The sequence below is a fragment of the Saccoglossus kowalevskii genome, chromosome 22 (assembly GCF_978046115.1).
Source record: "Saccoglossus kowalevskii chromosome 22, keSacKowa6.1, whole genome shotgun sequence".
Lineage (NCBI taxonomy): Eukaryota > Metazoa > Hemichordata > Enteropneusta > Harrimaniidae > Saccoglossus > Saccoglossus kowalevskii.
Genome location: NC_140662.1, coordinates 18872829 through 19017007, shown reverse-complemented (window position 1 = coordinate 19017007; position 144179 = coordinate 18872829). Strand labels below are relative to the sequence as shown.

Genomic DNA, 144179 nt, shown 5'->3' with positions numbered 1-144179 from the left:
TCCTGCCCTGGGTAGTGATTGTAAATCAGATTTAAACAAATGTTACCGCGTTCAGAAAAAAAGCTCTGCGTATTATTAGCAGAAGTCCATACCGAACACGTACTCACTCTAAACAAAATATATTGAAAATATATGACATATACAAACTGGAATTTATATCTTCCTGCCGTATGGTATATTCACAAAACATTCTCAATCTAACGAACATAATACTGGGAATAATTACCTATCTGGAAAACACAATCTTCTGTCAACACAACAGTTTGGTTTCAGAAAAAACTGCAAAACAACAGATAACATATTTATCCTGAAAACCAGCATTAATAAATATCTACACCATAAGAAAGAACATAAAATTGATACAAATGAAAGCTATGTCTGATTCGTAGACATGCGAAAAGCATTTGACAGTGTTTGGCACGATTGGCTCTTTTACAAACTCCTAGAAAATAATATAACAGGTAAAATGTTCAAAATTATCAAAGACATGTACGACAAAGTGAAATACAAAGTCAGAACAAACAAAGGGCTAAGAACACACTTTATATCTAATACCAGGGTCAAGCAAGGTTGTAATTTAAGCCCAACCTTGTTTAATCTGTTCATAAACGATGGGTTAAAGTGTTTTGATACAGAAAGCTGTGACCGGACAGCCATAAATAACAGTAATGTGAACTGCCTCATGTACGCTGATGACATTGTCATTTTATCCACATCAAAATGGCAATTGACAGTGAACACACAAAAAACTAAAATTATGGTATTCAATAAATCAAATAGACTATTAAACATTGACATGTTCTTTTACCAGAATAAGGAAATTGACATTTTAAGACATTTTAATTACTTTGGCCTTGTTGTAACCCCTAATGATACATTCAAAGAAGGTCAAACAAATCTTAAAATAAAGGGTCTGAATGCCATGTTTTCAAAACTTGCCAATGGCAACATCTCAAACCTGAATATACCATTACAGCTGTCCCTGTTTGACAAATTAATTAGCGATAGGTAATTAGGTAGCGATATATAGAATGATGAAAGCTCCATAAAGTCTCCAGTTGAAGACGTGCATGTTGCATATTGCCGCTTCCTACTGAACACCTCCAAAATACCCCAAAATTAATCATTTATAGTGAATTAGGGGGATTTCCCATCAACTGCTATATTCAAAGACAAGCTATTAAACAACTTAACAGAATAGCTAACACTAACAGCAAGCTTTTAAAAGAAGCATATCTGCGAAGGTGCGTCTCGGCACGCTCGTGGCTCACGTATTGTCGAATTTTGCCGAATGGCGAGTACACACATCGGCCAGATTCTCACTCGGCCAGTGACTGGTCTCTGCCAGCGCACGTACTAATTTTAACACGTGTTAATTTCTAACAAAATGTAGGCTGTCAGAGTCGTCTCGCGATAAAAAAAAGGTTGTCGATCTCAGTGACGCAGTAGCGAGCGTTGTATTACAGACTGCCCAAGTCATTACTTACTACCTTATACTAAAATATGTTTGGATATTTAGAGTACTAACAAATTTCCACTTCCGGTCCGGTTAGACTCAAAATACACCACGAATATTAACTTTTGAGATATAATTTTTGGTATGTGTAGATTCTTTGATATTTTATTTTCGTCGTCCTGTACTTCGTTTAGTAATTCGAACGTCCCAGTTTGCGTAAAAAGAGTGAGTTTCGCGATTTCGACATCGAAAAAGCCTTTGCTTCATTATTTGCTGAGAGATTGGTCGAACTTTTATGATCATTCCAAACCACTCTTTAAAAACATAGGTATATTAAATATATATGATCTTTGTAAATTACAAACAGGAATGTTAATTTTTGATCTGAAAAATAAAAATCATGCGAGATGTGTGCTAGATTATTTTGACCCAATTCAGCACTCGCACATTACAAGATCTGTAGAAAACGCAAACTTTTTTGTACAAAGGAAACGTTTAACTCAAAGTCAACACAGTGTAATTTATAGTAATACCTTACTCTGGAACTCATTGTCAGTGTCATTAAAAGATATCACCTCGCGATACACATTTAAACAAGGTCTTAAACAGTATCTCTGTAATAAATAACCCAGTGTTGACTTATTTAACAATTGTCACTCTCTTGACTTTTATGACATATTTTTGATCAGTTTTAAGTATTCTTATATACATTACCTTTGAATATTTGTAAGAATATTTCTGATAATTTGACTAGTTTATAATTAGGGTAGGGACATGATGTTTTACTAGCTCTTTTTGAGCTATTTATCATGTTCCACACCATAATGACAAAGCATTATGTATTTAGCAAGTACCCAATTGTATTTACTTTATGGTGAAATAAAATATACAAATACAAATACAAATAAAATGCATGATCATTTGAACACTGCTATTACAAGACTGGGAGGAGGTAATAAATTTGGGGCGAGATAGGATTACGTTGATACAGTGTAACAATATCGGCGCCGGTGATCTCTTACCAGTTCGTTGCCAAAATAAAAAGCATGATCATATAAACACTGCTATTACAAGACTGGTAGGAGGTAATACATTTGGGGCGAAAGTATTTAAAAATTAGTTTTTGGCTGTTGCCATGGCAGCGGTGGGCCAAGTTCTTTTTCAATTAGTGATGGTACGACCTGCCTCTCAAGTATGGACAAAATCAGCCATGCCAAAACAAAATCACAGAGCAGTTAAAAGCCGTTGCTGGTGAAAAGTTATTCCAACTTTCAGGTCAATTTGCTCTGTAATGAAAATAGGGTGAAATCGGCAATCCTAGCGGAGCGGATCGCCAACATTGATTCGTTTCAAAACGTTCGTCGTGAAATTCACGTTTAAAAACGTTTTGACCTTTGTCATCTATTCCCCCACCAGCGTGAATTACAGCACTAATATTTGTTCCCTTAGAATCTATAATTAAGTACAAATGGTGTCACTATGCAATATTTTTGGTGTAACTATACATTTACAAAACATTTAAGTATGTCTCATAAGAAAGTTTCCCAATTTTCTGCCTAAACAAGTTTTCAACGAAAGAATTCAATAGGTAGATAGGTAGGTAAAAAATACAACATATTTCACTGCCGTAAGTTTATAAAACCTCATGAGCCCGAAAACTGGCAAAGACGGAAAATAAAATGTTGCATTATTGTCGCCATGTTTATTTATCCTTGACTATTCTCTCACTAGAGAGAATTACATTACGAACGTTTGTTCCCCGTGAGTCTATAATAAAACTGAATTCACGTACTAAATTCATAAAGGTGTGTATTATCTGAGGCCTCACTGATCACTGCGTGTCCCGGAATCTATTGGGTGGCTATCACCGAGGTAAAAAGTCTCTCACCCCCTGGTTATTGTCACAGTTTTCGTAGCCAGAGGGATTCACGTCCCAGTGTATCTCAGTGACGCCAGGTATCGGCCAATGCCCGTACTCGGCCAGCATATGTGTTAATTGGTTAATCGCGCTTTGTTAGTTTCTAGATCCGTGGTACATCGTGGCCATTCCAGGATATAAACTCGTTCTTACAATTAAATAAATACAACATTATTATATTAGGCCCATTTTATATGATATTTCAATTGTATGCATGCGACGCAAAATTTAATATATTGCCAAATATTTTGATTTCAATTATTTCCATGGGATAACAAATTTAGTATTGTTTGGCAAATTTTTAATTCATTATCAGTATCAGTGTGTTTAAATTTCCGTGAATTAACATTATGGCATTTTACGTCTGTCAACTAACGGGAACGTGGAATCATTTATTATTAAGGACCTGACGTAGAATTGGAAATTGCTTCAAATAAACAAATGTCCAATTCGGAAACAGAATAATAGTATTATCAGGTGGTAAAATCTCTCTCTCTGGGGTTCTCCACACTGTCAGGGGGGAATCTCGTCTCGTCTCTCTATCTCGTCCCCTTGAGGTACGGGATCGGGAAAGTCACTTTAACTTTACAGTCAAATAAGACACACACAACGAAATACGTTTCAGCTCTCGTCTTAGTCGATCAATCGAGCACTCTATAAGACACGGCACCCTGGGGAAAAAATCCCCAAGACTCTCGCAAGGCTGACCCAAGACTAGCCCAAGACTGGACTGCCTCAAGGCTCGCCCCTGGACTCTCTCGGACTGCGTCTGTCGTGGAGTATTCGCCAAGACCAACTCAAACTCTCTTTATTCATTTTCAAAACTCTGACCAATTACAATGCAGTAAAAAGACTCTAGGGCGTAACCTTCAATCATAAAGCCAATCACACTAAGTACTGAATACGTCATATCTTTTGATTAATCGTTCACTACATTAATAACTACGGATACCAACTGTCAGAATGAGTAGTCTAAAAAGCGGCGGCTATCTGGTAATTAGTTCCAAATCACTGAGCCAAGTTCCGTCCAAAACTTCAAATAGGCCTACACGATGACAGACATAACACAGCAATTCGCTAATAATCAGTTAATTAAGTCGGTTAACAGATACGCGAAAACAAATTCATGACAGTATATTTGGTTAATGATGAAATAGTAGGGCGCCACCAGACGGTTTGGCTCAGCAAGTGCGTTGTGTTTCTCTCACGAAGTTGACGCTGATTGTACATAAAGGAAGTCACACATCCCGCCATTGGATGGCGGCACATCGTGTATGTGGTGTTTACAAAGGACGTGGAGATGATCCGTGGTACATCGTGACCAATAATAAAATGATTGGTTGTCCAACTGTGGGCGTGTCTTTTTTCTGTGCTAAACGTGCAACACCAAAGTCCCGCCACTTTTTTCATGGTTCGGCCATTTAAAATCATATTCAGGACAAGATTTTTATCAATTAAATGGTTGGCTTCCAATGCTGCTCCGAATCATTCAGAAAATTCATTTTACCGCCACTTTACAGCGGTTTTCACACAGACACCAGTTAATTCCGTTACACAATGGCTGAAGCAATTTCACATCGACCAGACACGCCCCAAAACAGATGACGAGATTTGACAGGATCGGCGAATGCGCATGCGTCTAAAACAGCTGGTACTAATATCGTAATATTCTAATTTCCTAATAACTTATTTTGCACTCGTACAATGCAAAATACATATTTGATTAGGTTAGCCGCCAAGTACCATCGTACGGCACCCAATTCATATATCACCAACACCGTAGTACAGAGTTATGTTAAAAGAAACATCAATCCAAACAACATATTGACCTCTAAAGAAAAAGCTCAACAAACGTAGGAAAATGCTATTTACATTTTTTTATATCACTTTTCATTTTCTGGATATTCAACTTTTCATCAGTATTATGTCGTCAGCCATCTTGATTTTAAAGCAAAGGATTATGGGTAAAGTATGACATCATAGAATCTGTTGTCAGAAATGTAGAACATGATTTCTAGCTCCGTGGTTTAACTACGGTTACTAACCGTGGTTTAACCTTCAGACATGGCTAATTAGCACATCGTGCAAGGTGGGATTTTTGTTAGAAGCTTGTTATTGTTTCCGTGTCACGAGCGGCAGCAGCGAGCGCCGTCTTATTTACTGACAAAGTACAGAGTGTTGATTAAGTACTGCCTGAGTCATATCATGGAGCTAGAAAGGGAAACATAAATAATGCACGGGCGGCAAGGTTTGAATCATTGAATCTCATTTTACCTCCATAGTTGAATCAAGAATGGCGAGAGGCATGTAGTAATCTTCAGTGGAAAAGAAGTACAAGAGTTGTTAAACTATCATGCCATGTTATTATATATACAAACGGGTAGGTTGGTTGGCGATCCTCTCCGCTAAAGAAACAAGCAACATGTTTTCGGCTGTTGCCATGACGATCCGGCCCTGGTTTGGACGATCCAAAACAAATTGGGCATGAATTATATTCGATGTGTTCATATCTGATGTTAATATATTAAATGCACAACGAATGTATGACTATTTTACTCACAACTTATATTTCGTCTTTTGCAGAGCATTTTCACGATTCAACGCCATATTTTACACAATGCAACAGATGTTTTTAAAGGAAGGCGCGACATTGCACTTGTTAACGTTATCCGATATTATCGTCTAAAAGTGTCTAAGTTACACAAGTCTCTTTAGGCAACTATTGAGGCAGTTCATTTTTCCCCGATATTATCGATAATATCGTCTAATAATGTCTAAGTTAGACAAGCCTCTTTAGGCAACAATTGGGACAGTTCGTTTTTCCCCGATATTATCGATAATATCGTCTAATTATGTCTAAAATGTCTAAGTTATACATGCCTTTTTAAGCAACTATTGGGACAGTTCGTTTTTACTCCGATATTATCGATAATATCGTCCAATAATGTCTAAGTTAGACAGGCCTGTCTGGCCAAACTATTGGGACAGTTCGTTTTCCTCCGATATTATCGATAATATCGTCTAATAATGTCTAAAAATGTCTAAGTTATACATGCCTCTTTAAGCAACTATTGGGACAGTTCGTTTGTCTCCGATATTATCGATAATATCGTCTATTAATATCTAAGTTAGACAGGTCTGTCTGGGCAACTATTGGGACAGTTCGTTTTTCTCCGATATTATCGTCTAATAATGTCTAAAAATGTTAAAAGTTAGATATCTCTGACAACATTTCATTAGATTTTATTAGACGATAATGATTTATATGACATTGTCGCTCCTTCATGGTTTTTTTTATACGCTGCCACCTGCAGGCTGACAAAATGTTTTATTGGTCTATCACTAAATAAACAAATAAACTGTTTCTTTGCACGTTGTGCTTCTGGTTGTCGAGCAATACATTACAGTTCCGCTCAGGGTCCGCATTGTTGTGGTTCGTTTTAATGTGTTTCCATTTGGGAATTGCGTGAATAAATTAAGAACAGAAGTCGGAATGTAGCAAGATGCCTCACTCGTTAAATGCTCGACTTCTTGTACTTTAGAGCTAAATTACAAACATTGATCATTCATTCAACACCCGGTTGGGAAACGCCTTTGTTCTAAGGTGTTATTCCCTCGATCGCTGGTAACAGTTTGCGTTATGCTTGTGGAGTGAAATCGATGACGTCATAGCATCTTTGGATCTTCCTAGATTTACACTGTCTTCCGGTCTGCGCCTGTGAATCATTTTATACAACTTATTTCGAAATTATTTCGATTTGCGTGTGTATTTGTGTTCGTAAAAGCTTTCATAATAAGGCACGTGTAATTTAAAAGATATGTTTATTTAATTGACATAAAAAAAAATCAAGATTTCAATTTCAGACCGTTACAGCCAGCACTGTTCATTGTAGGGTGACGTCACGTGTTATGGTGACGCTGTACGAAACGTTTTCACCCTATGGAAATGCGTCCATCTATCTAAAACGATCACAGTCGTCATATTTTTGTAGTTTAATATTTTAATTGTTCCCCATTATAGATTATTTTGTGTAGAAGCAGTTCAGTCGATTATTTTACCGTTAGTTTTGCCCCCCGTAGATACTTGTATCAGCTCACGAACCAAGATGGTCGTCGAGTGTCATTCGAAGAAAACGACTGTTCAAAGTTTTTTTTTAATATTGATGACTAAAATTTTGAACAACCGTTAATTTACATCTAAGAAATAACCGAATAAATTGGGTGTAGTCGGATTCCGATATTCTTCTCAGAAAATCACTGAATTTAGACAGCTCCCTGATTTGTTCATGTTATATCAAGATGGCGATTTGAACGACCGAAGTCGATGTTATAGTGAGAGTACTAGTATATGATCTTAACAAACCTCCTAACACACTTTTCCGACTTAAATTATTATTTTATTAATGTGGAAGTTTAAAAAAGTGCCCAATGATGTTTGAATGGATGTTCTGTTATTTTTTTTCGATCAAACTTAGATCGTGTTTTAAAACATAAACTACGTTCGATACGTTTTTTGTGGCCCTGACAGATTGGATGGCTGCGTCGATTTCTCCGTTTCCGTAGCCTTTTTTCATGCACTCAGCAGCAACATTCTCTGCTCCCTCTTACAATATATCATTCCAATCGATATCGACAAAATCCTTGTAGTTTTCCCACATTTCGGTAAATAATAATAATAATAACTTCATTACACTACTATGCCATCAGAGGGCGCAGTATGGTAAATAAAATACAAATCATAAGAAAAAATACAGTAGCTAAACTATAAGATAAAATTAAAATTAAAAGATCATGTTAAAAGCTTAATAGGAAAAACAAATTAATTTTCTGGGATAGTTCACATCGCCATGTTCACAACAAAGCTGGTCTTATGTTATTAAATTTTGACGATCATATTAAGAAGCCTATGAAAATATGATACATCAGGGCAAAAACTGTACCAGTCAACCAAGGAATTCCACGAGTCAACTAAATTAAGACAAAATTAATACAACAGTCTCGAAATAGTACTGACGCGATATTTTGATTTTGTACACGTGTGTAGCAACTTCGCATCGAGAGAACACTTATTACTTACTGTCATCTGATTTATTTCCACTTCTATTTAGTTTGAACTGCAACTGAATTTTATACTTTCTGTTTTATTGTTACCCGGGCCTGTTGTATAAATGTCGGTCAGACCTTTTGCGTCACTTCATGTTGAAACACCGCAGTATCTCGCGAGTTCGTGCGTTTTTGCGTGACTTTGTGGACATTTTCTTATCTCCCCCAGCTGTTTATAAGCTTAAAACGTTATCGCAAAAGTAAACACGAGACACACGTTAGATCAAAAGAAATACCCGCGTTGCCAGTCTATTGTATAGTTGGTTTACTGAAACACTTAAAATTCCTCAGAAGGAATTAAAATGGTTACACTAACTGCTAAAACACATATATAAAACATACAAATTTTACAAAAATTACTGTCTAAAGCACAACAATGGTTTAAAAAAACCAACAAACTACAATTACAAAAAACTATTGATATATGTAGGTAATAATATTGAAAAAAATAGATGAAATAATAATAAAAAAATAAGAAATAAACAGTAAATCAATGAAAGATGGAAATGAGAAAAAAAAACGTATTAAAGGAGAAAAGTATTAATGTTAATTTGCCAGAAGATGTTGCTGTCTAAGGTTCGTGTTATTTTTGATATTTGTTTCAATTTTTATTTTATGATTGCTCAGACGGAACCTACTTAGACATTCTCGTAGTTCGGCATTCTTTATTTTGATCACATAATTTTCCAATGAGTAAATTCATTTTTGAAATGTGTGTACGTTCTGAGTTTATCCCTTCTGTTATTGTTATTTTGGTTATCACAAGTCCTTATGTTAATTTCCCTTTTCCAGTATAATTAATATATTTTTTCAACTTCCAAACATAATTTCTTGGTTTCTATGTCATTCAGTATAGTTGTTGTTTCGATAATTTGTGGTTGGTTTATTTCAGTTAACAGTGTAGTTAACACTGTACCATTTGCTGTTTAATTGTTTGTTCATAATTGCTGTCTCCCTTACCAATTCATTCGATGTATTCATTACTCTGTTGAAGTATTTAATTAATTGTTTTTTGATGAATACGTCGAGATTGAACCAAAACGACAAAAGTTTAGGTGAATTTATTCCACACTTGATTTGTATGTGCTTTCGTGACCCCAGATGTCACTTCCGTAAACTAGTATGGGCCTAATTAGTTTATCGAAAAAGGATAGCATTGTAAGTGGATTTAAATTTGTCCTATGTTCAAGTTTTGCTTTTAGACTAAATAAAGCTTTTTGGCCTTTTAGTTTTAATGTTTTCATTGCTAATTGTATGCCTGTCAAATATTAAGGGTAAACACATTGTTAGCTATAGATATCCTCGATATCTACGTGAATTTGAACCAAAATGTTATCGGCAAGTCTCAGAATACGACTGTGACAGCCACTGAAACGCAATTGAAAGCAAATGAACACGTCAAGCAAAAAAAAAAAAAAAACTTGTTCGAGTCCTGGCATAAAATGGAGGCACATACCATTTTGATTCTTGAAGGGAATGGAAATCAGTTGATTTGAGGGTGTCACAATAAACAAGAGAGTAAATCGTTTTTATGCTACGAAAAAATGCAGACCTTGAACGTACTTTTTGGACTTTAGTACAACTTCATTTTTGTTTGATTACCTAACGTTTTTAGGTTCATTTTCTGCAAGTTACAGAGCACATACCTAAGCGGCCCTCCCTCAGCAAATAATGAAGTAAAGGCATTTTCGATGTCGAAATCGCGAAACTCATCCTTTTTACACAAACTGGGAAGTTCGAATTAATAAACAAAGTACAGGACGACGAAGATAAAATATCCAAAAATCAACACATACCAAAAATTATTCTCAAATATTCGTGGTGTATTTTTAGTCTAACCGGATCATAGTACTCTAATTATCCAAATATATTTTAGTATAAGATACTGTAGAATACTTTATTTTCGCTTGGAATTTATTTTCGCTAATTTCGCTGAAGGGATGATTCCGTGAAAATGAAATCCAGCGAATATCCATGTACTTTTTTCCTATATTTCACATTGAACTCATCAAAAATCAGTGAAAATAAATTCCATACAAAACGCCCAATAAGCCTTTTCAGCGAAAATTAATTTCAGCAAAAATAAAGTATTCCACAGTAGTAATTATTTTTGTTTTCTCTGTATTAATAGTCAGCTTTCAATGTTTTGTGTAAGTGGAGAGATTATCTATTAGCTCTTTTGTAATCCATGTTTTGTTTCTGAAAGGATGACAATGTCGTCCGCAAAGAGGAGGCACCCAACTTTACTGTTTCCCAGTGTGGGTGGATTACATGTTGCAGTATCAAAAATTCCTGGTAGGTCATTAATAAACAAATTGAAAAGAGTTGGACTTAAGTTACACCCTTGTTTAACCCCAGTATGTGATGAGAATTCAGTTGTTAATCCATCATTAACCTTGACTTTATAGTTTACTTTACTGTACATATCTTTTATAATGTTATAAATATTGCCTGTTATGCCAGATTTTAATAATTTTAAAAACATTCCTTCATGCCACACACTGTCAAATGCCTTCTTAAGGTCTACCAAACAAGCATATAGTCTTTTGGGGTTTTGTTTGTTCTTATTTCCTGTAAGATCTTTTAGATTTTTGTTATGATGTAGGTACTTATTAATTATTGTTTTTAAAATGAAGAGGTTGTCCAATGTGCGACAGTCTCTCCTAAATCCAAATTGCTTTTTAGAAATAATAATATTATTATTATTGTTATAATATCTAGGTATGATGTTATTCTTTGGTTAATTATACTCTTATTGTTTAGAGTAGTATTGTCTTCCGATGATGGATTTAACAATTTATTAAAGTAATTTAACCACTCATTTTGTGTTATTGAATTATGTATTTCATTACTGTTTCTATCATCATCTAAATCTCGTAATAATTTCCAGAATTTAGAGGCATCTCTCTTTAAACTCTCAAGTTCATTTAGTTGCGAAATTTTCAATTCATTTCACTTTTTTTCAATGTTTTTTTATATTCCTTTTTAATACAGCAAAATCTGCCTCTAATATATGGGTCTCTTGGATATTTCTTCAGAAGAGATGAAATAATTCTGAAATCCTTTTCAAGTATTAATTTCACCATCCTTTGCCATTTGTAAAGTTGACAAAAAATTGTCTTTTCCCTGGTCATCCCAAATATATTTCGCTGGCATTGGCTGTAGATTATAGTTTATCTATTGTAGGTTGTTCAGCCATATTATTTACTTTTAGTGAAAGAGAGATCGAGCAGTGCTCTGAAATGTGTGTTATGTTTTGTATTCTAAAAATACTGAATGGCTTTGTACAAATGTTTTGATGTTATTGCGTAATCGACAGTGCTGCTACATCATGGGGTATGAAATCGTCCTCGATATAGCCATCGGGAGTAGGTAAGTGATCACTGTTTTCATCAATAATTGTGTCGCTTTGGTTTCTTATACGCAAATTGAAGTCTCCCATAAGTAATATGTCACCTTGTGAAGAGAAATTCGTAATTTCATCCTGAGGTGTTCAAATAAATCTGTATCATTATTTATATATATAGGTGAATTTTCTGGTGGAATATAGATACATCCTATAAACTAGTGTTTACCAGTTGTAAGAACGGATTTATCAATTTTGCACCAAAGGAAATTTTTTGTATTGTTGTTTACAACACTAATGTATTTAGTAAATTTGTTTTTGAATAAGACACGACACCTCCTCGCTGGCGCTTAGCAGTATTTTTATAACGATCCAAACAAAAAATCATAATCAGCTAAGGTGGTTGGCATACGGACCTGATTAGTGCTATGAAGCCATGTTTCTTGTAGACATCATGCACTGTTACAAATTTAGTAAATTCATTCTCATTCAGTTTGTCTCTACTAAGTCCATTAATATTCCAACTACCTATTTTTAATGCTTTAAATTTTATGATGGTATTCATATTAAAAGTAACCGAAACAATAAGAGAGAATAATAAAATCTACGCTAGAATTGAATAAGAAAATGCGCGATAAAGAGAGAAAGAATAAATAAAAAAAATCCACAATAACAAACAAATCAGAACAAAAACTAATAGTAATAATAGCGATAAAAAAGGGGGGTTAACAATAACTATAATTAAAATCTGCGTAGAATCACAGATGTTAAGACCTATGTGGGATCCGTTATGTAGTTAAATACTATCAGGGAAAAATAAAAATACGAAAATATACTACAATAGGTCATACATTATTATTGGAGGGTAACTTGATAGTAATGATGAAAAAAAAAACATTGGTAATATCTTGATTCGGCACGGAAATGGTGTAGATTAACATTATCATCGGTTAAAAGTAGTTCATGAAATCCATGAATTTAACAAATTTGGAGAACATTTTACCTGCCAGAGGAGTATTTTGTTCGGTTTTACCGGTTGTAGAATGTGAACTTCGTTGTCTCTGTGCTGGTAAAATCATCTTTATCTTTATCATCATAGCTCTGCTTGTCTGGGTCACGGCGTTGTGTCTTCCCATCTTTCCGAGGTATTTTGTTGTTTGCTGTGTGGTGGCACTGCTGTGATCCGCGTTCACTGTTTAATTTACGACATGGAATCGGGAATCTCTTCATATTTCTTGAATTGGTGTTGTTATAAACTTGAACTTTTCAATCTGAAATTCCATTCCCGTTATTTCGTGGGTAATCTATCGTGTCTAATCTTCGTATCTCCTCTGGGGTTGATACGAATTCCATCACGAGCATAGAATTCTTGTGTTGTCGATAGGTGGTTGTGTTTTATAACATATCTGTCGCGACGAGTTGCTTCTTTTGATATTAGCTCATTAAATTCGTCTATCCTGTTATTTATCATTTTGTTGTTGTTGTGTCGTTTGATTACTTCAGACACCATTACCAGTGTGTTTGGCAACTGCTTTCGTGTTATGTTGACAAGTTCAATAGCTCTGTCCAGGCATTCTGTTGGGGTCACATCATTCAAATAGTTAGTTCCGAGATGGTATACTAGTATCACAGTATCTACAATAGTAGGAGTGATTTCCGAAATGGTTTTGCAGGCTTGTTTGAATGTAGGTATTCTAATGTGGTTTGCCGAATTTCTAGAAACATGCGCGACACGTCCACGTGTTTTGTTATAGAGTCGCCTACCAAGAGCTTTTCGACTTTCGAAATGTTGTTTTTAATTAGCATACTAGTATCTGTGTTATCTCTACTTCGGTTTTCTACACCTTTTCGCGCATTTGGTTGCTTAGGTATGGCTCCATGTGGTACTTCAAGTCCCTGACTGGAGATATTTAGTTGCGCGAGAGTTGGGGTGGATACTGGTATATCAGAATACAGCGTTGCATTTTCGCTGGTTCTCATTACTTTTTCCAACTGCCATTCCCCGTCTTCTAAGTCACAGTCGGCAGTATTGTTTATGTTTGTGCCCGAGCCGGGGTTAATTTCTAGTTCGATGTCACGTCCCAAAGCCGTGTTCTCGTGGATGTCTTCTTTGTGTAATCCATTTAGTTGTTGTTTTAAATCTTTTATTTCACGACTATGTTCTTTGTGTAGATTGTCTATTGTTTCCTTAAAAGTTGTTTCTAGTTCTGTGAATTTGGCATTGTATTCTTTTCGGATATTTTGTTCAGCTTTTTTAGCTCCGCTGTCGACTTTGTCGAGCGGAGCTTATCATATGAGTGATTGTCCGTCGTCGTTCGTCATCCGTCGTCCGTGTCAATGTTTTACTTTTTCGACTTCTTCTTGAAAACTACAAGACTGAATGCTTTGATACTTGGTGTATATGTACCTTGGGTAGACCTCTCTTAGATTTGTTCTTTTCATGATCATATCTTCAATTATCTAATTTTGGTGAATATTTTTGTCATTTCTGGTAAAAAGTGATTTTTTCGACTTCTTGTTAAAAACCACAAGTCCAATTGCTTTGATATTACATATATAGGTACAACATGTGGACCACTCTCAAATTTGTTCATTTCATGATGATATCTTCAATTCTCTAATTTTGATGAATATTTTTTGTCATTTTTGGTAAAAAGTGATACTTTCAACTTCTTGGTAAAAACCGCAAGTCCAATTGCTTTGATATTACATATATAGGTACTACATGTAGACTTCTCTCAGATTTGTTCATATTGTAATGATATCTTTAATTCTCTAATTTTGGTGAATATTTTTGTCATTTTTGGTAAAAAGTGATATTTTCAACTTCTTGTTAAAAACCACAATCATTTATTGTGAAAAATGATATCTTTGAATTCTTGTTGAAAACAGAGAGTCCCATTGCATTGATACTATGCATATTGTTCATTTTCTAATGATATCTTCTGTTCTTTAATTGAAATGTGCATTGCTAACAGCGGAGCTATCTCAGCCGAGAGGCTGCTTGTCTATGCTAGCGGTGATTAGGTTCTCCAGTTTTGAGCTGGTGGTGTTCATATTTTCAGTAACAGAATTTTCCAATTTCGTAATGCTGCCACTCATTTATTAGTTGTCTGAGACAGAACACAATGTTAAAGAAAAAAAATGGTCTATCTATTGCATAATATCTCTGGTAAAAGCGTTATAATACTACCTACCAAAATGGTAACTATCCACTAAAATACAATCATCAATTTCATGAAAATTAGTGTGGTGACCCTTTTTTTTTTAAAGTCAATATCCTTATATTGCCATGGATGTCACAGGAGCGGGGTTAGCCATGATGGGGGAAATAATCAAAGACATAGTCGGACAAAATAAACAACATCCAATTCCTAATTTCCGAGTTACTATTTTTCTCACGAAATTCGATAGAGGGCGTTCTCAAAGTACCCGGATGACAGTCCGTTCAACGTTCGTGGTGGGGTTGGAATTTGAGCGGCGTCTGCTGTAAGCAATATACTAGTAGTTACTGTTGCCGAAGTCTTACTTTTTACAAACGTTTTGCAAGAATTGGTCAAAATGGTTAACTGGCATTGTAATGCCCCAGACTATTCCTTGGGTTCGATTAAAAAGAAAAAACAGCGAAATATCCTGAGATGAAAGGCGTAACTTTTCATACATTTCTTTCGTCCAAGAAATCAACACTTCAACGCCAGTGGATTCGAATGCGTCGTCGGGAATCTGAGTGGACGCCAAACTATATTCCCGGGTTTGTTCACGGCATTTTCCATCCTGCGCCAGTATTTTTTTAGTTCAATAACTGGGACAGCCGTCTTTCAACTGCAGTTATACTAGTACATCGATTGAAAAACGAAGACTCTGTCAGCTTCGCTCGTTGCCGATTCCCACATCGATCTTCTTGTTCAGAATCCTTATGATGGCATTTTTGCGAAGTTGAAGTTAAAATAACTACGGAAGGAAAAAAAACGTGTGTCCATTTATGATAACTGCATCTGCTGATCGCCTGGTGAATAAAATATTAAATCAAACTTACACTACACAGTTCCAAACACCAGAAACTATTTTAGAGTTTGATTTAATAATAAACCATGGCTTGTAAGGATTTTCCTTCATGGATCATTGCCGAATACACTCTGCCATAATGAAATTAAATTCTGTATTCTGCACATGATGGAGCTTTACGGAAATTATGAAGTAAGTAACCATTATTAAGTCGCTATTCTTTCAGTCTGGCTGTTGTCCAGTCACTTCGATGCAACAAATATGCGAACATATCAGCTATTTCAAACAAAGGCAAAGTATGAAGTTTTTTTTTTTGCCAAGTTTTTACGTTACACGGATCTACCAGAGTTATCGTCGACTCGTGTTTTACAGTACGACGACGATTGTTTGACTCTTGGCGAACATTTAACTCGTTTGCTAACTCAACAAGTTCAAACAGTTTAGCTTTACGAACATTGCTGCAAGTTATACCACGATCCTGAAGAAATTTGCGGAGTTCTGGGACTTTTTTTGCTTTTCCAATCTATTGATTTACGCATGTAAGAATACAGAACTTCAATAAAAACAACCCCACTCAGGCTCGTCATCCGGGTATTTTGGATGCGCCCTCTAGCGGAATTCCGTAGAAAACTAACAACTCGAAAATTAGGAATTATAAAATTATAACATCCAACTGTAGGTGGCGCTAGACCGCACTGTATACAGAGTTCTTAAAGTACAATACAATTTAGATCACAGCTACATTCTAACAATGGAGTCATATAATTTATTGGAAAATGAATAAATTCTATTTTCATTCATGAGTAGGTTTCTACCTCAAGACATGATGATTGAAAAATAATGAAAAGAATATATCCTTTATTATTATTTTGTGTTCGATTTTAATAACACTGTACGGGCGTAGACATGGCTATATGTTTGAAAACCACTCATAACACGCGTTTTTGTGCTTTGTTTAGTTTTGTTTCGTTTTGCTTTGTGTTGTAGCATGCGTATTGTCCCGGATGTTTGTTTACGGCTAGTTTAAAATTAATATTCTCACGCATGTGTACAAGCGCCCGACATTCTGGGTCAGGTCACGATCAAACCTGCTATGGCCAAACACACAAAATGGCGAATACAACATGGACTGCGAACGTTGGAACATTGTGCTTGACCATTTTGATTTTAATCGTTCTACAACTCGTCTTCACGCTGTGGAAACTATTTAGACAGAGACAGTCGCACCGAATTGCGTTGGCGGCTTTCCCATGTCCTCCGGCACGCCACTGGTTTTATGGACACCATTGGGTGAGTGAGTAGCCTGACAAGTTGGCGTGAGTGGCGCCCTGGACCGTGGGGTTCGCAACACAGGGGGCAGCAGACATTATATAACATCTCTGTACATGCATTGGTTTATTTGCTTTGTCAATGTTTATTCATCTAATGATCGACTCTGGTTATCAGTTAAGTCTGATTGGGATAAACAGCAAGTGTTTGATTTGCAAATTAAAACAACAACTTAAATGTCCGTTTTCTGTACATAAAATACCTCAAATTTACTAGGATACAACTGCACAAGTAATCCATTTCAACAATAAAAAATCAATAACTGTTCAGTGAGTGAGACTCAGATCACCTCCATGCTCAGATATAGGCATTTACTAGTAAAACCACAAGGAAGGAGAAAAAATAAATGTGAAAAAATTTGATGAAAAAAAACCTGTACACATTTGATAGATTTTAAAAATATACATCAACATTATCTAGAAATAAAATAAAGCTAAAAACTAATTTGAGGGAAGAAAACATTTTTTTTACCATCAGAGTTTGTTATAATAATAACTTTATTACACTACAGAATCATCGGCGGGTTCAGTATGGTAAATAAAAAGTATTATAAGACTATTATATTTAAGACAATTCTGAATACAATACAATAAGAAAAAAATATAGTCAACCCCTCAACACTTGTACAGTACCAGTACATGTTATTTTAAAGCGCGGTAATCGTCACACATGTGCGAGATACATGTGTCTCATATAAACAACGATGGCGACTTTGACTGTTGCGCAGATCAACGAGTACGAACTGCACGTTTCCAAGCTTTAATTAGGTAGTTTTCTTGTGATTGGAAGTTATCGAAGGAGTCACCGGCGTTAATCAGTGCAAGTCGCACTCAGGTCAAACCTCATACTTGTGATTTCTATTTGAACAGCACATTGGATTGTGGGAAAATCAATGTTTATCAACACAACAACTACCGCGCTTTAAATTGCTTGACCTAATCTCTGACTATTTTATTTTTAGAATACATCTGTGGAGCAAGGTATACAAGACCAGCTAAGCCTAGGCAAGCTGTACAGTCACTATTATCAACGTTGGGTTGGACCATTTCGTGGGACTCTTTCGCTGATACACCCTGACAGTGTTAAGGCTATTTTATCCACTGCTGGTAAGTCTAGTCTCGGAAACAATGCAAAAATCAAATATTTTTTTCCCCATCTCCCATATTGTGTATCAAAGACCCAATAGAACATAATGTTGAATGGTAAGAGGAACATAAAATGAATAATATTAATAGTTCAGGGGATTTCTCTCAAATATCACAATCATTCACTTAGATGCAACCAAGTTGAATGGTTTCAACAATATAGAGACAAATCTTAATATAACATACTAAATCTAAGTTCCATGGTCTTGTAATACCATGGTATATAGTTTGAGTTGTCAAGCATTAAGTCAAAACACCAAGATCACAGTAAATTGAAGTTTATAACTACAGGTCTTGGATCTTGAATCCAAATTGAAAATAAGTATGAAGGTATTTTGTGAAAGGCGACAAAAGCTGTCTTAAAGCGATACAGTCGTCAAACGGCAAGTGTTCAATTTCGTGTAAACAAATGTATTTTAATAATAATGTTTAATTTGTCAACATAATAATATGAGGTTATTACGAGGATACCTCAAAGTATGCACAAAGACAGTACAGCTGGAGTATCAAATTTGGAAACATGCCGTTGCTATGGATTACATATCAAACATGATGTGGTGTGACGACTATAGCAATTGTGGTTGAAATTATTTTAAATCCACTGAAGCATCATATTTTCTTTTCCATTATCGATACAACAAACCCAGTTTTCTTCATTTTTATGAATATTTATAAATTTCACAGCTCAAAATGAAAAGAGAGGTGTTTCTATTGGCTGACATGATAATATTAAAACAATTTCAAGTGACGTCATTGCACACTGTGCTTGTTGACCATTTTACTCAGCTGCCATTAAAAATTAAATTTTTATATAAATGAGAATTATTAAAATTATGTTAGCACACATTATTGGTTTAATTAATTCGTATTCAAATTTAACATCTCTGGTAGAACCCAAATCTCCTAACTCCTATGGAGTACTGAAAGAGTGGCTTGGAGATGGACTGTTGATCAGCTCTGGGGCTAAATGGAAGAGAAATCGTCGTCTGTTGACGCCAGCATTTCATTTTGATATTCTGAAACCATATGTTAAAGTGTACAATGATTGTGTGGAGGTGTTGATGGTGAGTATATTTTTTACCTTCGCATGGTATCGATTAAAAGGCGGTGGACATCACGACACACATGTGCAACACTTGTGTTGATAAACATTGATTTTTCAAAATCCAATGCGCTCTTCTCATGAAAATCACAGGTATGAGTTTTGACCTGTGCGCAACGTGCACTGATTACTGCCGGTGAATCCTTCGATACTGTTCAATAACCAAAAAAAATACTGAGTTAAAACTTATGTATCAGTTTGGACTCTACGCAACAATCAAAGTCACCATCTTTGTTCATATGAGACCCATATCGTGCACATGTGTGGCATGACGACCACCGCCCTTTAAACACACAGGTTACAATTGAATGTTCATAGTAATATGTTAATTTCAAGCTATTTTCATACTCTTAGCATAAAAATGGTATATGGGGTTAAATAATATCTTTGGTAGGTAAAATTACTATTAAAACAGATAATGGAGTTGGTAGAATAGTCACCTACTATTTCATGTATCTCTTGCATATTGAATTTTCAGTGGTATACTTCCATGGTGCATCTCACAACATATACAGTTACTCCCATGATGCATCTTGCCTGATATAAATGCACATCATTTCATTTTTTGTGATTTTGGCCAACTATCTGCCATTTTGTTTTAAAGATTTTTTTTTGCCAGTTTTGGTTCCATATATCCAACCTGCCTAGACATATATGCACATGTATTTTTGTCACTATGATATCGAATATGGCTGACTGGTGGTCATCTTGTTAAACGAATGCAGTTCCATCGAGTCATATCCCATACATGCCAAATCAACATCATTTCACATTTATAGATCATGATCAATAGTGTTGATAAATCTGGAAAATATAATGCAAATATTATTCAATTTGTCTATGATGTCAAAAGTTATCACAGGATTAATATCTGGGTTTTTTGGGGCGGGGCGGGGGGGGGGGGACAATCACCTGCCTACATGAAATAGAACAATTGCATTAGTGTCCTTTAATGTTGAGACTTTTTGAAGACTGACCTCAATATACCTCAGACATGAACTTCTCAAAAGGTAATTTCTGGGGGTAAAAATTCACTATGAATGAGAATGTGTATCATATCCCCAGTGAGCATGAATACTGTTATTTAAAACATTTAGAGGGAAATATTTGCCCTGTTGAAAAGTTAGAATAAACATGCATGCCTCCATACAGGCATACAACAATTAGCACAGAACCCCGGTGAAGAAATGTATATGTAGTCTTATTAAATGTTGATTTGTACGCAGGATAAATGGTGCAAAGGGGATCTGGATAAACCTGTGGAATTATTTAAAGACGTTAGTCTACTTACTCTTGATAGTTTATTGAAATGTATCTTCAGTGTTGAAAGTAACTGTCAAACAGACAGGTAAGAATTACAACACTTGTGTGTTTTATTAAAAATGTTTTGTAAAATGAATGAAACATTTCTTTTTCAAGCACATGTGCTTGTACGTATATAAACAATTAACAGATGGTGATAGTCAAAATAAATCAAAATATTTGTGAATGATCAGGTAAACCAACTGAAAGTTTTTGTGCTTACTTCATATCTTAAAGGGCAGTAGTCGTTGTGCAACTTATGTGCAAGATATATGTGTCATATGAACAAAGATAACTTTAAGATAATTTGCACACTCGTTGTACAATTACCCTATTTCCCAAACTTTCTGTAGGGCACTCTATAATCTTATTTGTTTCTTCTGTAGCGGGCATAATGAATATGTGCGATCTGTCAAGCAATTGGCCTTACTATTCATCTTCAGATACAGGACATTTCTACCATCATTTTTATTTCGTCGCTTGGTTTCACATGGTCGTCAGTGGGCTGAAACGTTGGATATACTACACGGTTATACAAAACAAGTTATTGACCAGAAACGAAACAACCGAAAAAAAGAGCAAGCGACCGAAAAGACATATGTTGATTTTCTTGATATTTTACTTGATGCAAAGGTAAATTTGTATTTAATACTGCATGAAAATGAAAGTCAGCATGCTCTGATGTCTCACTTCATATGTAGCACAACTTTGAGAAAGTGCAACCATAGTGGTTTACAATCTGTTGGGGTTTATCAGAATTTATATTCATGTCAATGACTTATTCATTCTCAGGGATGAGAATGAGAATTTTAATTTTCAGCTGAAAGTGAAGTAGCCGGGGTCCGAGAACCGTACTAGTAGTTTATCAAATCGTTACAATACAGACACTGCGCCTTTCCTGGGACCTCGCACTTGCCGATGAAGTCACTCAATTTTTCAGTGACCACTTCATCTTTCTTCTCGATTCGTACGGTCAAAGTCACTTTCTTGTCAAGCCATGCTCAACGAAATTTGTTCCTAATGTCTTTATCGATCTCTCGCACAGCTGACTTGTCTTTTGTAACCAATTTCGACATTTTCGCTGCTTGAAACTTGTAAACAATTGTCCAACGCAGCTAACAATTGAAAAAATAAAATGGCACCATTGGTGAAAATGAATGAATGAAATGAAAGCTCTTCACTGATTGGCCCGTCAGAACAAACCCAGCCAATCATGTTAATCGTTACATATTACCTCAAACACTTCGAAACCACTTCGGATTTTACGATTGCACTGATGAAAAGAGTCGCGAACATTCCGCATTGGAGACATTGTGTCCCTTCGACTATACACTGATACAGGCCTCTTGCAGCCGACAACAATGACCGCCAGCATGTTTACTTCCGGCGAATGAACAAGATTTGTATTCTTACCCCCCTAAAATTTTCTCTTCGGATTTAGACGTTTCAGAAATTCTCTTCCCTGTGTCACGAAGCAAATTTTTAAGGTATGAAGAAATGATTTTGCTATAGAACCCAGTGCTAAATTTTTTAACCATTTTCCAAGACATTTCTGACTCTCGTTTTTAGGGAACTTATAAGGTGACCAATAATTTTTCAATTACCTTAAACCATGCTAATGAAAGCATGATGAGATTGAGATACATACACGTATAATCTTGAGTTTGACTCAATTTGAATTATAGGTCATAAATAGGCTTATTATACTGGTACATCTGTCACTGTAACGGCATAAGTTACAGCATACCATAATTTTGTTGTATTGCACTGATTATTCTCATCTTGCCATATAAGGAATTGCAAATTCCAAATATGGAACAATTACGCGCATGAGTGTCATCTAATAATAAAAACAAACATAGCTGCCCCTAGGGTTTGACCAGACTTTATACAAAGAAGTACGCTAATCTGTTTTGGATTTTGGCATTACCATGATGTATTCCTGGGAAGAAAAGATGTATAATAATAAGGTTATTACAAGGATATGCAAGTATGCACTCACGGTCTCATCATCGCATCGGTCGATACTCCTGCTGTACTGCCTTTGTGCATACTTTGCAGTACCCTCATTAGAACCTAATATGATGAATTGTTTTTTTTTTTATTTCCCATGCATGCACAGAAAATGGACGCATTCTGTTATTATCTAACAAAAAATACCTATTTTCTCCATTTTGATAAATTTCCACAATTCAAATGTTTTTTTGTTTTTTTTATTGGTTGATGAAATAAAATTTAAACATTTTCAAATGATGTCATTGTGCCTCATTTCTGCTCATTAATTAGAGGTGCCATTGTCAACTGCAATTGAATTTTATAAATATTTATAAAAATGAAGGGAATGGGTTTGTTGTGTTGATAGTATCATATTTACAATCAAGGGATAAGGATAAAACTGCTAAGGTGCATTTTCTCTGGGCACATGGAGCTAAGTTGAGTCAGCTTGGTGACGTCCGGGAAGGGTGGTATGTCTACAAGAAAAAAATAAAATTGTATTTAACTGTATAGGGGACTTGAAAAGCATAAACAAAAATGCTGTGATCAAATTTCCTTTGTATTTACACTTATTTTGTTTGAATTTTATTTTACCAAATTAAAAAATTCCATAACTGTAAATTAAGATGTTTTTCAAGATTGGTATAGTATATCAATGTACAATTTTCTGTTGCGCGAATAATGCACCAGTCAATTAATTATAACTACCCGCTTACAGAAAATCTGTGTGTCAGTCTTATTGGCTGTAGTGGGCACACTAGTTGACAACAAAGCTAACTAGACTTCTGTAACATTTCAGTGAATTTCAGTATACAATACCTTGAATATATAGCGAAATGAAATGAATATATTTTCTAATATTCTAGGATGAAGATGGTGATGGGCTAACTGATAAGGAGATCCAAGACGAGGTTGATACGTTTATGTTTCGTGGTCATGATACAACTGCCAGTGGAATTTCATGGTGTTTGTATAATCTGGCTAGATATCCGGAATATCAGCAGAAATGCCGAGAAGAAATTGATAAACTTATGGAAGGAAAAGACAACAAGGAAATTGAATGGTGAGTTTATGCCTAGCACCTACTAGATAACAGTTGTGTGTGTATGTATGATTATATAATATAACCGACCTGGTTACATGCATTTTAAAGACAAATGGTCAAAGGTAAAATATGTGTACATGTTGTATGTACGCAATACATACCCAAGGACAAGGGGGAAAAAAGGGCTAGTACCTTCAAACTTTACAGACATGTGAATTGAATTTAATGAAATTATCTTAGGTTAAAGGGTGGTGGTCGTTCTGCCACGCATGCGCGAGATATGGGACTCATATGAGCAAAGATGGTGACGAGTACAAACTGAGATGTTACTAAGCTTTAACTATGTAATTTCTCATATATTTATTTATTATTATATATCTATTTATCTTATATACTTATATATTTATTGCTGTAAACCAATAGAAAATTTGCACTTCTAAGGATGCAATAAAGTTATTATCATTATTGGTGATTGGAAGGAATCAAAGGAGTCATCAGCGGTAATTGTATGTTATGCCTTGGTCAAAACACGTATTCATGATTTCCATTAGAAGAGCGCATTGGATTCTGGGAAAATAATGTTTATCAACACAAATGGTGCACATGCACGGTGCGACGACCACCACCATTTAATGGCTTAATTCACTTTTCACAAAGCAGGAAGTATTTGTGTGTGTGGTGTAAGTTGTCAATATAATTCATTGGAGTAAATAGCTAGTGCCTTCAAACATGGTACACATGTTCCCCATGTGACTCGCATAACCTGGTTATATTTTAGGGGCAAGGTAACAGTTATTTATTTATGTATGCTCATCATATGGTAGAATAGGACCTAGTACATTACAAATAGTCCAGAGTAAAGTTATGTGTATATGTTATATGTACACAATACATATCCAAGGACAAGAAAAAAAAATAGCTAGTGCCTTCAAACATTACAGACATGTTCCCATGTGATCTGCAAGACCTTAATTATGATAGTTCCTTTATTTTATCTTTTTTGTATTTTTTCAGGGAAGACCTTCATTGTTTAAATTATACTACAATGTTCATAAAGGAAAGCCTTCGTTTCCATCCTCCAGTTTCAAATATATCAAGGCGAACAACAACTCCATTGCATTTTCCAGATGGGAAAGTTCTTCCAGCAGGTAAAAACACTGTACTGAAGGAATTTGTTAAATGCAAATGGCTGCCAATTATGATCTCATTGAAGCGAGAGAGTCACTTGTTGTTTGCCCCTCAACATTTTTCCATTTTTTTTGAATCTGTACTCTGTATTGTACAACTGATCTATGTAACCATAGTATTTGGGTAGACACAATCATGAGAGACAATTGTACACTATTTTGAGAGAAAAGAAAAACAAGTCTTGTGGCTCTGTCACTCTTGAAAATGTTTCCCTCTAAGGTCAATTCCAACTGCAGATGCTTCCTTATTTTGATATTACCAGAAACACAGTATGCATTTATTTATGTGTAACATTATTTCTCATTAGGTTTTTCTGTGGCTATATTTATACTTGGTGTTCACCATAATCCCCATGTATGGGATGACCCGAAAGTATTTGATCCGATGAGGTTCTCATCTGAGAATAGTAAAAACAGGACACCACATGCATTCATACCTTTTGCAGCGGGACCAAGGTAATCACAATTTTTGTTTATTGAAAAGTTTTTTAACAAGTACTATACCGTTTACTGTAAAGGGGTTAATTATTCACTGGGTTTTAATTTTGCTTATTTCGCTGACTGGAAAATGCGCTAAATTAAAACCCAGTGAATATGTAATATTTAGTATAGAACACATTATCTAAATTATAAAACCGTGAATTTAAAACCCACTGAATGTGCCTGAAATGATAAATCAGCGAAATTTAAACCCAGTGAAAATTAGTCATTTTACAGTAATTTCAAAGAAGACAATTTTCAATGAAAAAATGATCTGGGGTCCTACATTGACTGCAAAATTTTGTCTTAAAGCAGGGGAGTCGCCACCTGCGCATATACCAGATGGCCATATCGTGTCATTGTTTACAAACAAGCATCTACCCATGAATGAGCCTTTGCATTTTTAGCATGTGTTGTTATCGTCGCTTGGGACTCATGTGCAGGTGACGACCTTCCTGCTTTAACGTAGAAGCCTACTCATAATTTTTTGAAAAGTACTGTATGTCACAAATCATGACAATGTTCATTCATTTAATACGTAAAATTATGAAGCTAATGTCCCATGGCACCATGAAATAGCATTCTTTTGTGTGTACAGTGACATATTTTGAGAAACTGCAATTGTCGAAAATCGCTATTTTTAAAATTATTCCATAGAACACAATGTTTGCATTTTTGACATTTTTTAAAACCCAGATTTTTGAAATAATTGAGGACAACAAAAAGTACCCCATCATTCACAATATATTATTTTTTCAGCAGACTACAATTTGAAATGTGGCTTAATATCTTTGCCATAGGAACCTATAGTAAAAACGTTATAATGCTGTCAAAATGGCCACTATATCCACAAAAAATACAACCATCATTTTCTCGAAAATTAAGTTGGTGACCCCCAACTTATTTTGAGTCAATATTGCCCGGAAGTACAATTTTTTGTAAAATGAATAAATTCTGGGTATTTACGATATGAGTAGGCTTCTACCATAATGTATGTGATAAAATCTTGTAGTCATAAACATTTTTAGCATTGAAAATTAAAAGGTTTAAAGTGTTTGTGTGCTGTAATTGTAAACATATTATTTTGACTTAAATCACTTAAAATTGTGACACATAAAATTTCTTTGATGTGCTCAAACTTGATTGATTTTATTTGGACTGTGTAAATTTGAGATATATACAGTGGCCCCTCGCTAAGTCACGGGTGTCGGGATCGAAGCAAAAACTGTGACTTATCGAGGGTCTGGTGAAAATGGATAAAAAGCACATGGGTTTATTTATAGTATGTTTTCTTTATTGGACAACATCACAGCGTTCATGTCCGCATGGATTTAACTCATTGCAGCAAGTTTGATAGAGCTTTATCACAACTTCATAGCCCTGTTGACACCTCGAGTCAGGCTGCAGACAGTAATTGACGGCCAGTAGGTGTTAACAGTCAACTAAATACAGAATGCAACGAAACATTAGTTCTTCTACTTCAAAACTGCTGGCAAAACACAATAGAATTTCTGGGAGCCACCCAACTACCCACGACTTAGCTGGAACTGCGATTTACTGAGGCACGACTTAGCAAGGGGTCACTTTGAATAGGATATAAGCAAAAAATAATGAAAATTGCCAATTTTAGTCAAACATGGCTGCTATTTGTCCATCTTGGATTGCAACACAGACCAACTTTTGTCTGTGTTCTAAGTTTAGATATAAGCAGAATTGTGCAAAAAAATAGTAAACAAATTGCAGATTTTTATGAAAAAAAAAATGTCAAACATCTTGACGAAGATTTATTTTCAGTGATGTACTACAATAGAATTGCCCATGTACCAAATTTGAGCATGATCGGACTGATACACAATTTAAGTATTTTTATTTTCAGAAACTGTATTGGACAAAACTTTGCTATGAATGAGCTGAAGGTCGTGATTTCTCGCATACTACATCGATTTGAGCTGTCAATTGACAATTCTTGTCCCACACCAAAGAGACGTTTTGGATTTGTACTGCGAGCAGAAAATGGTATTTACATAAAACTTAAACCGAGATCCAGCTTTTAATATTCATATTTATTCTTATTATTTATTCAAAGTTAAGAATGTACATTAGAGTTAGCAGGGAATGTTGTTCAGTCAGGCATGCATGACACAGTATATTGTTATTTCCGAGAAGAACTAAAGATTTCACTGTATTTACTTAAAATGCTTGTTTGGGTTCAATTTTCACAACTCTATAAAGAGTCTTTGATTTGTTGTATTTATTGTTAGTTCATTGTTTTTAAGTGAAATTATTGCATTTCTGTACTTCAGAGGTGCTTCACACCACAACATGCATTCAGAGCAACTTGTCATTACATATCTACTAGATACATTTTCAGTTTATTATATACTCTATTCTATAACATTGTATTGCACGCATGAATAGGAACTCTGAGTTTGTTGTGGAGTATAAGGGCCAAAATTTGTTTGGCTTTTTTGAATTTGAGTTATTTACTTCATTCAATAAAACATTACTTCATCATTTGATTGTATTCAGTACATGTTGTCTACAGAGTTTTCACAATGAAAGTCGTAATGAATTGAGAAATATCCAAAATACATCAAATGATGACTGAAAACGAAGTAACAAATCACAAGCCTTGGTAGCGCTCTAGACTGCTGGTGGGGATCGCAGCAGTCCAGGGCGCCACCTACGCCAACTTGTCAGGCTAAAGCCTAGGCAGATGTATGAACTCCAGTGTGTACTTTTAACCTTTCTTTTGCAATTTAAGATTTAGATACGACTTGTATCGTTATTCTTTTAATTTTTTGCAAAATAATCACAAATTTCAATCGTTTTAAACAAATTTGATTTTTGCGCTCATGGCAATGATCGACGAAACCATGCAAAAACTTGTGGATAATTACCAGGATACTGAAAAGTATATACAAAGACCACACAGCAGAGGTATGAGTGCATACTTTTCGGTATCCTCGTAATAAATAACATTATACATCTTTTCTTCCCAAAGATACATCATGGGAATGCCGAAATACAAAAAGTTTAGAACAGATTGAGCTAACTTCTTTGTATGGCGTCCGGTCAAACCCTGGGGTCTGCCATGTTTGTTTTCATTATAAGAGGACACTTATGCACGCAATAGTTCTATATTTGTAATCCGCTTTTCTAATATGGTGGGACGAAAATGCCCAATGCAATACCACAAAATTACGGCACACTATCTTATGGCGTTATAATAACAGATGTATAATAGGTGTTAACAAATGCTTTCTACAGCCAATTATGTCTTTGGATTGGAATGAAGCATAGGAGATCAATGAATACTTTCTAAAGCTGTGCAGACCATGTGGATACACACCTGTAGCAACTTTTACAACAACTCAAACAGGTTTCAATTTATTTTATTCCAATAGTTGAGATGTATATACAATTTTTGTAAGTGGCAGTTGATTATTAAAAATATTGAAGGCAAATTGTCTTCAATTAAATTACATGGTGAAAATCAATAACTCTCAGCAGAATGTTTTTTGAGCCTTCAGCTACACATATAAATGAATATGATCATTCAAGTTGTTGGAACCAAATTCCGCCAGAAATGCAGATAAATTTGGTCAAGCATGTACTTGCAATAAAACCCCAATTTAAAAAGTTAAATGTAAAAACCTAAGATTATAATTGATTTATACTGTGTATCTATAATTCAGTAAACCTGAACAAATTGCAATGCATTGTAGAAAGGTCTAGTTTACAAGATATTGAACATGTGACATGTTTCTATAACGTTTGAACATGATCAGTCAGGAAATGTCTGAGGTACGTCTCCAACATTTATTAAAATAAACTGACCACTAATTGACCATTTTGAAGCTGATCTGAAAAACAAAATGACATGCAACATCCCATAATGCTCAATGTATGTAACAAGTTTGAACGAACGAGATTTGCTTCCAGAATGGCAGAAATACTTAATATGGTTGTCATTTGGCATTCAGTTATGCAAAATAAGTAATACATATAATGTAAAAGCATTTATTTTCCCTGGTGTTGAATTTCACTGGGTTTTAATAAGTTCACAAACAATACTATTTTACATGCTCATGTGGATTAAATTTTGCGAACTTATCAGCAAAAATTGTGAAATTAAAAACCAGTGAATAACTAATCCAAACTAATTGAGGTGTAGATTATCACAGATTAACCATGTACGGTACTAAGTTTCATTGAAATATCAACCCAAAATCTTCCAATTGGCCGATTATGTAATTTATATATTTAATATACACAAATTTCGACCATGATTTGGTCATGCCTGATGATTATTGCAAAGCATGTATGTATCAAGTTTCATTGAAATGTGAGATATATTAGTACAACCATGGTACAACAAATACACGCACGTACATACAGTGTGTTCTAAAATATCCTTGTGTGCCACACACATGGAAGTCGAAAAATACTACCGCTAACATTTTTATTTCAATTCAGGTGCGTTACGCATTCACCATTGACAGTAAGAACCAATCAGCTGGTAGGCTATTTTCCTACGAAACTCAAACATTTCCAAACCACCCGAATGATGAGTAGAATAATTGATAAATGCATTGTGTATCACTTTATTAATGAGGTAGCTAAATCTTGAAGCCGTATTACTCTTGTTTCCATGCCAACCTGTGCCATACTTCGAAAACAAATTTTCATGCTTGTGTGCATTAGTTTGCTCATTTCTACATTTTTCAATCAACGTGGTTTGGTCATTAACAGCAAACACCACAGACGACAAAATCTGGTGGTAGCACCCATCATCATTTCTATAATTGTAAACAGCTAAATGTCCATCTTGATGCTTCACTGACTGCCCAGGTTGTAGATCTGGAAGGTCTACAATTGAAGTGGTGTCCACTGCACCATACACTTGCATACCTCGGAAATACAAATCCAGAATTATTCGAGAAGAACATGAATTACTATCCAAGTAAACGATAGGATTCAGTTCTTCAAAGGGTTTCAGCAAAGATATTTCAACATCAGACTTTGGTGGCAACTGACACCCAGCTACTTTCAACGAACATACATCATTGAATATATATCCCAAGTTTGAATCAAAAACAATATGAACTAAGGAAGATACTGGGGTGATATTCTTAGAAATTTTACCCTGTGAGTCAACAGCATAGACATTCACACTCAGTGTCGCACCTGGCTTTCTCACTTTTAGTGCATTCTTATTAAATCTTTCACAGATGCTATCAAAAAATTCTTGCTCTTGCTCGCTCGAGGACTGATTAGAAGGAAAGAGAGAACGCAACACTTCTTGAAATCTCTCTAATCCGAGAATTGTTTTAATCTTTGCATTACCGAGGTCTGGTGCACAGCTCCAATAGTGCTCGAGTAAAGGAACCTGACTATATCCTTGAATTATGCAAACACCTATAAAAGCTTTCATTTCATCAACTGACGTACCAACACAAGATTCATTAGGATATTCAAAATTTGAATTAACCCAATTCACCATAAGTTGTAACATTTCATCATCAAATAGTTCCGTGAAAAATCTGATTAAGCAACAGCCTCGTTCTAAACTGCCTACGTATAAAGACTTATAATCCGAAGCTTGATGGTTTTTGTTGACTGACTCTTTCACTGGTTCAACTGCGATTAGTTCCACGAGCGCAGGAGGTTTTATGACGGATTTCTTTCTCTTGTCTTCCTTTCTAACAAGTTCAGAGCTCTTGGAAAAAGCACAAGACTGTTTGTGATCTAAATAATGATGTTTTAATTTAGTCCTAAAGGAACAAGCGAAGCAGCCATACATCATTTCTTCTCTCTTCAAATAGTGCACACTTCTTAAATGCAAGAACATTGCACTTGTCTGTCTAAAACTAGCCCTACATAAGTAACACTGGAACGGTGACTCCCCAGTATGTCGAAAAATGTGCTTCAAAACACTGCCTCTATCTTTTGATGTGTATTTGCAAACCTTACATTTGAATAACTTGTTAACGATATCAGATTCCATCAGATCATGTTTTGGGGTATGTCTTTTCCTCCATTTGCTCAATTTACTGTTCCTTAACATGCCTTGCATCCGTTTATTAATTTCAGCCCGAATGAATGAAGCATCAGTTGATTTTTCTTTTGAGATGCAGCTCTGTTGATTAGTATCTGTGAGATCTATGCAATCAATATCACACGAGTCAGGGAGTTTTTTTTCTGAAAGATGTTGACTCTTGTCCATTTCATGTGAAGACTTGAGCTCCGTGCCAACATTCACAGCTTGCATCGTCTGTGATTCTACATGTACTCTGTCAGTGTCCTCTATCACAGTATTTTCTTTAGAGTTCAAAGAGATGTTTTGAATTTGTGGGAAAGCACCTGTATTTCCTGCAACTTCTGGATTTGGAAAGTGCTCTTTTTTGTGCTCAAGATAGACATGTTTTAGTTTTGTTGTGAAATGGCAAACACAACACCCATACTGCATCTGCTCACCTCTGCAATGGTGCAGGCGTCTCATATGTAAAAACATTGAACTTGACTGTTTAAAACTTTTCCTACACAGATAACATTGATATGGCTGCTCTCTAGTATGTTTTGCAAAGTGTTTGATAATACTACTCTTAATTTTAGAAGTGTATAAACAAATCTTGCATCTGTACACTTTTGCTGATTTTAAAAATTCAATATCAGATGACAAAATATCTGTGCTCTTTCTGGAGTTTTCTGCAGAAGACTGTGCAATGGCAACACCGCGACCAGCATCAACAGCAGTTGGGATCACTATATCAGAAACAAGAGTTTCTCCATCATCTGGCTTGTGAGTGTTCTGGTGGCTTTGAAAGAGATTCTGTGAAGATGTTTGAAAGTTACATATCGAACAAATATACTGGCTACAACCACCTTGTGAAATGGAATGCACCCACTCAAGGTGTGTGACTAATGTATGTCTCTGTCGAAACTGTCTGTTGCACTCAGGACATACATGTACAACAGGAGGCTCAACGGGAACCGGAGGCTCAACGGGAACTGGAGGCTCAACGGGAACCGGAGGCTCAACGGGTACAGGGGTCTGTTCCAGCAGAACCGGTGCTTCAACGATTTTTTTTTTTTGCTGAGGTACTTTGAATTTAGATAATTTCACATGTTTTGAGTGCCTCGTAGGTTGAGCTATTCCATGTATTCTTCTCATATGCAGATACAATGCACTGCTTTGGGTGAATGCAACGGCAACACCAACCGTTTGACAAAAAGTACATCTGAATGGCCGCTTACCAGTATGCTTGGGAGAATGTTTCACCAAGTCAGATTTTCTTTTACAGGTATAAGAACACTCTTTGCAATTGTACTCCTTTTTAGATGGACTCCATTCATAATCAATGTCCAACTCTTTTCCAGGTTTTGAAACGATTGCGTTTCCATGTGAAGCTCCTGATGTAGGAATACTGAGCAAAGCACTTTCACTTTCCTCTGCATTTTTGAAAGAACTGCCGTGTGAACCAGAAATCATGTCATCAGACTGAGAAATTACTATAATTTCATTTCCATAGTTATTTTTTGCAAGTCTGTTATTAGGGAGAAACATGCTAGTTCGAGACACATCATTATTACCACAGTCTGTAGAATATGCCATTGGCCGTGCCTCATAAACACCATCAACAGTGTTGTAGATGGCGACTGCTGAGTCTTTCTTCACATCCTGGGAAGCTGCAACCATACTTTCATTCAATGACGCGAACCCTGCTGCATAATCAGGCTGAAGTAGACCAGCACCATCCACATCTCCAACAGAGGACATCGGATTTGATTCATTGGCGTTACATACACCCGACGCCTGGTTCTCAAATGTAGCCAGGTAATGTTCATTGTCAAATGTATCATCCATTGCTACTGTATTAGCCCCACCCATTGCATCAATATTGTCTGTATCTATATCTTGTTTGATCATACCATTCACAACCGTCCATACATTCCTGGAGTCCACAGAAGGTGTTAAATCATCACCACTGTGCTCATCTTTCTCAGGAGTATGGCATTCCAGTTTCTGAGTTACAGCTTGACTGTTCGCATCCGCCATGTCCTTTATGTACGATTTACCACACAATAGATGTGTATATGGATTTACCACCAGACATTGCAAATCTACAGTGGTTTTAGAAAAATAGTTGGACCAGTACATATGCAGTCCTTCTAGCTTTCAACATAAATACATCTATGTCACTGGCATCCATCTCGAATGTCAACTATGCAGTTATTAATGGATTTTCTACTTCTTTTCAGCGTCTTGATCTAAGCAATACTTTTCTCAGGGACTTCCGAAAGTTGACTGTTAACTAAAAAGAGATGAAAGAACACAATGATAATTTTTTTTCAAATTTGAAGACATTTATGATATGCATGTTCAACAGGAACCTACATGTACTGATCCTCGGCAACTTTCGGAATGGAAATATTATGCATGTGATCAAATATACACAACTTTTTATTATTTTTTTTACCATTATGTAAAATCACATGGCTATTTATTTAAATACCATAGTTGAAAGCTTAAGGTCGAGCAAAAAAATGTTTGTATTTCCACACAGTAACATGCATTGACTGTAATTTTGTTGGTAACAAAAGGTACGTTTCAGAAGAAGTTGCAAATTAAACGCAGAAACGCATTGCTTAAGGGCAAATGATCCTAAGTAATGAAACAACTGGATTTTTTTTCCTGAAATCAGGAAAAAAGTCATTTTTGGAAAATTAACTGAGCATTGAGGAAGAATTCAACTCTTTATGCTGATAACTCATTGTTAAAAAAGACACTAGTCACAGGAAAGATTATAATGTTTGGAAAATGACACTTGAATTAAAAAATGTATGGTAAAGCAAAATCTTTTTTTGACCATAGATTCACCTAGAGCTGTTATTTACATAAGTGCATGCACTTCCAATAAAGAAAATATGGTATTTGTGAATGAATGTTTTTTGACTAAGTCTTGTTAGTGAACTGCCTGAAATTCTAGTATGCGTTTTTTGCTCCGCTGTCATTTTTGTCGAGCGGAGCTTATCATATGAGTGATTGTCCGTCGTCGTCGTCGTCGTCCGTCGTCGTCCGCCGTCGTCCGTGTCAATGTTTTACTTTTTCGACTTCTTCTTGAAAACTACAAGCCTAAATGCTTTGATATTTGGTGTATATGTACCTTGGGTAGACCTCTCTTAGGTTTGTTCATTTCATGTTGATATCTTTAATTCTCTAATTTTGGTGAATATTTTTGTCATTTTTGGTAAAAACTGATATTTTCGACTTCTTGTTAAAAACCGCAAGTGCAATTGCTTTGATATTACATCTATAGGTACTACATGTGGACCTCTCTCAGATTTGTTAATTTTGTAATGATATCTTTAATTCTTTAATTTTGGTGAATATTTTTGTCATTTTTGGTAAAAACTGATATTTTCGACTTCTTGTTAAAAACCGCAAGTCCAATTGCTTTGATACTACATATATAGGTACTACATGTGGACCTCTCTCAGATTTGTTCATTTCGTGATGATATCTTCAATTCTCTAATTTTGGTGAATATTTTTGTCATTTTTGGTAAAAACTGATATTTTCGAGTTCTTGTTAAAAACCGCAAGTGCAATTGCTTTGATATTACATATATAGGTACTACATGTGGACCTCTCTCAGATTTGTTCATTTTGTAATGATATCTTTAATTCTCTAATTTTGGTGAATATTTTTGTCATTTTTTGGTGAAAAGTGATATTTTCGACTTCTTGTTAAAAACCGCAAGTCCAATTGCTTTGATACTACATATATAAGTACTACATGTGGACCTCTCTCAGATTTGTTTATTTCGTGATGATATCTTCAATTCTCTAATTTTGGTGAATATTTTTGTCATTTTTGGTAAAAAGTGATATTTCCGAGTTCTTGTTAAAAACCGCAAGTGCAATTGCTTTGATATTACATATATAGGTACTACATGTGGACCTCTCTCAGATTTGTTCATTTTGTAATGATATCTTTAATTCTCTAATTTTGGTGAATATTTTTGTCATCGATAGGCTGCTTGTTTTAGAATACAGTCAAACCTGGCCAGGTCATAACAGCTGAACTCGACCAGATGTAATCAACATGGTATGAAGTGGTCAAGGGCTGATGGGTAATGGGTCAATAATTATCACCTTTCCTGTCTGTTTTGTGTATTTTCAAGATCCCAGTGACACTACTGCTTCACTGATATGTTGTTGATATTAATAACTATTATATATGATTGCGATGGTTGTCGATTTCAGTGACCAAAAAAACACACACACAGACATTGCACAGATGACTGTCTGGCTCTGCTATTGAAAAACAAAACTAATAATGTTTCAATTTGTAGCGAAATATCATACAGTAGTTTATTTTACCATGAAATGATTCAGGGCTACCTGAACTGTAACATCAACTACAGATAAAATGATTTGTTAATGTTTTAGCACTGCTGTGTCACTGAAATCAACTGGCCGACTTCAAAACTTGCCAAGTTCAGTCGCACCTGCATTTTCACACTAGTTTGGCAAAAACAAATGTAAAAACAAAATTATTGAAGTTTTTTTTTTAAAAATAATAATGTAAAAGTTTTTGTGATGATTAATAAGCATTATTTCAAAAAAAAAAAGCTGTGTTTATGAGTCGATTGTAGAAATACTAGAACTCCCAAAAGTGTGCCCAATAAAACCAGAAATTTGCAGAATAAGATACGTTTCAGAATGGTTTCTATTTTAAGATTCTTATTTAAAACAGGACAGAATAGTACAGATGAATACTGACTTTTTTGATATTTTTTTTTAAAATTGTATATCTTTAAGAATAATTCATGGAGCTTTCATGGTCAATTTACTTGCCACAAAGCACCTACCAGTAGTACTAGTATATGCCGGACTATACCATTTATATGTGGGGGTGGCGACGGTGGTGTCGTGCGGGATAGTTTATACTAGTAGACAGACATGTTTGAATTGACCATATCCTAATTCATCACATTACGTAATTCTTAGTGACGTTAATTAAAACAAAAACTGTTCAAAATTCAAATAAATAATATCATGCAAAAATGACACAGCGATTCGTAGTTGATTACCTCGCCTGCATGCATGCCCGTCCGCCCGCAACCGCCCATAACACCTATCCCGAGGAAATATTCATGGCATGTAATCGACCTTGACGTCACCGCGATGGCCTCTACCACCTCGACGCCGAGGAAGAATGACCTGTGCGTTGTCTTCCCAGAAACAAAATGGCGACCGAAATGCACACATGTCGCCTATAATTAGGCAATTTACGAGGACAAAGTGAGTTGAATTAATTACTGGCCAGCTACAGCGCCTTCACGTTTCATTCGACTCAAATGTGTGTAATTTAAATTCGTCAGATGGCTAATGTACGCTTGCTGGATGAATTTGTGATTTGATATGATGAACATGAGATCGTCGATATCGAACGCCAGTATTCCCCTGCCGCTGCGTGTCGTTCAAACTTACCTAAAAACAGCTCTAATGTACGTGCCCGTGGGCCCAGTGATCACATATTTTGACGATTCTGAAGCCATATCAACAGTATTTCGAACAAAGTTATTCAAACGAAGATCTTCCATAGGCGTCTTTGTAAAGACAGAAGATGACCTTTGAACGACCCCCTAGCTTTGTTGTGTTTGTGAATGAAATTGTTCAAAAGTTGCAACGGTGATTGCAGCACATATTTGTACATGTAACTGTATATGCAATAATTCGTCTAATAACTACCTTTGATTTGATGTATATAGATTTCTTTCTGACATGGTAGCTGGGTACAAAAACTTATAAAGTGGTTGAAAAGTAGTTTCTCCAACTTATAGTGCGCCACCAATAGACATAAATGCTAAAACCCTAACCACAGTTCCTCAACGAAGAAGGCGTATCCTCAATCGACTATTTTCATCAATGAGTTTATCATTGAAATGCATTGAAATGTTTTTCAAAATTCAACCCTCAATTCGAAAAAAGTAAGCTTTGTTTAAAATAATATTCCCAGTCCAGATTTGTTGTGGAATTTGACTTGTATGCGCTTTTTCATGTCTTGCATCACGCATGTTTCGTATAGATTGAGCTATTGCTATTATATACATATATATTTATACCTATATTACTTTTAACTTGTACGTTATAAGTACGGCGTATCACATTTACTAACAACTCGCACGTTACCAGTACTGTGTATTTATGATAGCAAGCAACAAAGTACACAGATAACCCGTTAATAAATAAATGTAAATATTTATTTTATGTTTTTTTTTGTCAGAATGTTTGATTAACTGTTATTAATGTGTGGATAAATTTGAAGGTAGCAGTCTTTTTTCCCATACATTAAAGGGTGGTGGTTGTCGCGCAGAGCATGTTCGAATTTCGTGTGAACAAACAATGTATTTCACATGCACTGTGTACGTCAGTATGAGTCTCATATTGAACAGGGCGCAGCGCAGCGACCATTGCACTTTGAGGTTCGGAAATGGGTTTCCTAAAGTTTAGAAGTATAATCCATGACGGCCCAGCGTTTTTAAAAGCGGGCGTTTCAGTCGCAGTTCTTTTTTTCAAATGTGCGAAAATTTTGCATGTCATAGAAGGACAACATATTTATTTTTTACCAAGTATGTTACAAACACTGCATGATTATGACAGTCAACAAACAGACAAATGAATAAATATAAAACTGGGTGGACGAATTAATAACAAGTTTCGGCGCACTCATGCTGTGAGGCGGTTTTTTTTTTTTTTGTTAAAAAATATTTTGCAGATTCACATCGTAAACAGAGGGTGCTGTGCAGTGGCAAAATTCTTGTGTGTGTGTGTGTGGTGGTGGTGGTGGGTTCAATTTGTTTTATGGTGACCAGAAACCAGATTAGGACACTTAAAATAAAACACACAATACCTCAGATTAGAATCGAAATGATAGCTAGATTCAGCGTCGATAAAACAATTGTGTCTGCACTTGAAAGGTCATGTGTAATAAGCAAGTACTGTAAAAGAGTTAATTATTCACTGGGTTTTAATTTTGCTTATTTCGCTGACTGGAAAATGTGCTGAATTAAAATCCAGTGAATATGTAAAATTTAAAACCCACTCAATATGCCTGAAATGCTAAATCAGTGAAATTTAAACCCAGTGAATATTAGTCATTTTACAGTACCTCCAAACATACAGTACAGAAGTACCTCCAAATATATACTTAAAATTGTTGGAGACAATAATAAAAACAAACATACAACAAAATTTATCAATAATTCAAGTTCGGCTAGTTTATTCCACTCAGAATCATGCAAGTTTTTTTTTACAAATCTTAAACCCCAATCAAACAACTCTCTGGCCTGAGTAATCTATTCAACTACTATTCAATTGTATTCAAGATAGAAAAAATATACATCTTAGGTCCTGCTGAAAAACCGCATCTAAAGTTTCATAGAAATACATCATCTTATTATTATCAATATTAAGTTAATTTCTTATTCTCATAATTTACACAATCATAGATTTTTTATAAAAATTCGAAAATCTAAACGGATGTGTTGCAAAATTTCACACTGGCGCCTACCAGGTGAAAATGCGGTAGAAATCTCCAAAACATCATGGATTAAGATTATATTGTTTGTTATTAATGTCCACTAGCGATGAACTACAAGTATTATATAGCAAGCAAACATTAAGCAGAAGTGATTCACGAACAAATCAAAATCCGGTAAACCAAAAATTGCATTGATTGTATACTTCATCATTCAAATTTTTGTTTATTTTTATTACTAGTAGCGCAAATACGATAATGCTATAAAGGGATGACTACTTCCTAGCTTCATGTCTGTATAGTCATACCATAGTCAGTTTTTCTGTGTAATATCCACCACTAACAATGATACCAACTCAAAATACAACACCAACCATGGAACCACAAGGCTCATTTTAGACATGTCCATATACACCCAATAAAATACATAGTATAAATACATAACTTGCATAAATACATGATAATTCCATAAAATTGACCCGATTAACTAACTGTAAATACGATCAGCTGAAACAAACAAATACAAAATAATTTGACTTGATAAAAATAATAAATTTTGACCCTGAATTATAAAAAAAAATCAAGAGCAGAAATAGAAGCTAATACTGTTTTTTTCCTTGGGAAATAATAAAAAAAAGCAAGCAGGACAAAAGTGTGAAAATTTGCAACAATTTGACCTGATACTGGTACTGGTAGTTTGTCAACAGAAACACCTTCACAAGGTTATGACAGCTCAACACAATAACTCCCATAATGCAACTGGATCATGCTAATATATTTGTGTACCCCAGAATAACTGGGGCAAAATAATTCAAACTCAAATGTATTTCAGAGTAAAGTTGGTCAAGGTTAGACAATACACATTTCTATCTCTATAATTAGCATTACCATTTCCGAATGACTGTTTCTTTGAGTAAAAACAAAACAAACAGTAAGTAATGGATATACTGTTTGTCAGAAATTAACTTAAAAATTTGTAGAATTCTTACAAAACCTTATTTCTATAAGGTGAATATTCTTTACAGAAGCTGACATTTTTTTTCTTCTTTTTTAATTTCCATGCAGTCATTTACATATGCGCATATTGCACCACTAGAGCAAATGTTAATTACTTTTTATTATTCAATTATATAATGAGTTGCATTATGGGGAGTGTGAAAGAAACAATCAATCTCAGAGCATAAAAGTATTTATGTCATCAAACTTTAAAATCTATCATATACTTTTAATAATCCCAGAGGCAAATAGTGAAGTTGGGGCTCCTTTCGTAAACTAATATCAGCAGCCGTGATGGTTTGTCTTATGCATGCTGTTCAGTTAGCACTTTTACTTGTACATATGCCATATCATGTGACTGTCACGTGACACCAACATGTGACCGTCACGTGACACCAACACTTTGCTGAACACAACATTGAAAAAGTTATTATTACAATAGCTATAGATAAAAAGCATAACTGACATTGAATTATCACACTGGCATCTAGTTATTATAATAGCCAATACCTACAACTATCACAGTGTGTAGAGATAGTGCATTAGCTTACATTAGAACAGTGGATAGCTAGAATTTATGTGTTTTCATTTAAGTCTAAGAGGCCATCAACAATGCCTAGGATGTAAGGTCATAACAAGTCAGCCATTGATCGTAAATTTCAGTATGCTAATAAATCGATGTCTAGGATCGCTGGTTGAATCGTTCCTTTGCAGTTATTTATTGACATTTAATGAATTTCATTGACTGATTAAATTAGTAAGCTACTGGTTTGATGATGAGAATCATATAGTTGCTCTGTTGTAGTCTTTTTTTGACCATAAAGTTTCGAGTACACTAAGGAGTCAACATAAAATGACCTTTGATTCTAGGCATTTATAGAGTACCACTACAGACTCTTGTAAATAAAGATTCTAGGCAATATCACATATGTGCAAACTTAACATAGCTGCTCTACATGTTACATGGACTAATTGACCTAAAAATAACACTAGATCCCTAACATTTGATTTTTTTATTGCTTGAAAAAGACTTCAAATTATTTGTCATCTCTACTTTGATGCTTACCAGTAACTCCAATATTCATGAATATTCATAATGTCCTGCAAACTAAATTATGAGAAGTAATTTTATGCAAAATGCTTCATAAATATTCATGATATTCTGCAAACTAAATTAGCCAAGAGCACTTTATGCAAAATGCTTATTACGCATATTCATAGCACTAATTTGCATACTGTGGGATACTTTATTTTCGCTGGAATTAATTTTCGCTGAAAAGACTTTTTGGGCGTTTTTTATGGAATTCATTTTCACTGATTTTTGATGAGTTGAATGTGAAATATAGGAAAAAAAGTATATTCGCTGGATTTTATTTTCACGGAATCATCCCTTCAGCGAAAATAGCGAAAATAAAGTATTCTACAGTATCTATCAAAGCATGATAAACACAAAATTATATAATTACATAATGAATATTTACAACTAATTAATGATAAAAAAAAAAACTAAATACAAAAATAACAGCATTTGTGAAATATATTTACATCGATATGCGGCACATTACACTGTATCGCTAAAGGCAAGGCACACTGTAAAAATCAGGCACACGGAAAAACTAACTCAAAATGCTGTATTTTCAGAATTAAAAACATAAATATTGGTGGGGGGTAATAAAAGTAGGAATGTTGTGAAAGATACCAAAACTAGGGATTAAAATTACTATTTTTGCCTCAGAAGCATGGATGTGCTACCATTTTGAGAAACTGAAATCAACGCAACTGATTGTAGTGGTCGGTTGTTCAGTAACCATGTACAAATTTGGGCAATTCTGGTAACCATGTTTGTACAAGAGAAAAGTACAGCATTTGTGCCAGCCGCCATATTAGTCACAAATTGAGGGTGTGGCTTATAAGAAGATACAACATTTAGACACACCGTCCCTTACATCAAATTTTTAGTATAAGGCACTCTTACGTTTTCAAGCTTAAACAGGGAAAATGAAACATGGGTTTTATGATAGTCTGGATCAAATTTGTAATCGCACAATGAATACTGGCCATAAGTGCATATACATTTCACAAAAAAAAAATAGTCTTTTCAAGAAAATGGTTGATAATTGTAAAAGGTAGACAAGAAATTATAATTTTTACTAATTTATCTTAAGATTCTTATTACATTTTGTAAAAAATATTCATTTTATTTACACTTATTGGTTCTATACCCCCAAAATTTGAAATAACCTGTGTCTGCTCACAGGAATAGGTTAAATCATTTACTGGCATGGGGACAGAAGCATTATAATCATGGGACCTTAATTCTGGCCTCTCAGATAATGATTACAACTTGAACTTTGAACCCCAAATTTGATTAGACTTTTTTTTGAATCGTTGGATGGCACAATTTTCTTTGATAAAATTTTGGGGTGAAATTTTACACACTTTTATGTGTTTTTGTTGTTTTGTTTTTTCTATAATTTCTTTGATAAATTTTGTCCTGTGATCAAAAACTTAAAAAAAAAAAATATGAAAAAAGCCATGGAGATCTACTTTATTTCACATGACAAAAGATGGCTTTGGTTTTTTAAAGAGTTAAAACTTTAAAAACACCATAATGCAGAAATTACATTATAATAAATTGCTCAAATTTACTGTTTCTGGTATCACCTAGGTTTGAAATTAAGTCTCAACAATTTTAAACCAAAAACTGCATCCATCCAAAATTCATGGGTGATCGCTTGTTAATAATACTGACAATTGCGTATCTTAATCTTTTCATCAACAGACGTTCTCACTTAATTTGTCTACATTTTTTCTTATATTCTTCAATATTTCGGGAAATGAACCCTAATTTTGGAGCAACTGACAACATTTTAATAATTTTCAGTTTTCTCTGAAAAAACTTGGCTATTTTAGTCCCAATCTTCTGAAGGAAAGTACAGACTATAAATGGGACTACCCGGTACTTTGTGAATTTGTGATAAAAGGAAGGAAATGTCAATCTGATATATCTAGTAAACAGATTTCCAAAGAAACAATACAACTTGCATCAGTTTTTCATCCAAAACTGGCCATTTTCGTAATTCCATGTCACCAAACTTATCAGCTCAGTATCGGTCAGGGGTAGGAACAAACTACCAATTTAATCAAAGTCAATGATTTTGCCTCCTCCATCACATGACATCTTTAATGAACTGGGATTGGCAAGTTTTGTCACATAGATATCACTACTTTTTAGAGAGATGAAAAACTGTTGCATTTTACATTGTAATTAAAAAATGTATGTACAGTGTGCAATACTTTAAAAAGTAATTTAAATTTGTATCAATGCCCAACAAATCACGTCCAAGTTAAATACAGAAACAAAAATTACATCAACCAGTCTCAATCACAATATCAAGAAATAAAAAGTTACTAAATATTTCTGTAAATTATCAAAAAAAATAAAATACAACTTGAAAAAAAAAAAAAAAACTGGGATACTTAAATATTTTCCTTACATGTAGATATACTATTATCGAAGAGCGAAAAAGGGGCATCACAGGGGAAGAAAATCATCATATTGAAGAAACAAAAAGATGGAAAACCAGTCAAAAAAGGTGACATGACATAAAGTACCGGTAATAAAATTTAAAGATGAATGACAGCAGGAAAAAAATGTAACTGTAATACATTCAAGTAAGTATATGGGCTTGCTGATACAGCTATCACCCCTATAGTAGTTACCATAGTGGTAAAACCTTTTGTATATCAGCTGGCACATTCCATTCTTCGTTAATTTACAGGGTTGTCAGCTATACAGAACAACAACTAACAATGTGTAACCCACTCAAAATATTGTGATATGACAATCTTTGTTGAAAACAAAAAACAAACAAGTTTATAAAAGTATTACAAAAAAAACAACTCTCCTTTCTAAAATATTAAAAGCTTAGTATAATGCCCATTTAATTCACCGTAAATTAACGCCATCTTCAATCATGAGGTGCTACATCATTGTAGTTGTAAGGTATGGCGCCCTCTATAGTTGGAAAATAAAAATATTTCCATCTTTTAACCATCTGCATACTAATTTTAAGTAAGTAAACTGCTCATATTTGAGAGCTTGAAAAACAAAGTGTAGTATTCAACATTTAAAAAAAAATGCAATGGAAAAACAAATTCCTAGGTTTCATAATACTGTAGAATACTTTATTTTTCACTTGAAATTTATTTTCGCTATTTTCGCTGAAGGGATGATTCCCTGAAAATAAAATCCAGCGAATATACTTTTTTTTCTAAATTTCACATTAAACTCATCAAAAATCAGTGAAAATAAATTCCATACAAAACACTCAATAAGCCTTTTCAGCGAAAATTAATTCCAGCGAAAATAAAGTATTCCACAGTACACCAGGCTTATTTACCATTGCAGCCCTCTCCATGTTGCCCAAAATAAACAAATGTTCATCCTTTTTACAAAAATATCTACACATATTACTTGATTTCAATGACGTTAGTTTCACGTGACACCACAAAGTCATGAATAGTCCCACTCGTAGTTCAATATGGGTCCCAAGTAGCGTGTATATAGGTTGTTTGAACAGTATTTGAATGAACGCGGCACATTGACTGTGTTGCTTTCACGAAGAGAATTAACTAGCCTAATGAGTATAAAAAAAAAAAAACATTTTCTGTTCTTCGCAAAACATTGTGTGAAAATTTTACAAACACAAAAATATTTTGGGAACATTTCCACGATTAATAAAATGTGCTGATACACAATGATGATGGCCAATTATGACAAAGTAGGCCTGGGTAACTCAACGCCATATTCCCTTCTAAAATATTGAAATTTCAATATTGAGCTATAAAAAACAAAATTCAAGTTAAAATTAAATCATTTCATCTTTGCAACAGACGTTCAGTTCACTCCTTTCATGCAAAACTATGCAGTGAACAGAAAATTACCTATTTTCCAAGGCAATTACATTTCACCTAATTAAGTTTAGTTTTTGGTATTAAGCACAGACTGCAGATGTTCACTGTATTTCATCTGCTGTTTTTTATACATAAACCATCAATAACAGTAAATTAATGCAACTGTGATGAATGACAGAATGTGGAAATATCAAATATAGAAAAAAGAAAAGCACATTTGGTTTTGTCACTATGATGTTGAAGTTAGTTACTGCATTAGGATAATAATACATTTGAATTGGAAAAGAAACAACTTGATTTGGATTGAAAGTGTATGTGTCATTTACTCTTACTTGTATACTTGTTGAATTTTCATCATGATTTAAATGTTTTTAACTTTAAAAATGGAAAAAAAAATATGCTTAGTGTAATTCCAGGGCATACCCCGGTAAAACTTGGGGACTTTGAGATTATTAATGTGATCATCATCACCATTAACCTTGCTCAAAACTCTTGCAGTATAATATAAACCTAGAATTTCTTTCCTTCAAAAGAGTGCAAGGGAGTGAGTTGATGAAATCATAATGGAATATACAGTTTTATATTATTATATGCACCACGTAGGTTGCAAAAACAAAACATACTGTAGAATACTTTATTTTAGCTGGAATTAAGTTTCGCTGAAAAGAATTTTTGGGTGTTTTGTATGGAATTTTGACAAGTTGAATGTAAAATATAGGAAAAAAGGTATATTCGCTGAATTTTATTTTCACTAAATCATTCCTTCAGCGAAAATAGTGAAAATTAATACCAAGCAAAAATAAAGTTATTTACAGTACCTAATATATGAAATCAATATACAGTCAAACCTGAGTTAGTGAACACCTCTATATAATGAAAACCTGTCTATAGTGACCACTTTGAGAAATTCCTTTTAAAGGCTTTTTTTTAAACAAATTTTTTCACAGTACTGTGGAATACTTTATTTTTGCTGGAATTAATTTGGAATTAAACAAATCTTTATTCAGTTGTTGTTCCTGCAAGGTGTGCGAGCTGGACTGATGCCGAGGGACTTGGTCTTGGTTCCTTTACTGCCTGACTTTCATTACTCTGCACGAGAGTCGTCGTAGTCATGGGTGTCTGTCGCTGCAGTGGTGGAGGCTGATGCGGTGGAGTCAGATTCATTGGTTTAGACTTCTCTTCATTATGGGACATATTTTCCAGAACGGGGGCACCAACGGGAGCTGAGCGGACAAGAGTTGACGGCGACATTACATTCATAGGGACTGCATGATTTGCATTGATGGGTGCTGTTGTTACAATGTTTCTATTTTCAATTGTGAAATTGTTGTTTGACGTTGATGTTATCACAGCACTGGACGTCGGCAAAGCAGCTGTCGTTATCATAGCAAGATTCTGTGGCATGGTCATCGTAGATGATATATTCTGTAGCGACACAACGTTAGAGATCTGCGGCCCATTCATCAGAGGAACTGAACTGGGGATGATAATAGAATTATGGGTCCCTGTAGAGAACAGGATACTAGCCGAGCCAGAGGAAAGATCTTTTGGGAGACGAATTTCATTCTGTGGCAGAGGAATGCCTGCTTGGTTTGCCAGTGCCTCTTCTTTTTCCTGCAGTTTGTGTAACTTCTGGTGTGTTTGAAGATGAGAAATTTCAGTGAAAACTTGCCCACACTTTTCACACTGGTAGAAGATAGCCCCTGCATTGTTAGCCAACATCAGTTCCATTGGTTTGTGCTTCTCTTTGAAATGGCTTGATTCATGAACTTCGCAGTGCTTACCATGCACAAACTGCCTCGAACAGAATCGGCACTTATGAGGTAGTTCCCCAGTGTGACATCTTTGATGGACTCGTAAACTTTCAACTGTTGAGAAAGATTTGTCGCAGTTTTCACATTCAAACGGCCGAGTATTCGGGTGTGCTTTAGACATATGCAGGAGCAACTCATTGCGCCGATGAAACTCAAACCTGCAGACCTCGCAAGGGTAATTCTTAGGAAGGGAGTGAATGAGACGATGCTCTGTCAACTCAGCGAGTGCCTTAAAAGACATTCCACATGTATCACATGGATAACGACGCTCACCATGCCGTTGAACATGAGCATCCAACGTTTCTTTGTTCAAGTAACGTCGCCGACAAATAGAGCATTCAAAAGACTTCACTTCTTTATGGTGAGTCATATGGACATTGCGATGAGAGCTAGTAGCGAAAGTCTTGTCGCAGTACTTGCATCGGTAAGGTTTGTCGCTTTCATTTAGATGTATTCGACGGTGCACGTCAAGTGTGTAGGGATTTGCGAATGCACGTCCACAGGTTTCACATTGATGAGGTCGGTAATTGTCGTGATTCATCTACAGAAAATAATATATAAAATATGACCAAATCATAGTATCGCAATATCATCAAATCACAATATCTTTCAAGTCATACTACCATTAAAGTACACTAGACTATTTCCTAATCACAAAATCATCAAGAACACAAGCAAAAATGATCTGAGATGAACATTTTGCATGAGAATATGTAAAAATCTAGAATTTTGTGTTTATCTTGCAATTTCCATGACTATTCAAATACATCTTATAAATCCTTGCAGACTATATTGGAATTATAAAGAAAATTACATTCATAATTTGTTTAGAACTTTCCCCAGAGAAACTTAAATTGAATTACAACTGACAAAAAAAAAGTGCAAGTAAAGATTGAATTCTTGCAACCACCTGCTCCCAATTTGTTTAAAAGAATCTGAAAAAATAACAGTGCCCCCTATTGGCTTATACCTAAATGAGCAACTCAGACTAACCAATCAGATACAATGGCACTCAACACTTATACTCACCTTATGATACTTCAATGATTCATTCTTTGCATACACTTTCCCACATATCTCGCATCGAAATCTTCTTTTCTTGGGATCATCTGTGTTATCTGCTTTTCCATGGCTGCTATCAGTTGAGTCTTTACTTTCGCCACTGTCGTCTTGAATCGCTTGGTTTTTGTCATTTTCATTAGAGGAGGGCATTTCTTCTTCGATTGATGAGTTTTCTCCTGTATCTATGTATAGCCTATTATCGTCTTCGTCGTCTTCAGCAGCTGAGGCTCCACCAGTGGAATTGTGACGTACAGTGTTCACCTGATCGGAGTCCACTTGCTTTTCAACTACATCAACAGGTTCATGCTTGATATTAGCAACAATATTGGCAATGCTATCTCTCTTTTTTGTAGTTTCATTTCTTTGATCTGCCTGGTTACCATTCTGGCCTGGCGATGATTCGGCAGGGACAATTTGGCTTTTATGCTTTCCAATATTCTCTTTTTTAATGAGAGGAGGAAGAGGTGGTCTAACCATATGCAAAGGCAAGGCATCTCTTGTAGCAGGCTGTGGATGTCGGTTATTCTGAACTAAAAGCTCGCGTACTGTCTGATTCTGTTGTTGTAGATGTTCATGCTGCTGTTGAGCTAAAGCAGCTTGCTGTAGTGAGAAAGCCCTTTCAATTCGTATTTCGGACTGTTCTTGATTCTGGGAATTTAGCAATAATGGGTTGGGTCTTGGTGGTGGGAACTGGTGCTGCTGTGGGTTGAATTGGTCTCGTGGAATTCCTGGTGGCTGGCCAACGATAACTGGTTGCATCATCATATTATTTCCTATCATGGTATTGAGTCCATGTGTATTCATCTGTCCAAGGTTTGGTAATGGTTGTGCTTGTTGATAAACCATTTCACTATTTGGTACATGAATTGGCAAATTCTGACCCGTCTTCAGCCTTTTTGATGGATGCTGCAGCAGTAAATCTTTGACGCTTATCGTATGGCAATGTGCAGAACGCTTGTTAGGGGATGTAACAGTGGCACTACGTGACTGTTCTGACTGTACTCGACTTGTAGCATTTGCTGGCAAAACATTCTGCCCCTGAGACTTGGCGGTCAAATCCAACGCAGCAGCGAACGCCTGCTTGGCTAATTCCTCTGCTTGGGCAGCATTTGAATCACTAGCAACATTGGCAGACATCCGTAATGCCTGTGCCTGCGCAAGAACCGCATTATGATCGGCTGAATGCTGGTTATTTTGTCCTTGAGCTTTTTGCCTTAACAAGGTTACAGCGAGATTGGCAAGTGGTATAAGATAGTTCTTAATTTCTTGTATGTGGCTGGGATTTGCTTGATCATCAGTTTCTCTTCTTTCAATATGTAATTGCTGATCACCTGCTAAGTTGAGAGGGCCATTTGAAACAGTTTCGTGGACTTGCTCTGCATCAAAACTATTATTTCTCTGTGTACTAAACTGAGCTGATGCTTCATTAGAAGTTTGTTGATTCATTGGCGATGTACTATATTTTGAGTCATTCTCGAGGTTTGGTTTGTTCAACCCAGAGGCACCATGGCTATTTAAATTGAAGGATTGACGTAAAGTTCTGACATTTCTCTGATTGTCCGGACTAATAGTCATTGAGGCTGGAATTTTTTGCTCAAGTGGAGATGAGAGTTTTTCAGAAGACGATGGTGGTGGTTCAGGCTCGATGTGTATTGGATTAAAATTGCTGCCATTTCGTCTGAGTGCCGTGTGGGTATCGTAATCAAGTGAGTCTCCTATATGAAACAAAAAAGACAAAAAGACATTATTTTTTCTTATAAATATATACAGAACCACTTTTGTGCAATCTGTCATTGCTTTTGTATTAGCATCAGTTATTTATTGTATTTTCAACGAATTAAGATTCGCATATTTATCATATTTATGTTCCATATAAATCACATTCGCGTTGCATATTGATTGCCTCCATGAAGCATATTAATTGCATTTATATGACATACAGCTTGCATATTATTTTGGTATTTATCATTTTCCATCACAATATTTGTGTCAAACATTTTAATGTGGGAAGGTTGTCCCCCGCACACGCACGGGAATTGAGTCCCTGGTGACGATAACAACACAAGCTAAAAACGCAAAGGCTCATGGGTAGACACTTGTTTGTAAACAATGACACGCTATGGCCATCTGACGCATGCGCAGATGACGACTTCCCCCGTTTTAACCGCCACAGTGGTGATCTAAACTTACTCCAGGAAAACACAAACGCAAATGATTTAAACCTTGTACTAACATATACTCGTTGGTAGTTTGGTAAATGTCACCAGTATATTAGGGGTGATCTCATATTCAAACACCTGGGTCAAACCTGGGTTGACCCGGCCTGCCCTATTCAGACCTACTAGACCTACAATATGCAAATTAGTAGTAGGTTTGAACCAAACCTCCCGATTAACTGCCCATTAACGCCCCCACTGAAAACAAACAACAGAGAACAAAGAAGACAAACCTAGGGAAACCTAGGTTTTTTTTACATTACTGTTTCAGCCTGGTTTCAGTAGGAAAAAAAATAAGATGTATACTATGGAGCTCCATGTTCATACTGAGTGTTATATTTTGAAGTGTTAAGAATTACAGCAGCGATTTTTTTTCTTTGCAAGTCTTGTACATGTAAATGCTAATAAAAACAAACTTGCATTTGTTTCACAAATCTATTTACATCATGTCATCATGAGTGTGATGAAAATTATATTCATTTATTTCTGTGATTGGTAATAATAATCAGTTTCCCACAACTTACATTTTGGTACAAGTCAATACAATTGTTATTGTTTTTCAATTTATCTGGAATTAATTACAGACGTGATGGTTTGTTATATTTTGTCATTAAATGTGAATCAAGTGATACCATAAACCCTCTCTATTGTGATATATATGGTAAATTAATGTTTAAAACAGAACAGGGAAAAATGCACTAGAATTTTAATGAGCAGCTTCTTAGGATAAATTACTTACGTTATATATATATTTGGCATAGTCAGTAAAATATGTTTATTGGAGCAAACTGGTACATTTTGTTCGCAACAAGTACGGTCAGTTTTGTGTCCATGTCAGTTCATAAATTCATAGAACACATTTTTTGATTAAGTTTGTAAAGTCTGTGAGACTGCGAGTTATCAAAATATGATGAAAGTATTAAATCGATAATGGCAACATTGTTTTCTACAAAGGCATCTGAAAACCACAGTCCCTCTATCACTGTGTCAAAACTAAAGTCGGGGCTTAGATGCTACGACTCTGGCGCTACGAACTCCTTAACATTGTCAGCTGACGGCATTGCGGGGAAATTACGGGTATTTACCGCTGCCGATATCTTACTTTTCTGTGACAAAATGCACACATTTCGAACCCCCGGTTAATTAAAATTGAACGAATATTTTAGAAAATACATCGAAGCACAGTGCCTTGAGGGACTGTGGGCGAAGAAGGCAGCGAGGTGGTGTTTTATATTTCGCAGAAAATCATGCACTCAATCAGAATTTCCCCTTGTCTCCCAGCATGAATCGATTGCTATAACGCAATGTGCACTGTGTCGCCTTGGGCGACGGTCTTAGGTACAAGGCACTCTATGAATAAGGTATTTTCAGAGGTCAGGGTTCGTTTTTTATAAGCAGTCTCGTCTGCAGATGAATAGCCGTAAATAATCAGCGCGAGTCCATTTAATTTAATTTTCTGTTTTGATACTTAGTGTCACTAGGAATTGAATAAGAAAAACTGCAAATAACCGATGTGCAGCAAATCGAAATAAATTTTCATTGTGTACGCTGCATTTGTTTTTCCGGATTTTGCGATGCCGCACTTCTGAAAGAACTGTTTGAAAATTGAACGCGCAACAGTAGTAAAGGCTTGAACACAGTAGCGCAAGTCCCAAGTGCAACTTTGTATCAACAAATGTTCGTCTTTTGATACTTATTAGCTGTCAGAGACACATATCAATTGTCCAGCCCAATGAAAAGTCTGATTCACGTCCTCTGCTTAATTTGCGACTCAAGCATAACTGTTTATCAAAACAAAACAATTTATTCAGCACGCTGTTCACCGATATATAAAACAGTGTTTTTTAGGCACACGGTAAAATGACTACTGTACACCAATAAATCGACACATTTTAGAGACAACTATCTAGTCTTCAAAAAGCAATGTAAACTCTGTCAATCCTAAAAATAAACATTAGCTTGAATGAGGTGTGAATGAGATCGGTTCGAACTGCAGTTTTTATGCAAATTCATGTGGTCGTCCTGAACCGCACTGTCTATTGTTTAAACTTCCAAACGGCAAAACTGGGTTTTGTTCGGGCGGTTTAGGGCGGTTAGGGTTTTTGTAGGTTTGACCTGCATGTTTGAATATGAGATCACCCCTTATATTATTATATAGTGCTGTGTAAGACAACCTACCTTGGAGGATATTATCAAAAACAAATGAATCCTGCTTTTGTTTACAACTCAAATCCAAAGCCTCTTCTTGATGCTCCGATTCCAGTGGAAGTCCTGTCGTCCCAGATATAGCCAAATCGTCCACGTCCGCCTTCAGGCCTTCTTCATAGTACTGGCGTACGAAAAACTCAGTTCCATAAAAATGTGAGATACTGGCCTCGTCAATGACTTTGATGAAGACATCACAGCCTGTCAATGTTGCCAATGTGTGCCCCTAACAACAAAACAGAGAATACATAACAATAACTTACAATACAGCTAAATTTTGTTTGTATCACCAGCTCTGTTATATATACATATATACAAATATACGCAGCACATATAGGCAACTCAAAAAAGACGCCTCCTTTGAAAAATATCTGGCAGTTGTAAAAAATCCATACCACAGATCAGCCATGACAAAACTCAGAATTAGTGCACACACTCTTAAGATTGGGACCGGAAGGCATCAAAATATAAACGTAGCAGAATAGAAATGCCCAGTTTGCAACACTCAACAAATTGTAGATTAAGAACATTTCCTTCTTCAATGCCCATGCTACAATAACATCAGAAATGATTTTTTCCCAAAAAAATGGCAACGCAAACATTGATCAGTGTTTTACCTTGAGAGAAGAAAACATGGAACTTGCTACACTAGCTGCCTCATAATATTTACATTATACATATTTATTTCTGATACTAGTAGTGATTTTATTTTTTTTTCTTTCTATTATTAATTAAGTTATTCTTAATTACAGTTTTAATTGTTTTAATACCCTAAAGAGGGTACAATGTCAATAAAGTTTACTATTACTTTTTACATCTTTGTACACAAGTAGTGAGATATACATTTCCAAAACGTGTTATGCATTCTATCTTGTGTCTATCAAACTATTTTTTTTTAAACTATTTTTGTGCCAGATGATAATTCCGGACAACAGGTACCTTTGTACATGTACCACTGACACTGTTGTTTCTCCATCTTAAGCAGCCAGATTAATTAGTGATTGAATGACCACTATACATATTGACAGATTCTATTCAGTGATTATGTATGTATAGGCATGTGCCATCTTTGGGAATTCTACATTCCAGCTTTTTGTATTTCACTTGACAGGCTAGGATAACTATAAATACTGCCGGGTACCAACTAGGTTTTGTGAAACACTAGCAATTTTGGTTTCCCAATGTCAGGGGCACACTCCACCAGCATATAGTGTGTTGCCTCCCAATTGAGTCAGTGACACACTTGACAAGATTAAGGTATATAAAATTGCCTCTCTACTTTGGCACACACAGGGCACAGTGTTATTGGTCTAGCTATTGCACACACACATAACCCAGGGTACAGTGGATTTCAGCTACCCATTGAGTCAGTGACACACTCACCAAAAATACAGTTGCATGGTCAACCCATTGAACGAGACACTCAGCCAGGGTACAGTGGCTTTGGTCCACGCATTGAGTCTGTGACACCCTGACTCATGGTAAAGTGGCTTTAGCCTTCCCATTGAGTCTGCGACACCCTGACTCATGGTAAAGTGGCTTTGGCCTTCCCAAGGAGTCTGTGACACCCTGACTCATAGTACAGTGGCTTTAGCCTTCCCATTGAGTCTGTGACACCCTGACTCATGGTACAGTGGCTTTAGCCTTCCCATTGAGTCTGTGACACCCTGACTCATGGTAAAGTAGCTTTGGCCTTCCCATAGAGTCTGTGACACCCTGACTCATGGTACAGTGGCTTTGGCCTTCCCATTGAGTCTGTGACACCCTGACTCATGGTACAGTAGCTTTAGGCTTCCCATAGAGCCTGTGATACCCTGACTCATAGTACAGTGGCTTTGGCCTTCCCATTGAGTCTGTGACACCCTGACTCATAGTACAGTGGCTTTGGCCTTCCCATTGAGTCTGTGACACCCTGACATATGGTACAGTGGCTTTAGGCTTCCCATTGAGTCTGTGACACCCCGACGCATAGTACAGTGGCTTTGGCCTTCCCATTGAGTCTGTGACACCCTGACTCATGGTAAAGTGGTTTTAGCCTTCCCATTGAGTCTGTGACACCCTGACTCATGGTAAAGTGGCTTTGGCCTTCCCAAGGAGTCTGTGACACCCTGACTCATAGTACAGTGGCTTTAGCCTTCCCATTGAGTCTGTGACACCCTGACTCATGGTACAGTGGCTTTAGCCTTCCCACAGAGTCTTTGACATCCCGACTCATAGTACAGTGGCTTTAGCCTTCCCATTGAGTCTGTGACACCCTGACTCATGGTAAAGTGGCTTTGGCCTTCCCATTGAGTCAGTGACACCCTGACTCATAGTACAGTGGCTTTAGCCTTCCCATTGAGTCTGTGACACCCTGACTCATGGTAAAGTGGCTTTGGCCTTCCCATAGAGTCTGTGACACCCTGACTCATGGTACAGTGGCTTTGGCCTTCCCATTGAGTCTGTGACACCCTGACTCATGGTACAGTAGCTTTAGGCTTCCCATAGAGCCTGTGATACCCTGACTCATAGTACAGTGGCTTTGGCCTTCCCATTGAGTCTGTGACACCCTGACTCATAGTACAGTGGCTTTGGCCTTCCCATTGAGTCTGTGACACCCTGACATATGGTACAGTGGCTTTAGGCTTCCCATTGAGTCTGTGACACCCCGACGCATAGTACAGTGGCTTTGGCCTTCCCATTGAGTCTGTGACACCCTGACTCATGGTAAAGTGGTTTTAGCCTTCCCATTGAGTCTGTGACACCCTGACTCATGGTAAAGTGGCTTTGGCCTTCCCAAGGAGTCTGTGACACCCTGACTCATAGTACAGTGGCTTTAGCCTTCCCATTGAGTCTGTGACACCCTGACTCATGGTACAGTGGCTTTAGCCTTCCCACAGAGTCTTTGACATCCCGACTTATAGTACAGTGGCTTTAGCCTTCCCATTGAGTCTGTGACACCCTGACTCATGGTAAAGTGGCTTTGGCCTTCCCATTGAGTCAGTGACACCCTGACTCATAGTACAGTGGCTTTAGCCTTCCCATTGAGTCTGTGACACCCTGACTCATGGTACAGTAGCTTTAGGCTTCCCATTGAGTCTGTGACACCCTGACTCATGGTACAGTAGCTTTAGGCTTCCCATTGAGTCTGTGACACCCCGACGCATAGTACAGTGGCTTTGGCCTTCCCATTGAGTCTGTGACACCCTGACTCATGGTAAAGTGGTTTTAGCCTTCCCATTGAGTCTGTGACACCCTGACTCATGGTAAAGTGGCTTTGGCCTTCCCAAGGAGTCTGTGACACCCTGACTCATAGTACAGTGGCTTTAGCCTTCCCATTGAGTCTGTGACACCCTGACTCATGGTACAGTGGCTTTAGCCTTCCCACAGAGTCTTTGACATCCCGACTCATAGTACAGTGGCTTTAGCCTTCCCATTGAGTCTGTGACACCCTGACTCATGGTAAAGTGGCTTTGGCCTTCCCATTGAGTCAGTGACACCCTGACTCATAGTACAGTGGCTTTAGCCTTCCCATTGAGTCTGTGACACCCTGACTCATGGTAAAGTGGCTTTGGCCTTCCCATAGAGTCTGTGACACCCTGACTCATGGTACAGTGGCTTTGGCCTTCCCATTGAGTCTGTGACACCCTGACTCATGGTACAGTAGCTTTAGGCTTCCCATAGAGCCTGTGATACCCTGACTCATAGTACAGTGGCTTTGGCCTTCCCATTGAGTCTGTGACACCCTGACTCATAGTACAGTGGCTTTGGCCTTCCCATTGAGTCTGTGACACCCTGACATATGGTACAGTGGCTTTAGGCTTCCCATTGAGTCTGTGACACCCCGACGCATAGTACAGTGGCTTTGGCCTTCCCATTGAGTCTGTGACACCCTGACTCATGGTAAAGTGGTTTTAGCCTTCCCATTGAGTCTGTGACACCCTGACTCATGGTAAAGTGGCTTTGGCCTTCCCAAGGAGTCTGTGACACCCTGACTCATAGTACAGTGGCTTTAGCCTTCCCATTGAGTCTGTGACACCCTGACTCATGGTACAGTGGCTTTAGCCTTCCCACAGAGTCTTTGACATCCCGACTTATAGTACAGTGGCTTTAGCCTTCCCATTGAGTCTGTGACACCCTGACTCATGGTAAAGTGGCTTTGGCCTTCCCATTGAGTCAGTGACACCCTGACTCATAGTACAGTGGCTTTAGCCTTCCCATTGAGTCTGTGACACCCTGACTCATGGTAAAGTGGCTTTGGCCTTCCCATAGAGTCTGTGACACCCTGACTCATGGTACAGTGGCTTTGGCCTTCCCATTGAGTCTGTGACACCCTGACTCATGGTACAGTAGCTTTAGGCTTCCCATAGAGCCTGTGATACCCTGACTCATAGTACAGTGGATTTGGCCTTCCCATTGAGTCTGTGACACCCTGACTCATAGTACAGTGGCATTGGCCTTCCCATTGAGTCTGTGACACCCTGACATATGGTACAGTGGCTTTAGGCTTCCCATTGAGTCTGTGACACCCCGACGCATAGTACAGTGGCTTTGGCCTTCCCATTGAGTCTGTGACACCCTGACTCATGGTAAAGTGGTTTTAGCCTTCCCATTGAGTCTGTGACACCCTGACTCATGGTAAAGTGGCTTTGGCCTTCCCATAGAGTCTGTGACACCCTGACTCATGGTACAGTGGCTTTAGCCTTCCCATAGAGTCTGTGACACCCTGACTCATGGTACAGTGGCTTTAGCCTTCCCATAGAGTTTGTGACACCCTGACTCATGGTACATTTGCTCTGGCCTTCCCATTGAGTCTGTGACACCCTGACTCATGGTACAGTGGCTTTAGCCTTCCCACAGAGTCTTTGACATCCCGACTCATAGTACAGTGGCTTTAGCCTTCCCATTGAGTCTGTGACACCCTGACTCATGGTAAAGTGGCTTTGGCCTTCCCATTGAGTCAGTGACACCCTGACTCATAGTACAGTGGCTTTAGTCTTCCCATTGAGTCTGTGACACCCTGACTCATGGTACAGTGGCTTTGGCCTTCCCATTGAGTCTGTGACACCCTGACTCATGGTACAGTAGCTTTAGGCTTCCCATAGAGCCTGTGATACCCTGACTCATAGTACAGTGGATTTGGCCTTCCCATTGAGTCTGTGACACCCTGACTCATAGTACAGTGGCATTGGCCTTCCCATTGAGTCTGTGACACCCTGACATATGGTACAGTGGCTTTAGGCTTCCCATTGAGTCTGTGACACCCCGACGCATAGTACAGTGGCTTTGGCCTTCCCATTGAGTCTGTGACACCCTGACTCATGGTAAAGTGGTTTTAGCATTCCCATTGAGTCTGTGACACCCTGACTCATGGTAAAGTGGCTTTGGCCTTCCCATAGAGTCTGTGACACCCTGACTCATGATACAGTGGCTTTAGCCTTCCCATAGAGTTTGTGAAACCCTGACTCATGGTACATTTGCTCTGGCCTTCCCATAGAGTCTGTGACACCCTGACTCATGGTACAGTGGCTTTAGCCTTCCCATAGAGTCTGTGATACCCTGTCTCATGGTACAGTGGCTTTAGCCTTCCCATAGAGTCTGTGACACCCTGACTCATGGTACATTTGCTCTGGCCTTCCTATTGAGTCTGTGACACCCTTACATATTGTACATTGGCTTTGGCCTTCCCATTGAGTCTGTGAGAGGGTTAACATTTAATTTTATTTTCCCTAACTTACACAATCGGAAACAGCTAGAAAACACCAAGCTTGATCTAGGTAACAGTTTTTTAAAGTGATGTGGTAAAATTAATGACAATCTTCTGTAAAATGATCAGTTTGTACAGTATCATAGTAAAAGCATCTTCAGACAAACCTTAGAAGCATGCAGCAAAAAAACAAATGTTGGCAGGAAAATATTAATGGTAATAATAGACATTAATATAAAAAGCCTTCAGGATGTTTTCATCCAAGTGCTTGCCATCGCTAGCGATCCAATTCCAAAGAGGATATTTAAGTTAAGTTTACATCGTGCATTATTCATTCAGACAATACAATCAGTATTGTTTTTCAATCAAATGGAGAGTTTCATAATGCTCTTTTTAGGCTACGGAACTAAGTACAAAAAGCACTGTAAGTGTTGAGAATGTACAAAATGCTTTGAATCAATGTTCGACCACTATGATTGTTGTTATCAATTGCATGCCGCTTTAAAATCCACCAACAGAATTCTCAACTCTATTCCAGTATCTCCCAACCGGGCTGCATTATTTTTGTGTTTCTTTTTTGTTAAATTTTTTTTTTTTTCTGCATTAAATTAAATTGACTTCTCATAGCCATTGTTTTAGCCTGACAAGGCCGCGTGAGTTGCACCCTTTGCTGTGTTCTAAAACCCAACACATGTCTGACAGAACGATGTAGTTTTTCGCTTCCCCAGACAATTTTTTGTCGGTACCAATCAAATTGCATGAACATTAGATAGTGACAGCCATCAAAGAGTAACCATTTATTTCCGCCCAATGTTTATTATCTTGTTGAAAACAGTCTGTGATTTTTGCCCCCAATGCAACAGTGCTTTGATTGACGGTGTTACCATTACCACCAAAATAAATATTCATTGAACTCATTTAAAGAAGGTGTGAACTTTGTGAATTCGCAGTAATGATCTTGCCAATGAGACGCACACTATTCTGTCAGACGTTAGTGAGGTCTGATGCCGGCCGGCCGGCCGGCAGACAAGGATGCTACTCACGTCTACTCTCAATTGAACTGCTGGTTGTTATTTTTTTTCATAGTTCAAAAAATAATTTATCATTTACTTATCAAATCACAAATTTATTAGTTTATATTTACATTGTAAATATTGCTACATTGACAGCATCTATAACTCATGTACTTACAGATGCAAATATCTCAAATGTCATTCACTGATCAAATGTCATTCACTGATCGGCACTAACTAGTCACCTGCTGTGACAAGTTTGTCCATAAATTATTTTATAAAAATATAAATATATATAAAATCTTATAAAAGGTAGACATTTAAATTGAATTCATATAAAGTTTGTTTTCTGTATTTAAAAAATGTATTCGCAATCTGACAACATGAAGGAAAGAGAAATCAAAGAAAGCTTAGAAAGAACTCCCGTGTGCTGAGAGTATTGGAGACACATTAAAAATTAATTCAAAATTACTTGTACTTGAGATATTGATAGAAAAACTAATTATACAAATCAGGTAATTAATATGAACAGATTTGAGTGTAAAATTAATAAGGTATGCGCAATGTATATGACCATCTATGTACCAAGTTTCATTAAAATGTGATGTAAACAAGCAGCCTGTCAGCTGAGATAGCTCTGCTGTTAGCAATGCACATTACAATTTAAACAAGCAGCCTGTCACCAAAATTAAAGAATTAAAGATATCTCGAAATGAACAAATCTGAGAGAGGTCTACCTGTAGTACCTATATATGTAATATCAAAGCAATCAGACTTACGGTTTTCAACAAGAAGTCGAAAAAATCACTTTTTACCAAAAATGACAAAAATATTCATCAAAATTAGAGAATTAAAGTAATCATCACAAAATGAACAAATCTGAGAGAGGTCCACATGTAGTACCTATATATGTAATATCAAAGCAATCAGACTTGTGGTTTTTAACAAGAAGTCGAAAATATCACTTTTAACCAAAAATGACAAAAATATTCACCAAAATTAGAGAATTAAAGATATCATCACGAAATGAACAAATCTAAGAGGTCTACCAAGGTAGATATACACCAAGTATCAAAGCATTCAGACTTGTAGTTTTCAAGAAGAAGTCGAAAAAGTACAAGTCATTGTCAATGACACGTCCCCGTTCCGTTCATATTTGAGTGACATATACATTCAAAGCAGATCATGACCGAAATGCACCTGCATATGTACAACACATTGTACTAAATCTGAACAAAATCCATGCATGCATGACTGAGATCCGGTTCTGGAATTGTGAAAATACGTGATTTTAATGCATTTTCGGCCTTAAAATGGCCATCATTCAGCTATTGCTAAGCGGATCATGAAACAAATGCACATACATATTTGTGACATGATGTACCTTGTGTGTGTGAAGTTTGAACTTGATCAATCCAGACATGTCTTGGATACGGATCCAGAACTGAATTCTTTAAGAAAATGGCCGCCAGTCGGCCATTTCGAACTTGATCCGAAAAAAAAAATGACGTGCATCAAGGTCCTATTATGTTTAATGTAAGTACCGAATTTGAACAAAATCCGTCCATGCATAACTGAGATCCGGGTTCGGAATGGTGAAAATGTGCGATTTCAATGCATTTTCGGCCTTAAAGCGGCCCCCATTTGGCTATCGTTAATGGGATCATGAAACAAATGCACATACATATTTGTGACATGATGTACCTTGTGTGTGTGAAGTTTGAACTTGATCAATCCAGACATGTCTCGGATACGAATCCAGAACTGAATTCTTTAAAACAAAATGGCCGCCAGTCGGCCATTTCGAACTTGATCTGAAAAAAAAAAATGACGTGCATCAAGGTCCTATTATGTTTAATGTATGTACCAAATTTGAATGAAATCCGTTCATGCATAACTGAGATCTGGGTCCAGAATGGTGAAAATGTGCGATTTCAATGCATTTTCGGCCTTAAAGCGGCCGCCATTTGGCTATCGTTAATGGGATCATGAAACAAATGCACATACATATTTGTGACATGATGTACCTTGTGTGTGTGAAGTTTGAACTTGATCAATCCAGACATGTCTCGGATACAAATCCAGAACTGAATTCTTTAAAACAAAATGGCCGCCAGTCGGCCATTTCGAACTTGATCTGAAAAAAAAAATGACGTGCATCAAGGTCCTATTATGTTTAATGTATGTACCAAATTTGAATGAAATCCGTCCATGCATAACTGAGATCTGGGTCCGGAATGGTGAAAATGTGCGATTTCAATGCATTTTTGGCCTTAAAGCGGCCGCCATTTGGCTATCGTTAATGGGATCATGAAACAAATGCACATACATATTTGTGACATGATGTACCTTGTGTGTGTGAAGTTTGAACTTGATCAATCCAGACATGTCTCTGATACGGATCCAGAACTGAATTCTTTAAAACAAAATGGCCGCCAGTCGGCCATTTCGAACTTGATCCGAAAAAAAAAATGACGTGCATCAAGGTCCTATTATGTTTAATGTATGTACCAAATTTGAACGAAATCCGTCCATGCATAACTGAGATCCGGGTCCGGAATGGTGAAAATGTGCCATTTTGATGCATTTTCGGCCTTAAAATGGCCGCTTTTCGGCTATCGTTAATCGGATCATGAAAAAAATGCATGTGCATATGTCCCATATAATGTGTGATGTATGAGTGAAGTTTGAACATAATCGGTCCATGCATGTTCGAGATACAGGTGATCACGGACGCACGGACGCACGGACGCACGGACGGACGGACGCACACAGGGCAAAACATAAGTCCCCGTTTTCGGACTCCGTCCGAACGGGGACTAAAAACATTGACACTGACGCCAACAGAAGATGCCGGACGCCGACGGAAAATCACTCATATGATAAGCTCCACTCGACAAAGTCGACAGCGGAGCTAAAAATTATAAATTATTATGCTACATGGAAATAATGTGAACAGATTTTAACCCAAAACTAATCAGGTTCGCACATTGTCCTAGAGCATCCGCATACCAAGTTTCATTAATATGAAATAATTAGTACTGTAGATAGATGTGAAAGCTTAAAATTTATTCAATTATGTAAATTAGGGAATTAATAAGTTCAGATTTTAACCCAAAATTAATCAGATCTGTCTATTGTCTATGTACCAAATTTTATTTACATGTGACGATCAGTACTTGAGATATCAATGTGAAAGTTGAAAATTTGTTAGTTATGCCAATTAGATAATTAATATGCAATTATTTACCCAAAAACTAATCAGGTCTCTGCATAGTCTTATAGGATCTATGTCCCAAATTTCATTAAAATGTGATGCTTAGTACTTGAGATATCAAAAGCTGAAAAATAATTAATTATGCAAATTAGGCAATTAATATGTACTGATATTACCCTAAAATCTATCAGGTCTGTGCAGTGTCCTATGACATCTATGTACTAAGTTCATTGAAATATGATGATTAGTACCTAAGATATCAGTGGAAAAGCCGAAAATTGACTAATCATTATGCAAATAAGTTAATTATTATGCACAGATTTGTACCCAAAACTAATCAAATCTGCCCATTAGTTCAGAGCTTGGGCCAGAGCATCTATGCACACAGTTTCATTAAAAACGGATGTATGGTTCTTGAGATATCAGTGGAACAGACAGAAAATGTATATTGAAACAACAACTCATTCAGCATAAATGTAAAGAAACCTTATACAAAACGTTTCACCTGACAACCTTAAAAGCAGTTGCCTAGCAACCAAGCTTCTCAATAATATTTTTTTGTAAAAGTCACAGTCTGCCTCAAGTAAGTAAGAGATTGATTGCATGTTGAATTTTTTCCCCCCTTTTTTGAACGTATCACATTTATTCCTTGTTATTAAAATTGCAAGCTTTCTCACCCAAACAATTTTGTGGTAAAATCAATTCCCATGTTTTGGGAGAATTTTAAGTTGAACCTGGGGTTCAAATCAAAGATTCAAAACTGACATCATAAAAGTATGTACAAATTTATTGAAATCATTTATGGAAATGAATGGATGCACCAAGAGGTCTACATGTGATATCAACAGAGAAATTGTCAAAGCGTCAATAATGATGAATTGAGCACAAATGATTTAGATTCATTTGGACATATTTTCATATCACTAGTAGCTTCGCAATGAGTGACTTTCGTGGTAAGTGGATTTCATAGCGGGTAGCTTTCACAGTAACTGGTTCATTCGTCAGAGTTAAAGTGCCTGTGAAATGCCCACCCACACGTTTCCCATTTTAGATCTGTGTCCCATTGAAATGGACAGTTATTGATTTTGTTGTTGAAAATAATTACTTTTATCCAAGTAAATTTGAGATATTTCTAGTGCTGTAGCCACACCCAACTATCCTGAAACGGTTGACTGTTTCCGGATTTCGACTCTCGCCGAAGTTAAAGTACGCCATCAAATGCCGAAATTCAAGAGGAAGCCATACTCTTGTGCCGTACTTTTATAACAATGCGACATTCAACATACTTTTATATGAATATACACTTTTCAATCAGACGAACAGGAAATTACGTGCAACAGCACTTAAATGTACACACTGGTATTTCTTTTCATTTTCGCAGCCTAAAAGTTTTTGAATTGTTCGGTGACTGGTGTTGAATGTTGAATTCACACCTCTGTTACCTTTACTTGCGTAATAATTTATGGAAGGATGTCAATGTGTTTCGATAATTATGACAAACACGCTTGAATCCACTCTAAATTTGTCTGTATATGTGTCGCTCTCATTTATTTTTGTTATCAAATGTAACGCTGCCATTCACGCACTTGTTGTCATGACCCGATGCATTCACCCATTTCAACAAAATTCAATTCATTTCCACACAACTGTGATTTGTCGTTTTTTCTAAATAAATTCTCTACTTTATTGATCACTGTAGTTAAATGTTTAGAATGTCAAAATAGGTTCTTTTTTTATTTTAGTTTTGAATTTTTTTTTTTACTCAGATGATCGATGAAATAAAACAGTGTAGTGAAATGCCTAGTAACCTGCCTGACAATTCAGGCGTCAAATTTTATTTTGACAAAATCGGCCCAGGGTTCCTTGGAAATAGAAGTTGACACTTCGACTGACTACCATATAAGTCATTGTGCAGTCCTGACCAATTTTTCTAGCTTCTTACCAACTCGAATGTTGTTCAGTGCCAGGGTCCAGCAACAGTACTTGTGTACAGTACGAGCGCCGGTGCCGTTGGCGGTGACGATCACGGTGACCAGCTATGCCAGAAAGGACATACTGCATCTAACTCAACTCTATGCGACAAACTTGATATTATGTGTTTATTATGGTTCATTCTTTCATGACGAACAAGTACATAAGTGGCAATTCAGTCAAAGATGAGAAAACTGTACGAGAAATGTGCCTTATATACATGTATTGGTAGGCAATGTAAGCTGCTCAGCAAGTTCCCCTTCATACGTCACAAGGGGTATTTCTGTATGAAATGAGAAGCTAATGCTAATGAGGAGCTTTAAAATACACAAAAATAAAGTTGTCCTAGACTGAGTTTAAAATGCATTTTTTCACTTTAAAAAAATATGTTATGCTTAGAAACATTAAAAATTAATAATATTGATGTACCAATGAATGATTTCAGGCGAGAAAATAGCAGCTGTTTCACAGGCACTTTAATATTTGTGTGTCGTGAACAACTGGTGTTAATCTTGGAATACCATCCTTAGGACCTGCTAATTCGTTCTTATGATGTGTGCAGTTGCTCTGGTAGGAGTTCCTTAATAAGACCATGCTCTGATATTGCTCCCTAGTTTCTTAATTTGACCAAAGAACATTTGACCATGTATGGAATAGGCTTTGCATCATGCATTCTTGTTGTACTTCTTAATAGTGACATACATACTTGGTGTAGCAGAAGGAGCGTTGAATACTGTTTATTGAAATAAACAATCCCCAGTATAATTTTTCAATATAGACAAGAAATCATAGTACGAACAAATGTATAACTCATTTGCAGCAATGAAATAAAGATATGTATAATGCATTGCAATACAACAAATTAAAAAAAATAATAATTGCAAGATAAAAAATTCCATCAGTAACACTTCAGTGCTGTGAATGTAGTGATGACATTTGTTTGAAACTGTAAACTATGTAAGATGTATATTAGATAAGAAAATGTGAATTTCTTTGATAAATTCAGAAATATGGCAAGGCATTACAGTTTGTTCGAAATGTTCACAGCTGTGATAGCTGTGCCCCTTAGCAACAATTAATAAATATAAATATAAGTCTTGTCATGAGTAGAATTCCATGCCATATGCTAAATAAGTTAAATTGTAGAATTGCATGATTATTTATATACAATGTAAAGTTATTGCAAAGAATTTGGAAATCTGGAGTTGGATAGTTATGAAAGTATATACACATTTAGTTTTATATCAACTTTGTGATGAAGATAATTGTTTTCAATCCCCGATGAATGAGTGGTCTGGCACACGTAGCTTATGTAATTTGAAATGCTTGAAATTGGTTCTGTAATTGTCTTTCTGTAATTGTTTACACCTGCTTGGTGAAATAGGTGGAATGTAATTACAGGTAAAAGCAAGTGAAAATACCATTGGCAAGTAAATAAATGTGAAACATACTAAAAGTTATAAATACATGTTAATACTATTAGGATGACAAATATAGTTTATAATAATTTATTTGTCAATGTTTTTTTTTTTTTTTAAATGACAAAACATGGCATATTCAGAGGTTAATTGCTGTAATTCAATGCATAATATGATTAAAAGTCTACTGATTGTAAGGTGAGCATGCAAATAAGTTGTTTATTACTTATAGAATGAGCTGCATTTAAATATTAATACACTATTATGCATAGATATGTAATTAGATGCATAAATGATATACACTAAATGAGAGTTGCAAGGCAGAAGGATTGTGAATGGAGTTTTTCGCATTCAGTGTTATTTATGAAAATATTTGTTCATAATTTTATAAACTGGCTTGGAAATTCCCACCACCAATTAGATACAGTGCCAGAGTATTTTGGCTAATTTTCAACAAATCTAAATTCAAATAATTTTGTTTACTTGCATGTGTACTATGATTGCATATTTTAATACATACACACTCAAAACATTACTTTTTCATGCCATGACGCATTTTACCCTATCTGTGTAACTTCATGCCGTAATCCTAATAAAGTAGATTTAAAGTTCACAACTGGCGGGGGTCCATGGAAGCTACAGGATTTTTAAAAACAAATATTGTATTTACTGACATTTATTTTTTATTTATATGTATACCATGGGGTAATTCTTTAAAAAGCTAAGTGCCTTTATGTACAGTGACGTGAACATAACTACAATCTAAGAGCATTGAAACAAAACTCATTTTGAGTATACAGGAGACGTTCCAGTAAGGAATTGTTAAAATTGGCACATCAAAATCCTTGAATGGAACATGTTCTATATTCACCAAAAACAGCAATGCTATGTCCTTGACAATAGAGTCTTATCGCACTTTCATTCCCAAGTGAAACAAGCAGCCTCTCGGCTGAGATAGCTCCGCTGTTAGTAATGCACATTTCGATTAAAGAACAGAAGATATCATTAGGAAATGAACAATATGTATAGTATCAATGCAATGGGACTTGCTGTTTTCAACAAGAATTCAAAAGTATCATTTTTGACCATAAATGATTGTGGTTTTTAACAAGAAGAAAATATCACTTTTTACCAAAAATGACAAAAAAATTCATCAAAATTAGAGAATTGAAGATATCATCATGAAATGAACAAATTTGAGAGTGGTCCATATGTAGTATCTATATATGTAATATCAAAGCAATTGGACTTGTGGTTTTTAACAAGAAGTTGAAAATATCACTTTTTACCAAAAATGACAAAAATATTCACCAAATTTAGAGAATTAAAGATATCATTACAAAATGAACAAATCTGAGAGAGGTCCACATGTAGTACCTATATATGTAATATCAAAGCAATTGGACTTGTCGTTTTTAACAAGAAGTCGAAAATATCACTTTTTATCAAAAATGACAAAAATATTCACCAAAATTAGAAAATTAAAGATATCATTATGAAATGAACAAATTTGAGAGTGGTCCACATGTAGTACCTATATATGTAATATCAAAGCAATTGGACTTGCGGTTTCTAACAAGAAGTTGAAAATATCACTTTTTACCAAAAATGACAAAAATATTCACCAAAATTAGAGAATTGAAGATATGATCATGAAATGAACAAATCTGAGAGAGGTCTACCCAAGGTACATATACACCAAGTATCAAAGCATTCAGACTTGTAGTTTTCAAGAAGAAGTCGAAAATGTAAAACATTGACACGGACGACAGACAATCACTCATATGATAAGCTCCGCTTGACAAAGTCGACAGCGGAGCTAAAAAAGGTTGTAGTAAAAAAGAACGATTTTCGACCAATCTTTGATGATTTTTTGGGGTTATGTCATTAATTCAGCTTAGTGGATAGATTTATTTATTAGAAGCGCCCGGGAACAAAGATTTGGGATGTTAATCGTGAAATAAACATGCCGGCAAATGTCAAAACATTATTATGCTAATGGAGTTCACCATTTGCAATTTGTTTTTTCAATTTCTTCTCTGATAGCTACGTAAATTGGGACCAACATGTTATTGGCAAGATTCGAGACAAGGCAGTGAAAACAGAAAAGAACTGAAGGCAAATAAACACTGGAAGCATAAAAATGTTTCACATCATAGCAAAAAGTATGGGGGAAACGGAAATTACTCGCTTTAACGCTTTTAGGGTCATGCGCGCCAATTTAGAGTGCACATATTTAAGTGTCTGTACCTCAGCAGATGATTTAGCCCAGGATTCAAAATTCATATCAAAAATGCGAAACTATATGTTTTTACGCAATCTGGGAAGTCTGAATTACTAAACGAAGTACAGGACGACAAAGCTGAAATATCTAAGAGTCAACACATATCAAAAATTATATCTCAAAAGTAAATATCCATGGTATAATTTTAAGTTTGAAGAATTGTGAGAATTTGTTACTACTCTAAATATACAAACATATTTTAGTATAAGGTAGTAATAAACTGAATGTGGTGTTAGGTAGACCTACCAAAATGCTTAATTTTTGTTAAAGAAAAATTTTTGGGAATTTTGCAAGTCATAGCAAGGTACATTACATTCAGAAAATTTCATAAAATTATGTTCGAATCTCGAACGTTATCCAATCATGGAAATTGATTTAGGAAAATTAAATCATTTACAGTATTATTAGCTTGAGGGAAGAACAAATTATATAAATGTTCAAGTTCTTTATGAATGACCTCCAAAAGGTCACACATCCTGGTACATATATACTTTTGAATGTACCACAAATGAGATTTAATCCCAGGCCCCTACCAAATGCAAGAAATTGTTTTGGAAGTTCAAAAACAGTTTACCAGGGAAAAAATTGTACAATATTGAAAATTATCACTGTTACAGGGATTTAAAACCACAGAAAATATCAGGATTTGTGACCTTAAGGGGTCATGGAAAGTACCAGGATGTGTGACCTTTAGAGGTCATGGAAAGTACCAGGATGTGTGAGCTTTAGAGGTCATGATAGTACCAGGATGTGTAAGCAAGGAAATAATACCATACTCAGGGAAAAATGAATAAAGCAGTCATTTAATTTTGTTCATAATTACTATATCCTGCATTTCAGTGTCTTCAGCGTTTTCATCAGGAAAAGTTCATTTCCTTTATTGGGACTTCATATAATAGACATTTAGGAGTTTTCAACAGATTCACCACTATTCTCTGTACGCAGCAGTGCAACTCTTTTTTTGAGTACAAATTTACCATTGATGAGAATTCCATGATTTTTGAACAATATAGTAAAAACTGAGGCAAAATATTGAATCAAAAAAAGCTTAGAAAGCATTCCTATGTGAGTATGGGAGACGCATCAAATATTAATTTAAAATTACTTATACTTCAGATGTTGATAGAATTAAAAGCTGTAAACTGACTAATTATTATGCAAATCAAGTAATCAGTATGCACAGATTTGAGTGTAAAACTAACAAGTCATTGAAAATGACCCCGTTAAATTAAGTTCTCTTTGTGCTCGTCATATTAAAGTGGAGGGGTTGTCGCGAGCGTGTCTTTGCCAGTCAACCATCTTTGATCCAATTGAGAAATAAATCGTCATGGACATGTATCCTAACATGTATAATCTATGTACCAAGTTTGAATGACAACTGACAAAGCATGTCCAAAATACAACATTTTCAAAAAACAAGATGGCTGCCAGTCGGCCATTTTGAATCAAATTGCTAAACCACTGCATGTGCATATGTCCCACATAAGGTACTAGGCACATGCAAAGAATGAACAGAATCGGTTCACAAGATTCTGGACAGACTGAGGGACGAACAGACGGACGGACACACGGACGGGCGGACAGACTCAGGAACTCACATATGGTCGGGGACAAGTATCCTAACATGTATGATCTATGTAATAAATTTCAATGAAAACTGACAAAGCATGTTCAAAATACGACATTTTCAATAAACAAGATGGTTGCCAGTCGGCCATCTTTGATCAAATTGTGAAATAAATCGTCATGAACATGTATCCTAACATGTTTAATCTTTGTACCAAGTTTGAATGAAAACTGACAAAGCATGTTCAAAATAACATTTTCAAAAAACAAGATGGCTGCCAGTCGGCCATTTTGAATCAAATCACTAAACCACTGCATGTGCATATGTCCCACATAAAGTACTAGGCACATGCAAAGAATGAACGGAATCAGTCCAAGGGTTTCTGAGATGACTCCGGACGGACGGATGCACGGACGCACAGACGGATGGACGGAGACCGAATTATAAGTCCCTGTTTTCGGACTTCGTTCGAACGAGGACTAATAAGGACTGTGCAATGTCACAGACCATCTATGTACCAAGATTCATTGAAATGTGATTAGAAAATTATGAATTATTATGCAAATCAGGGAATTAATATTAACAAATTTAAACCCAAAACTATTAGTTGAAAAGCTGAAAATTAACTAATTATGCAAATTAGGTGAATAATATGCACGACTATTTACCTAAAACTAAACAGGTTTCTGCATAGTCCTAGAGTATATATGTACCAAGTTTCATTGAAATGCAATAATTAGTACTTGAAATATGAAAAGCTGAAAATTGATTATGTAAATTAGGTAATTAATATGCAGATATAAACAAAAAACCTATCAGGTACCTATCTATGTACCAAGTTGCATTGAAAGGTGATGATTAGTACTCAAGATATCAGTGGAAAAGCCAAAAATTTACTAATCATTATGCAAATTAGGTATTAAAGTAATATGAATGGATTTTTATCCAAAACTGATAAAATCTGTGCATTCGTCCAAAGCATGGGGGCACTTGTGGCACGGAAGGAGAGTGATGTTTCACTGTGACAATGAGAGTATTGTTCACACATGGCGCAAAGGTTCCACACGCTGTCCCTACATCATGCAACTCATTCGTGCAATTTTTCTTACCGCTGCCTCATCAAATTTCCATGTCATGATCACCCACATACGAGGAACCGATAATAACATTGCAGATGCTCTTTCTCGCTTACAGATGAACCGATTCCACTCTCTTGCACCACATGCAACAAGCCAGCCAATCAACTCTCAGAACCACATCGACTACCTGCGTGGCCGTCACCTGCTGACCTGACTGCCCTGGAAAATAGAGCTAAGTATTATGCTTTCCATTCTCTGGCCGGCTCAACTCGCCGCACTTATACAACCGCTCAGACCACGTACATCAACTTTTGTCATGCTTATGGCATACCCACACTGCCTGTTACGCAACAAGCAGCAACGTTATTTGTCACTTTTCTGGCATCATCAGGGCTTGCTTACAATACCATCAATTTATATCTTACGACATGTATGGCCATGCACATTGAGGCGGGCTATGAAAATGTTGTATCCAGTTACTCAAACATTCACCGAACCCTCCAGGGGATTAAACGACAACATGGTGGGCCAGTTTGAAAACGTTTGCCAATCTCAATGAAATTGTTACGCACACTCAAGAATACGCTTCGTGCATCTACCGTACTACAACCAGCTGATCAGTTAATGCTATGGTCAGCGTTCACCATGGCTTTTTTCGGGTTTCTGCGTGTCAGCGAATTTGCCGCTCCATCACCAAATAGCTATGACCCGTCAACAACAATGTTACATTCCGACATTAACTTGGACAATGCTCGAAACGTTCTTATCATTCACATCAAGGCATCTAAGACTGACCCGTTCAGACGTGGTCAAAACATCACAATTGGCGCATCCGGTTCATCGGTATGTGCGGTGCGAGCATATCGCCGTTATAAGAACATTACTGCTCAACAACCAATGGGCCCAGTATTTCAATTTGCTGGCGGATGCTACCTCACACGACAGAAGCTTACCCACATACTTCAGCAACTGCTTGCGCAATCGGGACAGTCTAACATCACACAGTACACCAGCCACAGTTTCCGAAGTGGGGCAGCCACCACGGCAGCCGCTGCAAACATACCTGACTGGCTTATTAAATGTCTTGGAAGGTGGCGCAGTGATGCCTATCAGGTGTATATACAGACACCAACAACAACAACACTGGAGCGAATTCCTGGACTCCTTGTGCACCAATAACATCACTCAACGTTTGCCTGAACATTTGTGACGAACTTTCATTTGATCAATCATGTGTTAAACTGTTGAACTAAAATATGTGGAACTCTCCGATCAATTTGTTGAACTCTTAAAACAATGTGAAAAACTCTTTGAGTTGTGTTGAACTTTTGCTTGTGTCACTGCAGATACGTTCAGTGTTTCCCTCTTGTAGCATTTTTAGTCATTCATTAATTTAGCCTTATTGGCAAGTTCGATTTCTTTAAGCACTGCAACTCATGCGATCATTTAAATATATTTTTGTAGATCTTAAATCAATGCAGTACGGTGTATGGATGGCTTCGCATTTTGATACTGTATAATTTCTTTTATTCCTGCCTGATTCAGTTTGTCATATATGTTGTATCAAGGTACGTTAGTACTTGACTGTATTTGTTTGACCTCGTTTTTTAACTTGAGTTATGCACAACTCGCTTATCACTGCACAGGTCATGTTTGACCACGATTTCGGCTGAATTGGCTGTGCTCGAAGATACATTATGTTAATGTACATGTACCTCAGTCGCTTTATCATTACCACATGTTTTTTACTTGCAGGTACACATCCACGTTCGTTCGACGATGACTGCAATATTGCACCACTCGTAATTTGGGGGTTGTCACTGCAGCGGCCTCAGCCTTGCTTGGGTATTTTACTGCGGTGCTCTTGCCACAGTGCGAGTCTACATTGTGACTCGTACTGTGACAACAGCCCCCTCAACGCCCACTGGCAGGGTTGCTGTAGAGACCGTTCACACTCAGGTACCACGTTGTCCATGTCATGGTGCAACTCAAATCTGCGAGTTGCATCATGGGGTCGGCCGCTACGACACCTGCACGTGAGGGCGAATACCCCCACTTATTTACTGGCAATATCATGTGTTCACTGTGTGTTCATTTCCCATACCTTGTCCCTCATACAGCCCTGATGCGTTAATACCATGTTTCACCAAAATCGAATGAGTGGCTCTTCAGATTACATTGGAACAGTCATGAAACAGCTAAAAATTAGCTAATTACATGTACCATGCAAAGTAGGAAATTAATATGCATGGATTTCATCAAAAAACTAATCAAGTCTGCAGAATAGCCCAGAGCATCTATGAATCAAGTTTCATCAAAAACCAACTTGTGGTTCTTGAGAAGAAGACCCTATTCCACAAGGGAGAGTGTTCACTCTTGCCTCTTGCTTGTTTATAAAATTAATGATTTTGAAACTTCTGAAAAAAACATTTGAGAAATTTGAAATATTTACATTCTGTTTTATTTTACTGCAAGTAGAAAAAAAAGAAAAAATATTTGAATATGAATGCCCACCCATATTTAATTACAAATTTATTCTAGGTGTAAGTCACTGTCATGAACACAGAATTGTAGAAATGCTTAAATGATTTGTGTGCACATCTTATAACTAAAATCCACATCAGACTGTCATCTTGAATATGAATGTGATCAGTCAAGACATTTCTCAGATGTGGCTCTAGGGAACTACATTTTTGAAAAATAAATTTATAAATTATTTTAATCAGATCTCTAACAAGCAGCCTATCGGCTGAGATAGCTCTGCAGTTAGCAATGCACATTTCAATTAAAGAACTGAAGACATCATTAGAAAATGAACAATACATGTATGTATAGTATCAAAGCAATCGGACTCTCGGTTTTTAACAAGAAGTCGAAAATATCACTTTCTACCAAAAATGACAAAAATGTTCACCAAAATTAGAGAATTGAAGATATCATCACAAAATGAACAAATCTGAGAAAGGTCTACATGTAGTATCTATATAGGTAATATCAAAGCAATTGAACTATTGGTTTTTAACAAGAAGTCGAAAATATCACTTTTTACCAAAAATTACAAAAAATATTCATCAAAATTAGAGAATTGAAAATATCATTACAAAATGAACAAATCTGAGAGAGGTCCACATGTAGTACTTATATATGTAATATCAAAGCAATCGGACTTACAGTGTTTAACAAGAAGTCGAAAATATCACTTTATACCAAAAATGACAAAAATATTCATCAAAATTAGAGAATTGAAGATATCATCACGAAATGAACAAATCTGAGAAAGGTCTACATGTAGTACCTATATACGGTATGTAATATCAAAGCAATTGAACTATTGGTTTTTAACAAGAAGTCGAAAATATCACTTTTTACCAAAAATATTCATCAAAATTAGAGAATTGAAGATATCATCACGAAATGAACAAATCTGAGAGAGGTTCACATGTAGTACCTATATATGTAGTATCAAAGCAATTGGACTTGCGGTTTTTAACAAGAAGTCGAAAATATCACTTTTTACCAAAAATGACAAAAATATTCACCAAAATTAGAGAATTAAAGATATCATTGCAAAATGAACAAATCTGAGAAAGGTCCACATGTAGTACCTATATATGTAATATTACAGCAATTGCACTTGCGGTTTTTAACAAGAAGTCGAAAATATTACTTTTTACCAAAAATGACAAATATTCACCAAAATTAGAGAATTGAAGATATCAACATGAAATGAACAAACCTAAGAGAGGTCTACCCAAGGTACACATACACCAAGTATCAAAGCATTCAGGCTTGTAGTTTTCAAGAAGAAGTCGAAAAAGTAAAACATTGACACAGACGACGACAGACAATCACTCATATGATAAGCTCCACTCGACAAAGTCGACAGCGGAGCTAAAAACAGAAAGACATACATCATAGTCATACATGTATGTTTAACAAAAATCTATGCATGTCTCTTGAATAGAATGCTTTGATTTTGGTGCATAATGTTTTAACTAAAATGGCCACCAGTCAGCCCCTAGTGAATTTGATGCAGGGCTGCTGTAATTGTGTTAATCTGACTGAAATCTGCTATAATTAATAAAACACCTAAAAAAATATAATTTTAACTTTTAACAATATGATTGTTACAATTACAAGATTTTTAATACAAACTATGTTACCTTGAGATGATTGCCAATAATTTGTTGTGAATCCTAAGAAAAGTTTATTACATGAACAAATACCTTCAGAACAGTTATAAATATTTCACTTGCTATGGGTTACACAACAGCATTCTACCATAGCCAAAACTACTGTTCCTTGCACCGATTAACGTGAGATTATCTCCAATACGTTTACAAATGTGTTACTATGTGTTTAGAAAGTTTCTTCAATTTTCATTGGATCTGTTCAGTCATCCTTTTAAGTTTTTGTTGCATAATGTGTATGACATTTTTCTGCTTCATGTTGATTTATCAATATATCGCAGTATTTCATTACTCTGGCAAATATGTGTAACTCAAGCCAGAAATTACACAAAATTACATACATGTATGGTGTTGTCTTCACCATAATTGAAATTGATTGAGGGCGTGATTTTGACCCCCGATGCATATACACAGTCAGAGCCATGTGGGCTCAACTTTATCAGAGTTCAACACCAAGGGTTTATTGGAGCTGAACTTGGCTTGAGCCCGCTTGAGTTAAACGTGTATACACGTTCATTTTTGCTGGCTCGAGCCAAGGACTGTCATGTAAACAAAGCAATTAACTATTTCAGTTTTTGTTTACTCACTCAGTTGTCCAAATCAAACATCATAATTAATCAATCAATCAATCACATGATGCCTTATTCTGTCACATGGTACATTCAGGGGGGTAACCTAATTCAGTTGTCATGGCAACTAAAACCACAACACAACACAACAAATTTGGAAGAATGCTTTTCACCTATGCTGTAAATCTTTATTAATGTATACCGCTCCCCCGCTCTAGCTCAAAGTCCAATGGCAAAGTAATTATTTACTATTTACACTTTTATAGGCAGTATCAAACAATTTAGAATCAATTGAATATTTAAAAAACAATCTGAAGAAAGACAACCCCAACAAAATATTTATATTTCTAGTTCTTGCATGTCTCAGTTAAACATGTGTGCAACACAAATCCTTTTTTTTTTAGTTTTTTGATCAGAATAAAATGAGATTTTGCTTAAACAGAAAGAAATAAGATAAAGTAATCAATATGCAAATTAGCTACTTAATATGAACAAACACGGCCCTAGAACTAATGTCTGCACATTACACCAATGTACATACATGTATGTACTAAATTTGTTCAAAATCCTTTCATAAGTTTTTAAGATTTTGCTTACACAGACAGACACACCAAACACAGAAGCTAATAATGTTTTAAAAAAAATCCTGTGAATTCACAGACTACAGTACGAAGTATGTGTATTTTAAAATACATGTATTAGTAACATTTGGAAGTGTTATATTTGTCAGAAATGATCCAATTTTTCAGAAACACATCTCATATTGGAAGATTCTTTTTTTTTTTATTTGAAGAATCCTGTATCAAGTACATTTAGTGCTATATAGCCCCGGTACTCTCGTGTGGATTCTTTTTTTTTTTTTTTTATTTAAACAATATTTTTATTTCGTTTCAATAATGGACATACAACACAAAAAATTACAACACATAAAGGAAAAAGGAAGGAAAAAAAAAAACAAAGAGAGAAAAGGAAAAAAAAAAAAAAAAAAGAGAGAAAAAAAAAAAAAAAAAAAAAAAAAAAAAATGATCTGGTATAACATCTAAATTTACCCATTATCTAACCAATTAGTTAATGGTTCCCATTTCTGATAATGGATTAGCTCTTTGTTTTTGTTTATTGCGATTTGTAGTTCAATATTTCTATTTTCCCTGATCCAACTTTTATATGCGTATTTTGTTGGACGATTCTTGCTTTTCACGTAACTGTGCATTTTAACCTTTTCACCACCACTTCCCTTTTTTCATCAAAAATTTACAAAATAGTCCTGTTTATAGTCTGCACTTTCCTTCTGAAAATTGTGACAAAATAGCTAATTTTTAAGTAAAAACTGAAAATTGACTGTTGGCTTCAAAATAAGGGGTCATTTCCAGAAATATTGAAGAATATGAGAAAAAAGGGCAGAAAAAATTAGGCAAGGAAGTCTGGTGGTGAAAATGTTAAACTGTAAACAAAAAAATTACATAGAAGACAACCCCCATCCGACAATTTATCATAAACTTTCCTAATTCTCAGAAATAGCAAACTCTGAAAATACATGACCTACTTTTGGGTACATTAAACTTTCTGGTATATTCAACGTTTCTTTATAAACGTTGACAAAAGATCTATTGTTCAGAGGGGTATAAAATCACCATTTCTTATACAAAGCCACTATGAAAGGGCATGTCACTCAGGAACAAGAAATCTGATGTGAATCAAGAAGCACATCAAGCTTGAATAGGAGGTCCAGTTAAAAGTTCGAGGCAATGTGAACATTTTATGAACATTTCAACTCGGCCGATTATGGGTGATATGGGTTTGTCAAGACATATCAAAGTTACTGTGTCCACAGAAATTTAGTGTAACATCCAATCTTAAAAGTTAGTGATCTCAGTGATGTGTCATGTTCGATATGGAACTCGTATCAACGTATATAAATAAATTTTCTAAAAAAAAAATATCACAAAATGGAAATGTACAATTGTTAAATACATATACATTTGTATTACAAAGCGTTACTTTATGTATGTCACTAAAATAAACAGTTTTGTCAAAAAACAACAACAAAATGGAAAAAAAATCTCAAATATATATGTATTAGATTCAGAACTGTTATCATCATTTCTGAAATAGAGGTTCGTGAAAAAATTTGCTCTTAAATGCAGGGAAACGGAAATCTGACACTTAATGCTCAAACGTCAGACACAAGGTGTCACGTGTGTATACATGAATATCCTTTAATATGTAGCTGGAAATATGACATCTTGTCAAAAATGAAAAAAATTATGCACTATGTTGCTGTCATTTTCAATCAATTTTGTACAATATATGGTCCTTCAGCTTTATCAGCTTTGGCAGCCGAAAACTGAGTGTAAATATCGCAAACTTTCACCACACCATGAGGTCATGGGTTGTTTTATGAAAAGCATAAGCCTGGATAGGGTTTTTGGATATGAACATTTTAGTTTTTGACTGAATGACTCAACAGGGTTAGACTTTTAGAACTTAACAAATTAAGGTGCGGAAACCCTTCACCCCACTGACAACTATGTAACCACCCACCCAAAACAGTTGTATTGTAAATCTTTTTTTTTCAGTGTAAGATAATGAAATTTAAAAATAGTTTGAGACATGTGACAAGCATAAAAATGCCTCCGGAAAGTACTGTGAAATACTTTATTTTCGCTGGAATTAATTTTCGCTGAAAAGACTTTTTGGGTGTTTTGTATGGAATTTATTTTCACTGATTTTTGACGAGTGTAATGTAAAACATAGGAAATAAGGTATATTCGCTGGATTTTATTTTCACTGAATCATTCCTTCAGCGAAAATTATTTCCAAGCGAAAATAAAGTATTTTACAGTACTAGAAAAAAATTCATGCATGAAGCACATTCAGTAAAGAAATTACAGAATGCTGTAAATCACAGTCCCTCTATCCCCGGTCTGGAAACGACTAGCGTGCTTTTGTCTCGAACCGCGGTGCGGGTAAACAAACCATTCACACCCGGACCGAGGGAGTCAGGAAGTCAGACAGATTACAATACCGTCAAAAGTATTCATTAAAATCGGAAAATTTACCGTCATGCAAAGCGATACCTCATTGTATGACTTCACTTTGACTTCAAATTCGGGCAACCACAACGTAAACAAACATGTAAACAAAATTATCACTATGTAATTTGTTTTTTTTTTAACGGTGATGTGCATCAAAACTAGCATACCAACTCATAAACATCCAGTTCCTGCAATGCAAAGATTAATATCGGGAATTATGTTCATTTTCTCGTTTTAATAGGGAAAATACTTCACATGCCAACATGCTGACATCGCTAAACAAATCTTGTCAAAATGGCGTCGTTCATGTTAACGTTGTCGATCGAAAAACCTGTGATATTTCTGATTCTTGGGGGGTTCATAGCAGTTCAAGTCAACTATACAACAACTAATGACTTTATTCTATGCAAAAGTATATAACAATGCGTCAATGTTTGTATATAAATGATTTTTTTTAGCACAGAATTGAGTACATTGTCATTTCAAAACGTCGCCATTTGCATTTACGATCTAAAAAGCATCCATAAAAGTCGCTCAATTTAACATTAATAAAATGCGGTATGACAAATAACAAATCAGCCCATCAATTTTTAATGAAATGTTTCCATCATAAAATGTCAAAATCGAAGACAAATATTGGTTTCGCGCCGAGAAGTATGGTAAATAAAATAGAGTTCAATTCAATCACCCCAAAATCAAAAACGACAAATAACTGGGTAAAGGTATGAAAATTTGTTGCGAAAATGTGTTGCTGCTGGTAAAATAGATGAATTAAAGAACTACTCGCCGGCTAAAATATGAGCTTATACAGATATCCTGATTAAAAAATTATGTGAAAAAGCATGAATTCTGGAATAAACAACTAAGGTGTAAAAAAGTACATAACACTGACGATGTCAAAAATAGTGGCCGGCTGTGTACTGATCACGTGACAATGGTTTGGCCATACCCGCAATGCGCCTTTGCCAAGGTAGGATGCCAATTCACACCTAATACAATGACCGTTTCCAGACCGGGGATAGAGTGTAAATGTATTAATTATTCACTGGGTTTTAATTTTGCTATTTTTCCTGATAAGTAGAACCAGCTAAATTAAATCTACATGAACATGTAAAATAACAATAAAATTCATTGTTTCCTTGACAAATTTGTGGAATTAAAAAACGCAGTGAATATGATAAAAACATTAAAATAGTGAAATTAAATATCAGTGAAAATAAATGGTACTTCAACAACAATTTGAAAGCTGTAAAAGAGACAAGTCAGCGAAATTGGAATCGAATTTTATTGTCTGAACGAGAAGGAACAAGATCCAGATATTGTCATTGATAGCATTGGGACTCAAACTGGAGATATTCATAATTAAAGAATGGATATACGAGACAATACTGATCAGACACAAAAAGTCTGACGTCTGAGCACAATTTCACTTATCAATGTTGTCTAACTATACCATATTTGTTCTATCAGAAGCATAGCTCATATTAAAGCAACCATTTCGAAAGGTGGTGGTTATTGTGCAGTGCTAGCTGGTTTACATTGTATGCACCACATTGGACCTTAGTATATTGAACGAAAAGGTGTGTGGCGAGGTCCATAATTCATCAAGGACAGTGTCTTGTACGTCTTTGTGTTGTCTTGTACTCTAGATATGTTTTTTTTTTTTATTTTCGTTTGTGCTTTGTAACATGTGTATCCTGCGAGTTACATGTATGCTGTTGTCCTAGCAACAATTTTTATAAAATGATATCAGAACACACACTGATTTGATGCTGTATGATACAACATATTACATCATGTGCTTTTACAGTCTTCAGAGTGGTGCATACAAGATTTGTCTGATCATATTGCTTTCTTCAAGTCAGTTGAAAGGTCATCAGATGCATAATCCATGTTTAACTGATGCACCCAATAAGTAAACATTAGGCTGAGAAAAAAAAATATCTGTTTCTCGTTTCCACGCGCATCATTTAGAACTATGCGCCTCGGACGTTTTTTTTTTCTTTCTAAAGCATTCCAAAATGAGCTTGTACTCGTACTTGTCTCAAATTTCCCCCATTTTAGCCCAGTATTCAAAAAAAAAAAAAAAAAAAAAAAATTTTAATCATAAAATTTCCATGAAACGAGAAACAGAGAATTTGTTTTTGCTGGCCTTACCTCTACATATTGTGCTTCATTATAGTGAACACTGTAACAAACTACATGTGATTGTATGTAAGTGTTTCTTATAACGAGGTTACAGTTATATTGTTAAATCATGACATGAGAATGCCACAATGTATTCATACAGTGCCATAAATCCTGATAAAATAAGATCAGAGGCACTAAACAAAACAAACAAAAAATGTTATTTGAAACATGCAAAAAAATATAAAGATGATGAATCCATCATCCTTTGAATCATGTTTGCTTATGATTTTGCTGACTTGTCGCCATGACAAAAATTTTCATTCATTTCAGAGTGCATTGAACAAGGGCAAAACAAAACAGCTCTCACAGTCACAGTGATTGTATATTTCTCAACTACTGTAACATGTCAAGAACTCTCAATTCATGGCCATGCATGCTGAAGAACCAAAAGTAATGTCTATTTTGAGTGATTTTCAAATGAGAATAATTTCATGAGCACCTCATTGGACACCATTCATCGGCAAAGAAACCTTTTTCTGTTTGATTGGGTGATGTTCACTTTTGTTTTCAAGAACACAGACAAATTCAAATAAAAGCACTCATTTCTCTGTTTCACTTCAAGTTGCCATGGTAATATGATGATGAGCATGATAAGTGCACTTGTATAGATATTCCCAGTCAATCTTCGTAGATTATTCATTGGTTTCTCCCCCTTTTTTTTAACATACTGTATTTTTGTTTTTTGGCACATTTTCACTAGCATGTACACGTTTATCAACATATTAACAAGGCATCAAAAGATGAGTTCAAAGAGGGTCCAAGAACAAACAAACTAGATCACATTAATACTATGCACTCGCAGGTTTGTATACGATCATAGTAAACAACATTTTACAGTACAATCTGAGCATATCAACTGCCTTTCCATGAATAATTTCGGCAGATTATTCTGTACTATTTCAATATACTGAGATTTTAAAAGCAAGCTTAGCTAGGTGTATGTGCCAGGAGCATAATACACAAAATATCATTTTTTATTCATTTGTACTTATTTCAAAAATGCATGTTTCATAGCTAAAATATGGAACTTTAAATACATACACAAGCTGTAAATATGTTTTGTACATATTTCCACAAGAACATCTTTGGATTATGGTGGATTCTTTGCATTAATAGAAATCTCTTTCCAGTAAGATAAGATGTATTTTGAAGTTTGAACATGGTGTAAAATAAGGTAATTAGAAGCAAAGATATTGTTATGTAAATTATCCATATTTTATGCAAATGATCTATGTTTTTTATGCAAACAAATTATATTACTATGTAAATAAGCTATTATTATTATGCAAATGACTAATTAACTTATTGTATCTGACTTTTTTCCTGAAAAATTTACTAGTTACCCAAATACATTTTCATGTAGTTTCATGTAAATTCTATGTTAATTTTAGACCTAATAGATATACAGTATTAGACATAATTTTCCACTCGATACAAGTCTTGACCTAAATATTTAAACTTTTTTATCATTACGCAGGTTTATTTTGGGAAAGGTGTCAAAGGTGATACTGTTACTCAAGATGTTAATTAATGAAGTAGAGTTATTAAATTATATTACCGGTAAACATCTAAAATTCACTCACACTCTCATTGCAACATACACAAACATTATTTTCATTTGCGCTTTGCACTAAAGTAATACATATACCATAATCACTCTATTAGCAGTGCATCTCTAATAAAACACACATGAGCAAAAAATTGTTTAAGGATGTATGCTACAAAATAAAAAACCCATGGAAAATCGTTTAAAATACTACAGGTGTACAGGACATGTTACTCTAAACTCATAGAAAAGAAAAAAACATGGGGTTAATGTACTAATTTTTAAGATACACAACTCACAATTATGCTGAGTCAGCATTTTTAAGTAGCTTTAATAAATAACTTAAGTTGTCATTTATACTCGGTCTTAATCCACATTTTTACTGAAATTGGTTTTATCCTATCAGCACATAATATGAGTTCATATTTAAATTCAATTCTAATGAATTTAAGAAATTACCTATTTAAAGAAAACAATAGTTTCCTTCATTTGGTTTTGTATTTTAGATAAAAAAATTCATAGAAACTGTCCTACAAAAAATTTCATCCATGGAAATCTCTTGAAATTGTGTATATGTCGAGTGCTTATGAAGTTATTCCATATTATACATTGAAAATGGTATGTTAATGCACTACTTTTTGAGAAATAATTAGTTTAATTGTCAGTTTCAATAATCTTGGTGGCCATGTTGGATCATTTGCGTGACCTTTGACCTTTGCCAGTCCCCTTGTCAATATACATACCGGGGTACATCAAATATGGTCATGTACATCCAACATCAGTAGATTATATTGTTTTATATATGAAGTACAGTTTATATATATTGGCTGGGTGCTTGGGAGAATATTCTTACCTTTCATTGGAAATATAGAAATTCAAAGTCAAGCCACTATTAATGCACTGAAGTATTATTTTCTTCTGAGGGATACTGATGAAAGCATTGTATTCTCAGTTAGGGCACAGGTGTGTATGGTGGTGGGGAGGGGTGTGGTGTGCTGTAACATACATACAAGGCAGAGTATGACTAGTGTTACCATACATGAAGTGACAAAAAGATCAGTATTGTTTAATTGTAAGTAATATTTATTTTGTGTTCTGTTTTTTTAAATATTCATATATCGATAAATAAATAAAAGTGGTCCATAAATACTAATATAATTAAATATTTCACATATTTTAAAATCATATAACACTTGCTTTATCATTTTATTAATATACAATTGTATGTATTTAATTTTTTTTAAATCTGGATATAAATACACATATTTAGATACAATAACCTTCAATGGACAAAAAAAGTGTTTTCTTTTCAGAAAATATGCCAACATTGCATGAATAATCCCATTTTCACCCTATGAGACATTTACATACCAAATATCAGTCTAGTGTTCTCAAAGAAGTCATGTAATGAATGGATGGATTAGTGAACTAAAAAAATATCACAAGAGTCATTAATCATTGTTTTAAATATAGTTACTTCTTTTCAAAAAACTGCGATAGTGACAAGAATGTTTTTTTATGTTTGGTTACCCGTGGATGACCAAAATAATCTTCACTAAGCAACTTCACCAATCCATCTATCCCTCCTCTGCTATAAGCCAAGTTCAAGTGACAAAAAGCCAGACCAGAAGCAGCTATTTTCTCAGCCATACACTTTGTAATTACCTTCTTACTTATTAGTTGACTAAGAGAAGACAGATTTTTCTTTTTACACAATAGAAATTCAAGAGCTTCTATAATAAAATCAACAGAGAAGCTATGTTTACTAATATGGCTGATGTCAACATTACATTTACCAATCAATTGTTGAAGCATATGTACATCATGTTTTGCATTGTGAGCACTGTATTCAGTGTGTAAATAATCATTAACCAGGTTTTCTTCAGAGTAAGATGATCGAGGTGGTAAAATTTCACGAAATACAGAGAGCGTATCAGAAAAGCAGCAATGTTTATGTTTCAGTTTGTCTAAAAGACCATATCTTTGCACAGAACTAACCAGAATCCTAGCATCAAAATTCTTACAGTTATGTGCAACTAACACAGAATTTAATGGAATCCATTCTATAAAACTCTCAAGAGCATCTTTCTGTGATAATGTTGGTACTAAATTAAAGTTATGAAACAGTTTACCACATGTATATGTCAACCCAGTTACATTGGATGCTGCTGGATGTATTGGCTGACAGGGGTCAACATACTCATCAAATATTTTACCATCATAAGATGCAGCAATCTGACAAATTGAGGAATCAATACCAAATGATGTTGTTTCAAGATCAAATACAACAACAGGAGAATCTTGAAGTATTTTTACTGGAAAACTTACAGGAGCATTAACTGGTTCAGGAATACATGTAATATCAATGTCATTTCTAATTGCAATGTTTGTGTTGTATGTGTCACCTTCTCTTAACTCAGTAGCATTACATTTTTTGTTTCGCTCCTCTTTTAATTGTATACGTCTAAGTTTGTATTTTTTGTTTTCTGTCTGCATCTTTCTTTTTCTTGCTTTATTGTCTAGTTTTATTCCCCTCACCTGTGAAACAATTCCAGGAGATAGTCCATTTTCTTTGTTAACACTACAAACATATGTGTATCCACTATTTTTCTGTGAAACTGCTGCTGCAATGCGGATATTTAAACTTTCTGATTTACTGTAATGTCTGTTTTTTGGTGCTTTAGAAGCAACAGTGTTATGAAAACTTTCATTGGCTTGTGTTGAACTCATAAGAGAAAGTTTATTTGCACATGCAGCATAAATTTCAAAAATAGATTTTAAATCTTTACGCAATTCTACCCCAGAAAGATCTTTACCATATGGAAGACGTTTGTGGCAGTAAGTATCTGGCTGACGTTGGTAACCACACCATTTACGATCACATGATTCATGAGATCCAAATGCATGGGGAACAATGGCAAGCAAGTTTTTATTGATTAAAGCTGGCCTACCTTTGTTCTGAGTAACAGCATAGGAAAAACATGTTTGAAAATACTTGATAACACGTGGTGTTAATATTTTGTGAGTTTTTGAAAGTTCATATAATTTATTTCCTAGACCTTTTTTGGTGTGGTTCATATCTGGTCTCTTTTCAATATCTTGGTTAATTTCTGTTCTTAGTTTATGAATGGTTGTTGTATCATCATCCATAGTTAAAGATACTGTTTTAGCACTAGTTTTGTTAATAGTTTTTACCACTTCAACAGCAATATCTCCTTCCATAGCTTTGGAACTCCCTGTCCAGTTTTTACGACAGTCATGTTTTCTTGTGTTCATATCCCCATTTTCACAAATTTTGCATCCCTTTGAACGCACAGCATATCCCATAATTTTACCAGTTGCTTCCCCTATAGCAGCACCATGACCTGACAGACTGTTATATTCTTTGCCAGAGCCACGGCGCTGCCATGCACCATCAAAGGAAATATCAACTTGATTTTCATGTGAACTAAGTTTTTGTTCTTCAGTAAGAGCTTTAACACACAGTCGTTTTGCAACATTCTCAATACCAACACCTGCTTCTCTTTCTCTTTTCTTTAATGTCTTGTGGTGTATACCCGGTATATTCAGTGAGGCAAGGAAGTTATTCACATGAGTCTCTCCCATTCCACTGTGTACCATTCCTATGTTATGAAATAAGAAACAACTTAGATTAACATTTTATAAGATTAGTTTTTGCTGCCCTACATTACTAAAAGTATGATCACCAATATATGACCATAAGAGGTTAATAATTGAGATGAATCCTTAGTTTGCCTGTAAATCTTACCGGTGGCTAATTTGGTATTTACATCAAATATAGGTAATCCTTGGTTTGATTTGGCATTCCTATGTGTCGAACCTGTATACACATGGTTTACAGCACCACATCTCTGGCAAGGTATATACAGTACACTACCAAGACCATATCGTCTCTCCTCCTGGCAATCCACCAGAACAAGGTGTTCACAACACACAGCACAGGCTTTTAATCCCTCAGCTAGAACAGACAGCTGTACTATTCTGCGTCCAACATTCCAATTTATAGCACTTTCTGAAGTAACTTCTGTAAAGATAAATCAGATTATCATTACAGTCATCATGTAAATAAATTTCATGCAATTTGCACTACTATACTGGCTAACAGATATTGACAACAGTAAGATGTTAACATACTATCTGTGCTATTCGTAAGAAATGTATGAATATTTACAGAAATAAAAAGAAACCATTATTCCAAAATCATCATTTCCAAAGGAGCCATAGGCAAAACAGAAACTCTCTCACATTCAGATAATGTGAAAAATAACAATAATTTTTAGGTCATGGCTTATTTTCAGAAAAAACATTTATTGGGAGAAAATGTCCAAAAATATATATTACAATGTATTTAGAACAAAAATATTTGACACAATAACAAATAGAAAAAATAAAATTCAAGTATCTACTATAATATGCAAGTATTTTAATTTTAATTTCCTTAACACAGCCGCAAGTTCATCATGTTACATGTTAATTTTTTTCTGAAGAGTAAACAGATGAAATTTCAATGCTCTAAATTTATAACACTGGGAAAATAAATATGGATTTCAAAACAGCAAAATATAGAAAATATTTGAACATGCTGTTTATTCATAGTTAAAATTGTATCCCCTTGGTTATATGGAAGTGTGAGGACAATCATGCCCTCAAATTGGGGGTTTTGTGCGTATAGTTAAAATTACCAGTTCGCGTTGAAGGCACCTCGTCATAATTAATGAAAGCTGCAGACGACGCGACAGACAAACTTCGTTGTCAAATATTTTTTTTATCACAATTTCTGTATTTAGTGAAACAGGAATTAGGAAAAAATAAACACTGTTTCCCCCAAAATAAGCATAATCTGATGTTCATAAAAACAAATAAAATGTGAAAATATATTGATTCGAGTTGTGGATAACAGTTGCAGACGACTCAACCAAAGTTTACGTCGTAAACTGACACCGTACGTACGTACCTGAATTTGATTCTAAAACTACTTCAGCAACTTTCTTATGTTGGCGGTTCGCCTGGATAACTGCCAATCTTCTTCTCTTCTCTTTCTCGGTCAAAAATCCTTTAAATTTGCGTGCATTCGGCGATCGCGAAGCGTACTTGTTTGTTGTGGCAGCCATCTTGAAAGTCTGCTTCAAATGCGCAGAACGTATGCGCAGTGCATTTCCGCGCATACAACCTTAATGTATGCTGGATCCTTAACCACATGTGCTACTTATAGAGCAAAGATGGTACCGTTAAAATTGTATTATAAACCGCGGTTTATATTACAATGTATCAAATAACAAATTGGGATCAACAGCTCAAGTTCGGGGTGCGGTTTCTATTACGTAGATATTGCAATCACTAAATAGGCGTGGTCATTTTTTCCCCACATCACTTGCACAAAACAAACAATACACTGTACAATCTTTTGAATATAAGCTAACTCCAATTTAGATATCAGGGAAGAGTGATAAGCATCACGACACGCCACAAAAAAACTGTTCACATGAAAAAAAAAATACTCAGTATATTTAATGTAATATGCATTTATTTGTTTAATTTTCTTCGTAACAGAAAGTACCGTATATTCTGACAGGAGTTTCAAGTAAAAACAAGCACTAAAAAAGTACAGTACCGTGGGTACGGTAACGCAATCCGGCCATGCTTCGGCTCACAAGTGAATAACTTACTTGATTTCGAAGTGTTAAAATTGTTGATTATTACTCAGTTGTGATTATAATAACGCACGAAAAATAAATTCGTTGAATTGTTATCAAATGCAAGTAAAATTCAACTTAGTTTCACCGTAAGCGAATTATTTCGGTCACATGTAAACGGTCCATGCGATACGACATCCGCCATGTAGTTTTGAATGCACACGAGACGTTACTTGACCGGATAGGTCAAGTCGCTAATTAACCAATCAAAATGCTGGATGGTGCCCACATGTTCAAATTACCTTAGTTCATTTAAATACGTTAATGACAGGTCACCATCATCATGGTGAACGAAACCTGGAAGGGATTTACCGATAATGTAGTGCAATCCTTTGGCTTGGATTTCCATGGGAAAACGACACGACTTTTTTTTTAAATCAAGAAATTAGTTGTTTTCGAAAGATAAACTGAGCATTGAAAAAGAATTTAACAGTTTTTTGGTGATAACAGCTCATTGTCGAAAACTTGCGACACGTGGACGTATTCATAAAGAGTATTGACCATGGTACCTTCCATGTATTGACAAAAGTTGTCGCAAGAACAAAAGCAGTTTCACTGCGTGTTTGACATCCTAACACTACTGAACAATAAAGAGGTGTGAATATTTTTAGGCACGTTGTTGAGACAAATGAATAGGATTAGGAACAATGTACCAGCTGGTTGAAACAAAGTCAGCCACGATCTTGTTGAATTGGGGGTGCGGTTAGTAATAGGTACTTTTCATGTTTTCAATTTTTGTCGAGAACTCTTTAACACTGAAGCCGAAATCGGGGGTGCGGTTACTATTAGGTATGCGGTTTATAATAGGATTTTAACGGTATATCCTACATTATTGACTTGAAAGGAACATCCATATACTTCAATGAACTAGGACTTTTTCTAAACAAAAAATGAGCGACCTGCCAATTAGCCTATAGTACCATAAATCTGTATTAAAAGCCACATCCCTAATAGAAGTTGCACCCGCCGTTCTTTTTGAACAATTTAGAACCAAACAAAAATTCATCATTTCCCATATGTGTAGATGCTCTAATAGAAACCACATCCCCTCAGCTGCACTGTAGCATTTTAATAGAAGTCGCAGCTTCTATTTCAGATTTTACAGAAAGTATTGATTTGAAGTCAACTAAATGCAAGCTCAAAACACAAACCAGTAAACTATATTTTCCCATCAGGCCACACCACCTTAATTTTATGGATGACATCCATGCACGCATTAGTTTTCGCCTGTCCTTAAAAAAAAAGATCTCCAACAACGAGTCTCTATAGATCGGTTTTCTGTCTGAAACTTGCCGACTTGTCGTAAAACTCATTTTGGACTACCTCCGAAGGTGCCAATTTTGTCGTAAATGATCTTCTGCACATGCGTATTGCGTTGCCGAGAATTCCAACATGGCGACTACGCCATCAAAATACGTGAGCATAAAAGTTCAGAGAAAAAACAGAGGGATTGTTGTAGACCGGTATGCAATTGACGTCGGCCAGGGAGAGTCCTGTGGTTTTAGCAGGATTATTTTTTTTGGCCAGATTTTTTTTTTCGCCCTCTCGCTTCAGTTTTGGGGTCTCCAGAGGATGTCATCCATAAAATGAAATCAGTGTGGCCTCATCAGAATCAGAAAGCAGAAGAGCTCTAAGCAAAGTATAACTTATACATTAAACATAGAAACAATCTGGTGGATTAATTTAAAGGCAAAGTCAATAATATTATTTCCTATTAAAATAAACATCTCTCTCCCCAAAGCAGAATATTTTAGTTAGTTTCATATAACTGAATAGAAAATGAGAGTGGTTTTGATATTAAACTGCAAACAAAAATGTGCATGCAATTATAAATTTGGAGTGCATATTGATATACAATACATAGTTATTATGAAGCATCGTTAGAAAACCATCATTTTTTAATTTTGTGCTGTGAAATTAATTAAATGTTCATTGGTCAATTACATATGAACAGACGGTACACTAAACAATTATTTAAAATTATATGTATATCATTAACTCTGGGTTTGAGTCAAGTAATGATGATGATTTTGTTTCTCCATATTTCAGAAAAATAAAGACATATATGTGATATCAGCGTATGGGGAATGTGTAAAAGAATAATTTTAATAGACTTCTTTTATTTCAGTCTCAATTCACATTTGTAGATGAATAATAAAATTTCCTTGGGGACGTACATCGGAGCATTTTCACTGCCTGATATCACTGGTGAAATTAAAAGTTGAAAACTTTCGGATAGTTGTTGAGACTCTCCTGAACAGTGTAAGACAAGAAATGTGCAACATATATAAATTTCGCTGTGTAGGATTGTCTTGTTCAAAGTGCGGTTTTCTCGACTTTAGCTGTTTTCACCCATTTTGTTTTTTGACTGGTACTCCAAAGGTTATGCCACAGACCCCATAGAAATGCATGGTACAGTGGTGTGCAACCAAGCAACATTATGTGAATGTTCAGTGGCATAACCTCTGCCCCTCCGAGAATACATATAAAATTTAAGAGTTACATTTCACAACAATGTTTAGGAATAAGGTTTTAACACAAAATACTATACACTGAATATTCTTGGTATGAAGCAAGAAAAGAGGAAATTTAATCTGATTATTTAATTAAATATAAACTATTGTCATGTAGTGCGCATTTACAACTCTATGTAACAAACAATGCCTTTTATACATCTTGCATAGGACCCGCACCAACACGATGCAACTGGTATTAACACTTTTGGGACCATGTGACCGGTATGCTATTCATAGAGCCTTTTTTGCCTTCAATATATGATACTAGCTTGATACATTTAAATCTAAATCAAGCTTCAGCTTCAAAACAAACTGCAACAACTGGAGAAAGATTAATAAATTTCAATTAAAAAATAATGGTAATCCAAATACCCAGTGGTAAAGCTGTGAAGGCTAACTCTGTGAAAATGCACAGTGTGTGCAAATAGGACAACAAATGGAGTAGGATTAAACAAAATTTCAACACGCAATGTTCGAAGTCAAGCCGTTAAAAATAATCCGGTGGTATTTCTGATAGGATGATATCATTATTATTACTGTCCATGGTTGTTGCCGTTTCAAAATCAGAAGGTTATACACTTTTCTGTGAAAACTGATCACGGGAAAACATTTAAAGCTTAAACCTTTATATCACCAGTTCCCTCTTTTCATCACAAATTCACAAAATAGTCCGTTTTATAGTCTGAGTTTCCTTTGGGAGATTTGGGAAAAAATAGCAAAATTTTTTGAGTGAAAACTGAAAATTGACTGAAATTTTGCTCTTGATCGACTCCAAAATTAAGGTTGAATTTTCAGAACTATTGAGCAATATAAGTGCAGATAAATTTGGGCAAGAAAGTCTGGTGGTGAAATAGTTAACCCTTTAACAGTCAGATATTCTTCTCGCAAAAAATTTAATGTCATTTTTTTCATATTTTACAAAATGCTCCTAAATGTTAACATAATTTTGAATCATATATACATTGTACACAGTATCTGAAATTGGCTTTTAGTTTTTGATAAAAAAGTTTGTCGATTTGTATGTTGGCTTAATTAAAGTTAACTTTGGCATTTAAAAGAATAACAATCTACCTGCAATTAATGAGAGCTCTTAAAAACGGGACTGCATGTTTGGATAAGTTATATAACTACCCACAATGCAATGAAGTGCCAGAAACACATTATTGGTCTCATAACAATTACTGAACTAGGGGTAACTTTATTTTAGTTCAGTTTAAATTTTGCCGAAAACCATAAATCAGTGGTAACCTGGTTCAAAAATTGACTTCACGTTAAGTCATCTAATGGGTAGGTTTTACTAAGAATTGCTATGGAAACGAGAGTGATATGGTTTTCTTTTTTTCCACCCAGCTTAATTAACACAACAACAAAAGACAACGTTCATGGCTGGTGGCAACATTGTCACATGTTAACCAGCTTGCGTGTCAATTTCTGAAACCGGTCGCACCAGCTTGCATTCTGATATATTCTCAACTAAAAATCCAAAATATCAATAAAAGGCAATCTTCTTCAAATAACAACAGCATATAATTATAAACATTGTTCAATCCCAGCTCCTGTCCTAAAAAAAAATCCCTATTTAATTAGAAATCCACTCAGCTGTTACTTGGCAGCAGGATTCACAGAGGATCCCTACAGAACAAGTAAACACACGCACAAAACAAGTTTAAATCTCATTCAAGGCTACCGGTATATTCAAAACAGTCCAGTCAAAAACGTTTAAAATTTTGAATTTCTAATCAAGGAAAATAATTTTTCAAGTACACCAGAATTAGTTTCATGATCATTTACAGGTTATATTCTATCTATGACTCTAGTTGAATACAATAAATTAATCGTGTAATACCACCATTGGTAACGGCTGTAAGATGTGAAGTGGACCGTTAATTGTAATCAAGGATCTCTCAATACCACTCGATATCCACACCTTGCTATGCTGGAATGCAATAATCTATGTCATTTTTGTATTACGACAGTTGAGAGGGTGGGTTTGGTTCCTGAAAATACAAAACTAGACATGACCTGTGTGAGATCCTGTGCTTTTTGAGATATTAATAGTCTTCCAAAAACAGAGCACAATTTGATTAAGTTCAGTTTCCCTGTCCACATTTATTTTCGAGATTGGTAATTTCCCTGTTGTAAGAATTAAAACGTATATGCCGTGTGGACTGGTAAATTTGTTTCATTGTCTCCTTCAACAAAAGTTTAAAAATGCTATTTCTAAATTATAATATAATATATCAATATATTAGATAAAGTGATACAAAGATCATGAAAAAATAAATAAATAAAAGAAAATTATTCGTTGTGTGTTTCTCTGAATAGTTTTTGTGATACTTTGTTGAAATGAAAACAGAAATATTTTAAAATAATTTTAAAATAGGGCTTGTAAGTTTCTGGGAGAGCTGATTTGAAAGTTACCTGTCCTGGTGTCTGAAACAAAATTTTCAGAAATTTCAAACACTGTTGTTAACCAAAATACCGGTAAGTATAAATAATATCAATTAGACTAAGACAGGTGACATACTACAGAATATTTTCAGTTGAAATATATCACTGTTATTTTAGCAGATGGGAGAAATAGTATAAAATTAAATATAACCCAGCGATAAAGTACATGAAATTTATGACAAATCTGTGAACTAAAATTCAATGTAGCAACCAGACTTGCTTCTATCAGCTAAAATTAAATAAATCACAGTATATTAATTGAAACATTCTATTCATTGATACAATAGGATTAATGCAAATTTGCTAATTAATATGCACACAGAAAGTTTATCCTTTTCACCACCAGACTTTCTCGACCCAAATTTTTCTACACTTTTTTTTTATATTCTTCCATATTTTGGGAAATGAACACTAATTTTAAAACTAACAGACAAAATTTGAGACAATTTTTAGTTATTACTCAAGCAAGCAGCCTGAATTGAAGATATGATCATGAAATGAACAAATCTAAGAGAGGTCTACCCAAGGTACATATACGGTACACCAAGTATCAAAGCATTCAGGCTTGTAGTTTTCAAGAAGAAGTCGAAAAAGTAAAACATTGACATAGTCGACGACGGACAATCACTCATATGATAATATCCGCTCGACAAAGTCGACAGCGGAGCTAAAAATTTTGCTATTTTTGTCTCAATCTTCTGAAGGAAAGTGCAGACTATAAACGGGATTAATTTGTGAATTTGTGATGAAAAGAGGAACTGGTGGTGAACAGATTAAGTGGCATTATATTCTCACCATCATGCATGATTTGAAAGAGATACCACTGAATTGGTGTAATTCAAAGAAAAACATATAAAACACAAGTCAGTGTTTGTGAAATTAAAGCATATATTTTGTGATTTTTTTTTAATTACAATTCTATTCATTTATTTATATACATATTGCTATAAACTGATACAAACAATTTATTTAAAAAAATTGAATTATATTATGCTTGTAACTTTTTCAAAAGTTAAAAATTACAACGGTTATATGCAGACTAGCTAATTAATATGCCTGAAATGACATGTGCATATTTTATTTTATTTGAAAAAGATTGTACCAAAACTTAATCATATTTTATACAAGTTTATAATCTGTGGATGGAATTTAATCAAAATGGGATAGGTGATTTTGGTGTGAGTGAGTGATATTATGGACATTGATGAATTGAGGTGTTGACACATTGTTAAAATTTACCAGCAATATCACAAGAGGGGACAGTAGTATCCAGTAACGATCATAACACACTAACTCAGAAATATCAGCGTTAATGTCATCGGGGTGTTGCAATTTAAATGAATGTGGCTAACTAGTAAAATATGAAAAATTTAAACTGAGAATTCTTGAAATTTTGAAAGTTCCACAGTGGAAGCGCTCCCCTGGGGTTGTTTGTTTTGATAATCAAAATACAAATAAAAAAGTTAACAATAAGACATTTCATATTGTAGAGTGTCTAACCCTGAAAGTTCAGAAGTCATCACAGGTCTTGAAGGAGAGAGAATTAAAACACACCAGCAAAAAATACATACACATTCACTCACACTCAGTTCCACAGAAACAATTTAGCGAACAAAAGAAGATTACATAATCAAACAAATAAATTGCCCTCATCAAAAAATTCCCGTACTTTTCGACTCACACAAATAAATTGTCCCCCTATTTAGTTCAAACCTTTTTTCCATTTCGAACTCACACTACAACCAAAACCAGCGCTCCCTGCGCTAATAAACTCCCGCAAAATTTCTCCCCGTCCTCCAAATTATTCCTGTACTTTTACTTTTCAACTCACGCAAATAAATTGTCCCCACTCTCTAATCCAACCGTTGTTAACTTTCGAACCTACATCGCAACCAAAATCAGTGCTCCCCGCGCTAACAAACTCCCGCTAAATTACCGTTGTTACACCCTTCGACTCACACTAATAAATTGTCCCCCTATTTAGTTCAAACGTTTTTCCATTTCGAACTTACACTACAACCAAAATCAGCGCTCCCCGTGCTAATAAACTCCCGCTAAATTACCTCCCGCCCCCTTGCTAAATTCTCGTAGTTACACCACTCGACTCACATAAATTGTCCCCACTTTAAATTCTAACCTTTTTTAATTTCGAACTTATACTACAACCAAAACTACCTCCCACCCTCTAAAAAATTCCCGTAGTTACACCATTCGACTCACGTAAATTGTCCCCCTATTTAGTTCCAACCTTTCTTAATTTCTTACTTACACTACAACCAAAACTAGCGCTTCCCGCGCTAATAAAACTCCCGCCAAATTTTCTCCCGTCCTCCCACCAACCCCGGTACTTATACTTTTTGACTCCAATCACTTCTAACCCCCAAAGTGGCTCACCCCAATCGTCTTACGCCACTTTACCATTCATTTTTGGACGATTCGCGCCCGCTCCCGAACCAGTATTTCGTTTTTTCGTTTCTCCCACACTTTCGATCCCCAAATTTACCGCATTTTCGACTTTTTCTCCCCTTTAACCACGTTTCAGTCAACCCCCTTTCAATTATATAACGTTTCAACAACATGCTCGCGTTTTTTTCATTTTATTTACTCCCGCCAATTACTAGACTTGCGTTCAAAAATACCGCTGCTCAACAGCTGTCCCGCCCCCATAAAACCGATCCCCTGTTTGTCGTTTAGTTTAGTTTTTGTTCTATCTCCCTTTACAATTCCATCGTTGACACCTCGCCGGGTATTTACACTTCCCATCCTCACCACCCCTTTGAACGACCGCTACCAATCAGACTGTACAAATAGTTATCGCCACGGTGTCTACTCCCCAGTAGCACCGCCGACCATACACCGACGCCCTGTACACTACGATAAATGATAAGCGCTCCAAATTCTAACATACTGGCTCGTTGTTGTTGTTAACGCCGCCGCCGATCACAATAATAACAACAACATCGTCTTGCACCTCCTAACCAGTCCCTGTTATTTCCGTTGATTTATTTCACACTCTTCGTACGAAAACTCTCAACAGACTTTTCCAGAAGAACTCCCGGAATAATCGACGCTAATATTTGGATATTTGGATCCAGGCTCTCAAATCTGTTTACCCAGTAGAACAGTTTATTTATTGTATAAAAAAGAATGAGGGCAGTGAACAACTTCATCTAATTAACTCTGATAATAGAACTGTAACATTTAAAATATACAAGAATGGTACAGTTTTATTACAGGGCACTGATTACTTTAATTGGATTGTTAATGATGGAAACATTTTCTTTCAAAAACTTAGTCAGTTATTAGATATTAAATTAAAGGTAACACAACCTACAGTGTCACAAATGATAGCTGAAAGACCTCAGCGTGTAAGACAGCCAAACTCACGTTATAAAGCAACAGATTTTGCTTTAGAGATGACAGATGTGGACAGGAAATCCAAGAAAAATGAAGACAAGACAAAGGAGAAGCTGAAAACAATTGCAAACACTGTAGCACAAACTAGCAAGACCAACAGACACTCCAAAGATAAACCTAGCAAGTCATGTAAAGATGAAGATACCATTCATCCACCTTTTAAAATTGACACAAGAAGACCTACAGTAAAGGATGTTACTCCAAGCAGAATACCAGTCAGGAATAATCCTGAATTACTGAGTTCACCACTTCGACAACAACCACATCTACCACAGTCTTCACTTCTTGATATCATCAGTCTACTTGAACATATACAACAAACACAAGCATCAATGATGACAAATTTAGACTCAAAGATCACTGAAGGTTGTAACCAGGTCCTTAAAAATCTTACATCACCAGATCATAGTAAGTGTAATCACCATGATGTTACTGCTCTAGAAAAAGAAATTAAAACACAAAAACAAGAGATCAACAACCTTAAGGACACCTTGAGGGGCAAAGAACAGAAAGAAGAACAATTACAGATGAAATTAAACAGTCTCATACAAATGTAATACAGTTATCACAAATGAAAGAAGAACTATCTAATAAGACAAAAGTGATTAATAACCTCAGAAGTGAACTTGATAAGAAGCATTTCAATTTCATCGACGAAAGATTTGATAAATTGCACACTTATTTAGATGAAGCGATAAGAAAGGAAATGATACCAGCGCATACCATTAACAACAGCAAGCCTGCAATAACCATACACGGGAATGCTGATAATGAGAAAGGCTGGACAACAGTAGTCTCACCCAGGAAAATGAGAAAACAAAGATCAACAGATAAACCAATTCCAGCGACAGCTACACAAAAAGAGAGGCCCCCTGCTTCAGTACCGCCTGTTTATAGTTCACCAAACAAGACTCACCACAGTTATATTCGCAACATCCCTAGGAGAGTTGAACATTTGATCTTGAGTGATTCCCAAACATCCAACATCAGTAATGCCAGATTAGCAAAAAATCAGATGGTATTAACCTATCGAGGAGCAACCATTGATTCAATGAGACAAGCTGTTCTTGAAAATGACATTCCACTTTCCATAAAGAGTCTCACTATTAATATTGGTGGTAATGACATAGATAATGGAAGCAGCATAGAAAAAATCATTGATAATTACAAAGATTTGATATCTACTGTACAACAGAAACTACCAAATTCCAAACTATTTCTATGTGATGTTACTATAAGAAGTACTTGGAATAGGAAAACAATGGAATCTTATGAAGCAATCAACAAAGCAATTGAAAGAATGTGCAACAAGACCACCAGATTCACAGTGAGTATGTCAAACATTGGTCAGTCTCATCTAAATAAAGATGGCATCCATGTGAGTAAAGCAGAGGGTTCAGTCATCCTTATTAACAACATCAAATCAGCCATCATGAAGCATTTTAACCTTGAAGCCCATCCAGAAAGAACTACCTACATGTATAAACCATCATACACCGTTTCAACTGACGGAACAGATGCCAGTTACTCAGCTATTGCTGCAACACCTGGAAAACATTACAACTCCCAACAAGTTTGGAGAAAAACTGGTAATGATAACCTAATCTCCAGAGTGAAATTCATTGAAACTCAACTGCAATCAGACTTGAACTTGAAGCAATAATTATGGGCAGTACAACAAATACAAGAATTAAACACCAACTATTACATATTGGTCAATCCATAAGAAAGATGACCCCTTAAATCCTGGGAATTATCAAGGCATTTCTACTAGCAGCACCATCGGGAAGCTATTTGCAATGATTATGAATAACAGAATAAACAGATATTTAGAAGACAACAATTTAGAAGGATTTAGAAAAAGCACCGTACTGTCGATCATATTCTAACACCACACACCATGGTAAAAAAATACCAATCAAAGAATAGAAACCTGTATTGTTGCTTCATCGACCTGAAAAAATGCTTTGATACAGTGTGGAGAACTGGTCTGCTAAACATATGACAAAGAAACAATATTAACGGCCATATATACAAGATAATCAAAAGCATGTGCAGCAACATTATTTTCCATGTAAAACTGAAAGACAAAATTACACCAACCTTCAAAACTGATAATGGAGTTAAGCAAGGATGCCCACTCAGTCCAACATTTTTTAGCATTTTTATCAATGACTTGGTCGAATTGTTAAATGTCACTGCAGTTGATCATCCGGAACTTGACAACCAACCAATATCAAGCCTACTATTTGCCGACGATATTGTACTCACCTCAACATCGAAGACTGGTCTGCAGTCATCACTTGACAACCTTTATAAATACACCAATAAATGGGGACTGGAAGTGAACACGATGAAATCAAAAATTCTAATATTCTCAAAAAACAGCCACAAAACAGATGTATCATCATTCAGATATGGTGACACTACAATGGACAAAACTGACAAATTCACGTACCTGGGTGCAACTATTAGCTCAAATGGCTCCTTAATCAACACCATGGACAGACTCTCGGATAAAGCAAGGAAAACAGAGTATATGCCATCAAACATTTACAAGAACAATACAAACAACATTAAGCTTAAGACAAAACTATTTGAAACTGCCAATACTTCTCTATGCATCTGAAATTTGGGGAATAACAATTAAATTAGACAAGTGGGACAAAACTGAAACTGAAAAAATCAACATAAAATACTGTAGACACATTCTAAATGTTAACAATAGAACAAGCACAATTGGTTGTAGACTTGAACTCGGGAGATTACCATTTAATCTCAAAAATACAGCTACAATCTGTTAAATATTACCAAAGTATTAGGAACAATGGTCCTATCAGTTACACATACCATGCAGTTAGGACACTTGAACAACATTGTTATAAAGACTCATGGATTGAAGGCATACACAAAATTAGGGATATTTACAATATAAACCCTATTACCATATCAAAAAAGTCATTCTTAGAGAAAACTAAGAACCACTACACAGATTTATGGATTAGTGATATTAATAGAACAGATTCTAAGCTTAGAACATACAGCCTCCTTAAAAATGATATCAGTACGTCACCCTATCTGCATTTATTACATAATAGAGAAGACATCAAAGTAATGTCACACTTGAGATTGAGCTGCCATAAACTTCAAATTGAAGTTGGCAGACATAAAAGGCCAAAAATCCCATCAGAAAAAAGAATCTGTAAAAAATGCACTTCATCAGAAATTGAAGATGAAATACATTTTGTAACAAGGTGTGATTTTTATAATACTGAAAGAGAAATACTTTATACAGAATTCACAAATGTACTCCCCACTTTTCAACCAGAAAACAATATAAACAAAATCAAAACTATTATTAATACAAAAGAACATAAATTTTGTATATCACCACACTATCTCAGGGCTAATTAGCTAATTAGACTAATAATTTTAAATTTATTACATAACAGCCTAAAATGATTTGTTAACTTAAATTATGGTGTAATAAATGAAATTATTATTATTATTATTATTATTATAATCAGAGGGCACGCACTGATGGACGGAACAGGAACCGACATGTTGCCAAATCTATGCTAGGCAAAGTAAGAGAAGTGCAAAGGACACTTTAAAAAGATAATCAGCCAACTCAAGTGCAATCATTTGCGAGTAAATAGGTTAACAAGAATGTTATGAATGGCCTATTGTTCAGCTACAATCCTTAGAATTAAATCCCATGGTTAACTTTTTCTCAATTTGCACGAAATGAAACTGCCACTTTTGTTTTGTTCTCTCGTGTGGCTGTAAACAATGAGAACCCTACTCTGTGATTGGAGAAGAGAGTCAGCTTAGTTCAACTGGCAGGATTTTATTTCATACGGCAAAACAGTGTGTCCGAATTAGTGCTAAATCTATGTGTAAAGTGTCAAAATGTGCATGTTATTGTATAGAGATGTACATTTGTTTGTAATAAACAACATTTCTGATCACTTCTGAAAATAAGGTATTATACAAATCTGTCAGGAATGTTTGACACCAGTAACTTGACAATACAGAATGAAGCAACTGGGCATACGAAACATACGAGCTACTGTATTTCAGTCGCGATAGTATGATTACCGGTACTGAAAAAAAAGCTTAAGAACAAATTTCTCACCAATTTTGTGTCAGGAAAGATGTACATATAGAAAATTTTTCAGTGTGGGATACATTTACCGTAATATTAAAGCAGGGAGTCGTCACATGCGCATGCGTCAGATGGCCATAGCGTGTCATTGTTTACAAGAAAGCGTCTACCCATGAGCCTTTGCGTTTTTAGCGTGTGTTGTTATCGTCGCTTGGGACTCAATTCCCGCGCGTGCGCAGGTGACGACCCTCTCGCTTTAAATGCTATCCTACATATGGTTACATAAATTTTAATGATCTAGTATACAATAAATGTCAATTTGTTATACTTATCACTTTCTAATAAGACAAATTTGGTTAAATAAATTTGTAAATCGAAATTGAGTATATAGTGGGGATATCTATATTGTTAGTAAGTAGTTATTATTAGGGCTGTTATTAATAATTTGAACAAATACTATTTTAAGACTAGAATTCTGTTTTTTTATGAAAATGTCATAATAAAATTGTGGAAATTAAAAATAAACAAGAGACCTTTCAATATTGCTGTGTTGAAGCACCAGTAATACAATGCTGTCTAAACTGAATTATACCGGGTACTTCTAATTTGCAAATCATACTAAAATCGTATCGTGAACACACTTTAATAATAATAATATTCCATATTTGCAACTACATTACAGGGTTGCGAAGAATAGTTTTTATCAGAATGGCATTATGAAATTAAGGTCATTCATAGGAACTGAATATAATAATATCAAGAATATCATAATTTTTTTTAACTAAAGATGGGTTATTTTTACTAACAAATATGGCGATGAACAATTTGAAAAAATGCAAAAATAGACAATTTCCAAGAGCTACCAACCTTTTAAAAGCATTATTTTAGATAAAAAAATAAATAATATTCATCAACATTTCTTAGTACTGGTACTATGAAACCATTTATTTTCACTGACATTTAATTTCACTATTTTGATGTTTTGAGCATATTCACTGTGTTTTAATTTTACGAATTTGTCAAAGAAACAAGGAATCTTGTTGTAATTTTACATGTTCATGTAGATTTAATTTAGTGGATCTTACTCATCAGCAAAAATAGCAAAATTAAAACCCAGTGAATAATTAATGTATTTACAGTAGTTCATGATGACCATAAGTATCCATCCAAGATTTTCCCCACAATAGTGGTAACTCATTAACTGAATGAATTTTGAGATATGATAACTTTTCACAATAGAAAGCAATAAAGAAATTAGTCAAAAACCAATATTTTCATGGATGTTTAACCAGTGTTTAGTTCAGTGGCCATACATGTTTAGCTGGGTTTTGTGAACAAAGCAAAAAATATAATCATATTGTACAAATCATGAAAACCTAATTAATAATAGCATATACCCCAAATTTTAGTTCAAACAATGGCACAATTTAAACATACAGAACTACAGTTCATGAGTTGGTAGAAATTAAAGACTGTGTTTATGTATACCATTTATAATAATCCTTACTATAATTTTACCAAGAAGTTTTCTGATAATCACATGTAGCAGTTAAAAATATGTGAATCACAGATTTTAATTAGGATACAAGTCTGAATTTTCAAAAAAGTTAAAAAAAAAAAATATTTTCATGAAAAATCTAGAATAAAAACATAATTTTAATTACAATTAATAACTTAAATATATTAAATAAATGTGTCTGCAAGTTATTTACAAAAAAATGACCAGAATTTTTTTTTTTTATTCAGCCAAATTCTGAGAATTAAAACAATATGTCTGACGATATCCAATTAATTAAAATCTAACTATAGAAATTGACACCAAACGAGTAATTCTTAGAATTGCATAACCACAGACCACCAATCTAGTTCTCGACTTTTGAAGAAAATTCATTGTATTGACTTGACCAGACTAGACTAGACAATAATAAAACAAAAATTAACAATAAAAGAGAACCCTGCTTGCAACTTTTTGTGGCTTAACACATGATTATGTTATTAATCAGGGTAAATGTTAATTCAAAATTCAATAAAATAAAATAATAAAAAAGGCACCAAGTATCAAAGCTGAGTTCACCAGTTTATCTTCAAAGCTAACTAGATAATTGCCATGGTTTTAATGGTTATCCATCTTAAAAATGCAAAAAAAATAATAACCAGAAGAACGCAATTATAAAATCAAAGCCGTAAAGTACAGAATAATTTGATTTAAAATAAATCTCACACAGTCTGATTCTCACACACATTGAAGCATAATCCAAATTCCTTGCTTTCGGGGAGAAAAAAAAAAAAAAAAAAGTTTCAGTCATGTGACCTCAAGCTGTGACATCATCCATATAAATAATATGCAAGATTTAATATTGGCTGTCATACAATGGTAAGGTGAGGTGTGTGTGTGTGTTCAGGGATCCTATCATAACCTAGTTTAGAGTGACCTTTAAGGTTGGTCTGAAGGTCACATGTTTCAGGTGACATTCTAAAACAAATCATTGAAAAATGTGTAGAGGTGTTCAAAGTTTATGTGTTATACTGGAATTGTGTCATTCAATTTTTAGAGTGGCATAAGTAGCCTTTTAGATTAAAGATACATGCCATGAATTTCAAAATAGTTTCTATACTGATCTTTTCAGGGAATATTACTATAGGAAATAACTACATGGTGTCACATGATTCAATGACAAAGTAAAGACGGTCTGGTCTCACTTGATTCTATGATGTAATCAAGATGGTGCCACATGATTCTATGATGTAATCAACATGGGACCACATAATTCTATGATGTAATCAACACGGGGGCTACATAATTCCATGATGTAATCAACATGGTGCCACATGATTCTATGATGTAATCAACATGGGGTCAAATGATTCTGATGTAATCAACATGGGGCCACATGATCCTATGATGTAATCAACATGGTGCCACATGATTCTATGATGTATTAACATGGTACCACATGATTCTATGATGTAACCAACATGGGGCCACATGATTCTATGATGTAATCAACATGGTGCCACATGATTCTATGATGTATTAACATGGTGCCACATGATTATATGATGTAATCAATATGGGGTCACATGATTCTAATGTAATCAACATGGGGCCACATGATTCTATGATGTAATCAACATGGTGCCACATGATTCTATGATGTATTAACATGGTACCACATGATTCTATGATGTAATCAACATGGTACCATATGATTCTATGATGTAATCAATATGGTGCGACATAATTCTATGTTGTAATCAAAATGGTGCCACATAATTCTATGATGTAATCAACATGGTGCCACGTGATTCTATGATGTAATCAACATGGTGCCACAATATTCTATGATGTAATCAACATGGGGTCACATGATTCTATGATGTAATCAACATGGTGCCACATGATTCTATGATGTAATCAACATGGTGTCACATAATTCTATGTTGTAATCAACATGGTGCCACATGATTCTATGATGTATTAACATGGTACCACATGATTCTATGATGTAATCAATATTGTGCCACATAATTCTATGTTGTAATCAAAATGGTGCCACATGATTCTATGTTGTAATCAACATGAGGTCACATGATTCTATGATGTATTAACATGGTGCCACATGATTCTATGATGTAATCAACATGATTCTATGGATGTAATCAACATTTTCGCTGGAATTAATTTTTGCTGAAAAGGCTTTTTGGGCGTTTTGTATGGAATTTATTTTCACAGATTTTTGATGTTCCCATTGTTTAACAAAAACATCAACAAACTGTTTGATATTAATTATTAAATATGCAAAGAGAGAACATTTTTTTCAAACGAATTAAGAAACAAATAAATAAAAAAAAATTGAAAAACTATGCAGATAATTTTAGATAATAAATAAATTAAATAAATAAATAAACAGATAAATAAACAAATAAATAAATGGCATTTCAATTAATCAGATAAGAATAGTTGGTGCTGGACATTTTGACATTTACATCAATACAGTTGGTATGAGTGAACTTTCAAACATTCTTGGATTTTAACACCCTACTGTGAAAACTTCATAAAAGTTGACTCAATTATAAGCAGAGAATACATAACAATTGCATTTTTGTTCTTGCAGCTTCAACTTTTAAAATAGTGAGTAGTTCAAAGCACAAAAATGTTGCCATGGCAATATTAAGAATGGGCATTAAATATAATCCAATCTGACAATTTTAATTTCACATTTTACCAACAAGTGACATCATTTCTTTAACATCAGCGATGTTTTACTATAAGTAGTTCAATGAAATTATATTTCCAAATATATCATAGGAATCCCTATCATAACTGTTTTTTATTTGACCTCGCTTTCTCTGGTTCCGCGTAAACACCGTAACACGATATCATACATTCCTTCAAATTTGAGTCTATATTTGGATGCCCGACATTTTCAAAGAAGCCGGGGTCGGTGTCGACGGGATTCTTGGCAAGCGTACACTGGAATCCGAAACTCGCGAAATTTAATTCTAAGATCACGTACGCGCTGTAGCAAAAGTAAGCATCCATTTGCGAGACTCGGTACGTGTTGTCAATGAGAGAAACGCAAACAGAAGCGCCAAGATATATATACCGGCCCAAGTCCAAACTTGACAGGGCACCCAACCATGACCTACAAACAAATTAACAGGGCGTTCATAATCACCGACGGAAAAACTCTTTAAAACTTACCTTTTTAAATACTGACCGCCTAAGATCATGCACGACCCGCGTCCTGAGTTCGTTGTCATCTATATATTTTTGGGACTGCGGGCCGTCTCTCTCATTCCTGAAAAAAGACCGGACAAAAAAACGCTTGTATCATGGAAGTTTGCTTGAAATGTTCCAAGTTTAAATACAGTGTTGAACCGAACTGTGCGTGTGCGGACGACAGCGGGGCCATGGGTGTCTCGCCTCATAACTTCAGCTAACTCAAAGTACAGTCACTGCAATTCACCGTCAACATAACCAAATATACGAATACCCAGTTCCATCACTCAGATCCAGAAATCTTCGTTGAAATATTAAAATATCATCGACAGAATACCTACCGTTCTGGCACACATCGGCCTTCCATGTCCGCCATATTGAAACCACTTAGTTGACGTTCCTTGAATCTTGAATAAAAGTTACTCGATCTGCAATTTACACATTTGAGCGAGTCAGTCGTGCAAGACATACGCATTAGTCATTATTAAACACATTTCGTCCTAAGAATTTTCGGGAGTGCCCGGAAAAAGACACTCGCCCAAAACATAAACTGTTTCTGTGTCAAATGCCGAGTTAGGGGGTCGAGGTAACCTTTGACCCGTTCGCCCGAATATAGCTGAATGGCCACTAACTGCGATCGAGGGAGACAAAGTCCGGCCCAATTGTCCTTCGGATTAGGCGTGACCTGGTTGCATTGTCCTTTAAAAAAACTGCTTTGAATACTTTTCGAGCATAGCAACTATTATTTGTATGCGTAAGTGCGTGTTGGAACGAATCTCAGAAAGTTCCGTCCAACGTATAAAGTCAAAATTGTAGCAACAGTCGTAGTCGTAGCTACAGAATGTCAGTAACAGTATAACGATGCTATCTTATTTGCTCATGGAAGCCACTACGCGACATTTGTTAATTTTTAAAATACAACGAATGTTTGTTTTTTTTCTCTTTTTTCATCAATATTGACTAATCTGGACCAAATAAGACAGCAGGTCTTTCGGGAGATGTCTAAATAGGAAATCTTAAAACGCTGTAATAATATTCGTGTCACCCGGGACTTTGAATTTACATCGAACGTGTACGTGCTTGGTGATATTTTACGAGGATGTACTGGAATTCAGACTCAGGTGAACTATACAGTACACTTAAATAACAGGTGTTTTCCGATCGAAGGGAGATAACGAACAAATTCAGCGAAGAAATGACAACTTTCAAGGAATTTTCGACTAATTCGTAGAACTGATTTAAATATGTGGGCAATTCCTAGAAATCTTTAAGAAGAATCCCCGTTACCTGTTCGTGGGAAGATTTTCCAAGTTCGTGTTATGTACCGGATACATCACGTGGTGCTCGACCTTGGAAAAGTTTATGTTTGCTGTGAACAAATACCTGCACAAGTGTTGTCGGGTGCGTCGTGTACAACCTAAAGTGACTATCGGTGTTCATTTATATAGCGCATATATACGTAGCATGATATCAACATAATAAATTACAGTGACCGGGTAATTCGAGTGATACGGTAGCCGTGGAGACTTGGAAATTGACGGCAATGCAAACACATGGTTTTCAATTTCGTGCCAGCAGTATATATGGCAAATTTCCAACTCAATTTGGAGGATGACGTACGCCCGTTCAAACGTGGCGTGGTAGTGACGCACTGTATATAGGACGGGCTAAGTTTAGAATATAGTCCGAGTACTTTTCTGGGATACAAAATTCGAAATAAAATGTCGATGCCACAGGATTTTATTACTAATCTTTTTAAAAAAAATGCACTGACCATAACAACACCCAGCGTGCGACGGTCGGAGTTACCGTCCGCAACTTCGACTCCTAAATGATTTCGAATGGTATTTAAAAAATAAACATATAATAGACAAATAAAAAAAACAAAAAAACAAATAAATAAATATGTAAATAAATAAACAGACAGGGAAATAAATAAATAAATAAATAAATAAATAAATAAATAAATAAATAAATAAATAAATAAATAAATAAATAAATAAATAAATAAATAAATGAATGAATGAATGAATGAATAAATAAATAAATAAATAAATAAATAAATAAATAAATAAATAAATAAATAAATAAATAAATAAATAAATAAATAAATAAATAAATAAATAAATAAATAAATAAATAAATAAAGTGAGTGTGTGGTGCACAGTGACATAGTATAGTTTCAACAGCCTATCCTTTAAATTTAGTAGTTTAGGACGCTCAGGCTGTCGAGTGGAAATTGTCAGCTGTTAACTTGGCGGACTCGGACCAGCCTTGCATTTACTGGGTATTATTCTCCTTTAACAATTCAGGTAATACGAAGTGACATGATAGTGTCACGAATTTCCGCTATCCACTCTGTTATATGACTAAACGTCAAACGTGGCCACACTCTGTCCGGATACCCACTGTGTGTCTTAGTACACCAACTAATGAATGGAAACATTATTTTTATTCATGTTCATTTATATATCACAGACAATTCCAGTAATTTTTTTCAAATGTGAAAATACGATAAATATATAAATAATCGGAATTAAATTGAAAAGAGGCATTCTAAAACCGTATCGCCTGAACATTTCTCTAAAATTTCCTGTTTTAACTTGTACATCATGACCGTGTGAGGACATAAAGTTTGTTGAGTACTGTCGATGTCGCAAATCAAACAAATACAAACATATGACAAAAAAAATAGATTCACATAACCATAGATCTAATATATAACATTGTCCTTACTCATTCACCAAGAAATCAACGGAAAATAAACTAAAATGTATATACAGCTGCATTGTATGACTGCCCTCACGCGATTGCTTGCACTAAAAAATGTTTACTCATTTGTCGAAGTCATGGGAGCGACAGTAAGCAGACAAACAACGAAACACGAGGCAAAACATGCTATTCAATTTCCATATATTCACTAGATTTTAAATTCATGGATTTTCCAGTGAAACAATTTCACATGTTCACGTGGATTTCATTGAACGGATTTTTAGTAAATGGCGAAAATAACACCAAGCGGGCATTGAACGTGTAATTTAACATGCATATGTGCATATCAGCGTAAGTTGTCAATCGTTCCCATCAGCATACTCGCAGCCGGAGTCACCTTCCTGCATTGGGTATGCTATAATGTTAAAACAATCGACCTAATCGCGCAATATTCCGGAAATTCCGAGAATCTTTATGGGTTTCATATAAATGCACTTAAAATAGTATCAGTTTGATGGGCTTCGAGCTGATAATACTTACTTTTACACGTGCACTCATGTCGTTCAATATTTAACGAAATATTTGGGTAATGGTGAACCATAGTAAACTGAATAACTTTGTTTCAAGGTAATTTGAACAACTTAAAAAAAGTCTGATACATTCTGAAGGTACAAACTGACTGTAAATGAAAACTTATATTTAAAAAATGTACACATTTAATTAGTTGATAAAAGCATAAGGTCAAATGAATGTATAATATTAGAAATTACTGTAATTAACAATTCCATACTAATTCCGGGTCGGTAGATAGGAAATAATGTCCCAATGCTATTCGTGAAATTTTGAGGCGAGGCTTTTTGGGGTTCTGTATTTTAAGATTTGAGTTTCTCACCACTTGCTCCTAATAAATATCTAAAGTCTGTGGCGCACTCATCCGGGGAAGGCATCGAGACCTTTAGATCATTGATTAACTTGAAAGGGGGGAAACACGAGAGTGGCGTTATATGTAATGTTTACAGTATTTCCAATAATGTTACAAATAGGATTCAAGTAATTTATATAGATAATGTAGAATTCTTAGCCCCTGTGTGAATTTACCAATCTGGACCGAACATTCTGTGTTTATTGCTCTCTACCATTTTGGATAACCCCGAAGACTGAATGCCAGACCAGTTAGGATAAAACACGGTCAGTACCATGGAATGTCCCGACATGGACACAAATGGTGGTAACACTGATGTAAAATCCCAGTCTTGGCACTCATGGTGACATGACTCTAAAATCGCGGAGAAACGGTTCGGCAGCCAGCGCAAATAGCGAAACAGATTTGTTTTTGTTTTTTAAATCAATAATAAATGTAGATTTGTTCGGGTATTCATATTTTCAAGTATCGTCAACGGTTAGTAACAGTGACTGTGCTTTTGCATTCAGTACTTGCCCCGGTTTGTTGTAAAATAAAATCTCAGCATTTTAGTATTTTTTGCCGAATAACCTTGGAATTGACGTCATAAAACATCAACATTGTTGTTGTTGGGTAGACAATACAAGCCCGAGTATGTCATGGTACCTAGTCCCGTCGATGGAGGGCGCACCTCATCCGACCTTAACCAAGATGCATGTGAGATACTAGGACTTTGCGAGGGATCACTGTACTTGGGAGAATGGACGCGTAATCACCATAACTATTAATAGAACTAGGGGCATGAATTTGAAATAATTCAAAAATCACAGAATCAAATAAATTCGTATTTCTGGATATGTTTGTCTAACGGTGTTTTTTTCGTGTTTATTCTACATTCCTGTTGTTTTTAATTTCATTTTTCAGCTGTGTTTTGTACTTTTCATCTCTTGCGATGTGTGAAATGGGATTCGACGCGTATTATTCTCGACGGCAGAGTTAAGCATTGCACGGCAGTTCTGATCACTGCTACGTCTACTGTTATTATATTACACATGTTGCTGTTTAATCCCAGCTTGTTCGTGTTGTTTTGAATTTTTCAATTCGACAAGGCAGTAAACCTATTGTGCGGAGGTTTTGTGCTATGGATCATATTCGGATTGCCTTGTCTGTCAACAAAATAGAAGCCGGCGTTCGTGTTAACTTGTTTGTTTGTCATCCACACGAAGCAACTGGCCGAACGCACCATACCGCTATCGAAAATAAATCCTAGTTACGGTGTAAAACATAAAGGTTCAGTGTACACACCAAGATTTGCTTTTTATTGAAATTAGACCAAAAACAGATACTGCTATACATAACGATATATTATAAAGTCACGGATAACAATTAAAAGTGAGTAATTCGTGTGTCTTCGTTGTTTCAATAACTAGACTCGAGATTCGAGTTAGTTGAGCTTCAAGGGACACACAATATTTCGAGCAGGAATTACGGTTAAAATAGTAGGGACTGGCTACCTGGGCTACGTCGGGCCCGGAAAATCAAATCCAAACCCGTTTTGAATCCATTTTATATATGATGTCAGTATCATGTAATAGTATTTGCATAGTTTATAATATAGAAGTTGGTTACTAGTACTTGGGAATCCACCAACATTTTTAGAAATTGCGTGAATCGACTGTAGACCATGACGTAATATAATTTCTGTAGCGAACGCCGTCCGAACATTCTCATTCTGCCACAAGTTAAATTCAACTCAAATTACATTAAACAATCTGGAGCAGGACCTGCATGGTTTATCATGAAGATGTTCTCTTTCGGAACAGAGTGAATTTCATTAAATCGACAAATTTGCATAGTTTTATTGAAAACGTTAAACAACATTTACCGTCATCCTACACATTACGTTCCAAATTCAACGGCTTCTTTCCCCACAACTCGATTCAAGCACGATGAAAATACAAAAAAACAACAACAACATTTGAAAGCATGAGGCTACTCATGCTAATTTCATGATATTGATACTGTACGACGAGTGCTCAGGACTGAATGGCTAGCTCCACTGCATGTTTCTATGCACACCTTGTCGACGTGTTTGTCTTTTCACTCGTGTTTAACCACAAAGCCAGAGAAGATGGCGTATGACTGGAATAATACTAATAACAATAATATAAAGAAAAACACGTGGCCAGTTATTCCCCACAGGAATTACTGCAACGAAATGTGTTACGCCACAGTGTCATGGCATACTGGCAATTGTCAAGGGAAGCTGGACATTCGTGACTTCGCATCCAAGTTAACTGTGATCCAATACACAGACGCAAAATAACGAAACAAAATCGAGCCACATTTTATCAACGAGGGCCAGAGATGGAAGAAAAGTATCTAATACGTCGATGCCTATACAATAATTACACACGCAATTTCTGCCCGATGATTTCAATGCAAGCTTTGGTAAAATCCGGCGTGAAATATGTTATAAAACTAACCAGAGACGTTTGCTTGTTTTGTTTTGATCTTTGTATGAATTTGAAACAGTTATGTATTACCTTTAAAGGGTGGTAGTCGTCGCGCAGCCTGTGCTCGATTTTTATGTAAACAAACAACGTATTTTATACGCGTTGAGTACGTCGCTATGAGTCCCATATCGAACCGGACACGGCAAGAGGACCAGCGCTCTTTAAGGTAGAAGACTAATCACAATTTTTGACAACTTGAAAATTGATCATAAATCGCATAACAATGTTCATTAGTTTATTGTGTACAATATTGAAGCTAATGTCCCATGGTACAATGAAATAGCATTATTTTGTGTGTTACAGTTAAGCTTTTTGAGAAATGTGTCCTAATATTTCTTGAAAAGTGCTATTTTTAAAACAATTCCATAGAACACAATGTTGAAGAAAAATTGCATTTTTTAACATTTTTTAAAACCCAGATTTTTTAAATAATTCAGAACAACAAAAAGTATCCCATCATTAACAATATCCCTTTAGTTTGAATACACAAAAAGACGCGACACACATGGTACATAATGAAAGATTTTATGATTTGACAACGATTTCAAAGATACAATATAGACGAGAACATGTAATTTTTAATATTGCTTTTAAATACTTTATACTGATAAATATAGTTGAATACGATTTATCATGGACTGAAATCTCTTTTTTCGTTGCACAAACTTGAGTATTCGTTTGATGCAGTGAAACAATGGCATTCTCGAATAAGCACTGTACATGCGTATTCGTGCCTTTGATTTAATGCCCAGAAAATCATAGTTCGATTTGGTCTACATTATGGAATATCAAACAACAATATCAATTATTATATTTCATCCTCAACAATTTATGTAGCTTAATATAAAACATAACATATAAGTTAATGCACAAACAGCTTCCCGTACTAGCTCAGGTACTAATAATATAGTATTAACGGTGACTCGCCGACAACGTAGAACTGATGTGACAAGAACTAAAATTTACACCGTTCACGTTATTTGAAAAATATAGGAAAAAAACATTGAAAAATGTTGTGTAGTTTGTCCCGGTCATGAGTCCTATGCTACTAGGCATATGTAGTTGCATCAGATTCCTGATCGGTAGACACGAGTTCAAAAACTATTTGAGGCTTAACTCCCAAAAACGTGGGAGTGTGTCACACACTCCGTGAGGAAGGCTAAAGCAACGGGTCGAGTATACGGGCTTTAGAAGAACCTTGGCTAAGTTTTGTAATTCAGCCGGTCCCGTAGATGTCGAGACAACACATTAACTTTCCATTACGATAGGAAGACAGACACAGCCTGCCACGTAGTCACAGACCTAAAATATCATTTCTGTAACAAAAATCGTGGGGGGGGGGGCAACAGTGGCTATCGATTACCACAGCAATAATAGATAATTTACTAAATGTAAGATAAACAACAAGTTATGAAATTAATTATATAAAATCCTAAATATATAATTATAATCAAATTTCTCATCAAGCTAATTAACCGTTTGAAGCGCCACCATCCAAGGATGAATGAAATTATATTCAAATGAGAAATCCATTGTTCAGACTGTGCTTGATACATCAAAAATAACACACCCGGGACGCACCGCTGTTCACACCCTTCTTGTTTGTCTAATTTTGCACGCTAGCGTGAATTGCTATAGTTAAAATAACATATCCGAGAGCGTATCTTGACAGCATTGTCTAACTCCTCTTTTCTATTAAATAAGTTTAAGTGACATCCTGTGTGTACGATGTATTATAGTGATCTAATCTACAATTCGTATTTCCAGTTCATGCAATAACAATCTCAAACTAACTTGAAAATATACATTCTGTGGGTTTTAGTTCCACGTGTAAATTTGTCCGAGTACTGCGTACATTCTCATCATTATCTATCCGTGTCATAATCAGAAGTACTCCGAATGCATCTATGACACCACGACTACGCGACTTACAGGGTAATTGATCCTTAGGTATCCATTTGGTGTGCGGAGTTTGATATAAGCCGTCATTTTAAATATGACACTGGTCGGAAATTATTTTAACAATGCTTCAAACATTTTCTCTGCACTAGACAATGTTTTTTTCCTTCAAAATTTCCAAAATGAATTAGTAAAAAATATAATGATTTATATAGAAATCGGCTCCGCTTTCTTGTTCACCTTTGTCAGTTTTCACATTTTAAAAACAACTATCAAGAGACAGCCAAGACCCCCCCAACTATGTCTAAACATAAACAATTGTTTGCACTATGCGGACCCCTCACCGACTCAAACCCTTAAATGCAAGTTCTCCCAAACTCGTATACGCCCGAAATAATACACAACACTACTACGTAACCCTCTACTACATCGACGCTAAACAGTATCGCACATTGGGGCATGATTTTTATGAAGTTTAAAGCAAATGATTAAATCAAGTAATATTTCAATGTATGGGGTGTGACAGTTTATAGCGCATACTTCGATAAAGAAAGGAATAACACAAAATTAAAGCGCGGTGGTCGTCGCGCAGTGTGTGTTCGAATTTCATGTAAATAAACAATGTATTTTACACGCGTTGTATACGTCGCTATGAGTCCCATATCGAACAGGACGCGGTGGGACGACTGTCGCCCTTTAATGTCGACGTGGACACCGCATGGATATGAGACTGCAAGTCAATGACGTCACGTAGATGCCATTCGAACGACATCTGGCGACTCTATACCTGCAACAAGTTAAAATCCCTCGAAACGATTATGGAAAATTGTATAAAAATCTCAAATTTTCCGATGAAGAAAATTAACCGTTTCTCTAACATGAGTACGATAGTATAAACACATTTCCGCCATGATGTTTAGCACATTCGTTACCACCTGTGAGTGAGAATTTTCAATTTGAAAAAAAAAATACTTCCAAGCTAGTAGGTGGTCGTGCTAATAACGATTAAATGACAAATTTAAAGCGGAGGAGTCACCCGTGTTGACTTTGCCACTTCATATCAACATACGATAATTCTCCAAAGATAACTACGCATTATTAAAGCGGGAGGGTCGGAACCTGCGCATGCGTCAGATGATCATAGCGTGTCAATGTATACAAACAAGCGTCTACCCATGAGCCCTTGCATTTTCAGCATGTGTTGTTACCATCGCTTTAAACAGTGAGTCAGATGTGAACAACATAGGAATACGAAAGAATGTTTTCACAAGACTGGACTTGAAAATATCATGTCATACACCATGAACTTGGGTCCGGGAGTTGGGTGTGATGGAGATGTGATAGCATTATCCCAGTCGAATCGGTACCACCGTACTTCGTGAACACAAGTATTCGAAAGGCATGGAGTTGCTCCACTAGCTGTGTGTCTTGTGTCGGTCTTTGGTTTTTGTGATGGTATTTTAGTCATTTCTGATACATTTGGTGTCATTAAATTTGCTACTTTCAGACATGAGGGTTATTATCGACACAGAAGTGCCATGGTTCCTCCCATAGACCTGCGTAAGGCCAGACTTTTATTATCCCTTGTTTCGCGAACCCACCGAATGATCTGGAGCCGAAAATGAAATAAAAATAAAATTTTATTTCAGCGTAATTTCTCGCGCCCGCCGACTTGTAAGTGCAAAAAATTGCTAAAAAAAACTTATTTTTATCTCAATTTTTCTCCGCCCGCCGCATAACAAATCCAAGTTGCATTTTCGTGGGAGCATCATGATCATCAAAGTACCGAAGTCTCGCCCAGATGATAAACAAGGCTATACATGGATTACAATTAATTTTATTTCATTTCTAAAAAAAGTCTGGCCTAACACAAACGTACGACGCCAAAGGTCTAGTAATACGCACTTCACGAACAGTTTGCGCATGGCACGAGCAGTTCACGACGAGTTCGCGACCAGTTCACGGCTACTGCGCGACAGTGGCGCTCGCGTCGGTGCAGGGGTATTGGGCTTCCAGGACACTGCTCGCCATTCCAGAGATCGCCAGCGAAGAGACAACTTATATCACAGAAACAACATGCTTTTTCTGCTGCTCTTCAGCAATGGTTAGAGCAGCTGCCAGGTATAGGCATCTTCTCTTCTCTGCAATGACTCTGTCTCTGGCATTCAACATGTTGTCTCTTCCACAGGCAATCCAAAAATTACCAGGGGTTGGGGAGCCCCCCTTTTTATGTGGCATGCCCAAGTCGGCATGATAACCGTCCGAATTGCGCAAACTCGTCGTGCCAATGCGGGATGTGCGTAAACTATGCGCAAAATATGCGTGAACTATACGTGAACTCGTCGTGCCAGGTCGTGTCAATGTGGACGCTGATGGGCACGCATTCGTGAACTATTCGTGAACTCGTTGTGAACTATGCGTGAACTAGTCGTGAACAGCGCGGGCGCCTGCCAGTTCGTGCCCAAAAATGGCACGACTTGCCACGACAAAATCGTGGCCAAAAGTCGTGCATTTGTCAGCCTTGCTTTACCGTGGTATTGGTTTCGTGATTTGTATGTGTGCAAATTACTGGATTTACAGGCCTGTGCCCAGTACACTATATTAGGTCCACTCTAGATGTGTAGCCTGTTCTAAACTCGAACTCGAAAACGTTTATTTCCCCTATATTTAATTTGAAAACTACACATACAGTGGCAGCGGCGGCACAGGGGAGCAGAAGGGGCGGTCGCCCCTCGAAAAAAAGTGTTGGGGAGCGTCGTCCCTCCAAAATCAAGCTGAAACAAAATTTGACCCTCAAAATGCAGGAAATAGATGGTCTAGATTTCATTTTTTTAAGGGGGAGCATGCCCGGACCCCCTAGTACGCGAGGTTGGTGAGCAGATCTCGCCCCATGCGATATTTCGTGCCGCCCCCTCTGACATACTATCAAACAGTCATATAGTCACCGTAAACACGGTAACCGTGTCCTAAATGAGACGATAAATCCAGTATGGTCCTGGCGAATTACAACGTACGTTGAAGATTCAACTGCGTTAGGGAATACCTTGGTAAACAATATCGACACAGCGCAGAATAGCATTGTAACCTCGACCAAATGTACAATTAGTTACAGAAGAACAAAAAATAACTGATGTTGCCGTGACAGCCGCTCTGACTTCGTTCTCCACTAAATTCCCAAAAGGCAGGGACACGCGTCCATGGCAACTGTGTTTGCGCAACCCTGCACGAAATCCCTGCAACTACCATTTTCACCTAAAATAATTTTACCACATGGTGTTTTCATGATGTACAGCCTTTGTTATTCTTTTCTTCAGCGTATGTTTTTACTGTCAAACTAATCTTCAGATTTCCGGCAATCCAAATACAGGGACAGGCTGCCACGCAGTAATTAAGCCAACTTTTTGTTCCAATGCAAGCAAATACGACACGCGGAAAATGCTAGTTCACTAAGCGCTTGATCATCATTATCGTAATAAAGAAACGGGCAGATAGAGATTTACGTAAAATACATTCTCATCCCCGATGAGAGAGGGGGGGAGAAATATCCTGATGATATGATAGATGCGAACCGCCATATAAGATACACGTACCGCCAGTGCCTCAATACCTCCAGCTGAAATGTATATGCCCCTTTTCGACATTTTTGGTGAACATTTGTTTTTGTCTTTTCATTGTTTTGCGCTTTAAATAAATTTTTTACGTGCAAATCCTTAAAGCGCGGTGGTCGTCACGCAGCGCGTGTTCGAATTTCATGTAAATAAACAATTGTATTTTACACGCGTTGTATACGTCGCTATGAGTTCCATATCGAACATGACGCGGCGTGACGACTACCACCCCATTGACGCTGCAGGTCGGCGTCTTTTACACCGTCTGTGCTGGGACAGCGCTTCCGGTGACGACACAACGCTACCACCCTTTTCCATGATAGTTAGCTAAGGAGTACCAAAAAGAGGGAACTCAAGCATGCGATCACAGACATCTAGCAAACTAGATGCACCGCCGGGAAGAAAACACTATTTTCGAGAAAAATTAACGCACAGTCAAATATAAAAACACAACAGTCGAAAAAAGTGATTCATATAGGTATATCTATAGCAGATTTGTTAGAACAGAATTATACTAATATGAAAAAAAAAAATGAAAAAAAAAAATAATGTCGATGTAGTATTCAAGTATTGTATTCAAGACAACCGAGACGGGTAGAACCTACATTTCACCAACAATTGATTTGTGAGACTATTTTTTTGTTCGAGAGAAACCCAAAAATGGCAGTATTTTGAACGAAAGGACATAATTTACGACACAATTTAGGTCTTTTTCGTAAAGATTATGAATAGACAAATAACAACATAACAAAATTGGAAAAAAACATGACTCGATCATGGGTTTTATCTTTAAAGAATAGGTTTATATTTTCAAAATGACGCTGTGACAGTTTTTTTTTAAAGAAACGAATTGGGCCCGACAAGAATTTTGCAAATAGCCGTGCGCCGCACATGACTACCTCAATGAAACAAAAACAAAATATTGAATACCATTTTTCAAAAGAGTGCATGAGTGTCGAGAGGTTATTGTTCAGTAAAAAAAAAGACTCCATCGTGCACTAGTTAGTTAAATAGTTGGCCCGGTGTATCGTTTTTTGTAAATATATCCTCACAGTGACGGTACCCCGGAGAAGACTCCGAACGCAACGCTCCCACAATTCTCAGCGAAACATATTTGGAACCATGTGACAATGTATCATTTATGAAAAGAGCTGCTAGAATATTATCCCCAGAAAGGAGCTCGGAAATTATGCGCTTGACCAGCCTTATACAAGACTGAAACTTCCAGTGAAACCTTTTCACGACTGGACCCGCCACGCTCACACAGGACGCCACATTGGTATATTTCAACACTCTGAGAGATGGGAAGCGAGTCTCTTTGTTAACAACTTCAGACAATCGCGGACAATACAAGAAAACCGTAAACAAGCAAAGGATCCGTTAATTAGGTTGATTATTCCGTATGAATCTACTGGCCATTATGGATCTACAGTTAGCGGCAGAATTGCCGCACTTTAGGTGTTTTTTTCTGCAGCCCCATCTCGGATTGTGTGTTACGTACATGTGTTACGTAATTCTTTTTGGTATAGAAGGACAATGGGCGAAGGACTTGTAGAAATCGCTCCTGATTCATGTACGTATGATAATAAAATACCTAATAAATCACCTGCTTCTAATTAATTAATCAGAAGGGGCCATGTATCCACACAGCTCCCGAGAACAACATTGATCTGAAAAAAGTTCATTCTTCGTGAAGGGGTACTTTTTTAGACCAAGTAAACTAGGAAATAAGTACTTCTAGGAACAAAGAGTATTTTCCAATAAATGCTTAACGAAAACTGTACGCTGTATTAAGTATTCATTTTCCGAGTTTAGAGAAGTAAATGTGTGCAGTGAACAGTCTGATTAAAAAAACGCTATTCATATGTGATCGGTTCAGATCTTAATAACATGCTATATTGTGTTATCAGTTAGTTTAGAATTTCAAAAAATCATATCAACATTTTTTTTATTCATCTATAGTGTCCCAGTTTATACCCTGCAAGGGGTGGATATACGAACAAAAAATGTCGACGACTTAAGAACTCTCGTTAGATGTTGCACTAGCTTGTTTTTTTGTTTTTGCACTTGTTATTAGGTCATAAACGATATTCACTTCGAGGACGAATAATTCACCTAAGAATAAGCTTCGCTGACAATACGCTCTAAAACATATGTATACTAGGTATTATCGTGTCTTAGATGAGGTCATTGATACAAATGCGTTCATTTTGTGTGTACGAACGCGAGGTAAAAAAATATATAAGGCTAAAAATAAATATTTTGTGGTTTCTTTTTAGCCGTTTTTTATTTCTTACAGTATTTTAGCAGAAACTAGAAAAAAAGTCACGAACATCTTAGAACACACCAAAAAACATGATACAGGGCCAAATTATAAAAGTCACGGTGGCAACATTCAGACATTCTCCTGTATTATTTGATCCTCGGGGGGCGGACATTAGGGCATTTTCACCGCCTGGCAACCCGCGGCGGTGAAAACAAAGGCCCAAAACTCGCAGAAAACAGTACTTTGGGGGGTGATTGTTGAGACTCCCCTGAACAGTGTAACAAGATTAGCCCTACGTGTGTAACATATATAAATTTGTTTGTTCGGGATTACTTCAAAGTTGAGTTTGTGTTGTTTTCTCGAATTTTCACCGGCTCGACCGGCGTTCCACAGCAGCGCGCACAGAGCCCATAGAAATGCATGGTACAGTGGTGCGCGTCTTAGCAACGTGGAACGTCTGTGACGTAGCTCCGCCCCCGAGGATAGCTGTTTTATCGACCGTCGCAAGAATGTCAACACATTGGTGATTATCATAGGGCATTTCGCGTTTAGTTATAACACTATAGCATCTAGTTTGTTTTTTGTGCATTGGTAACTTTGTTAAATATTATCTTTAAACATTCAATTTTTTTAACTATAAAACATATTAAATGGTTAATTTTTTTTTCATCAATACAATTTTTCAGCCATATTTATTGGACTGAAAAGCTTTTATTCTAAGTGGACAATGAATGAATGAATGAATGAATGAATGAATAAATGAGTGAATGAATGAATGCCCCAAAACCAAGATACACAAGTTGATTGGTTTTAGAATTAGAAACAATGCTAAATTTATGTTATCGTTTACCTTAATACTAATTCAAGTTGAGATAATTAAGCACATCAAATGTTGTGTGCGTGTATGCGTCGATAATTCATTGTCATTGGTATCCTGCGTGAGATTTGGGGACACATATACAGATTTTACCGTGTTATTCCAAACATTGTTACGCCTCGGATGAATATTTTTGGATTAACGCTACCTCGATTGATTAAAAAAAAAAACAATATATGACGTCAAACGTCGCCAGCTTACATTAATACATCATGCTTAAGCCGGAACGAAACTTTCTTTCCTGGTGCAATGAGATTGCAATAAATACAACAGACTCGGCAGCCGTTGCAAATCCGCCAACATAATGAGTGGTGTTAACATGTGATTAATCTTCAGTAATGCCTGCCCGTTTTTTATGCATCCACTCCTTGCCCAACAGGGAATTTGGTTCACTCTATTGATTTTTTTAGTTTGGGGTAAATTGTTGCGATAATGTGATTTTAGTCAAGTCCTTGTCTCATTGGTGCGCTCATTTTTGTTACTCAATTAAGATAATATTTAATTTTGCTAAATAATTTGTTTTCATACAGCGAATACTGATATTCCAGATGTATTTACCGACTGGAAAGCACATAATTCATCAACAAACATCTGGTAATGCAGGGTAGATTCCGTATAACAAGTATATTAAATCATAACGTCGTCAAATCAAACTGTTCGTGGTTATTTCGGTTGTACATCTTGAGCGGAAGGAGTTTGCAACCAACCAATACAACTAAAAATGAGACTATCATTGACTATGTGTGCATTCTGTGGTAGCACAATAATTACAAAAAATAACTGATCCCCCGCGACCCAAGATTCAGAGCTATAAAAGTCGTATACAATAAAGCCAAACTCCCTTGGGGCGTGCGTCCTACGGTACAAATACCAAGCCTCGATTACTTCATACACGTGTCTTTTTGTTCGGCATCCACTTGTATATGGATCGAGAGGTGTAACTTAAAGAATAATGACACACTGCCTGTTATTGAATGATAACTGTGAAAAGACGGACGGAGACGTGGGCAAAGTGGTGAATAAGACTTGGTTTCACGGCATCATTCGGGAGCGTTCGTTCTTTTGACGTGTTTCATCTTAGTCTTCCCAGGCACACCTTTAAATTTATCATGTTAGAAAAAGCGTGGGAGTCGAAAATCCGCTAGCACAAATTTGCTAGCGCGAGACAGGTTAGTTTTAGCACAAATTAGCTAGCGCGAGACAGGTTAGTTTTAGCTCAAATTAGCTAGCGCGAGACAGGTTAGTTTTACTCTACTGACTGTAGCTGAGCTACATGTAGGTATCACAAACCAGAAAAAATGAAATCAAATCCAACAGTTTCCGATAAGTGTCGATTATTTTGATTATTATTTACTCTACTTAACACCTGAAATATCTTGGAACTTAATCATCGGTTCGATTGAGGTACTGAGTCTTAGTTTTGAGACAAAAATGCGCAACACGTTGATACCTTGAAAGTTGGATCGAACGAAATGAACAAATCTGATAGGGATTCACTCAAGGTCCAACAAATCGAGTATCAATTAAAACAAGGAGAATTATAGCATTTTTTACCATATTTACTAAAATTAGGCCGTCAGGAATGTAAATATAAAGTTGACGCCAGCAGACGACGGCGGGTAATCAGTAATATATATTGCTGTGCTACAGCTGAGTTAAAAACCAACTTGATCACATGGCCATTATAATTATTATTATTAAAATCCAAATCAAAAAGAAAATAATAACTTTTAAAAATATTTGTTTGATATTGCATCTTATTACGGTGTCTGACATATTGTAAATAAAACACTGCTTTTGTAGCAAACAAGAGCCCTACATTTATCATGCGCAAATTTGAAGCGTGGGCTTGAGAAATACACACACAATGCCGTTCAGCCGAACTAGTTCAGTGCTGCAATTTAGAATTGAATTCTGGGCTATTCAAATAAAGCGTCAAGCTGTCACGCAAATAAAAACTGAACTGGGATTTGTCGCATAGTGCCATGCTATAGAACTTAGTATTTGCGGGTTTCAGGGTCACGTGCCATTTTATCCAGGCTTGTTCGCAGCTCGGCTTGTTATAATAATGAGGTTTGGTCCTCTCAAAAAGGCCGTGATCGCTTTATTGAGATGCGAGTGTATACAGGAGAACGTGGTCGCGTGCGACTTCTAATGAGCCTACAGGTATTCAGACGAGCTTGTTCCAAGTTCGGCTAGAACCGAAAAAACATGTCTATGTGTCTGCGTTCAGCTTTAGCCGACATTCACGATAGTTTTCTGACTGGGGATGCTATTTGATCTTTTTCTCTAGACGAACGTTTAATTTGGTGCACAGAATTGACAACTTTAAATTATACAAACAATATCGTTTCTAACTAGTCAAGTTTTCACTACATGAGTCGGATTGGAAATGAGCGAGAGAGCTTTTAGTCTAACCGTAACCTTGAGGGCGTTGTCACACGGCTTGTAGCATATCATTTTAAAACATAAATTAGAATTTCACCCAAACGATTGTTAATAAACAGTCACTTTATGCAAAATTGAAATACAATATTATCAACATATTCCAAAAAAGTGCCAGGAAGTGATAATGGCCGATCGGTTGTGATTATTTTATACTTATTTTTTTAATCGCGCTCTCATACTATGGGAATTGAAAGCAGCACACAAACAAAACAGACACTACATATTTCATGTGTGGGACTAATTCCACGTGACAGGCGATATGACCATCTTACGACACTATCAATGTCAATATTGGTCCAAAAACCACAATGTTAGCCGTTATATATGTGTATAGTTTTGATGGTGCCGGATAATGTCACAGAGCACCGGCAGATCTTCAGCAATTACTCGCTCCCCCAATTTTCAGCCAACATACGCCCACACGAATGTACAGTTCCAGTAACTGATATAGGTTTAGTTTTAAAGTGTCCACCAATCAGTACGGCACACCCCTAGCCGTAAACATGAAGTAGACGCGGCTTATGGGTAATTTTTTTTCGTGGAGATGAGTCGGGTGACCATAACGTGCATAGCTCCGATCACCGTATAACATTGCTCATATTTTTCAAGAAAATCGCAACATTGCAATACAATTACCTCTAAGTGGGGCTCTGTGTTATTAACATTTAATAATGCTGATTTGGAACCAAGTAAACAGCATTCTGACCAAGTCTGTTCGGCATCGAGAAAAAATAACGGGACATTGATACGCAACGCCATACCGCTCACTATGTAATATATCACCAGTAGATGAAGTGAGCATTCAATAGACCACGCTTTCTGCCAATATACTTTTGTTTCCATATTAACACGTTTTACTAATTTTTTTACTAATTACACTTGCTGAAAATACACTGATGGGTTTTTTGACATCCTTAATGCGTTTATTTTTTATTTCAACACGGAAAAATTATAGGAATTACAACTCATTTCTGCACACCACATTTCTGAAATTATGTTCTTTCGAATTGAATTAAATTAAAAGCTGGACGCAAAACATTTTCGGCCGTTTGTGGCACCATCATAATTTTTCTACGGGTGATTCCAGATACGGACATGCGCTATTAGTTTACACTAGCTGGCTAGATCATAGGGACACGATGCTAACTGTATGCGGCTGTGAATATCTTTGGAATATAGCCGTGAAACAATATACAGTAATAATAGCAGCACAATTTACGACACGTTACGCAAAATCATATATTTCCCTGGGGCGTATCACCGTCATTTAACTTCATAAAAGCTGTTGCTTTAGACTTTTTTTCAGCCTTTTTTTCCATTATAAATATTGTGCGATTTTAGAAAAAAAGAATGATTTCTTTAGGCCCGTTTATTTTCGCAGAAACAAAAGAAAAACAAATCGTGAGTGACCCATTCCAAATAGATGCGCGCTGACCAGAAACAAATCATTATAGTTTTCGTTGGCCCTAGTTTCCGTCTTTTCTGTTGGTTTGAAAAAAATGGCATTCATAGTGAAATACTGTGTGCGAGTTTGTGATACATAGACAGAATAGAGACAGCATGTACTCCCCATTTCTACGTGGACCCATGGTTTATTTTTGTCATCCAAGTAACCAAACTATAGCGTATGCGTGGCCCTCCCATTAGTCAACCATCAAACGCAATTACTCGCACTATTTATGGAAATAAAACTGAAGACCCCGGAAAAGTTTTGCGATCGTACGATTGCAAGCACTTTGATTCATTTATTAGATTATTTCGTGAAACATATACGCGGACAACTGGTGTGCGCACATAAATAAAGCTTTAAAAAAGGAGCACGTTCCACTTACCGTTGCGATCTCGACAACCACGAGTGTCCATTCCTCTGCATTACCGTGGGCTGTTTGTACGTCGCCATTATTCGATGTGCTTTTGACCTTACAGGGATTAATTTTGACGCGCAGTTAACCTAAAGAATCGGGCCTTGACGCGCAGCTAACCTTGCAGGATAGGGTCTTGACGAGTAGTTGACCTTACAGGACTGGGTTTTGACGCGTAGTTGACCTTACAGGATTGAAACTTGGCGCGCAGTTGACCTTACAGGATTGGATTTTGACGCACGGTTGATCTTACAGGATTGGCTCTCTCGGAATAAACGATGGATCAAATTGCATTGTCGTCAACTCGACGCATCTACACTGCATTCGAGTGATGGCGTTTGCAAAACTAACGAGGTATTATACTCGGTTATTCAGCAATGACGTCATATCACACATGTTTTATTTTCTGGATGAAAATATTTTTCATTTATATTGACCAGTATAGGCATGGCGATTTCGTAGGACTCCCTAAGCTATAGCTGGTTAGCAGGTAGCATATGCACATACAGCGAACGCGGCGAATATATCTGCTACATTCAGTCAAAAATTGAAAGGTTTAGATTGGCCATGTTGAAATTTCCTTTCTTCAACTTACAGCGTAAAAAAATAAGCCACTCGAATAATAGACGAGCCGTGTCCCTGGGATTGTAATAGGGATTACCCATAATTTACTCTCAAATCATCTACAACGATGTTGCTCTGGTAACTACCTCCAATATTCATCACCCCGGAAACATCAAATCCCAGAAAATAATTAGACGGCATGTTCAAATACTAGTTTTCTGTTGCGTTCGAAATAAAATGACTGGTGGCGCTCTGGACACTCTCACTCACAATACGTAGCGCCCTCACAGAATTCGTCCTCGTACTTTAAAGTGGATGAGTTCATCGTTTCCGGGAGTTCGGTTTGAATTTGTGAACGTCCACTGTTTAAACATACATCCAAACCTGTGTATTGTGACCCCAAGACATTGACATTTTCTTTTCCAGATAAGTTTTCTAATATTTGATTAATTTATTCGTGAATAAATATATGACAATCCTCGGGGGCGGACATCCGGGCATTTTCGCCGCCTGGCAACCCGCGGCGGTGAAAACAAAGGCCCAAAACTCGCAGAAAACGGTACTTTGGGATGATTGTTGAGACTCCTCTGAACAGTGTAACAAGATTATCCCTACATGTGTAACATATATCAATTTGGTTGTACGGGATTACTTCAAAGTTGAGTTTGTGTTGTTTTCTCGAATTTTCACCGGCTCGACCGGCGTTCCACAGCAGCGCGCACAGAGCCCATAGAAATGCACGTACAGTTGTGCGCGTCGTAGCAACGTGGAACGTCTTGTGACGTAGCTCCGCCCCCGAGGATACATTCTCAGTACAAAATTAAATTTTTCAACAGATATTCGAAGAATAAATTAATTGTTAAATCGAAAATGATACTGAAGAGACTAGTGTAAAATATCACACACGTAATCATCTTAATTTTGACCATTCACAAAGGGTCATTTAACCAAACCGTTAACAAAATGGTGGTCACTGGTCACAAATTAGAATGTGGTCTTTATATATAGATCACCCAACAGGTAAATTGTATTGAGACTGTCCCAAAAGTGGTTACTCTAGACCGGTAGTATTTTTGTCGAACACAAAATTAAGAAAACCCCTTTAACTTTATTTCAAGTCGGCATTATTTTAGCAGTTTGACATGCATGGAATTCTTTACGGAACGAACGAACCTTCGAAATTCCATTATTTGAGGAATACTCCCGAGTTCCCACACAGCAGCATGAAGGGTTACTTGAAAATTTGAAAGACTGGCTCACCATACAATAAGACAATGCTTCGGATCAAAATCGTGTTTCTATATCGAGATCTGTAAATCCTACGTTGTTATTTTAATGTGATATATCAGTTTCAATTACTGAATAATCCAAATAATATTATGTAATATTCCAAATCATTTGTAAACAATGATATGGCTAATAGAAAAAAAGTTTAGATTCTCATCCTAGGAAAAATATAAAAAAATAATGTGGTGCCGTATTTCACTTCCCGACAATGTAAATGACAGGCTACATATTAGGTATGTTTTTATTGTTCTCTATTTTATTCACTCATGGTCAATATCTTGAATGTTAAGTACGTACGCGGTTGTCGCGAATACAATATCTGACGCTGAGCCATTCATTTACTTTTTTTCCATATTCTCTTATACGAATATTAGTCCAGTCATTCTAGCGAAAAAAGGGGGCCAACCCGTCACAAATTGCAACAGAAATAATTTCTTCACAGTGCTTTTCGGAAAGGTATCTAGATTGACATACTAAAAGTCTAATAAAATCGAGGCTTCCGAAATATACCTAATTTGCATATATTCAAAATGGCCGTTTCATTTTGCACATATTTTTACTTCTAGATGAGGTATTATAAAAATTCATGATGCTATGGTACTGTTTTGAGTCGGAGAAGGTACGAGAGTGCCAAATGTGTTGGTTGGGTAGATGAAAATTTGCATTAATCCAATATGGCCGCGATAATATAATTATTTAATGTAACTTCTCTTCCGGCTTTCTCTTCTATGTGGCATAAGTAATAAGTTTAAGATGCTAAAATACATGTCAATGTACAGTACAGAAAAGATGTAAATAAATGGTTTCCTTGGTAGACGGATGCTTCATCTGCATAAATCCAACATGGCCGTCACATCTAAAAGAAAAACTAGAGGAATGAAACACCTTGGTTGGATCTGCAAATCTGCTATACTATATACATAATAGACCATTTAATCGTAAATTTTCAACTCTAAAAACTATATTTTTGATTTAACAAACTGTATTAAGTAGTTATATTTCTGTCCAAAAGTTTATTGTTTGATTAATGTAATTGCTAATCGTCATCGCTATCTTCATCAGATATCTGAACTACATTTGGGCATCCAGATCCTCGATATTGACTACAAACTGCAGAACATTCAAGGTTGTGCTTTCTGCAGGTACATCTGACTGTAACAATCTGTGAAGCAGTTGCATCTCAGTATCCTCAAGAGAAATTCAGGTGCTGCCTCCTTGTCAGTCATTACAGAAATGATGATCGGTTGTGGATCGCGTGCTGGGATTTGCTTCCTGGTGTGAAACCCATTTCATGTCTTTATCACGACTTGATTGTCCATAAAGGTGACACACCCGTCCGAGAAGGACAGGGCCCCTAATTCAGCCCAACGCCTACCCGAGGCGAGGGTAGGAAGACTGTTTTCCACGTCAAAAGTTTAAGTGGTGCTGATCGGAGAGGCTCAAAGGCTCAGTCTGCTTAGAGCGTCCAACACAACTTATAATTTCCAATTGGTTGGTTCCCTCGTTCGGGGTCTAGGCCTCTGATTAAACAGTAAACAGTTTCCTAATAATAGGACAACCGGCTAGCCCCGTCCCCAGAGAATCCCAATGGTGGGTGACAAGGCTGACCTATAGCCAACAATCGTTCAAACGATGGACAAAAAGTCAGCTGTCTGGCCAACAAAGGATGACATGGATCTCCCTTCCACTACACCAATCGTACGCACATAATTTCGAGGCATAGGTTGTGTTGGTGGGATCCCTGTTCGCCCTGGCCAGGACATTAGCAGCCCACTGAGTGAGTCAACTGAGAGCCTTGATGCGTGTAAGTGGTACACCATTGGCCTCAAAGGCAGTGCACCGTCCGGTTGGGACAGCAGATCCGGAAGCACCCCTGGTGTTTCGACTAACATTTCCAACAGTAGTTAAAACCAGACCTTGCTTGGCCCGTCGGTCGCCACCCGCGTCAAAGTGCAGATGCACTCATGTCGAAGTTTTTCCAGTTCCCGGTGAAAAGCGGGAAGGGAGGAAAGGCAGGTCTAAAGGGGACGACAAAATGTCCCTGGCCCAGGCTCCTGGAGTCGGCAGGTATGTCATGTACATCGAGAGTTTGGCGTTCTGGGATGTGGTGAATAGGTCTAACCTTAGACCGTTCCACCGCCGAAACAGTCTGGAGGTTATCCATGGAGGTATCCACCACTCTGCGTTCTGGAGACAGAGCCGCCACGAGAGGGCGTCCGTTTGACTGTTTCTCGCCCCTGGAAGGTGGTGTGCGGCTAGCTCCACATTGTATTCCAGGTACCAAAGGAGAATTTGCTCCGCTAGGACTGACAACGATGGGGATCTTGTCCTTGTAGCTATAGGAGACCACCACTGTGTTATCCGTGCGAAGCAACTATGGGTAGAAGTGAACTGGTCAGTAGGATCCTAAAGCACCGGGACTACTCCTTCCATCCTCAAAAAAGAAGAGGGTGGGGGAGGTCCAGCCTGCATAACTGAGGCGGTGGTGCGCCCAGTGAAAACAACCAAAACTGCATTCCACTGTACAGAGGCAGCCCCTGCCACGAGAGCCAGATGACACTGCAGGATATCCCGCTTAGCCGTGTGGTGTCCCACCAATGGCTGTGTCTGCTGGTCTAGGAGGCTGGTGTGTTCCGCCATTGAACCTTCAGAGTGCTGGCGACGCAAAACAATTCGTTCCAGTGGCCACAACTCGAAGATTGAGGGTCGCCACTGCTCTCAGTGCGTGGATTGTTTCAGTCGAAATATTCCATGAACACGCCCCCTCCCACCGAACCAAAACAAATTGTGGTACCGGGGTCGGGGAAAGAACCAAAGGATTTGACTCTGCTGGCTCCGGGTGGGGGTTGAACATCAGATCACTAGGACCCCTTACCCCACGACGTGTCTCACGAAGTCATTACAAGGAACAGACTCCGAGGAGCTACCCGAGGTTGCACATTTAAATGATACTATTTTGACGGCCATATTGGATTTATGCAAATGGTTGTTATTCAATGAAATGTTTCACAATCACGGACATTCACACACACCAAACCATATCGCAGCAACTTGAATATCTAAAAAATGTCATCTAGAATTAAAGATATGTCCTAATAGTTATATTTTCCATGTTGTAAAAATGCACCAAACGATCATTTTGAATATATGCAAATTAGGTATATTTCGGAAGCCTAGATTTTCCTAGACTTTTAGTATGTCAATCTAGGCACCTCCCCGGAATGTATTGTGAAGAAGTTATTTCTGTTGCAATTTGTGATGGGTCAAACCATAAATTGACTGAACTATATATGAAGCATGCATTTAACTAGAAAAAAAACAATTGTAGAGTTGGTTTAGGAGGGTAATACATTTTGAATAAATCTGAGATACAGTGTGTTTTATATTTTTTGTGATTTTTCATGCTTAAGTAAACATCAGTATTTGGGGTTAGTCTAGAGAGTTGATCTCGACTCCCAGCTGCTCCACGATGGTGATTTTTGGTATAGGTATTCTCTGATAGCTGGCAAAGATAGTTTGTCTACCACTTTGACTTTAGAAAATACGACACAACTCTCCCCTATGTGAACTCTGAAACAAGGTACCATATTTCAAAACAACGTTGAAGATATTTTTAAAAAGCGTTATGAGGTAAAAATCTAGGTCACGCAACAGTAGACGAACTAGGAAATTAAATTAAAACCTGCTATGGTATCTTTGAATTCCGCGAACATAATTTCTGTGGCTTTATTTCAGTTTCTTCAAAAATAACACCTCTCTATTTGCACAGTGATCACGTGATTACACGGTACAATTTTTTTGTTGGAATATTTATTTCATATTATTTGAAAAATAAGCTTTCAAAAAATATATAACTTGATGGGATTCAAAGAATATGTTACTTCAAAGAAATCTGCTATGCAATTGCAATATCAATAACCTCTACGACATCCTCAAGTGACTTTTATTTACTTCGAAAAACTCAAACTAACACAAATTTTACAATTTTGAGCCACAGCGATGTAATTCCTGGCCAGATGTTACATATTCATATAAACGTTGAGGGCTCCCCAGTTTATCTGGTTGCTATTTACTCGTATGCTCCAAGAGATAGTGCGTAGCGGCTGGCCCTTTTACGGGTTTTAAACAATATTTAAATGATCTGAATCAAGATCCGTTTGTTATTGGAGGACGCGTCAAAGGCACTGTAAACTCTGTCATGGACAGGGCAAATAGCCCTGACCCGCATCCTCCCTCCGCTGTTTGGTTGTGCATTACAACTAAGCGTCAACTGGCAAAAAACCTGCTGAATTAATGTTTGGTCGCAAAATGAAAATAAAATTACCTGATTTTGGACTGCGAGATTCTGATAAATTTAGTATCGAAAACGAGGAAAGACGAATGCATAATAAAAGCATGCTAAAAAACAAACGTTACCACGATAATCACGGCAGAGTTAAATTCACAAAGTTCAAAGAAGGGGAGAGAGTATTAGTCAAAAACACAAGACGAACTAAATATGAACCACGTTATAGAAAACAAATATTTGAAATTGAGAATGTGAAAGGAAGCATGATAACAAGGTAAAAATATAACGCGTGGTAAATTTTAAAACTTATCATAGTTGTGATAATATTAATATTAATATAACTGAGTTTGATGAAGATCTTGAAATAGAAAAAATTCTGCGAGAAATGGCCGATTGTAAAGTTAATCTTGCGCCTGCGCAGAAAAGTAAAGACATTTCACAATCACCACACGCATTAAGTACGCAACAAAACACTGATTCCACACCACAAGTAGACACACACGCTGAAGAACCAATTGTACTTAGAAGGTCTGGGAGAATTAGTAAACCCAATGTTAAACCTGATTATTTATACTATTGAATTCAAATGACTACGTATCATGGAATTGTATTTAAGTATATGTTATGAATATAAAAATCTATAAATTTAAAAAAAAAAAATTATAAAATGAAATTAAAAAAATATATATAGATGTATAATTGTAATTTGTGTAAATTTGTGTATAACGTTAATGTATCGCATTAAGAAAATTGAGTATCAAATGTTATGTATATTTTAGATTTACAAGTTCTATTCTAAGGTGAAAGGAAATGTAGTGATCTAGTTTACATATGAATGGCATTCACACCTGAATGAATTGTATGCATATATTAAGAGCCTATATAAGTAATTGAATAAACTTGAACTGGTGTTCATTTGATATTCAGCCAACTGTGTGTACGTGTGTTTCCTTTTATGCTTTGCCACCATGTGCCCGCTCCACGAGAATAGTACAGATCCTAGCGCCATTTCGATATATAGCATCACGGAATATACAACGACGGGAAACAAAGCAAGTCCCTTATTGACACATTGTTATTATCCAAAAACACTTGCACCTACAATCAAATACGTGTCTATTCAGCCTCATCATGCTTTTCCTGATCATTGCCGAGTTAAGATTGGTGTGTCATTTAAGCAGGCCAGCGCAGCAAACTCTTATATGGAGTTTCAATATATATCTGCCACAAGACGACGAACACTGTCACATACTCCATGACTAATGGTTAACGCGGTGCGCCCAAAAAGCCACGATTTGATTCAGTTCAATTGTGGTGTGATGTAGTCAAAAATAAAATATAGCGACTAACTAAGCAAAACAACACGAAGCTAAACACATATATACACATAAACAAATCAGGCACACACTCTGCGGAAAATTCAATGATCTCGAACAAGAAAATGAACTCAGTCACACACTCAATACTCAACTGAAACAAGTGCTACCTCGTGAATTGAAGTGGCGGCTATAAGGTCTCTTCATAAAACCCTATACGAAAATGATGCACTAACCGACCTTTTATCAGTCGAGTCCCAAAACATTTGAATACCTTCCTAAACCGCGACTGCGACGCTCAGAATACGTACGGTGAGCTCTGTGCTGCTTTTACAATGTTGTCCAAGCGCGGGTCTCGTGGCATTGATGGTTCGCTCGGTGAATTTTATATGTATCGAAGTACGTACGTCCGTCACAGGGGCTGATCTCTACCAAGTATTAATTATCTCCATGAAGGAGGATAAACTTTCTTTGTGAAAAACGCTCCTTATCAATACAGAGCAGGGAGCATCATAGAGAGATAAACCATTGTCTGGAATAGTGATGGTTCAAAAGTCCCAGGTACCTTCCTTGAAAAGCAACCCTAAATACCTAGCTAAAAACTGGGGCGGCATTAAGGAAAAGGGATAAAACGCAACTTGAATTATGAACCAAGTAAGCACCAGCAATATAATATAGAGGGAGCACTTTACTGACGTGTTATGTGCCAAAGTGCGTCTAAACACGTGGTTGGCTTTCCACAAATTCTCTTTTTTATTTCTTTTGACTACAAAACTAAAGTCGACAAAATACACAATCTGTCAAGACATTGTCTGGAGGCTTATTTTGTCTTTCCGCCATGAGGATACCCTAAAATTTAAGGACTGCTACCTTCATCGGACCACAAAAAGAAGTTGGCAACCTGGATTGGTGTCTTTTGCATGGGAAAGAGATGGGATTTCGCGCAAATCAGAATTGACTACATCTGACCTCTTTTTGTCACGAAAATGAAATTGCTCCCATCTCCATTGATTGGCACGACAAGTACCACTTTTTAAGCTGTCTAAAATATTCATTCATAGATTATTAGACATTGATAATATTCAGCTGTCCCGGTATGTTCTTGGCCTTTCAAAGTAGACGACCGACTTCAAGTCGTAGTCTGTTATACTACATCATCACCACTATGAAAGTTGCAATCCATGTACCCAGAATCAATAAAATGAGAGAAGTACTTTAAAACGCAAATCAGGAAAGAGTTGAAAGACAAATACAACTATTACTTTCGATTCGTTCATATCGCAGTGGCGTGTCAATGACGTTTTAGCAACCAGTAATGGAAACCTGTTGTAATTTTCTGAGTACTTGCTTCATGAAGATGCATACTAGAAAAGAACTACAACTTACAAGTAAACTCTACTGAGATGGACTGAATGAGAAATAAAGCCCAGCTGATGATTTTTGTGGCATTTCTATAACTGTGCCTGTATCACGGGAAACTGTGGTAATATTATGAATTTATGAACACTATTCATATCTACTAATTGTTCTTTTTGTATTGGAAGAGTTTTTCATGTAGTAGGTCTACATATCATACATTTTTTTTAATGTAAATTGACTATAATCATATACAAGAGTAATATGCATAACGAAAATTTGAACTAATTCGCATCAGTATTTTTCATGTTATAGATGAAATCATTTTCTCAATTTCTGACAACAGACTCTATGATGTCATACTTTACCCATGATCCTTTGCTTGAGAATCAAGATGGCTGACTACATAATACTGATGAAATGTTGAATATCTAGAGAATGAAAAGTGATTTAAAAAAAATTGTAAATTGCATTCTCCTACATTTGTGGAGCTTTTTCTTGGGGGTCATTGTGTTGTTTGGCTTGACTTCCCCTCTAAGGTAGAGATGCAGATTCGTGGACACTTGGGAGTGAAATTTTTTTTTGTATTTTTATTATCCAAACAGTCTTGGCTATAGAATGTTGAAATTTTGTAGAATTGTGAATAGTGTAACATACTCAATAAAACGATTTTAAAATATAGATAACAGGTGCAAACATTCTCTCTTTTGAATGCTTAGCAAGATTTAGCAAGGCCGTACATAAATAATAATAAAAGAAACATGGTGAAAAAAAGAAATGACGGGATCTCCATATTATGCATTATATTTAACTTTTTAACAGAGCGATAATACATTTAAATTTGGAACTGTTACAGCCATTTTAATTATGAGCATTAGCAAACTTCTTACTGAGTGAATTGTTATGCAAATTAGCAATTATCTCAGCTTCTTTTTAGTGCACATCCCAGAACCTTTAAAAAAATAGCTCCTAGACGCTTTGACCTTTTGTTTTGAAATTTTCACAAATGATTGACTATGTGTTTATCTTCAAAACGCCGTCGGGGCATTGTTTTTGGTTGAACAGTGTTACAACAATCGTACAGACAACTAGCCTGAGTGTTAATTTATGCATAAACTTGAAGTAGTGAAATTTGAGCTGCTGCCCTGCAAAATTGACAACTGGTAGACAGCTTTCAAGACGGCACTTTCTTCATAGTAAACAGATGTACCCATAAACCAATTTTGACAGGAAACAGAAGCATGGTTTAGAAGCTATTTCTTTTAAATCACTTTTGACCAAAAAAGCACATTTTTGTGCATATTTCAAATTACAGTGTCCATAAAAAAATACTAACAAAATTTTAAAATTCATACAATAAGTTTTCCGAAAATATATAGTTTTGTGAACAAGGGAAGTCATCTTGGTTTCCTAATTAACTAATTAAAATATCTGTCAGGTAAACTGCATCTCTACCTTAAATAAAACAAAAAATCAGAAATAAGTATATTCACTTCAACGACAAGAATATATATTACTTTTGTTTTTATTATTATTGTTGCCACCGGTGGCGCTCTATATGCCTGTTGTTTGTGTCCAGTTCAGGCTTCACAGTTGTTTTGTGTAAGTGGCATGTTTTGTTGACAATCTGAAGTTAGTCTACGGTAATGTATCAGTTCAACTAATATGTGAAGTTTCGAACGCGCTACAAGAACCCACCATTTTACTGGGAGATTAAGTCCACCGTATGCACCATAAGAAGATTACACTACTAGTGCACGCATCTCATTCAGTAGCACGGCAAACTAATTCGTAAATAGAATACACCGCAAAATACACAATATCTAGGTTGAGTGGCACCCGCCTGAGACATCCGAGCTGCTACACGTACACCCTATAGCTGTTACAACATTCAAAGAGATTGTGAGACACGTTGATATTCCATTCTAGACTAGAATGAATCATTGAATAGTTTTGCAATCTGTAAATTGTTTTCAAGTTATTTTGTAGAATATTACGTGTATGTACACGTTCTGTGGTGCATTTTAGATGGCGCTATCTATTTGCCCCAACACCACCACGTACTTCTAATATCTCAGTTACTGCATGTATATCCAATGAATGAATCAGTGTTATTTGGAAGAGTTAGAATATGTGCAGAAATAACAATTGTTTAGACAGTGTTACACACCTTCTGTATTATTTTATCTTCTTCGTAATAATATCATCAGACAGGTATCTTGACAGTATTTGATCAGGACGCAATGATATTGACCATTGACCGATGGATCACTGAACTTTCCTGGTATTCAGAAGGACTGATCTTTTTATTCTCATATTGATAGGAATAATCCAATTAACCCTTCTTATCGGAGAATTATTCCTCTACAAACTGGTAGTCTCTAAGTTTACACTGTTATTGACTAAATATGCTAGAACGTTAATGCCGCTGATGTGGCTGGCGCATTACAGAGACCGAAGGGCATATAAATAAACTCAAATGAAGGCAGTTTAGTTTTAGTATTCAAAATATAAACTGATTTGTCAATAACATTTTCAATCAATAGAAGAAAAACAATGTCTTTGTATGAACGCTAGACTTCTTCTGTACGGGTTCCATCCCCATTCATACATCCCCATTCATGAGGATAAAGGAGGCATAAAGTACAAATAAGGAATGCTGTGTCAGAAGCATTACAAAGAAAGCAAATCATTGAAGTATAGGTCTTATTTTGACCATAGACTTGCCCTTATGAAATTACAATTACAGTATTTTAAAATATAACTGCAAACACTAATCAGGGTTTTTCTAAATGGCTATGGTATAACAATTATAAATATTGAATGAAATCGTCACTATATATGATGACTTGATATTTTGCTCAAGTCATGCATATTATTGTCATCTGATACATTAATCATATACTTTGTCTGATATTGTATCACTGGTTACAGTGCTTCATACATTACAGTTTTACTTTCAGCTACATATATCACCAGTCCAATCGTATTCTACAAGACTATGAGAATAATGGGTTACTGTTGACATATGCTAAATATACTACTCAAAACAATTCAGGGAGTTTTTACATCAAATACGTTTGAACCATGTTAAACGATGTCATGTAACCCCGATATTGCCACACATGTCTAAATTATTTCTTAACCCAGTAGATGAGAATATGTGCGCCCTCAATTTCACAGTTACGTATTCTTCAGGGGAAAATCAGGTGAAAAGATTGAACATTGCTCATCACACACCTGCTCTAATTCTTATGCTTCGAAGAATGTTGAGTTTTGTTTCCCTGTACATAATGCATCCTTGTGATCACATCTGCCAATTATGGTAATCAGAATACATTCACTAATGGCGTTGTCGCAACATTTGCAAGCATGCCTCTACGTCGACATTTAACAATTGAAGAGAGTGCCAGGGCTATAGGCTGGTTGAATGAGGGTGTTCCTTGCGAGAGCTACAAGAAGGCTTAATGTGATTCCATCTGTTATTCACAGACGATCCCAGCGCTTCAGAGAAACCCCTACAGTACATGACAGACCCAGGTCAGGTCGTCACAACTCCTGCTGAGGACCAATATCATCTTATCTCAGCCCTTCGTAACCGAACCGTAACTGTCTTTACGTAGGACCCTCAGAGCAGCAACTCATACCAACGTGAGTGACCAAACTGTGCGGAATCGTCTGAGAGCCAGAAATGTCAGGCCTAGGCACCTGGCTGTTAGTCCTTCTCCCACTCCACAAAACTCCTCGTTTATACTGGGCTCGACAGCACATTCGTTGGGCACGTCGGCAGTGGTTTTCTGTCGTCTTCCCAAATGAGTCAAGATTCAGAACAATGATGGTCGTATTCTTGTCTATATACGCCCTGGTGAACGCTTCACTGATGCCACCATCAGGCAGCACAGCCAGTTTGGTGGTGGCAGCATCATGGTATGGGGTGGCTTCAGCTACCACCAAAGAACCTCTATCCATGTTATTGATGGCAAATTAACTGGATTACGTTACAGAGACCAGATCCTGCAACCTATTGTGTTACCTTGTCTCAAGGATAGGAGGATAGGAGCTGCGGCAGTCCTACAGGATGATAATGCCAGACCACACCGTGCACGTGTTGTCACTGATTTTCTACGCCAACACAACATCAACAGAATGGATTGGCCTGCTTATTCACCTGACATGGCACCAATTGAACATTTGTGGGATCAACTTGGCCTCCGTGTTATGGGCAATCACCCCCCACAAATGGATCGTCGTCAGCTAGCTCAATGGCTGACCCAGGAGTGACAAGCGATACCACAACGTTCACTGCAGAGATTAGTGACATCCATGAGACGACGTTGTGTTGCATGTGTTACTGCAAGAGGTGGTCACACTCATTATTGAAATGTTCCATGAACTGGGATTTTCATTTTCAACCCTTCTCCCTTTCAGAACTCATGTAACGAAATGTGTAATGATTACATGCAGTCTTTATCATCTGTTTCATTGTGCAGATGTTTTACGTCAATTATGTGACCAAATGGGTTTATCTGAAATAAAGGATCTTGCTGTAACTGAGAATAATCAAGTGTTCCTTAAATTGTTTTTAGTAGAATATATACATATATATATGAATATGCTAAAGGTTGCATACATAGGAGTAAGCTGCACAGCTGGGCAGTGTATATTAACACCTACAAAATTTCAGTGAATAATTGTATTTATTATGTTCTTCGTTGCTTGAATTATTTAAGCATTTCGTCTCTAATAAAAGTATATCAATACTAAACATAAAAGTCAATATCTGACACAACGATAATTAATAACAAAACAAAAAACACATTTGTAGTATATAGGAACCCTATATACCTGTGACTAACGCGATACTTCTTTTTTGTAAGAACATTAATCATTTAAATAATTGAAGTTGTGAATATAAATTATAGTTACAGTGTACACAATTAGTTTACCATATAAGATAAACAATAATTTGCGAAATACATAAAGGTTCATTACAAATTGTAATCTAACTCCATAGATTGTACATTTATTCGCATATATTATGCTCATCCAAACGGCATTAGGTTTATTTATTGGTCATCATGTATTTGGAAATCAAATCGCTAACATAGTCATTTTGTATTTTGTAAGACATTTCTACATGAGCTGAGTTTGAAAGATTTGAAAATGGTGCGCAAATTAAATGTCCGAAAACAACATAAGTTTTGAAAAAGACACTTTCGAAGTAATATAAATTCTACCATCCCTCACGAAATTATTAAGCTATTGAGATATTTTGCAATTACAAGCTATGACGTAAGCAATCTGATTTGTTAATAAATAATACGTAATAAAATTACTGAGATGTTATAGTACATAGCGACAAAATTAGTAAACAAAAGAGTCATGATATATAAAAAGCTATTGGTTGTTATGTTTATGCTTCACAATCCAATGCCCGATTGATCACCTCTTCGGGCAAACAGAGTGACATGTTACATCTCGTATGTTACATATCTAGGGGAATGTTGTAGACTCACGTTTGCCATTTAATAATTCTCACTGGCGCCAGTGTTTCCATCAATTGTTGAATAGCAAACCTTTTCATCCTCATTATCCTCATCGGAACATGCATCAGCAGGCTCCTCTTCCAGAGTATATAGAACATTATCAACAAACCCAATACTGTCATCACTGTCATTTGGTTTAGAGAATTTATTTTCAGAGTTGTATTCGGATCTACCACTGTAGATCTCATTCTCTTTAAATCCTTCTGCTTCAGTTGTTAATGGATACAGTCCAAAGTTGTCTTGTGATTGTACATATTCGTAATTAGTATCATTTGTGTTAGTAACGGGATGTACGTGGTCACGGGGACAATCGTGTATTGTTTCGTAAGTCGGGACCTCGTCGTCAGGAGCATCATCCGATTTCAACACATTCACTTCGCAACCTTCATTAGATTTCGGAGATATAACCTGTATAGCTGTACTTGAATTGAGACCACTGTACCCGATATCAGCGTTATATATGTCATTCAAAACAAAGCCTTCATTTACATTCATCTTCGTGTTATCCTCCAAGAAAGTATCATCATTTTCCCCAACTGCAGGTTTCACGTTGGCAGATGAATTAATCGAATCGTGTTTAGTATTATTGAGTTCATTTGTAACTTGAGTAACATCCCCGGCATTATGGTAATTGTTGGCTTTGTGTGTTTGATAAATTTTTGATTGCTGAGCCTCACTTTTCACTTCACTATTTCTGTCGGGAGAAATACAACAAACAAATGCTGAACCTTTCACTAAAACTCGATTAATATTAACAAAACACATGTTGAAATAATAATAATAATAATAATAATAATAATAATAATAATAATAATAATAATAATAATAATAATAATAATAATAATACGCACCTGCAGCGGATGTAAATAATGCAAATAATCAATGTTACAATTACCACAATGCCTGCCAAACCCACACAAATAACAATAATTCCCACTGAAAAAATACAAGATACAATATAAGTATTTTGATATACATTGTGTTTTTTCATCTCAATTACACAAATATATTATATGACGTAATACATGTATAAACTTGTATTGAATATATAGTACATACTTGATAACGAATTGCTCTCAGGTTCAGCTCCTTAGAATATAAAAAAAACATTACTATTATTAATTAAGCATGTTTTGTTTCAATTATATCCAACAAGAATGAGTGTTTATTGCTATCAATAATTGGATAGCACATCGACTACAATCGGTGACAGGAAATAATATCGGTTCAAAATAATATAATCAATGAGATTTAATAACTCTAACCATTGCAATAATGCAAATTTGATTGACATTGTCCACTTACTTTGACATACAGGGGTCTCATCACTCCATTCACCGTCTGCTTCACATGTAATCAATTCAGTTCCATTTAATAAGTAACCATCATTGCATGTAAATGTCACATTACTTCCATATGTAGATTTATCACCGTCTGAATAACCATTATCAATCTGACCAGGATCTTCACACGTCACAACTGGCATAGATATAAGTATAGGTTCATGAATGTTTGAATATAAGATGGTTTAATTGTGTGTTTTTTATTTTTAATTCCTGTACTTGCACACAAACAAATACAGACACACACAAATATATAACAGAAACAACACAACTCGACAGGTACTAGATGAAACAGGAACATGATTACAATGAGAATTATTCATTGCAGTCAATAGACGGTTTGTAGCCAAATATTTGTGTAGTATTTTGTATCAAACTGCCTTTATTTGACAATTAAAACTAAATAAGATGTTGCGTTCGTCAATGAAAGTAACCCTTTTCGCGCTGAAACGGTATGTCAGTGTACCGATTAATTCAATGTTACTGCACTCCACGTATCAATAAATAATGAATGATTTTCAAGAATAACGTTTTAAGGTAGAGATGCAGGTTCGTGGGCACTTGGGAGTGAATTTTTTTTGCTTTTGATTATCTAAACCATCTTGGCTATAGACTGTTAAAATTTTGTAGAATTGTGAATAGTGGAACATACTCATAAAACGATTTTAAAATATAGATAACGTGTGCAAACATTCTCTCCTTTGAACGCTTAGAAAGATTTAGCAAGGCTGTACATAAATAATAAAAAAAGAAACATGGTGCAGAAAAAAATGACGGGATCTCCACATCTCACACACTATATTCAACTTTTAACAAAACGATAATACATTTAAATTTGAAACTGTTACAGCCATTTTAATTATGAGCATTAGCAACTTCTTACTGAGTGAATTGTTATGCAAATTAGCAATTATCTCAGCTTCTTTTCAGTGCACATCCCAGAACTTTAAAAAAAAATAGCTCCTAGACGCTTTGACCTTTTATTTTGAAATTTTCACAAATGATCGACAATGTGTTTATCTTCAAAACGCCGTCGGGCATTGTTTTTGGTTAAACAGTGTTACAACAATCGCACAGACAACTAGCCTGGGTGTTAATTTATGCATACACTTGAAGTAGTGAAATTTGGGCTGCTGCCCTGCAAAATTGACAACTGGTAGACAGTTTTCAAGACGGCGTTTTTTTCATAGTAAACAGATGTACCCATAAGCCAATTTTGACAGGAAACAGAGGCATGGTTTAGGAGCTAATTTTTTTTAAATCACTTTTGACCAAAAAAGCACATTTTTGTGCATATTTCAAACTACAGTGACCATAAAAGAAAAATAATAACAAACTTTTAAAATTCATACAATAAGTATTCCGAAAATATATAGTTTTGTGGACAAGGGAGGTCATCTTGGTTTCCTAATTAAATAATTAAAATACCTGTCAGGTAAACTGCATCTCTACCTTAAATTATGCAGATTGAACAAATTTAATATTTAAACTAATAATTCATTCAATATAAGAATGCCATATCAACAACAAGTACAACGGCAGTTTCTGAACATTACAAAATATGTGCTTCACAGAAAAATAAACTAGAAGAGGAGAGTCTATGCTATGCCCCCGCCCCCATGGAATGGTGGCGTCCAAAAGTACCGCTATCCAAGGTAAAGCTGAAAACTACACAGCAATGGTTTCTAAGCTATAGTCAAACCGCCAAAAACATGAACAATTGCAGGATAATGTCACTCCAAACTAAATTACTGGTGCAAAAACAGACTCACGCTATCCACAAATTACTTTGTAAAATTTACAGCGAGAACACAACGCTTTACAACTATCGTCAGTTATCATTAAATGATACATACTACAATAATAAACTTATGTCAAAAAAATATGGTACAATGTCAAAAATCGGCAACCGGTTCACAACGCTCTGTACCACTGACCATGAAGTATAATTAGCGATGACGAAATGGCGTTGCCAGAGAACATGGCCACTCTCAGAGAATTACAACTACTTCCGAAAATTCTAGGCTGCACGATTTGATGTATGTCAAGTTTATTGAGCCTTACTTTGAAAGAGATCACACACTGTTGTCGATCAGTTCCTGAGTCACATCAGTTCGATCATTGACGACACAGTCCAACGCTGGATGTCAACAAAGTTGCTGCAACGCAGGTTCGACAGTCACTTTGATTTCTTCATGGTACAGGAATAACATAAACTTTGTACGATAATTCATCTGTGGGCTGCAACACCCTAAACTCAGTTCTTTCCTAGATTTTCGTACACAGATTTCCAAAACACGTTCGTGTTCACGTTTCCAATGTAATCCCGCTTTCAGCTCCTGTCATTTTTTCCCTCTGTTCAGAGCCTTATTCTTGCGCCCGGAGTGGCGTGACGTCGTTGGACGCACCAATCATCGCAGTGAGTCTCAATGAGTGTCAGTCATGAGAAAACGTAAATAAGCACTTACTGCTGCACTCCTATGCGATTCCTTGATGGCTTCATTCATTGTCATCTGTGGGTTTACAGTCCTCAATTTCTCGCATACATAATAGTCAATATCATAACTATCATATCTACTCCTGGTGAACATATCTTCACAGGGCTTGAGCAAATTTCGATGAACGGTGCGAGTCCTCCTGCCTTCATCGGGTCTAATGACATAAACAGGGAGACCTTCAAGTTTACCACGTGATGGGGTGTATCTTCAACTGGTCGGCAATCTTGTTCTTGCCCCGAAGATTAACATTTTCGATTAACACTAGATCGTCTGTGTGCAGGGTTTCATTTGGTATAATTTTAGCAGTCTGTCTAGCTTTTTCTATTCGTTGTTCCAAATCATGTATGGACTTGAGGTAGATATAATTGGTCTTTGATCATTGGGATAAACGTTCAGTCGCACATCCAATGCAGTACGATCATAAGCCTGTGAAGAAAAGAACCTGTGGTATTGTGACGTGTACAATTATTGGCATGGTCCAATGCGGAAATGTATGCTTTCCAATTCTTGTCATTTTCTAGTGTACCCAACATGTTCAACAATGTACGATTCATCCTCTCACACTGCCCATTCCCAATAGGATGGTAGGGCGTAGTACGGGACTTTCGATATAGTAGTTGTATAGTTGCTCGGGTCTTAAAGCCTGCCAGGTCTTTCCTCCGAGTGTAATGTTTACAAGTTCGCACATAGTTCTGCACATTGCTTTCTATATACAGCCAGTAGAACCAAGATCGCAATGTTTCATGAGTACGATCACATCCAAAGTGTCCCATCTGGTCAGCCATAGCGATCTTACGATGACTGGAGGGCAAAACTAGTTGAAAACATTTCTTATCCAAATTATCATATCTAGTTCGGTATAAAACGTTGTCCTTAAAACATAGTTTATTCATCTTGCGTAAAGCTGATAATACCAGAGGTGTCTCTTTTCTTTTCTGGCGAAGTCGTGATATAACAGGATCATGTTTCTGCAATTCAGCCCAATCTCAAGGAGACACTGAAATGAGAGATGACTCACCAGGGTACTCTGGTGGAGTTAAGAACTTTTTAGGTATAGCTGTAATCGTGTGTGCAATGGCCACCACCCAAGGTGTCTCATCGGACATAAGATGACCCTGACCAATTGCACGGATCTTGGCGGAACCAAGTTCTACAGTAGCGTCAAAGCGGTCATCCTGTTCATTTAGTGTGGCTGGCCTCGAATGTAGCCATCTGCGCTATTGTGTCCAGGCCAGTAACAAATGGACATGTTGTAGTTTGACAATGCTGCCCACCACCGGTGACCAGTAGCATCAAGTTTAGCAGTAGTTGCTACATAATTCAATGGGTTCTTGTCGGTTAACTCAACGTCGTATTCCAGTAATTGTAAAATTTTTCCGTCATCGCCCACTTGAGTGCCAAAAACTCCAGTTTATGGGCAGGGTAGTTGCACTCACTAGGAGACAAACTGTGACTAGCATATGTGACAGGTCTAAGTCTACTACCCTCATTATCGTCTTGTAGTTGGTATAATGCAGCACCAAGGCCTTGAGTACTAGCGCCTGTGTGCAATTCAAAGGGCTTTGAATAATCGGCATATGCCAACACAGGCAGGTTACACAAGTGTCGAAAGCTTCTTGAGCTTCGTTGGTCCAATGAATCGGTGGCGGTAACTGCCTCTTTAATTTAGAATTTTTACAAGGTTGACCAGTCGTTAGTTTGTACAAAGGCCAGGCAATAGTAGAATAGTTTGGCACAAAACGTCTATAGTAGTCCATGAACCCCAAGAAGGTGTGGGACATTAGTAGGAATGGGACAATCACGCAATGCCTGGGTCTTATCAGGATCTGTTTCTACCCCATGCTCCGAAACCACGTGGCCAAGATATTTAACGCGATTTCGGAAGAACTTGCATTTTGAATGATTTATTTTCAGGTCATTCTCCCTCAATCACTTCAAAACCTTATCCAACCTCTCAACATGTTCCTCGAATGTTTCCGAAAACACAACAACGTCATCGACATATGCTTGACATAAGAGATTG

The 144179-nt window shown here is 36.1% G+C and overlaps 3 protein-coding genes across 4 annotated transcripts; 1 reads left to right on the top strand and 2 right to left on the bottom strand.

Moving 5' to 3' along the window:
* Nucleotides 1-16896: 16896 nt before the first annotated feature.
* Nucleotides 16897-27927, top strand: LOC100370036 (leukotriene-B4 omega-hydroxylase 3-like). Of its 2 annotated transcripts, none has more exons than XM_085495944.1 (9): nucleotides 16897-17118; nucleotides 18119-18263; nucleotides 19194-19366; nucleotides 20631-20752; nucleotides 21150-21339; nucleotides 23568-23764; nucleotides 24761-24894; nucleotides 25242-25389; nucleotides 27290-27927. In XM_085495944.1, exons 1-9 carry the CDS (start codon nucleotides 16939-16941, stop codon nucleotides 27465-27467), a joined length of 1467 nt encoding a protein of 488 aa, XP_085352070.1. In that variant the 5' UTR covers nucleotides 16897-16938; the 3' UTR covers nucleotides 27468-27927. The 2 variants fall into 2 exon arrangements, with proteins under 2 accessions (XP_085352070.1, XP_002741529.2); XM_002741483.4 differs by having other exon boundaries at nucleotides 21093-21339.
* A 17887-nt stretch (nucleotides 27928-45814) lies between these two features.
* LOC102806249 (uncharacterized) lies at nucleotides 45815-105366 on the bottom strand. Its single transcript, XM_085495930.1, has 6 exons — nucleotides 105211-105366; nucleotides 104852-104948; nucleotides 52171-52401; nucleotides 51283-51290; nucleotides 47722-49507; nucleotides 45815-47233 (listed from the first exon to the last, which is right to left on the bottom strand). Exons 1-6 carry the CDS (start codon nucleotides 105243-105245, stop codon nucleotides 45878-45880), a joined length of 3513 nt encoding a protein of 1170 aa, XP_085352056.1. The 5' UTR covers nucleotides 105246-105366; the 3' UTR covers nucleotides 45815-45877.
* On the bottom strand, nucleotides 83003-87165 carry LOC146729099 (uncharacterized). Its single transcript, XM_085495538.1, has 3 exons — nucleotides 86916-87165; nucleotides 85710-85985; nucleotides 83003-85563 (listed from the first exon to the last, which is right to left on the bottom strand). Exons 1-3 carry the CDS (start codon nucleotides 87124-87126, stop codon nucleotides 83414-83416), a joined length of 2637 nt encoding a protein of 878 aa, XP_085351664.1. The 5' UTR covers nucleotides 87127-87165; the 3' UTR covers nucleotides 83003-83413.
* Nucleotides 105367-144179: the final 38813 nt, after the last annotated feature.

Bases quoted from the DNA above. Each gene is read 5' to 3' on its own strand.
- LOC146729099 (XM_085495538.1), bottom strand. From the start codon at position 87,126: ATGCGCGGAAATGCACTGCGCATACGTTCTGCGCATTTGAAGCAGACT. The intron at 85,986-86,915 runs GTACGTACGTAC...TTATCTTTACAG, and splicing joins AGTTTTAGAATCAAATTCAG to AAGTTACTTCAGAAAGTGCT. The intron at 85,564-85,709 runs GTAAGATTTACA...TTCATAACATAG, and splicing joins AAATACCAAATTAGCCACCG to GAATGGTACACAGTGGAATG.
- LOC102806249 (XM_085495930.1), bottom strand. From the start codon at position 105,245: ATGGCGGACATGGAAGGCCGATGTGTGCCAGAACG. The intron at 52,402-104,851 runs GTAAGTTTTAAA...TTTTGTTGTTAG, and splicing joins GGCGGTCAGTATTTAAAAAG to GGGCACACATTGGCAACATT. The intron at 47,234-47,721 runs GTGAGTATAAGT...TATTTTCTGTAG, and splicing joins AATCATTGAAGTATCATAAG to ATGAATCACGACAATTACCG.
- LOC100370036 (XM_002741483.4), top strand. From the start codon at position 16,939: ATGGCGAATACAACATGGACTGCGAACGTTGGAACATTGTGCTTGACC. The intron at 17,119-18,118 runs GTGAGTGAGTAG...TTTTATTTTTAG, and splicing joins GGTTTTATGGACACCATTGG to AATACATCTGTGGAGCAAGG. The intron at 19,367-20,630 runs GTGAGTATATTT...ATTTGTACGCAG, and splicing joins ATTGTGTGGAGGTGTTGATG to GATAAATGGTGCAAAGGGGA.